The sequence below is a fragment of the Haemaphysalis longicornis genome, unplaced genomic scaffold, assembly GCF_048455015.1.
Source record: "Haemaphysalis longicornis isolate Haplotype H1 unplaced genomic scaffold, Haemaphysalis longicornis Haplotype H1 scaffold_5, whole genome shotgun sequence".
NCBI lineage: Eukaryota > Metazoa > Arthropoda > Arachnida > Ixodida > Ixodidae > Haemaphysalis > Haemaphysalis longicornis.
In genome coordinates this window covers 82,746,364-82,890,542 of record NW_027526385.1, presented here as the reverse complement: position 1 = coordinate 82,890,542, position 144,179 = coordinate 82,746,364, and the positions used below count along the sequence as shown (strand labels likewise).

The 144,179-nt window shown below is 47.5% G+C and overlaps 2 protein-coding genes, 1 long non-coding RNA gene and 2 pseudogenes across 12 annotated transcripts; 1 reads left to right on the top strand and 4 right to left on the bottom strand.

The window, feature by feature from the left end:
* Positions 1-35,143: 35,143 nt before the first annotated feature.
* On the bottom strand, positions 35,144-42,251 carry LOC144139305 (uncharacterized). 2 transcript variants are annotated; one of them, XR_013316138.1, is made up of 3 exons: positions 41,689-42,251; positions 38,220-38,293; positions 35,144-35,247 (listed from the first exon to the last, which is right to left on the bottom strand). It is a non-coding gene; the product is annotated as an uncharacterized LOC144139305 (long non-coding RNA). The 2 variants fall into 2 exon arrangements; XR_013316136.1 differs by having other exon boundaries at positions 35,202-35,330.
* A 6,625-nt stretch (positions 42,252-48,876) lies between these two features.
* Positions 48,877-97,509, bottom strand: LOC144138535 (ras-related protein Rab-40B-like). Of its 5 annotated transcripts, XM_077670871.1 has the most exons (9): positions 97,428-97,443; positions 97,244-97,299; positions 78,363-78,563; positions 69,115-69,428; positions 65,961-66,195; positions 63,554-63,652; positions 59,013-59,115; positions 54,643-54,939; positions 48,877-50,668 (listed from the first exon to the last, which is right to left on the bottom strand). In XM_077670871.1, the coding sequence occupies exons 4-8, from the start codon at positions 69,303-69,305 to the stop codon at positions 54,653-54,655; spliced, it is 915 nt and encodes a 304-aa protein (XP_077526997.1). In that variant the 5' UTR covers positions 69,306-69,428; positions 78,363-78,563; positions 97,244-97,299; positions 97,428-97,443; the 3' UTR covers positions 48,877-50,668; positions 54,643-54,652. The 5 variants fall into 5 exon arrangements, with proteins under 5 accessions (XP_077526997.1, XP_077526993.1, XP_077526998.1 ...); XM_077670867.1 differs by lacking the exon at positions 78,363-78,563 and having other exon boundaries at positions 97,428-97,509; XM_077670872.1 differs by lacking the exon at positions 78,363-78,563 and having other exon boundaries at positions 69,115-69,425; positions 97,428-97,494.
* Positions 97,510-101,098: 3,589 nt separating this feature from the next.
* On the top strand, positions 101,099-104,802 carry LOC144138534 (uncharacterized; annotated as a pseudogene). The gene is made up of 3 exons (XR_013315897.1): positions 101,099-101,370; positions 101,465-101,725; positions 102,050-104,802. The product of XR_013315897.1 is annotated as an uncharacterized LOC144138534 (transcript).
* A 10,749-nt stretch (positions 104,803-115,551) lies between these two features.
* On the bottom strand, positions 115,552-124,430 carry LOC144139795 (uncharacterized; annotated as a pseudogene). The gene is made up of 3 exons (XR_013316303.1): positions 124,311-124,430; positions 122,771-122,914; positions 115,552-118,743 (listed from the first exon to the last, which is right to left on the bottom strand). The product of XR_013316303.1 is annotated as an uncharacterized LOC144139795 (transcript).
* On the bottom strand, positions 124,319-143,758 carry LOC144138532 (uncharacterized). Of its 3 annotated transcripts, XR_013315896.1 has the most exons (7): positions 143,170-143,758; positions 142,982-143,084; positions 142,134-142,322; positions 141,784-142,036; positions 140,880-141,072; positions 139,673-139,802; positions 132,012-136,714 (listed from the first exon to the last, which is right to left on the bottom strand). XR_013315896.1 is itself a non-coding variant. In XM_077670866.1 (6 exons), the coding sequence occupies exons 1-6, from the start codon at positions 143,536-143,538 to the stop codon at positions 124,445-124,447; spliced, it is 1,047 nt and encodes a 348-aa protein (XP_077526992.1). In that variant the 5' UTR covers positions 143,539-143,758; the 3' UTR covers positions 124,319-124,444. The 3 variants fall into 3 exon arrangements, 2 of the variants coding, with proteins under 2 accessions (XP_077526992.1, XP_077526991.1); XM_077670866.1 differs by lacking the exons at positions 132,012-136,714; positions 140,880-141,072 and adding an exon at positions 124,319-124,447; XM_077670865.1 differs by lacking the exon at positions 140,880-141,072.
* Positions 143,759-144,179: the final 421 nt, after the last annotated feature.

The window sequence follows — 144,179 nt, the reverse complement described above, 5'->3', positions numbered from 1 at the left end:
GACGCCTTTCTGCCACAAGTCTGAGACAGCACTTGATCTCCATCTCCTTCACTCTGCGTACAAAGGGGAATCGGTACACCGGCTCCAGTACAGATTTCCTCTTCTGCAGCAGGTAGGTGAACACACTGACAGACACGGTTTCGTCTATACGGTCGACCGCAGGGACTGCCTTCGATCGTTCAATCTTTTTGAACCGTTCGAAAGCAACGAATGCGTTTGAACCGTTATAAGCGAACGGATGTGACTTAAGTGCGGCGCTTGCGGTAGTGTCCGCCGAATGCCATCAAGGAAGCAAAACACAGTCGTGGTAAGTCAAGTGCTGATGACAAGACGGCCTATGATTGAGTTCATGGAGACGTGCAGTAGCATGTCAGCAAGAGAGGCTTGAAACGTTACCAAGTACTGAGCGACGCTTGCGCGGAGATCGCGGCCAGTCCCGCACCCAGTTGGGTAAGACCGTTCGTAGTGACTGAGATTCCTCAGCGGCTAAAATACAAGCTGAGAGATACGAGATCGTGTCGAATCCACGCTCCATTCACATGGGGAGCTGAACCAGTACTTTTAGAGGGAGGACATTGGCGAAGCTCACTCGTCGAGCGTGCAAAATTCCGAGCATTCTGGATGCGACGTGGAAAGTCTTCTGACACCTGGATAGGCAAGTGAAGTCAAGTCAACTCGTTTTTATACCACTTGAAAGTGCCTGTGGGGCCTTACAGGCAGCAAGACACCCGTAGATGGTGAGATATTTCACCGGGTGGGCCAATTAATCATCTCCAGAGGGCCAAAGCCCGCACCAGCCGCGTCAGAGTAACCCGCCAACCACAAAACCACCACGCCCGGCCTGCTGCGAGCCAGCCAATCCACCCGTCACCTTGGCAGATGGACAGCCTGTCGGCTGGGGGCAAAGAGAATTTATTATAACCCACATATCAGGGCGCAGCGACTAGTGATAACAGCGCTGCCCTAAGAACAAAAAAATTATCCAATCAGTCTGCATGTAACATGGTCATTATACACACTGCACAGAATTTTTGGCGTGGTCAACAAGTCACTACAAATCAAGTCACACAAACTTCACCAGTGTTCAGAAAAACAGCTCATAAACTAACTCAGCTCAGTACGGCACTAGAGAAACGCTCAGGACGTTACTCCTGACCACTATAAAGCGCGTAGACCAACGCAAAAGGAAGGCTTCTTCCCCTAGAGCTGCCAACTCATGCTCCAAATGACTCATCAGAATCCACCGGACACGCCACAGCAGTGGGAACATTGCCCGCTGCGGCCGGGCTCGAAGACATGCAGCACCACGATTTTTCCACAGAACAAAAGCACCAGCGCACATCAGAAAGTTGACCAACACATCATTTGAACGAGTGTTCATTCGAAGTGTGAGTCCGAACATCCTGCTTAATACAGTCCAGAACGTTGCCGCTACACGACAGTGAAACAAGGCATGTTCTGATGTTTCAGTGTGGCCGCAGTGCGGACACCGTGCGGAACGCACAACGCCGAATCTCGCCAGACGGTCACACGTCGGGAGAACTTCCCAGCCACGTAACCATCCAAAATCCCGAACATCAGCCGGAAGTGCCGCCGAAGTCAGCTGATGCCACCGGACACCGCGTGACCTTCCTATCTGTTGGTTGTCTAATTGGGTTATTGCCAATTTTTCGCATACTTCACTTGCCGTACTTTCCCTAAAACTTAGGCTTGGCAAGGATGACTGGAGATTTCGCAATGTTTTTATAACGTACGAGTAAAATGGCGGCGGCTGCTCAGCTGAAGGACCGGCGATGTGCGTGTCATAAAATAATGACCGGGAAGTTCCCAGAAAGTACTGGAGCAGCGTCTTTCCTGGGTACTCGTCTGAGTCAACAAGGTCGATCACTGCCCGTACCGCCAGCACGCTGCTCATGGTTTGCAAACAAGGCAGACTAAAACCACCCATTGACTTGGGCAGCCTCAGCAGCGCTCGTGACACTGCTTCTGTTTTGCCCGCCCAGAAGAACGATCCAAACTTCGTTGCGAACTGTCGGGTGAAATGGCGCGGCGGTTTTGCTACGCGTGCTACATAAAAAAGCGCCGCCGAGACGGACGACTTAATTATGTAGCTTCGCTCTGCAAGGGAAAGCCTGAACTTTCCTGCAACTGCAAGACGTTGCTCCGCAGTCTCAAGGAGGCGCTTCCACGTACTACGCGCCACTTCACCCGAGGCATGAAAAACCACACCTAGTACTCGAACACTCGTCACCCATTCTACGTCGCCCGCCAAGCCAGACGCAAATGTGCCGAAGCGCACCGCCATACTTTTTCCCCTGTTCAGTCGAGCTCCAGACAGCTCACCGTACTCCTGAAATAGCCGCATAAACGCTCGGTAGCTGTCCTCGTCCCGAATGAACAGGGACACGTCGTCCGCATACGCGGACACTTTAACTTGGCCTATGCCTGGCAATGGAAAGCCGCGGATGGCAGTGCTTGCATCAACACGGCGCAGCAGTGGGTCGAGACAAATGACAAAAAGCAAAGGTGACAAAGGGCAGCCCTGCCTTATCCCACGGGTGACAGAGAACGGACTACTTAAAAGCCCGTTGACAAGCATTCGAACTCTGACGTCCGAGTACAACAGCTCGAGCATAGCGACAAAGTCCGGCGGAAAGCCGTATTGGCGCAAAACTCCCAGCAAGTATCGGTGCTCCACTCTGTCAAAAGCTTTCGCTTGATCGAGAGAGATGAAGCACCCAGAAGCGCTAATCTTTGTCGCGTAACTGAACAAATCGCGCGTCAATGCCAGGGACGAGAAAATTGTGCGACCTGGTACGCTGCACGTTTGCGCTTGGCTTATGATATCGGGCAAAACGGTACTGGTGCGCCTGGCCAAAATGGATGCTACAATCTTGTAGTCAGTGTTCAGTACAGTAATTGGTCGATACGCCTGGGGCTGCGTAGGATCCCCGCCTGGTTTTGCGATCAAGATGACACGGCCTTCACGGAAGGAGTCAGGTCGCACTCCGCGCTGAAGAAAGCCGTTCACCATGTCGAGTAGTGCACCCCGAATTGCCGGAAAAAACTTCTTGTAAAATCCAGCAGGGATACCGTCAGGCCCAGGCGCCGACGCACCGTTCAATCTTTTAACACACTGACTCAACTCGTCGGCATCCACAGGAGCACACAGCAACTCAACCAGGTGATCTGGCACGCATGGCAGCACCCCACAAAATGCGCTGAGCTTGTCCTCGAATTCCTCTGCATCCCAAGACACGCTCTCGGACGAGAAAAGGGTGGCAAAATGTCCCACGAATACCTCGGCTATGTCTTCAACCCTCGTGCTAACCGAACCATCGGCGAGTGTAACTTGTGGAACAGCGGCTAACCCAACCTCGTCAAGCGAGCCCGCTCGAATATGCCGGAGTACGGAGGGGTCCGATACAGGCCTGCCCAAGGTCTGCGCACGGCTCGCCGCTTGTGATGACTGCCGTAAGAGGGACTCGTAGCGTATTTTCTGCAGGTTGACATAGTCCCGCATCGCGAAGGTTAAGGTGCCCCCTCTCTGCACGATGCGAAGTCTCCTCGACGTGTCGTTAAGCGCGGCCGTGATACGCACCTTACGCGCACGACCTTCCTTAACTAAAAGCACGCGCCAGTGGTCCTTTAACTCATCCCAAGGGAGAGAACTGTACTCGCACAGAGCAGTCAACGAAGCCGTTAGCGCTGCAGAACTGTCCCTGTCGGTTAGCAGACGCTCGTCCATCCGCCACATCTGGTGGCAGGGCGTGCAGTTGCCAAGGTTAAGCGTTGCTAACACAGGCCGGTGATCGGAAACGCGACGAACTCCAGCCGGGAAGGAGAGGACGTCACAGCATTCCACGTAGCAGCTCAGCTCGGGTGGAAAATAGAACTTATCTAGCCGACTACCAGATTGTCCTCTTTCCCAAGTAGCGACAAACCTGTCGCCGTGAAGCTGCACCCACGCGTCGGAAAGATGGAATTGACCGATCAGGTCCTTCAACGCCCGGGCACCACTATAAGGCCGACCTTGCCCACGTCCCCGCACATCACGCCAAGGGTCGGTCACACAATTGAAATCGCCCACCAAGAATGTTGGGTAAGGTTCGAGCATGAACGCGTCCAGGGATGCAAAAAAAGAGGACGAGTCAGAGTGCTGCGCAGGTGCATACACTACAACAGCTCGCACGCGACGTGCGAGCAAGAAAAAATCAACGGCAAGAACGCGCCCTCCTATCCCGAAGGTACAATGAGCCTTGCGGCGCAAGCTCTCGCGCAGAAAGACGACGCCTACGCCCGAAGACATCCTGTCTGACAGGGTGAAAAAGGCTTGCACGCAAAAGCGCTCGCGAAACAAAAGAACGTCGCGTGGAGTACGAAAGTTGCACTCCTGCAAAAAGAGAAGGTCAACGTGTTGCGCCCGAGCATAGTGCATCACCTCCCTCTGTTTGTCCAAGTCCCGAAAGCCCTGAACATTCAAAGTAAGAAAACGCACCAGCATAAAGGTGATAAGGGCACAACCCACATTAACCTTCCCATCTTCAAAACTCACTGTCGTCGGAAGGCACGTTGACTTCGACGCACAGTTTCTTGTTATCGTCGGCATCATCGGTGTCCGCTGAGGACGACGGCAACGTCCGCTTGGACGCATCTAGGCGGTCCGGTGGAGAGGGTCGGGGAGGAAGCAAGTCGTGCACCTGGTTGATCGGGTTGACGAGGCGAGGGTCGGTCACAACGAGGGATGGGCAAGCAGTACGAGGCTCGTCAGTGCCGCCCGCATCACCTGTGGCCATCGAGGAAGACAGACTTTGCTTGGTGGACGCTGCGAGCCGCTCCAGGAGAGATGGGGAACCTTGCAGATCGGCGACCTGGCTGACAGGGTTGACCAGATGAGGGTCCGTGACCTTCGGTGTAGGCGCGCCACTGGAAGTGGACGTACTGTTGCCAGCTACAGGCGATTTAGAGGTGTGGTTGGAACGGCTCACCACTGCTTTGCCGCTCGTGCCGGGCTTGCTGCGTTCCTTCCGGCGGCTGCGCGAGCCGCTCGAGGAACCAGGGAGAGCGATGTTGTTTTCCTTTGCACGCCCTGGCTCGCGCTGCGGCTGCTCCGCGAGGTCACTGCACTCGGCAGAGCTGGAGCTCGTGAAGTGGGAGGCATCGGTCGAAGACGATGAAGTGTCTTCTTCCGCAGGTGGAATCTCGTCCTCCGAAGGCGACAGGCAGCTCTCGTGTTCCATTTCTTGGCTATCGCTTGTCGATTCACCAATCGTCGAGTTGACGCCCAGAGCAGTACCTTCGCTTGAAGCCTCGGCAGGCTGGCTCAAGGAGGCCCGGGGTAGCTCGGGAAAGTCGCTCGTACTCTCGAGAGCCTGCTGACTGGAAGGTGCGGGAGGCAACTCAGCGAGATTGCTCGCAGCGTCCGCATAGGAGCGGGGCCGCAGGCAGTCGGCGGTGGCATGGTTGCCCTTGCAGCGGCGACACTGCGCATTGCAGTCGACGTCATCGTGGCCGTACTCCGAGCAGCGGCCGCACCAGGGGGTCTTGCAGGCGCTAACTTGGTGGTCGGTCTGGCCGCAGCGGGCGCATACCCTCCGCACACCTTTGTACTCAAACTGGGCCTTGAACCCTCGAATCTTCATGAAGTTAGGGACGGCCTTGGCCATCTCCATCTTCACGAGTCGCATGCCGGTCTTGATATGCTGAAGGCTCCTCCACGCCGGCTGGCTGACGTTGAGGACCTTCCCATATGGTCTCAGAGCTGCCGCAAGCTCCGCGTTACTCACAACGGGGTTCAGGCGGTACACTGTCATGTAGACGACCTGCGGGCCCATGCAGGCCACAGGACACGAAACGCCGTTCACAATTACGGCTCCTTTCTCGGTGAGCTTGCGAGCAGCAGCAGCCGTAGCCGCCACCGCGCAGAACTTGAACCCACCCTGGTGCATCAGGGTGTCCAGGCCATAACGACCTACGATTTCCTCGAGGGCATTCACCAGGTCATCCACGGTGACGTCCTTCGGGGCCGTAAAGTAGAAAACATGTGCCTTGGGTGGCGGCTGAACGACCTCCCAAGAAGCCATGATGACGTGTCCTTGTCCAATATGGTGGTCCAGCGGTCAGTAGGGAGACGGCGTCCAGGAGGAAGGGGCTACCCCAACGTAAAACGTAGGGCCGCCCCGCTGCAGTCACGTAGAAACCAAGAGAACCGCTCACTGATGACGTGTCCTTACGGAGCACAGAGCCCCATGGCGGTCTGCACGAATCCTTGGAATTATCCTGCCTGTTACTGCTGTTACAACGGAGCGTTGGGCCCCATACGCTCACTCGCTGCTGCCTAACTACGCCAAAACAGCACTCCACCGCCAGTCCATCGAACGAGTTGAGTTGCGATAGCGCCAGTACCAATACACTGTAACGCGATGTTCTCGCGCTGAAGAATTTCGAATTTTCTTGAAAATTATCCTCCACCACAGCATTTTTTTCCTTCAAAGAACGTCCAATTCACTAATAAATTGGTTTTAAACTGCAGTTATCGAATGATTAGTAGTATTGTATTGCATGTAAATGTGTTGGGCCAAGATAATTCGTTTTAATTATTTACAAACCATATTTAGTGACGTACAATTATAAGAGTCGGCAGTGCTAACCTCTTTCCTGCAGCGAAACTTCCGGTTACAGAAGAGTTTTAAACAAGTATATGCTAAAGCGGAATCTAATTCTGAAATCTCCGGCCGTCGTGGGCGCCGCCATTGCGGCCAGCGATTGCCTTCGCCTACTTGGCTTGGCTATCGAAATGGCTTGTGCTACATGAGGCAAAAAAAAACTGTAATATTTTTTTGTTCATCTTGCAGGAAGTTTCTAAATACTCCCTGGCAAATAAATCTTTTTGGAGCTCCAAATCTATATTAACATAACAAATTTGACTTATCTTCTACAGTAATGCTGCGTTTTTACCGTCAGAGGCAGCGTTCTAGCCTGTTGATGAGCACAGCCAAGAACAAGTATGAAGTGCTTGCCCGGTACATGACTGGCCACTCGCTGAAACGCGGCTGGCATCGAGAGTGATGTCAAATGTCCCTCTAGTATATATCTGTATAATACTCTTTGTGTTGAAACGATGGTCGCTCCTACAAGCGGCATTCTGTGACTATAAAATTGTTTGCAGGCGATACCAGTAGAGATAAAGGTGACCCAAGTGTTAACGAACTTTCATGCGCTGAAGCCCCTCAGTAGGAGAATATAACTGAAAAAGAAGATCCGTGACAAGTTAGCGCTCAGAAGAGCTCCAATTAAACCTTTCGATGATACTTAGGTTACGAAACTTCCGTGCATACCCTGCCGTCGGGGCAATCCAGAAGCTGGGGAATCGATCATTATCTCCCAGAAAAAAATGTCCGGAGTAGCTGTTCAACCATTCAAAGTCGACCATTCTCATGCCGATATTCTTGCAAGCTTTAATGCTCTCTTCGAAGGTCAGGTCCTTTTCAATGATGCACACTTCTGACCCGCTTACTGCAGTTTTGTTCACCTGTACTGTTGTCAGCGGATACAAGAGAAAGAAGAGTAGGTGGCGGGTACAGGGTCAGAATTGGACTCACGTTCATACAAGCGATATAATGGTGAACGTAAGTACTTACCGATGGAAAGGTTGGTCCTCTTCTGAAGGGCAACACAGTACTGCAGTTTTAATTGCTTACCTGGAACAAAAAGAAAGCATAGGACCCGTCCTGTGAATGCCGAAAAAATTCCTACCATTATTTTGCAGGGTAAAGACTTTTGTTAGGAACTGAATAATGGTATGTGTAACTACGCAAATTAGGAAGAAGTCTATTTCCTTCGAATTTCTCAAGCATTTACACCTAAAGAAAGTCTGCCTTTTCGATTGTAGCACCTTGTTTAATTGCGACATTGCATCCTGTACAGAGCAACAGGTTAGGAACTTTCCAGTGTTTACACTTCACGTATGTAGAATAACTGTTCGCGCTAAATAACAGCACAGCTTTTTTCAGTTTTCTCTTTCAGTTTTCAGTTTTCAGTTTTCAATATATTTCAATATTTCAGTTCAGTTTTCAGTTTTCAGAAAATAATGAAAATTTTCAATTTTTAATATTTTCAATTCAGTTTCAATATTTCAGTTTTCTCTTTGGCGCCTATTTCCAATTACTTTGGTTGAATGATGCCGTTCCGTACCATTTATTTGGTGCACCTCTGTGCAAGTATACCGCACATTCACCCAGGGTACTGTTGATAGACCGCAAGTAGGCCTTCAGCTAGTGTGGCAGTTTCGCTAACGAAATTACTCCATAACCATATGACTCAAAAGGCAAACACCAAAATTTTGAAGGCAAAAGACACATATTATTATTTCAGAGTGAACTCACAATGTGTCTGTAACCGAAATGAAAAGAGAGATGTCCATTACTTTATTCCACTGTCCTATAAGATTATGGTGATGGGACAGATGAAGAATAAGTGAGTCAGGTTATTGAGGAAATCGTCTTACGCATTTCCTCAATACTCCACCCAGCAGAAGTCAAGGAAGCGAACTGGATATCAGAATATTGTAGCGGAGATGTAGACTGGAGGATTCCATTCATTATTCCAATACGTCCGACGGTTTTGTTACGAAATGTACGTTTACATCATGGCGGTAATCGGACAACCCCATGAATTTTATCCATGACAGCTAAGGAACTAGTGTGACACTGCACAAATGAGTCCGTTATTTGCGCGACTGCTCCGATCACACTCTGTAAGGCCTCTGTTCCCACTTCCCGCCACGCCAGGGTTCCTTCATATTTGCCCACTTTGACGCAATGCTACGCAGTCTCCTACCTTCGCATATTACAGCAGCGTTGCTGAAGGTTGAGTTCAAGTTGGGCACCGTAGTATTTCCCTGCACAACGTTTTTTTTCAGCCGTGTGCTGCATGGATTGAACTTCAGCAAGTGCGTCACGTTCGAACTGTGAAAAGAAACGAAAGCAATAAGCGAGACATACATAGCGGAGCAGAGATATTTTCGGAAATAACAACAAAGCTCTCTTGCCCCGCCCCCTCTTCACCTGGTAGCCGGAAAAATCCGAATATTACCAAATTTTCCCAGGGCTGCTGCAGTGATGCAGAATACTTGTTCAATGGCTGAATTGTATTAGAATTATGCCACTTGAGTGCCAAGAAATGTCTCTGCTTTGCAACAAAGTGAAGCTGACGGTTTATTTGGTTTACTTTTATTCGTAAATTTTCGATGGGCTACGACCTTCCCTACCTTAAACCCCCTTATTTCTAGCGCAATAAATTGGGCATCGCCCTCCTGAAATTTCTGTTAAAGGTGCTCGTTCTGCCCCTCTACACCCACTACCATATCCTTCAAGACACTGCCTTTCACAACACCCTTCATGGCAAACTAACCAACCGCATTCCTGCCCAGTAGCCCCGCTACAACAATGTTAATGCAAGGCCGTACCATCTTGGCTAATATTGGACTTGTGACCTCTCACTTCTCTCCTAAGACTCCACCATGGAACGAAATTATTAAAATAGCGGAGAAACCCATCCCTCGTCACGAGGACCCATCCTGATACTCCGGAGAAGAGCCCTCTACGTTTCTACTGCTCACAGGATATATATTACACTGACGCAACGTTTATAGACAACATGAACACAACTTAGGCAGTAGGTTTAGCGCAGACTTCATCTCCCAACGTTCTAATGCACCCTCTTCTACAGCTGCTGAAATACTAGACATTTTCTATCCGATGATACTGCAACTGACCAAATTAACATCCGCACGAGGGTTCAAGGAGCCCTCGGAGAAATGAAAATACCTATTTACCGCCCAAGTACATCACCACCATACATGCAACATAAAAGACCACTATCACCGGCACGTCTTTTTTGAATGGCTTCTTTGTCACCAGGGAAATGTACCAAAGAAAATGGCTCGCACCCTCGCTAGTGCAAATCAGGACCTGAGTCACACCCAACCCTGGCAGTAAAACTACAGTCCTAAAGAAAAACGCACCACCCTTCGCAAGGCACGAAGCCAACAACTAAAGCACCTTCGCAGTTCCCAATAAAACCATCCTCCCACTTCTGACTTTACCCGTCGAAAACGTACTTGTATCCGCCAAGTGCAGACTCGCTCCCTCCCTTGTATCCTCATTCTTCATCGTATAATGGCGCGAGCAAGCTCGCCCCACTGCTAGGCGTGTGGTGCCTATTCTGATGTAAAACATACTTACTGAACGTGTCCTCATGCCGGGCGAAAACACTCCTTAATCCGTCCACACCTTTTACCATCCCACAGTCCATACTCATGGGCAAGCTGGGCCGCTGTTTCACCGAATCTTCGCCCTGTCGTCTGGTCTTCCTTGGCCCTTCATATTGCCACGTACGGGGCCCTCACTCCAGCGACACACTTGTCTAAGCTCCTTCGCGACCCAACAGAAACCCGTTTTTCACAGCCAGGACATGTCCCACTTAAAATAAGATCCCTTGTCTCTCTCCCTGATGGGCCTTTTCACGAAACAGACGCGTCCTCTATAAAGGTAAACAGAAATTGTTTCCGGGCGCTAAACACAAGACTGACGCCGCAAGTTATAAATTGTACTAATATTTACAGAATCTTTCCAGGTGAAGCACTAGGGAATAGCTATTCATTTGCAATACTCCACACTGCCTTGAATTCCTTCCAAAAATGTCGTGTACAATGAAAATGCATAGTGGTACAACAAAAGGACATTCCTCAAACTAATGATTTATATTAGCCAATTCAAAGTAGGTGCAATCTATTGTCTATATTTGTACAGTGAAGTCCATACACATGCAGGGCCGCTGATCATTGCAGCGTCATTGCAGCTAAAATCGAGAAAGAAAAACAGATGAAAACCAACTGCCTCTCCAAAGTCTTGCCCCTTGCGGGAGGTATGCTCACACACGGTTATTGGGATGCCATAGGCGCCCAGTGTAGTGCTTTCTGAATCATTGCGCGTTTTAGATACGCGTCTTTGTGCACGTATAAATGTAGCGCCACTAAAGTGGCCACCATAATAGGTGATGTACGCGAGACCAACGCTTACGTTAGGTTAGGTATGCCTATCGATGCCTGCAAAATGACGGCTTTTACGCGCCGCGCCGCGGGCATGTCGTCGACCTACGGTTTGTTGTTACTCCGCGCAGCTCCAACGCTTCCCATTCCCGGGTCCACCTCGTCTGGGTTTTTTTTTAGCTCACCGGGAGCCTGGTGAACGGCACAATATTGTACACGCTTGTCGGTACTGCGCACCGCTTTTTGGAGTTTCGGCGAATAATTCCTTTATTTCGCTCCATCTGGAAACCACATACAGTCCCACAAAATGGGCCACTAGTCTGCCAGACCTACACCACACAAATAAAGTCCTGAATGCAACACGTGCCACGTTACCGGTGTGAGGATGGATCTGGTATGGAGCTGCCTTAGCAACACGGCTTCCTACCGGCTCAGTACCTGGTGGGGGATGGCATTACGTGTCCAGCCAGACGATAGGCCTTGGTGATCTGGGTGTAGCTTGAAAGGCGGTCTTTGCTCTCGAACCACCACTCTTCCATTTCGTATGACGCGTGGGGTCCCTCTCCTTGTCAGCAACAATTACTTTATTAGCTTCCGCTCCCCCGTTGCCTGTCTCGGGGGAGCGGAAGGTAAGTACAAGCGACTCCGAGTGAGCCGTCTCGTTTGGTGGGATGTAGTTGCACACTCGCCCAGGTGCGCCGGAAACCATTTGATGGGGATTTCTCTGTCTTGAAGCTTGGTCTTATCGATGATAGCGGCTGCCTGGGTGCACACTCCACCCTTGGTGAAGTTGCGCACGGTGGTTTTGTGTGACTGAGCATGGTGCGACACTCGGCCTTGAAGATAGCCAGACGATGACGGCCACCTCGGTGTCCGTGGCGTCCATGCACCACACGCTCGCTGCCACTGTCGTCATACCATTAGTAGCCTTGACGCCCACCGTGACGAAATCATCTCGTTAGTACTCCGCCGCGTTGACGTAACGGGCGTGCTCGTCCTTGGCGTGCTGCTAGACGAGGGTCTTGGCCCGCGCCGCTCGCCGATCCTTGTTGTACTCCGGGTGTACGTTTTGGGGGATCGGATCCACTCGTATGTGCAACTCTGCATCCACGCCAATGTCGCTCAAATGTCGGACCAATTCTGGTGGGCTCTAACCCAGGGTCTTGATTATCTGGCGTCCCGTCTTGGTTGCGGAGAAGTGCTCTAGCTGTGGAATCAGCTGCCCCTCTTCGATCTGTTCGAGGGGAATGTGGACGCCGAGTTTAAGTAAGCGGACCCAACTCGTTGTCTCCGTGAGGCCCCGCGCCATCTTATAAGACCTCCGTATTATTGCGTTGTTCTTGTGGCGTTCAGTGACCCGCAAGTTGTGGCAGGCAGCAACGTACGCCATGTGGCTGAGGACCGAAAATTCGTCGACAAAATGTCACCGAGTCGCCCCGCTCTTCGCTTGGAAACTCAGTGTATGAGGCACGTTGCCTTCACTGCCTTTCCGCTGAGCTTGGCGAGGGTTTCACCATTGCAGTGGTTTTTAGATGCGACGCATCTCTTGCTCTGAGGCTTGTCCCTCCTGCGTCGGCGTTGTCCGGCGTCCGCACGCCAGCTGCGCATGCACGACTCTCCTCCCGTCTTCTCTCCGACAGCTGTGCGCGCAACGCTCTCACTGCGCCTCATTATCATAAACAACAGCTGTGTGCGCGCGCTTCGTTCACTTCGCTCCGCTCCCGTCGCGCAAGCGTGCGCATGCGCGACTCTCCTCCGTTGTCTCCTCTCCTTGAGGCGCTGTGAATATAAAGCGGGTATCGCGCTGCGGCGATTCAGTCAGCGCTCGCTCTCGTTCGACTTCGCGTCACTTTGCTTGACGACTGCGTGCTTGACTTGATTCTTCCGGTGAAGACGTGATGGATGCGACGGTCACTTCATGAAAAGTAAAATTACGCCCATCTTCACGCGTATGAGAACACCCGCATGTGCTGGAAGGCATCATACGCGTTCACAACACGTTTCACCCGATTTAGAGAATCAACCCAATGGAAACGCCAATTGAACCCCCCGATGCGTCGCATCACACCAGGGTTCCCTCGCGGGAAGATGGGCGTGATTTTACTGATTAGCATATCCAGAACCCGGATTCTTGCAACCTCAGGAATTCGCTGTCCCGACACGGTGACGATCTTGATGCAGTCGCAGTGTCTTTGGGAAATGTTGCCCTTGCGTTTGGGTGGACGTTGACGCTTCGAGTTTTTGTGTGGTTCGGGTTTAAGGGAAACAGTCAACCTTGGGGGAGGGATCAGGCCACCGAAGCTAGCGCAGCACGTGCAGTTTCGAGAGCTGATGGTACCGATGGCAGCGAAAAGAAAGCTGATAGAGATGGCGACATCGCAGAACAAGCGTCCGTGACTGCTGTCCATGCTGCGGTTAAGTGGGAATATGGGTGGCCGCAAAGTTCAAAGGAAAGTTCCAAAGTCAATAAAATCAATTTCAAATTAGCTTTCGGCTTCCCGTTCTTACAAAGTTATGAGCATGTCCACTGTTTCTTGAAAAGAGACGTGCTACTATTGCATCGTCTAAAGAAAACGTCATTTATTTTTAAATACGACAGTTTATTTTCTCACTATTCTTTACTGAAATTAAAATAAAAGAGTGTTCGAAAACGATGTGCAAAAAGAAAAAATGGCTCCAATTCATGCTGTCAAGGTGGTTGGAAAGCAAATCTGTAAACGACACTCCCAACAACTGCCCACCTGACATCACTTGAATTAACTCACGTGGCTCTACCAAGAGTGAAAGCAGAGATTCTGAATGCCGTTTCCAAGAATTCGCAAGGGCAGCGTCTTGAACGCAGAAGCGCCGGCCACGGCAGGGCTGGTGCGGCGGACGCCACAGCTGTAGCCCGGACGTACGTCGGCAGAAACAAAACCAGCGAGGAGCATCATTCGAAGGGTGAGACACTGGAAACTAGTCATCCTGATGTCCTAGCTCGGGGCCACATCACCGCGCGACGCAAGCGCGGACACAGAAACAATTCGGCATGTGAGATTAGTGATTCCCATTTGCAGATTTAAATTAGTTAGTATCGTAAGTTTGAGAATTGTGAAAAAGCTGAGATCTCTTATATTCTTTATTTGACAGCAGCAGGGCTCTTTTCGCCTGTTGTAATACCTGTTAAAATGCAACCGAATTGGTATTCACTAATTTAGAAAATGGTGTCCTATTCGTGGCAAGCTGTGCGCGAAAGGTAGTGTTTGTTATCGCCCAGATGTGTGTATGTCTTTAAAACAGACGATAACCGCCGCTAAAGCAGACGACAAAGACGGGTTGCGCTGTTGCGGCCGCTGGCGTGAGCGCGTGGGGAACGCTGGGTATATTCACCGCGCCATCTAAACTGTGCTCCGTGAGTGAAAACCGCCCTTCCCTCCGCAGTCGCGTTGAGAGTTTCTTGTCCCGCACGCCACGAAATAACCGTTGGCTGACAGAGGTAGAAAGGTTTGTTTCAATAAACGCTAATAGCTAAAAGTGCGTGGTGCTTCGCCTTAGGCGGTAGTCAAGCCCCTATGTTGCTTCACCGAACAATTGCTAGCGATTCCCCTTCAGCCCATCCATCCTCTAATTCCATCCACCACTCCTCTCTCACCCCACACCATTCAATACCATTCCACAATTTCCCAGGAATCCCATTCAATGCCAACCCATTTATCAGTTCAATCCCATCAGAATCTATCCATTCATTCAACCCATACACTCCAATCCTTTTCCGCCCGATCCCATCCTACCAAAGCCCACATGTTCCACCGTTTTTCGTCCCAGTCCATTACACCTCACCCCATTCCATACCATTCCACTCCAATTTATCTCATCCTCCACAATTAAATCCCATCAGATTTCATACATTCATCCATCCATCCATCCATCAATCCATCAATCCATCCATCCATCCATCCATCCATCCATCCATCCATCCATCCATCCATCCATCTTTAAATCTGTGAATCTATCTCTCTGTATATTCATTCATTGTGTGCAGTAGCTGTCAGTACTTACTCGTCAGCCCACCAGATATGGTGGTCCTGCAGAGCGAGAACTTCAATCACGCTGCAGAGACGATCCAATGGTGTCGTCCGACTGCTCAGCAAGGTCATGCCCAGCTTCTCGCATCCTTTCTGCGCGTCCTCGCCCGTCGTGGTACCGTTCTGGCCCCGAGAAACAACGCAGTATGTGCACGCGGGTGGTGCCTTGAAGTCATCTGCGATTTAAAGACGTGGAAAAGCGTCCACGATGTGTTTGTACTTCACCGGTATTTGCGCTGTCTTCTGTACAACAGTCTAGCCAGCCCACCGCAACGCCAAGTGAATCTTCATTGCGGAGTGGTAACAGGGAAGCCGAGTTTGTATAAATGTCAGCACAGTTGAGCTTCGGCTGAACCGTAAGCGCTTATATTTAAACAGTCACTACGGCGCGTCTTACAGTGAAAACATGGCTTGGGCGCATGCATGACCACCTTTCCTTAAATGGTATTGAGTTAGCTCGAATTCCTTGCGTCTTTCATTATTTCTTTCAAGAATATATTGCGGAATAAAATCTTCAATTCTTTAAGCTACTCAGATAAACGTCAGAATGTAAATTCGTCGCTTTAGTTTAAATGCTACGGTTGCTGTGTTCAGGGTAGTAAATGCAACGTTATTTCTGTTGTTGATAAGCTGGCACTAGAAGAGGGTGTACCTTTCTACTTTGTCGTGAGTTGCATATTTCACGAAATTTCTCCTTTTGTGTAAGTTTGTTTACTGACATTTGGTATAAGTGTTCCGACATTGACCGAGGCTCGAAGAGCGGGCATAAAGAACGAACGTACCACTAATACTTGAGTCAGGCGTATTTGCATAGCTGAAGGCATAAAGCGCCGAACAAAGTGTTACCACAGCCACACAAGCAAACTTAAACATACTCACGGCATTTCACTTTTTGTGTTGAAGTATCTGACGATCGCACGTATCTCTGGGATGGCGTAGACTTGGAAGTGGTGCTGTTGAATGCATGAGCTCCAACGGCAAACAGAAGAAGAAAACAAGCTGACTGCATTTTGCCCGCCGGAATGCGCGAAAGATTTACCCGCAACACAGATGCTCGTATAGTGAATGTAATTTAGGCGACTTCACGGGTATCGTTCCGAACGGTGGCCGTGCCGTCATCAAAGATCGGTAACGGGACACTTATCTGGGGGTTGGTTCGTGCCTGATGCTCGTCTCGTTTATTTTGTTCTCCCTCAGGAATATTACTTTCGACAGCACGTGCCACCGTTTTGAATTCATAAAGCAGCGATGAAGATAAAATGCAAGTTTATGGTTTGCATCGTTCGAATGACACTGACACTACCTTTAACGCAAATTTTACTGAATTAGAATTAAATGATAACTGGAAATATAGGCTTGCATAACGGCTTCTGATGCTCAAGCCTCGTGAACTTGTTCTCTATAGCATTAATATTGCTGGGCTTAGGAATGGAATGCACAAACACTTAGAGATAGACAAACTAGGACGTGTTGCACGCAGTATGCCTGACGGAGGTGCACAGTTGTTGAATGCGTTGGTATTTCCTCGGACGGCACTGGTCAACTGGCATAAACGACGCTTTCACTTACGTGACACTTCCTGTAGGTCATACAGAATATTTCACCACGTGATTACTGTTAAGCACTTCAAGGAGCCAGGTATACGTCTGTTGAGAAACAAAACCGTGTATGAACAATGGTTTTTCAGTGGTATCGTTGCGTTGCTTAAGAAGAAAGATAGTAACCAGGTTAACAAAATTAGTTTTTGACGTGGACGGCCGCTTTAGTCACCATTGTTTTAAAACCAATGTTTTATAAACCTGCTCTAGATATTCCATTTCCAGCAGTCACGAAACACGATGTGGAACGAGAGTTTAATTGTGGCTAAAATTGATGAATATCTCTTTCACAAACCATCATCTGCTGTCGGACAAGCGCTGAGAGCTCTATGAAATGCCTCCTTCGGAATACATTTGGTCTTCGTAGACCCCTTCAATCAAGGCTATCTCAATATAGCTCATTTTAGAGGCCGGTAGCTGCCATTAGGCCTTAATTTCCCATTGAACCACACCAATTCAGTTTTTTTAGGTTTTGAATACATCGTACATATGGACCAGTGCCTCATTTGTTGCTTGTTATTAGAAATAATAAGATGAGCGGCATGAAACAGGAACCAACCAGACATTTGAAGTGCACAACCTTACAAAATAAATATAGAGATATATAACACATATAGACAAAGCACAACAGATGTGGTACAGAATATAGCTGCCATGGATACCCGCACGCTTTCATGTTCCTGGTACAGTTCCTGCTACGATAGCGGCTTACATCTGCGCAGCAGCTCTTTTTTGGCGTGCTTCCATTTCAGTTCAAGAGAAGCGAAGATTCCGCGTTGGCATCCACGATTAGCTGGAAAAACACAACTGTATATCTCTCTTACTGAAGAGGAAGGCATGCTCCCTCGCAAGCGAACAGGATCAATTCAACAATCAGAGTGCTACATGAGCTGAGCTAACACTTGAGGTGCCCTTCAAGATTGTTGCTGGGGTATTAGAGTCGTTAGTTTGGGGGGTACTTAAACATCAAAATGTCTCTCTGCCTTCATGCCTGCCTGACCCTCGACGCGGTCATCCGGTCGAAAGTTAAAATTACTCGTGAACGTGGCCTGTATGTCCCGAGAAATTTTCCAAATCACTAAACCTAGGAACACCCTTCACACTACCCGACAGTGTGCAGCAAAACAAAAAAGTCATATTTTAGGGAAACCATAAATGCATAGGCGGCATTTTCCGTACTATTTTATTTAAATACCAGGCTCGCTGATATTTGCGATATCAAATAAAACACTACACGTTGAAACCAATGTTTTTCCCACAAAAATACAAAAAGTGCTAGCCCTGTACAGCAGACTCACAGTATTTATGCAGGTGCCACAGTAAGGCGAATCCACAACATGGCTTGCCAGCACTGGAACGCGGTAAAATTAAATTGACTTGAGCAAACCGCCATGGTTTTAATGCGGGCAAACAGAGACGGGAGGGGAAGAGCGCGAAAGCGGGTCAGGGGACGTAATTGATAACCTGGCCGCATAGACAAAATCGCACTAGCGCCATTTACTGCTGCATTTGTGACAATTGTTCTATTCTTTTGAGCAACTACGAAACCGGCGACGTATACATGCCCCAGTGAAGTAGGAGTAAAGTCGTGTGATTTACGTAATCGCACAGGATCGGGACGCCATGACAATAGCTTTTTCGCAAGGCCCGACATCTTTAGCTGCAACAACATCTCTTCTGCAAATTGCACGCATTCGTACCGGAAATAACAACAGGGCCGTATCGCTTAGGTAACTTTAGTTAACCAACATGTTTATTAGGTGTTCAATTCTTTTAGTAAGACGCAGAATAGGGGTGAACGTTGTATGCGTCTAGACGGCCAGGTTTTTCATATACGGTGGCCGTGTCCACGCGTGTGCGCCGGCGACAACAGGTCGGACAAAAAGAAGGATTTTATCAGTTTTGAAATGGGTGGTCTACAAATCAAGCCTATTTTAACATGGTAACTGTGGTTCAGGAAACTGAAATAACAGCCCAAAAATGTTGTTCTCTCATTGACAGTTGCGCGATGTACACAGGCAGAACAATAGATGAAGAGGGTCCAGTATTGATTCTGGTCGTGAATATGAAATTCCCAAGACGTCAGTGACGTATATTGATTTGTTTTCAGAGACTTGCCACAGGTTGAACATGAGACAACCCGATCCTAATTTGCCCGTCTCAAAGTAACCGCAGACGTAAGGTAGCCTTTTCCAATTTCTGCAGGCAATTTGCTATTCAAAGTGAAATAATTCATAGTCATTCATATCATTATTCACATTATAAACCTTTTCAATCCATGTGCAGTTGTGAACAAATGAGTGCCCCAATTTTTGCCTGCGAAGTATGTCGATCGCTCTCATCCTTATTCAGCTTTGTATTTAACATGCCACCTTACAGGTCGTCCATTACCAGCGTTCACTTTATTTCAATAAAAATCTTGAAACTCGTTTCAAAAGCCGAGCACTACAAAAGCTACCACACAACAGCTCTGCTCAGAAGGTACGCAAGAAAAATAAAATTTCTTAAATTTTTCTCATTCAAGCTGAATTTTCAAGACATCTTTAATGTGGCGATTGTTACTGGCATTCCACGACCTTGCCTGCAGCCCTCCCTTTCCAAAACAAGGCTTCGATACTGCAATGTTTACTACGTTTACATCTACAAATGCTAGTAGAACAACTGCAGCTATAACTTCTTCCACTACCACCATCACCATTACCACGGTTAATAATTCAACACTACTACAACTAATACAACCAAGGACGGAACAATCACCCTCTCAACAACTATCACCACTACAGCTACTACTACTATTTCTACTGAATGCAGAAATCAACAGTCGAAACAGAAAATTGTGGGAATGTGGCTTTCAACCAATTCCGGGCCACTCGCATTTTCTGGAATTTCCCTGACTGATTTTTACAGCAAAGCTGTATATGACTAACTCGGCCACTCGCAACCCCGTCAGCACTCCAGAGAAGCCCCTTTCTAAGGCACCGTTTCTCCGCTTGTACTTTCTTCACCCGAGACATTTTTTGGAAGTTGTCACCTTACGTCACCATCCGACCACCAATTATAGTTCTAGTCAATTGTACCAAGCTTTATGCCCAACTTGGCACCTTCAATCGAGAAATCCAGACATTTATGCAAGACAGCCACCCTCTAAGCAACAAAGCTACTCTTTTCGAAACTAGCACCTAAGATTCCGCCAGGAGGTAATGTTGATCTCTGTCCCTTTGGATCGTTTTGGAGGCCCCCCCATTAAAACACCAATCAGTCACCAAGATTGGCCTGAAAGCACGAGCCTCATCGCAGGACCACCACTTATTCAAACTGTTAAATCGATGACCACGACACACGTCAACATGCCACAGCTCTCCTCTAGTGAAAGTGATCACGCTTGAATGATAACGCAGGCGCACTACAACAACAAACCCTCTAGATTACCGACCTGACACAATCGCTGTTCAAAGAATTAACGCACTTACGAGCTCCCTGTCTATATTACCTATTATTACCCCTCTAAAATGAACCACACCAACTTTAATCAGAAATTTAATGTCATCTGTACCCCACACCACGCCACAAAATGTTTCTAAAATAAAACTAGGAATTCTCTCCTATCGACCAAGGCCAACTCTGGTCTTTGCATCCCAATATTTACTGCAGACTATTTCCCCTGACTATTTGATGTTCAATTCACGATACTGGACGCGGTAGCCCTAGGTAAAGCTCCCCGTTCTGCTATACACGGTTTCACCAGCACTCACCGCTCTCTCGCAACATTGTGCGTTCACCGGAAACGTGCCCTAGAAAGCTTCCTGTTCACATTGTTTTACCGTGGTTTCAGCCTGCGTTGGGGGCGGCAGCTGCTTGTGTTTCGATATTTTCGGTGGATAAAATTATTCCGATAAAGCGTTCGCGACTCAGACACTGCTGTGTTGTGCCGGGATGCAAACAAGTTTGCTATCAGAAGTCAGAACGTTCTGATTCCCGAAAGATGAAGGCAGAAGCAGCGCCTGGCTTGCAGCTATCAAGAGGGAAATCTGGACTCCCACAAAGAGCGCAGAGATTTGTTCTGCCCACTTCATCAACGGCAAGTAAAGCCCAATGTATGCTTCAATTTCACAGAGGCGATGCTCAGACGTTAGTCTAAGGTCCCCAATTACAAGGAACACGTCGGACGCCGTCGTGTTTCACCCATAACAGTAACCGCGGTGACGCTTTAGTTGGATAGCAAAGCTGCATGCTAACGCCGAAAATACATTGTAAAGGTGTTTCTTGTTGTTAGAGGCCTAATTATCAGGGATGTGTACTGTTCGAAGCAACACTCGGGACACCAAAGTAGCCGCACTCCGCATGAATCGCCGCACAGCGTACGTCGCGTTGTCCACGTTTTGTTGCTAATTACAGTGGCGCCGTTACATTTGCTTTTTATGAGAGCGACGCTTGCGAGTGGGATTTCATCGGTGCGAGCAACTGACTCGTAGTTTGTCGTGTTGCCGCCAATGGAAATCGTCGCACTCCAGATAATTTACCTTTCCGTGTGAGCACGGACTACATGTAGGCGGGTTAACTTGAAAGTTTAATTCATGAATAGTGTACTAGTCAGTAAACCATAGTTGTTCTCGTGACTCAGCCGCACCTGACGTCATCACGTAATGAGTACGTTTTGTTATCTCAGTCACACTGAACACCTTAGATCGCGACCGATTCCGATCGGCGCCGATCTTTATCAAAACTGCCCATTGTGACAGGCGCAGTAGAAAGCGATTTATCGTGATGTGTGCCAAACGTTTGAGTGTGTCAACTAGCCCGTATTATGCAGCCTAAAATACGTGTGATGAAGCGTAGGTTCCGTTTATGTGAAGTGGCGTACCGCACACACCCTTTCTTATGTGAAAAAGTGGTGTTCATTATTACGACATTGTTAATAGTGTTGTCACAGTAGTAGTCATGTAGTCGCTAGACATCGCTGTAAACACATCTTAAGGAATGCGCCAGAAATAATGCAGCAACAAACTCAAACGCACCAGGCAAACACCGCCGCGACGGCCGCGACCATTACAAACCACTACCGGAAGTGCCGCAGCGGAAGTCTTCTGGGGCGAACCGTTCGGCGCATTCATGTTTGTTTACAAACAGCGAAGCCGTCTATATTCTAGGTGACGTAATGCACCAATCAAGTTTGGTGCAACACGTGTAGCCCAAAAAAAAAAAGCCAGCAAGTTGCCTGTACAATCGAACAGCTTCATTTTCCTTTTCTTAACGACCCGAATACCACCAACTAGACAGGACACCTACCCGTAACTGCCTTCGTTGACGGACGGGATTGCTGTCGTGGGGTCATCGACGCAAACTAAGACTCAGAACATAAGCCACACCTACATGAAATGTCACGTTACCAAAACGTACACAACCAGGCAGTGAATATTGAACTTCTAATAAACGGATTCACAACTAGCCATTAGAAAATAGAGTCGGGGTATCAATCCCCTTCTCGGTCACAAAATTATTTGCTTCACCTCTTCTTGACCAGCGCATCTCAATTTTTTGGACTTCCGATGATGAGGGCTTTGGAGGAAGAGAGAGGGCACACGAGGTGTTTAGAGCTTAAATACCCCAGATAGCTCCACAGAGCTCCTATCCGCTTCTCGACCCCCTCTTAATCCAGGGCCACTCTCACCATCTCTCTATCTCACCCTAGCTTTCCCACATGGCGGTGACTACGAAGACACCTCCACGCCATCTGTGACAACAACGTCCTACTTTCTCTTCTCCTGTCCAACCCCTTGACCCCTGCTTGTCTGCCCTCCGGGCTAGGACGGCCAGTCCCACTGCATCCTGGTCTATAGGGCTTGGGCCAAAGACCTGCCCTTGCGCGGCTAAACCGTCCCTACAAAGTTTTACCTGGAACAAAAGATTTCTCTCCTTCTCAGTGAAATTTTCATTCAAGTGATGCCACAAAACAAAAGTACTGGACCCCTGCAAAAGCACAGGGCTGTTTCATAGCAGTGACCTTGGTAGGCAGCCACCTACCCTGCCAACGCGCTACTGTGCCGTCATAAGTCACTGGCTGAAAGTTGCTGGTGAGTAGCCACTGTTTCATCTGCCTTTTTAATATGCCAATATTTGTTAGAGATTGTCGAGCTGCCTGGAAGTGAAGAGGGAGCTCCATGACACGTGAAAGCATAAAAGGACTCCACTTTCTTCATTCAATTATACTTATGTAACAAAGAATTCTGGCATACCCTTCGTCCGAGTCAATCCATGGGGGTATCAAGTTGTAGTGATGTCTTTGATGACTTGAAGACATATATGCAACTCCGTTCTTTGTGATCCCGGGTTAAAGGGACAGGAACAGGAAGCAATCTTGCCTTACACTGCAAGAATGGCAAACATTGCTACCCCAAACTCAACGAAACCCGCATCTTAAAAAGGTATCGTGACGCCCGATCCCGCGAAATCTTTGATGCTTCAGTCATAACCATTAAGGTGGAGGGAGGCGTTAGTTCGCCTTCCGTGGTACTCTTTGAGCGGGAGATGACGTATCTGGCCAGATAAAATAATGTTTTGTTTGTTTTATCGGCTTTTATAGCCGACGCCGCTTTTTAAGCTTTTTCTTTATCTCGCGTTTCTTTCTCACACTGGCGTATGATTACGTTCTTTCCTTCTATTTATTGCCAACTATAATGAAATTTCCCCAGTTACTCTTCAGCGATCGTGTCTGTTTGCCCTCTTTCTTCCCGAGTTGTTTGCGCTGTTTCCTAAGTTGTCATTAAAGGGACACTGGAGTGATTTCTAAACATTGCGGGGTTACTTGAGCAAGCTGTAGTTTGGAGTCTCTATAGTTTTGACCAACCTCGCTGCGTTTACGCTAATTTATTCAGTAGAAAAAAACAGTTCAAAATACTGTACTCCTCTCTGCATCCTCCTAGCCAACTTTCTATGACGTTTCGTGTGACTTCGAGACAAGATGGCTTGGCTTGACAGCGCTGCTGCACGGCTCGCTGACCCTCCGACAGAATTAGTCGGCCCAGCGTTAAGTCGGCCGACAGCCGGCAGGTCGTCGCAGTTCGTTCGCTGAGTTTAAACTAAACCACGGCACGTTTGTGCGAGGAAGAATGTGCCTTTAGTTTGTTAATTTGTTCACTGTATCAAGCTATAAGTTCAAGACGTTCCACACAAACGCACGTGCCACGCTTCGCTGGCTGGTGCTCTAGTACAAAAATTTAAGGCCAATTGAAGGGAGGAAGAGTGAGCGAATTTAATACAGGTACTGAGGAATTAAAATTAACCTAAACGTTTACCGTACAGCGTAAAACAAGGATGCGGGAAGCACTTCTTGGGCTGGGTGAACTAGCACAGCGGTCAACCGCACGATTACACATCTGCGAACGCTATTTCGTCTAAGGGATACAGTGGCTTGCAATGAGATACTGGGAGGATTCGGGGGACGCTTTCTGCACGAGCCCTTGTATTCACTGGCTAGGAACGAATGCAGGCAACCATGTGAGTGCGCCGCCACTGGTTACGTCGGGCTCCGCGGGATGGCGGTACTTGTCTGTGCTAAGCATATGATGTGTCTTGGACGTTCCAAACTCTACCCCACCGAAAAAGTGATGCCTCGATTCCAATTTGTGCACGATTAATAACATTTCTCTTGACACCACCGTTGAGAATAGGGTTGGAGTGGAGCAGACGACGTACGCCAGTGTTTTTTTTTTTTTTCCTGTGGCGGGCGGGCACCGTGGAACAAGCCGCGTCATGTCCGTGGAGCTTCGGCCATGTCCGTAGCTGTTTCCAGTGTTGCCAAGAGAAAAAATTGACAGCTAACCTTTTCAGTGAATACCAACTATACAAGAACTCGTCATCTAAGCTGCTTGAAATTCTAAAACTAAATAGAAATGCAAACTGGCTATACATTACATACTTAAAGGGGTCCTGAAATGCCTTCCGCCGATGCATGGATGTACATGTAACCAAATAAAGCAATGTATTAGCAATCTCCTCCTGCAAGAATTTTGTTAAAGCGATGAGTATTAGCTGAGAAATCGTAAATCAAAAACCGCGAATTATCGTCGCGCCGTATTTCCTCCTCCTTTCAACTGTTTCTTCGCTGTTGGCCTCCCCTCCCATGATGCTCCGCTCCTCAGCGGTGACGTACTTCCGCTATTGCGCTCCCACAGACTGCCGTCTGCTACGGGCCAGCTCTTTCGGCTTTTTCATCTCTGTAGACACCATGGACACAGGCTGGAAAAGCGAACGAATGACCTGGCCGCATGTGTGCGGCCTGGCCTTGCCCTTTCGCGGTGTACGTAGCTGCAGGGCTGCAGTTGGTATCGGCGGCGAACTCGCAGCCGCGTGGGGAGAATCGTGCGCTCGTTCCCTTTGGTGCACCGCGCACTGTTTATCCAAAAAGCGCGGTCTCAGATGTGGCCCCGCTGGTGCCGGGTGTTATTTTGCGGTGGTTGTAATTCCTACTACCGGCGGCATGTGAAAAAAGACATTTTCAACCGACACAGAACCCGTGCACAAAACGCGCCGGATCGGATCGCTTTATCAGCGGCGATGAACGTGAAGGCGAAGAGCAAACCAACGCTGCACTCGATCAGCGAGAACCCGTGTTCTGACAAGCTGCACCCATGTGTTGCATTCAACACTGACGGGAAAGCGTTTGTTTGCACTTGTTTGGATAGTCGTAAAATGTCCAAACACTCCGGCACTCCGCTAGCAGATCAGCCGGCGAGACATTTCGGAAAACATTTGACAGATGGCGCCGTATGCATTAGTGTGTCGCTACGCAAAACTGATGAGACGCTCTACTAAAACTCCCATCGCGGTGTCACGTAGCGGGACGCAAAAATTTAGCGTTTAGCGTATGCAAAGGCCACAAACGCTGTACTAAAACTCTATTAGCAGCAAAATAGCGTGCGTATGTGAAACCGCTTGCGTTTACAAAGCTGCACGCCGAGCGCGTACGTTTCAAACCTAGTGACATCGTTTAAATACACTGGCAAGCACAGTGTAACGTAGTCAGATTCAGGCGACAAGCAAGAGCTTGTTTTATGTGGGGCGGAGATTGCGCATAAAGGCCCGTTCGCACTTGCGACGAAAGCGAGTGAGAGCGGCAGGAATTCCGTCGCTTTGTCGCGCGACGATCGTTTTTGTCGAATGGTCGGGACAACTTTTGGTTGCGCGACAGAATTCCCGTCGCTTTCGCTCGCTTTCGTCGCAAGCGGGAATGGAAAGTTCTGCCGCTGCCGTCTGCTACGCAGCTCGGAGGTAACCGCGCGATCTGCTCGGGCCGGATGAACGCGCACACTCCCGCACGGCAGCGCCCCAAGCGGCAGACGGCCGCGTACATCGCTCCCGGCGCCCGCCTGGAGCCCGCCCTCGGCACACTAGCCAGTATATTTCAGGCACTATAATGGAGGAAAGATTTTTTGCTTCCGATGAACCTAGTTCTTTGCCCCTGTGTTTTTAAATACGTGAAGTGGTTAGCACGTCGTCCTCACGCAGCTCTGTATCGTCGTAGCATCGCTGATTGTCCGAACGAAGCTTGCAGCTAAGCCAATGCAGCGACCGAAGCTGTGTGTGTGTGTGTGTGCATCGCCTCCTGTGCGTTGTGGACGCGTTCGTTTCGCGATGAAATGCGACATTGTACTTCTGCGGGTGGATAGTGCTTCCCATGGTCTGGATTATCTTTCTTGAACGACGTACCACTCAACCTCGCATGGGGTATGTGCAGTGTGCCTGGCTAAAAGCCTTCTCGCTTGCGCGCCAGAGTTGTGACTTGCTGCTCGTCCCCGCAAACCGGGTGTGAGGTGAGTGCCGTATTTACGACGGGCAGGAGGAGGCAACTCATCGTCTGTCAATCGCGGTTCAGACTTGCAACGCATGTTGTGACGTTGCGTTCGTTCGAAACGCATCTCTGGATTGTTTTGAAGTTGAATAAAATGTACGCGTCAAACCCGGGCATTCGGCTCAGGGCGTTCTCTGCGATTGCACCAAAGAAGTGCCACGGGACTTTCTTTATGGTACGTACTCACGTAAGATAAACTCCACGTCGTGTTATGGCCGTGTTGCATTCAATACAAACGGTTAAGCGTTTGTTTACACTTGTTTCGTTTGTCGTAAAATGTCAAAGCACTCCGGCACTCCGCTGGCAGATCAGCCGGCGAGCCGACGCTGAGCAGACGACTCATCTCTTTGCCGGAAGTGCGTGAAAAAGCCGCCCAATAGCAGGATGTCTAGCTCATGACGAACATCTGGGAATCGATGATGTAGACATGTGAAGATGGCGGCGTCCAAAAACACGAAGGAAAGGGTGAGAAAAAAGCGACAAACTTTGCAACAAAAGTGTGAGCTTTCCGCTGCGCGTAAAAGAGTAATACTTGGCACAGGTGACGTTGGCGACCCAATCTAGCGATTGCGCTAGTTCATTTAGTGTGCTCAAAATGCCTTTCAGGGCCCCTTTAAGATTTCAAAATGCCCCTGGCCTCGCTGGCTAACGGCCGAGTGGTCTATAGTACTATTTAAAGGGGCCCTGAAAGGCATTTTGAGCACACTAAATGTACTAGCGCAATCGCTAGATTGGGTCGCCAACGTCACCTGTGCCAAGTATTACTCTTTTACGCGCAGCGGAAAGCTCACACTTTTGTTGCAAAGTTTGTCGCTTTTTTCTCACCCTTTCCTTCGTGTTTTTGGACGCCGCCATCTTCACATGTCTACATCATCGATTCCCAGATGTTCGTCATGAGCTAGACATCCTGCTATTGGGCGGCTTTTTCACGCACTTCCGGCAAAGAGATGAGTCGTCTGCTCAGCGTCGGCTCGCCGGCTGATCTGCCAGTGGAGTGCCGGAGTGCTTTGACATTTTACGACAAACGAAACAAGTGTAAACAAACGCTTAACCGTTTGTATTGAATGCAACACGGCCATAACACGACGTGGATTTTATCTTACGTGAGTACGTACCATAAAGAAAGTCCCGTGGCACTTCTTTGGTGCAATCGCAGAGAACGCCCTGAGCCGAATGCCCGGGTTTGACGCGTACATTTTATTCAACTTCAAAACAATCCAGAGATGCGTTTCGAACGAACGCAACGTCACAACATGCGTTGCAAGTCTTAACCGCGATTGACAGACGATGAGTTGCCTCCTCCTGCCCGTCGTAAATTCGGCACTCACCTCACACCCGGTTTGCGGGGACGAGCAGCAAGTCACAACTCTGGCGCGCAAGCGAGAAGGCTTTTAGCCAGGCACACTGGACATACCCCATGCGAGGTTGAGTGGTACGTCGTTCGAGAAAGATAATCCAGACCATGGGAAGCACTATCCACCCGCAGAAGTACAATGTCGCATTTCATCGCGAAACGAACGCGTCCACAACACACAGGAGGCGATGCACACACACACACACAGCTTCGGTCGCTGCATTGGCTTAGCTGCAAGCTTCGTTCGGACAATCAGCGATGCTACGACGATACAGAGCTGCGTGAGGACGACGTGCTAACCACTTCACGTATTTAAAAACACAGGGGCAAAGAACTAGGTTCATCGGAAGCAAAAAATCTTTCCTCCATTATAGTGCCTGAAATATACTGGCTAGTGTGCCGAGGGCGGGCTCCAGGCAGGCGCCGGGAGCGATGTACGCGGCCGTCTGCCGCTTGGGGCGCTGCCGTGCGGGAGTGTGCGCGTTCATCCGGCCCGAGCAGATCGCGCGGTTACCTCAGAGCTGCGTAGCAGACGGCAGCGGCAGAACTTTCCTTTCCGCTTGCGAAGAAAGCGAGCGAAAGCGACGGGAATTCTGTCGCGCAACCAAAATTTGTCCCGACCATTCGACATAAACGATCGTCGCGCGACAAAGCGACGGAATTCCTGCCGCTCTCACTCGCTTTCGTCGCAAGTGCGAACGGGCCTTTATGCGCAATCTCCGCCCCACATAAAACAAGCTCTTGCTTGTCGCCTGAGCATACGGTTGATATCTGGCTACGTTACACTGTGCTTGCCAGTGTATTTAAACGATGTCACTAGGTTTGAAACGTACGCGCTCGGCGTGCAGCTTTGTAAACGCAAGCGGTTTCACATACGCACGCTATTTTGCTGCTAATAGAGTTTTAGTACAGCGTTTGTGGCCTTTGCATACGCTAAACGCTAAATTTTTGCGTCCCGCAACGTGACACCGCGATGGGAGTTTTAGTAGAGCGTCTCATCAGTTTTGCGTAGCGACCATGGTGTGGTAGCGACACACTAATGCATACGGCGCCATCTGTCAAATGTTTTCCGAAATGTCTCGCCGGCTGATCTGCTAGCGGAGTGCCGGAGTGTTTGGACATTTTACGACTATCCAAACAAGTGCAAACAAACGCTTTCCCGTCAGTGTTGAATGCAACACATGGGTGCAGCTTGTCAGAACACGGGTTCTCGCTGATCGAGTGCAGCGTTGGTTTGCTCTTCGCCTTCGCGTTCATCGCCGCTGATAAAGCGATCCGATCCGCCGCGTTTTGTGCACGGGTTCTGTGTCGGTTGAAAATGTCTTTTTTGACATGCCGCTGGTAGTAGGAATTACAACCACCGCAAAATAACACCCGGCACCAGCGGGGCCACATCTGAACGTCTGAGGTATGCCGTCTAGCGTACGATGGTCCTTTTTCCCGTCGGCGATCTGGGCTTCCCTTGAAGCGTTGCGTGACACACATTTCTTGTGAAAACGTTACTGGCAGGTTATCTCATACGTATTTGAATGCAATGACCGCGCTTTTTGGATAAACAGTGCGCGGTGCACCAAAGGGAACGAGCGCACGATTCTCCCCACGCGGCTGCGAGTTCGCCGCCGATACCAACTGCAGCTACGTACACCGCGAAAGGGCAAGGCCAGGCCGCACACATGCGGCCAGGTCATTCGTTCACTTTTCCAGCCTGTGTCCATGGTGTCTACAGAGATGAAAAAGCCGAAAGAGCTGGCCCGTAGCAGACGGCAGTCTGTGGGAGCGCAATAGCGGAAGTACGTCACCGCTGAGGAGCGGAGCATCATGGGAGGGGAGGCCAACAGCGAAGAAACAGTTGAAAGGAGGAGGAAATACGGCGCGACGATAATTCGCGGTTTTTGATTTACGATTTCTCAGCTAATACTCATCGCTTTAACAAAATTCTTGCAGGAGGAGATTGCTAATACATTGCTTTATTTGGTTACATGTACATCCATGCATCGGCGGAAGGCATTTCAGGACCCCTTTAAATGGTTTTACAAGCCGCAAGTTTGAATCCCTGATAGGGCGTTCTCTTTTGAAGTTGATTTATTTGTTTTCTGGCCGTGTTTTTTATACTGAGTTTGCCATTTTTGCGCTGTAACATTCATTGCTCCCCGAGCGAGTTCGCAGAACGCTTGCAGACTGACACTCACGCTCTGACGAGTTCCCGTTGGCATGGTGTTGCTATAACCACCGACTACTTGCGGGCACAGTACCCAATCAGCAGACCCTTGAACTGTTGAGAACACGCCTGCTACTATACAGGCACGAGCCAGGAAAGCTCCAAAGATGGGGAAACGGCGCATCGCACTTGAGCGTCTGCGGTGGCACGAAGGACGTTTATCCGCTTCGTACACTTCGGCTAGTGATTGCTACGATTCCAAGCCGTGCTTGTAAGCTTATCTTACGCAGCCGACAACATGGCCGCAGCGCGGTATGCCGATTACTGACATATCCAGAGTGCTCATCCAACCATAACGTCGGATGCCAAGCATGTAGTTTCGCAGTACCGAAACCGAAACTGGTTTGAATTCTAATCTTGACATCCTCAAATCACGTAGCACCATGTATTGACGGCACTGCTGTTAGTTGGTGCGACCGCCGCAGACCACGCATGGTAGTTTTTTATTTTTTGGGGCTTTGTAAAATAAATACCGCCTGATCGCACGGATAAAGGATGAAAAGCGTGTTTATTTCAGCCAGTCTACGCAGTGCAAGCAAAAACAGGAGCTTGACAAATTCACTTCAGTGTCCTTTAAATAATTAATGGTGTTCCGAGAAAAAAAACAGACCGAGTAAGTATATCCAGGCCAACTTCTTTGCAAACATCGACGTTCTTTAGAAAGGTCGACTTATCTTGGCTAATGCGCATTTCTGCTCAAATTTTTCCGCTTCTCCCATCATATACTGCCGTCCGCAGTTGCGAGAGAAACAAGAGCAGATGGCTCCTGCAAGGTCACAATGAAAATCCGTTCCCCCAAGCGATGAAACAGTCAACGTAAGTATTTGTCTGTTGAAAGGTTCATACTCCCATGGAGCCGCACACACGTCCGTGGCTTCATTTTCCCACCTGAAAAGGAACACAGCAGAAGACCGGTCTTCTAAACGTAGGAAGTGATTTGGCAGGCGTAACGCTCTCTTTCAACAACTGCATGCATACTTGCAGTGCAGCGGTTAGCCAGCGAAGCTTTAACGTGTGGCCGGAGTACGAATGTGTTACTTATTATGCTTTGTTAACTGCCTTTTTTTATTTACACGTTGTGCTTTTGTATTTTATTTTGTTCCCGTTCTTGCTTGCGACGTCACTGATCGTGGGATGTATCTCCACGGAAATACGTGCGACATGTGGCCTACCCATTTCCAAGTGATGAACCGCCGGCGTTTGCCATTTCCACGTTAAAGCTGCCCCGCCCTTCAGGCCACCTTCAATGCGCATCGTTTTACCTTTATTTGTGCTTCACACAGGAGCTCACTGCTCACACGCTCTCCTACGAGCCCGATAAACCCTACCACACTCTCTCCCTTTACTCCTATCTCCTCTCCTACGTTGTATTTTCATGTCTGTGCGTGAGGTTGAGTCCGAGGAGTTTTTTTGCGTACAAAGAACCGCCCGATATTCCTTTTCCCGAGGCATATTAATTTTCGCTTTAAAAACTTCATCCTGTTTATCGGATGAACTTAAGAAATATGATGTGCTCAGTTTTAGAATGATTTAGAAAAGCAGTTGAGAGTGCCTCAAGTCGCGATAAGCAAAGGTTGGGAAGCTTTTTTTTATTATTATAACGTAGCGCCCCTTTCCTGTCTGTTTTACTTCCTCCAGTTGTGCCTGGAGCTTAACCTGTTCCCATGATGAAGTACCAACTAGCTCGCATCGACACATTAATAACGTTGCACTACCCCTGAAGAACTAACCAACAATAATATCTTTGTTGAAACTACATATATCCGTAATACTACTGATTGCCTAAAGGAAACACTGCGGATATGAATGAGGCGGCATGTTAAGTGGCTTGTACTCGTGGCATAACCTTCAGCCTGCGGCACCATAATCATCATCATGAAGCGCATCGTGCCTCCATGCGCTCAAGCAACGACAGCAAGATGAAGCGGTGTCATTGCGGACGGAGCAGCGTCAACGTTGCTATGGTAACTACTGGCCCCACGTTACAACTTCACTGTTTCACCGTCCGTACGGAGTCATAGGCGCATTTTTTGATGAAATCTTCAAAATTATGCGGTTTCAGTTGCTTTTGAGGCATGCACGTCCCCCTTTTAGAGTTTGTGATTTTGTATTTGCTAGTACGTAACTAAGATTTTAAGAGCCCAGAACAAGTACTAAGCGAAACCATTATTTGCGGCAGGTATAGCTCCTGGTAACCGCAATGTAACTTGCACGCTCTTAAGGCTGTAGGCTAAGCACATTCCATGCGTGTGTGATAGGGAAAGGGAGAAGAGAAATTAGAATGAAATCACAGCATCGACTGAATCCGTTATATCGTTACTGCGATAGGGTCAATATTTTTGTTTCTTCACTAAATGCGCACATGTGTGTCCACATTCATGGCACACTTCTAAAAGCTCTGCCCACACACACGTGCACACACACTTGTTGCAAAAACTTCTTACCTAAGCACCATTTAATAGATATAATACGCAGTAAATGCCTAATTGGCCGTTTTCACCATTCTCCTTATTTGTTGGAGATTACGCCCAGAAATCACAGAGCATACCGCGCATACTTTACTCCCACCTATGTTTTAGTCAGTCCATGTTACTTCAGTGAAAGTTTGCTTTCGCTAATAAATGCGATATCATGTTTGACTGCGATCACTGATCCGCACTCACTTCATTTATTAGGAAGCTAGCCTTCTTCATATTAAGTGTTATTATTTCTTTTTTAGTTATTTCAAAGCAGTTAGTCGAGCACTTTGTATATAAAGACCTTCAAGGCGGGTCTGTAGATTTTAACACACAAGCCCCTATGCAATCGTTGACCGAGATACTTTATTACATTGGCTAATGAGAAGATAACCGTAGTGTTTGACCTAGCGTCATGACGTCTGAAACATACAATTTTAATCAAAGCTTGTTTCTGCGTTTATTAATCCAGGTAAAAACTGCGATATGCCTGCAGGCGTCCCTCTGACCTTCAAGCTCAGCCAAGGTAAAGAAAGGGCCAAAGCCTTATAGGAGCCGTGGATAGAAAGGCCACCGACCACGTTTCGGCCTCCGACAGAACCCATTTGCGGGGCCGAGGACTCCCGCCCTGGAAGCGTAGGTCCCTCATTCGTTCTAAGGGGAGCGTTGTGGAGACGAGGAGAGGGATAGGGGGAGTTCAAGCTGAGCTAAGACGAATCCCGCTCTTAGTACTCTTCCACGGTGAAAGCGTTTATCGCGAAATTGGGAAACATGGTCAAGTAGCGCGGTATAGGAGGGACAACAAAGAAAAGACCACGCAGGTCTAGCTCTAGTTTAGCACGAAGGGACGGACGCGGACAGGAGATGAGGAGAAGGACGTAGGGCGCGAGCCATCATAAAATGATACAAAGGACGGCTAGCTGTACAGAGGTTTTTCGCGCATTCACGCCTGCAGCGGCGACTGTAGCGACAATTGCCGTTGAAGTGCGGTCTTGTTCACTGCGCGCTCTAGCGTGAAATCTAAGCTCTCCTTCACAAAATTCGTTTATTGGCATTTACTACGGCACAATTTACGGCTTCGGTTGCTTGTACGTATTATGTCTAAACGCAAAACTCATTCTATCGGATGCCTGACGCCAACACTCGAGAGAAATAAACTTTGCCCACACCGTTCACCTAAATTCTGCGTTACCTCTTTGTCACTTGCTGCAAGGGTTCGCTGGTTATCCTTTTTCACAAAGTAAAACATCTCCTTATTCTTTTTATAGTTTCGATGATATCTTAGTCCTCTGGTATTCGTAATAAGAATCACACGCTTCATTTCTTCATAAAAGCAATCCTTCGCAACAGGTCTCGTGGCATACACTGAGGTTCGTTTGCCTGGCCAGCAATATGTTTAAAAGACAACCCACATTTAGTCCAACAAGATATTTTGCAGCCTTAGAACTGACGCGAACACTCAAAAGCAGTGGCGGATTCTTGGGTAAGCAGCGGATGGCGAGAGGCAATTGGTTCCTCCGTCAAGTGCCTTCGAAGTCACCACTACCTAGAACACAGTACCTCCATTGCCCTTTCATTTTCGACGTAACCTTGGCATCTCCCGCTGGCTACATCCTATTGCTCCATCACGGCTTCCCTGGACACGCCACCTAATCAGATACTTAAAGCTATATCCAAACTGATAACGAATCGTTCGCCTTACTTCTTTTGACCACTCTTCACTCAAGTTGGTAGCATATACGGTGGTTGAGACCCTGTTTTTACAGACACCACAAAGTAACGACAATAAATGCCAAACGTCAGCCCCAATTAGCACCGTGGCACATTGCTGCAGCAACATAATACCATTTCCAAAAACAACGCCCAAACTCTTCGCGAATGGATTTATTCATCATCATCATCATCATCAGTGTGAATTGCCGCAAGGAATAACCGTCAACGGTTCCAATAACCCTCAGAGTACTGAACTTTTTTCTTCGATTGGCCTAAGACTGTTTAGTACAACTTGTAGTGTTTGTTTCTTTTTTGTGCTTCTTTCTTTGTTTTTTGCTTGTTTGCTTGCTGCCTGCTTGCGTGTCCGCTAAGCGATAACGGCTTTCGTAAGTCGAGGTTGATGCCACGAATTCACGCGGTTTTAATGGAAGTGATTTTATACTGAAAGATCTGTACAACCTAAAATATCATTTTCTATTGATTCTGAAAATCGTCGCCAGGGGCCAACAGCGCCACCAGAAGTCAAAAGGCTTGCAATTCACCCGTACGATGACGTCACAAAAGTTTAAGCATAAATTTCAACCATTGTGTGCTTACTTTATTCCGCATGCCTGTGAAATTAGGGTGTACTATCCACCGAAGTTTTTTTCGTGACCCAAAGGCATGGCAGTGAGTTTTACTCCTAGCAGAAAAGCAAGTGGTGTACCATTCTTGCAGGAAGCCTATATCCCAGACAGCAATCGTGTCCCTGCCCTGTGGGTGAGTTTCCCCACACAAGTTGTACAGGTCGTACAAGTAGTACAGGTCGCGTAGTGTGCTGCCACGTAGTAGTGCCTTGCTTGGGCTGCCGCAGAATATTGTACCAGCCAGCTTGCCAAACCTGCGGTTCTCAGGAGTGCAGTAACCGAACATCCTGGAGTCTGACTTGTGGTAGACTTGAAGAAACACTAGAAATGGGAGCAAAAAATACTTTATCCGCAACCAAGTTAGCACGGAAGCGACCACTTACCGCAGTTCTTGTCGTTTGGGTCTGAAATATAATACGTCCATGAATTAAAAAAGTGTACAAAAAGAACGTATATTATGCCTTTTTTTGTTTAGCCAGTGTTTCAAAAGACAAAGTACCACAGGAAGTTTATGTATCACCAAATGACCACGTGCAAATCTCAGGATGCTTGTGCTAGCGGGTTGCATAGAGTTTTGATTGAAATAGCAGCAAAACGTTGATGCTATAAGACTGAACTCCAGAAGATGCATTCTACATTTGAGGAAAGGTAGATGCCCGACCCACAACTCTTTAATTATCTTCTTTCGAACCCTTGTCTAATGCTTGCAGGCCTCTGGTGGTGGGCACTTACTGCTTAACGTTGAGCCCTCCTGGTAAATGATTCGGTATGCAACGTAGCAGTTTCGTTTGAAGAACCACAGCACATTCTCGCCAAACCACGCCGTGGTAATTGATTCCTGTATTCTTATCGAAGTTCAAAATATGGTGAATACTGATCAAAAGCTACCATCTAAGGCCACGCGCTGTTTGTGGCCACGTACGAATGAAGATGAATGAATGAATGAATGAATGAATGAATTAACGGTATTTACTGAAGCTAAGCACTGCAACCATAATGAAATAGAAACAGGACGTGTGTATTGAAACTACTTTTGCTGTGAAATGATTCGTTAGAAATAGCCTAGAGTCTAATTTCTATTTTTTGTTGAAGTGCATAAGTACTTTTTTTTTCCTTGCTATTATTCCCTGCACTAGTTTTTCTTAATAACAATTATTTCTAAGTCTTTTTAGTGCCCTGCGAATGTTGCTAATTTCAGCCAATTCGCCTCTAATTTCTAATTGCATGTTTCAGCTTCACCGATTTACATAAAGTAAGACAATAATGATTTAATGGTTGATTTTTTATTTGGAGTATTTATCATTTTTTTAAACGATTTGGTTCGTGTTAGTGGCTTTTCAATTGCCATAAATGCTGGCAAGCAATAACTGCACTCTTCTTTCTTTTGGTCCTGGATAGTGCTGCTTCGACTCCAAAATGTTACTATGTTCAGGTAGTTTGAATTTATTTGCGTTAGTGAATTTCCTTCGGTGTTCATACCCACAAAAGCATCTCTAATTGTTTGCTTCTCTAGCGATCGATCTGGAAATACTGAAACATTTACTCCTTGCTGTAATTTTGTCTATTATAAATACAACATCTTTAGAAAAACGTAATGGCACGAGACAGTTTCCTGATTATTTTATCTCCTGTTGATGGTGTATTTTTTGTGATTGATAATTTTTCGTTCAAAAATTTGTAGACCTTTAATTATTTTCCGCTATTCGGTGAATTGTAGATACATTTCACAGCAAATTGAAAGCCTATCTTGATACTGTTTGAATACATTTGGTATTTATTCAGTGTGATTTATTTTTACGGTATACTTCTGTTTCTTTTGGGTTTTGTTCGTGTTGAGCGTGAGTGCCTCATACACACTTCTTTTATAATTAATTGTAGTATACAATTTAACAAAAGAGTTATAACTTACATTGCACCGACCATTTCTTGCTATTGTTAATTATTTAATTCCTTTTTTCTAATATAGTTTGTGCAGAGCATAAAGTTCACTTTATCATGCAAGTGCACCTATCGTATCAATTGCCCTCCCAAATTTTAGTTTGAAAGTGAGACGTTTATCGCTCGGTGGTTTTCTTTTGTGTGTGTCCTTGGATACAATAACTTAAGGTTTTCAAAAACAGAACGTAGGCTTCTTCTTTCGCTAAATTCTCTACTGTTGCATTAGATTGTATGGCATTCGCAGAAGTTGCTCGTTCCAATTAAACTAAAGTTTTCTGTCACCAGTTGATTGTAAATTTGCTTGTACGTGTGCGTCCGTAGAAATAAAGCGTTTCGTCAATATAGAATTGTTAAAATTTGAAAAGAAAGCACGTAGAGCTTACCCTCGCGCAATCTTGCTGCTAATTTAATTTTTATTTCAGAATCGTTAATTTTATAAATTGTTTTGAGATTTACAAGGGTGCTCCAAAAAATATTTAATAGACCTTTTTTAATATTTTGTAAATTTACTGTCAGTGCAGAGATTGTTGTGTGCTGCTCATATACAACTTAAACTACTATTTATAAAAGTGTTTATAAGAGTGTTTCTGGCTAAGCCTATCAGTGTGTTTGTCCTAGGTAGCTTCATCCAAAAGCTAGGCAAAGAATAGCGGCTGCCTGCTTGGTCATATGTCTTGGTGCGCTTGACGAAACCCTGAATTTTTTGAAGCACTCGCCGCTGCTAGGCCCGATTTGGCACTCATTGATAACTCTTAAATAACGAGTTTTTATGGTTGCCTGGTACATCAAACCTTGTTATGTCTATTGCGTGCGATAAGAATTACACATACGAAAAACAAAAATTACGGGGATGCCCGACATTTTAAAGAAAGTAAAGGGTGAGCCTCTGTTTATCTGCGGTCGATGTTTCTATTAAACTTTGCGGCCGCGACTAACCCCACTTGACCCGACCTCTGCTCAATAAACTCAAAAGCTCGTTCTACTTGCTCGCCATCACCAGGAGCCTCCTGCTCACTCGAGTCGGCACCTACACATCTCAAGGCGGCTGACATTGCACGTAAAGCAATGGCCTACCCTATTACGGCACTCCTCTTTCCCTTTCCCAGAGGGAAATGCCCTGCTCCCACAATCCTTGTATGTGGCTCACGATTTTCTCTGCATCACGAAGTGCGTACTCGAAACATAAAGATCTAAGGTTTTCGCATTATCCTGTTCCTTCTCTGAAGCAAATACCCGGTATTTACAGAGACAAACCGTCCCTTGTTAGCTGATCCAACCCACCGTCACAAGAAGAGACTGATTTACCTGATAAGACTTCATGACTGCGTTATGTTGGATGTAGTGCGTATACTTACGCCATACGTTCCTTCTTAAGTTCGACCCAAAACTCCAGGTTGGCTCGCACCACGCATCTGATGTACTTCATGACCTGCGTTCCATGCGCTCCGTTAATCGAAGGGCGCACTGCCAGTTTTGTACGCCTTCTTTTTCCATAACGAAGCAGTACTCCCAACTGTGGCTGCAGGTTTCATTTGATAAGAACGAGAGAATGCACCAAGTTATTTTAAGGGCGAAGTACCACAGGGGCTCAGGCTGTACATCACATCAGATATGGCGCTCTTTCAAATTCGACACTCATCAGGCTCCAGACCGTTCCAAGGTCGTCCGTCGTCTTGCTGCTGAACAAACTAATGCTGATTTCGCCAAATGCAGTTCGCGCGTCCTTGCCCCTCATGATTCAATTCCGGGCCATCAGGGAAGTAATCTTTTCTTTGATGTAATCTGAGCTTGAAACACATTCGAAACTGCCCTCAATTGATCCACAAAACATTTGATTGATCCACAAAACAATTGATCCACAAAACGTCCACAGCTCGCGGGCACTTGCGTCGTTTCTCGAAAGTTGTACGAGTCCTCACCTACAACAAGCGATTCTTCATGGATGTGTAGCCTAATATATAAGCGAAGCTTGTAAAATATTGGGTGCAGTTAAACGGTATCGTCAGGGACTATAAGCTAATCCGTAAACGGTATAGGTGCAGTGCGTCTACCATTCAAGACGTTTCATTGGCGCCTAAAAGACAAATTTAACGAACTGCTATTGAATAAACTTGACGGGACCGATTAAGGAGCCAATTACCGGGAAACTCCGTTAGTAGGATTGTTTTTGGAAAACGCATGTCTGAACCCTAATTCGCGCTGTTACTACGTGGTATAGAGCAGTAAAGACACGGCCGGTGAAGGGACTGGATGACCGCGAAATCTTAAATGGATTTGTTTGACAATCATAACGCATGTAGATATAATTACACCCCCGCACGCAGATTACGACGAGTATCTGGTCAAGGCACACGGGAAAGGACGTAAAAAAAGATTGATCTAGAAAGGCACATTCTTTGCATATATTGGCAATGATGGCAAGCTAACGAACATCTATCCCTGTGGCGTTTACATAAAACTTGTGGTTTTTTTTTTTACACATCTCACACTACGGGGGAAAGTACTTCACGTTTTTTTATTACGTTATCCACAGCGTCGAAGAGGGTGCGAAGCTAGAGGAGGAAAATTCATTAAAATTATCTGGTCCTCTTACAGGTTCTCCTAATATTTTCTCAGAGATTTTACGTAGACAAAGGATTCACACACGAGCGCACAAAACAAGTAAAATGTAGTGTCGACTCATCGATACCGAAAAAATTGCACTGTATTAACACCGCATTGTCCTAATAGTACATAACCACACTAACATAATGAACAATTTATGACATATACGAAAGTTTCCTTAGACAATAAAAAGTGTAACAGAGCGACGTGAAAGAAAGCTGCGCAGTTAATATCAAACTATTTAAAAACACTACTGCTATAACTGTATTTATTACACCGCCAATTAACACGGCAGCCCGTCTCATTGTGAATCGGAAGTGTATCGCATTCCATGAATGCAAAAAAATCACCACCTTTCCCATTGCAAGACGGAGCAGCTACGCGTCGTTCGGGTGATATTAAAGGGACCCTGGAACATTTTCGATAAACGCTTTCACTCTTTTTTTCGTGTCTGGAAAAACTGCAAAAGCTATACTTATCGCCAGCGCGGAGCGGCACTGCGTGATTGGCTCCTCGCACCAGATACGCCTTCCATTTCTGCTTTGTTTTTGTGGCTTCATTTTTAAATTTGCTATCGAAAAGCGTTAATTGCTGCAACTGAAGAAAAACCGGCCAACATTCGCTACATGACCTTAGTGACGTAATTCGGGCCGTCGAAGAACGTCGAGACCGGGAACGACAGAAACATCTTTTGAGCGAGTTTCCCCGTTGAAAAAAAAAGTTGAAAAAAGTGTTGCAGGGTCTCTTTAATGCGGAACACTTAAGCTCCCATTCTGTGAAAATCCGATGCCCAGCGTCATCGTCACTGATTGGAGATCCCGAAAATTGCCGGCAGCGAAAAACGTGATAATTGCCTGCGTATCTGCTCGCTTCGCTGCAAATGTCGTAAAAATGCGATAGTCGCCTGCAGCACCTGCAACCTAACTGCCTCTTCTCTCTCCCCCGCCCACCTCTTGCGCTCTTCCCTTCCCATCTCAGTCCTACCATCATAAACGGTCTTTTATTAACACAAGGAAGGCCCATGGGCCGGTAGGGGAGATAGGGGAAAAGAGGAAGGGAGAGGTGGTCACGAGGTGATGTTCACTTGAAGATGTTGGAGGTGAATAATCAGTTCCTATATGTACAGATAGGGGAGGTAGACACCTGCTAAACTACCTTTGCGAGGCTACTATCTACAGAAAAACGCCCAGGCAGCGAGGAAATCCGGATCGCTGAGAGTCGTGGGAGGTATCTCGCTGGTATTGGGTAAGGCATTCAGCAGGATGGGAAGGAAGAACTGGTAAGCAGAGCAGTGCCAAATAAGGTGGGTCAGGTTTGCTAGTGTAGCTGTTTCGCCATATGTGCAGTAGGGCGGAGGATGGCCCGTCGGGTGATGCCATCTGCGAGTGATCGGGGGGGTCACTGCAGCGTTTGCAAGAACTTTGTTAATAAAAACTTCGGAAGGACGAGTTAGTAATGGGGCATTATGCAGGAAACCTACAGGTGTGGAAGCGGCACGGCTGTTTAGCCTAGCCTGGTGAACGTGGTTCAGCTGTTGCCTGGGGGAGATCGAGGGAGCAGGGCCGTCAACGAGTGGAGTAGTTACTTGAAGACCCGCCTGTGCTGCGCCATGAATAGTTTGGTTGAACGCAATAGAGATTTGCTGAATTGAATTTTCCCGCTTTCGCACTGCTGGAGCGGACCGCGTATTACTGCTTGTCTTGGGGCTGGAGCGATGATATCCCGGATCGAACGCTAGCCCTCTGGGAATTCTGTGGTGAAAATATTGCTTTACCACTTTGTTTGCTACCGCCAAAGTTACGCTCACATCTATGTTTACGCAAAAGAATGCTGCTGGTTTCAGTTAAGCATTTATCTCAAATATTCGTAATGTTTTCTTCTTGGTGAACAACGTTCACACTATGAAGTATTCTTCAATATCAAGTAGTTTAGAAATTGTTTGAATATATAGATGTCTTTTTAAAGAAAGATTTTAATATATAGAATATATAGATGTCTCTTTAAAGAAATCGAGGCAGGAATGGACAGACAGACAGACAGACAGACAGACAGACAGACAGACAGACAGACAGACAGACAGACAGACAGACAGACAGACAGACAGACAGACCAAAAATTTAGGGTCTAGGCTTTCCAAGAAAGACTACCCTCCACCATATTTACAAGCAAAAATGTTCAAAGTAGCACTACAACCACACGACATAAGGGACGGATACTCACGGCATCTTACCCTTCGTTGTACAAGATCCGTCGATGGCGCATGACTGTCAAATGGCGGAGAGGTGGAAACACTGATTCTAACTGCATTGCTTCCAGCCAGCAGAGCGAGCAGAGGCGGGCAGCAAGCACCGGGCATTTTTCTCAACTAAATGCGCGAATGTTCACTCTGACCGCAGACGTTGCTGTAGCCAAGGTTATGAAGCCGGACGCGCAGGTAACGTTGCCTGCAGCAGCAGTCACGTCGTCACGCCAACGTAGTAACCTGAAACCTTTCTCCGAAGCATCCTGTCTTGCCCGGCGCTCGTCTTGTGCATTTCCTGCTCCCACAGGCATCTTATATTGCATCGAACGTGCCTCTGCTTCATATTCTTTTCTTTTTGAGCGTGGCTGTCTCCATGGGCCTGTAGCTCCAATTATGCCAGAGCGTACGCAAAATTGTTCCCCTAATCTCACACCGAACTGTCAGGTTGGGCGAGTTGGTACGCTTTCATATCGCAAAAATCAAACCACGAAAAACAAAAACAAAAGGAGAGAGACAAACACAGCGTGACTGTTTGTCGATGTTTGTCGCTCCTCTTGTCCCCGTTTTTTGGACGCTGCGTTTTCGCTATATGAACTCACACCGAACATCTCGTTTTGGCAGTGCCACCATCCCTGCTAGCAGCAGGGGTTGCTACGCTTGATGGATAGCTACAGTGATAAGGGTTAAATGCGGGAGACTGTCGAATAAACAATGAACGGGAAAACAAAAATAAAACTTCACGAACCAGACCTTTTTAAATTTAAATGACCCTTATTCAGCACCACTCAATTTATTCCTCGGTTCTATATTGAAGACCAGGAAATAAGGAGCACGGGAAACGGAACATGCAGCCTACCAAAATAAGAGTAGGGCACTACAACGGATATATGCAGCGCATTACTGAAGCTATACAATATTTAACTGCAGTTAACGTCTGAAGTGGGGCCAGTTGGTTCATTATGAACTGAAGCAAAACAGCGCAAAAAAACGAAGGACGAGGGAGTGCCTGCCTGCGAACTGCAGTGCCTGCCTGCGAACTGAGGTGTCACTCACAAACTCGCTTCTGCCAACGCCGCTTCCACCTCCACACAGACTCTTTCCCGCACACCAAGTGGGACCCTCGAGAACCGATGCGCCCGCTCTGTCATCGAGATTTTCTTGGAAATGCAGCTGCCTACCTAGGCTGACGCATGGAAGAGGCCCGCTCTTCTGGAGGCCACCGACATCAGCGGCACGTTCGGGATTCCACTCAGAATCAGCTGAGATTAAAAAGACTTTTTCTCAGTGGTGGCAATAGATATTTTATCGCAGGGGAATTTTTACACGTTGTCTCCATTACCGTGTGCGTATGTCGACCGATGCGCGCCGCTCGCGTGTGCATTGCCCATCTCAAAACATTTGCGCCGACTAAACCAGCTTAGAATAAGGCTATGCCTTTGCCAACTCTGAAGCACGGGTGCTGAAATAAAGCCTCTCTTCAAAAGTCAGTATTTTTTCGTGGCATGTCTTCAGCTATTTGAAATGTATATATGCGTTCTCTTATAACTTGTTTTCTTGCTTGCTGATAAGTACTTCTTGTGACTGCCTTTTTGTACACCCCCCCCACACACACACACACACACACACTGTAATGCCGCAAGGCGCTGTGGGTACTAAATAAATAATAAAAATAATAATAATAATAATAGTATATGAGAATGCAGCTGCAGGTTATACTCAGCAGGTTTAATCCTCAAGCCTTAAGCATTCTTGATCCAAACCATAAATGCGTGGCCGAGAGTACAAGCGTTCCTATTTTTTTAAAATACACGTTGCGTTGGTGTTTACGATTGCAAATAAAGCAACAATGCGCTGAAAATGTTGCTAAGGGAGCTACGTAAAAGTTGACACTAGGACAAAAGATAACTGGCCGTATTCTGAGTCTTCCCTCACTCCATGTGTTTCCTCGACTCGGCTGCATGGAGGATACCGCCATGCGTTTGCATGCGACAATCGCTTTCAAGGGCCTTCTCGACTGGAGGCTGGAGTAGAGGAGTAGTTCAGAATACCGGCGTACGACTCCGCCTGCTCTGAGCACAAGAGAAACAAGTAATCCCAAGTTGTGGCGCGCAAGGAGCGCGAACGCCAAAAAAAATGGTAACGTGAATTGGGAAAACCTGCATAGCATTCACCGTGGGAGAAGCTACAGGGCGAAGAAACGTGTGAGCCTAGGATAGAGAGAGAGGAGGGCGTGTGACGTGGGAGGGGAGGCAGAAGGGAATCGTCATTCGCAGGAAAGCAAGGAGATACGCGGGAAGTTTCTTCCCTCGGGTCCAATGCGGAATTCACACCGGATCTTCAATAATCAGACGTTGAACAATCACACATTCGACAACACCTTCGTGAAACATGACAAACAGACTGACGTAAAGAGACAGAAAACAAGTTACACATAATACAACCACGCGATGAACGACGGATTCGCTCAGAAGATTCATCAAAGTTGCCGTAGCTAGGATACGGACAGGCCACGCACAAGCGACACACATATACACACACACCTGCACACTAGCTCTTCAAGACGCCTGTGCAGCAGATGCGGAAAACACCTATCCAAAATCCACGTTCGAATCGAATGTAAGACATTAGACTGCACATGACACAAACACTTCCAAGAACTCTACAGACCACACATACAAATAAACCCGCAATTAATTTTACACGATAACCGCATTATTCCTTCTAAAAGTTTCTCCAGTACCTTTCAGTAAATTTCTACAGCTCGAATCATATCGTGCATAATCCAAACTGGCTGTATACACCAGCGGTCCTCGTTGTCTTTAAATGATTTCACTTTTGTTATAGCTCACCTATTGTAGATTTTTTTTCTTTTTATCTCTGTTAGTTTTCTCGCTGTTTGCCCCTGTTCGCCTTGCGCCACTAAAATCCAACCATTATCATCCATATTCAGTCCAGGATTAAGCGTCGATCCCCTGAAAGACGATCCGATCCAGCATTAGGTTTTGAGATATACTTGTCAAGAATATTAGTGCTACCAATAAACTAGCCACGGCGAGCGCGAAACGGTAAATCCAAGGGCTCCACTCATTCATTCTAGCTCTTCCTATCTTGAAGTGGACAGTTAGGCAGACTGGAGGTTGGCCAATGGTTGATACTGTCGAAATCGCACGACCATTGAACAGTGTCAACAACGTGTGTTGTTGGCACTCGTCTTCTAGGGGGATTAGACGAAACTATGAATTTCTTACATCGCTATCACAGCATTTACTTTTTATTACTGCACCAACAGCCCTGACTACGAGGAGACATTTTCGCCACCACGGCACCACTGCGCAGTGGAAGAACAACCGTGATGACACTAATCACATGTCACGCATAACTACAACTGCAATGGTGTCAAATGATGGTACCAAATATCTCGTAAAATTGTCTTCTTGACTGCTAAATTTACAGTATATCTGCGTGGTCCCAAATCTTTTTTTATCGCGATAAATACCGATCGCCACCATTTGGCGTTCCCACGCGTATGTTCGCTGTGAGAGAACACTCGCTCAAAGGTAAGTTGCGAGAAACGTCGCAGTTAGACACCGTGGCTGGTAGTTCCGGTAAATCGTTCGCTGTGGTGTTTTTTAAGCACTGCAAAACGCAGTAACAACCTCCCTCAATCATATTCAGCCATATTGTCTTCCAAATGGCGCCAAGCCAAAATCATTCTGTAGGTATGTAGGTCGCCTACATTGATGGGAGTAGGCCTGCGAAGACACATTCCTTTTCCAGATATTGAAAAGCGCGGATTTTTCTGCGCACACGCAACGCCATCCACTGGTTCGCTTGGATCACTCCCATCCTTAGAAACAACTTCGAAACCAACTCAATTGCTAGGCCTCCTTAGCCGATAGAGGCACAACCGCAGCTTTTAAAGCGAATGTCAGGAGACCAAGCTCCAGCAATGTCAATTTTTCCCCATGAACCGAGATCATATTTCCGGGCGTAGAATGTACCCTTAGCTCAATTGTACGCTACAGTTTTGTAAATACGAGTTGTTGGTACCTTTTAGGTCGGTTTAATGGTGGCGATGGCATATTCACATTTTAATTAATGGTTCGGATGGCACCGGCAGTGGCGGGCTTGCAACTCTCCGGGAGCAGAATATCGCCTGCAAAAACGCTGAATGAAAACAAAAACAGGTGAATCCAGTAGTGACGCACACGACTCCATATATGCGCTTCCGTTTTTAGATACCGCCAGTGTGCTACAAACTCATGGGTGAACACAAAGAGCTGAAGGATTGGACTGATTCGGGGTTTATAAATACTTGTCAAGCATATCCGCGATGCACGGCAATAACCGCGGTGCACGTGGAGCGTTGCTGCGTCAAAACGTTGGTATATTTGATCCTAAACGTTGGTACCATAATTGTATCATGCATCGTAAGTCCTCGTTTTCTTATCTCTATATTTAGAAGTACTTTCCAAATCAGTTCTTTGAAGGTTGAAGCAACAATTATTTCACGGGAGAAGAAGATACATGCGCGTGGGATCGAGGTATCAGGCATGTCTGGCTTGTCGAAATCTGATCTGTACAGCACAAGTGCAGCGTTGGCACGTCTGCTGCGGTGGAAATTAGGGTGTATGCCTTTGGGTGTGGGGCAACATGTATTTTGCAGCGGTAGTATAGATGGTGTGAGGGTTTTGAGTGAAGATTTGAGTGAAGTTAGCAGCCAAGATGATTGAGGATCTACCTGCCTGAGGTCAGTCTGAGTCATTCTTACTGTCTCAAAAGGTATGCTGTAACATGCTTTTTCAGTGTAGTGGATACCAAGAGCCAAGAACTCTTGTGCTGAAGTGTTCAGCAGGACTGCAACGGTCTGCTTATAAGCCCAATAGACGAGTACTCTGTGTTGATCAGGTTCCCGAGGCCCGCGGGGATAAGGTACTGGGCAGGCCAACTGGCTGGTGACAAGTGCTTGAGTTTGGTGAGCTGTGACCTTTTCGTCCAGTCTGTGGTGCCTGTTGGTTTACTTCATCGTTCAGAAGACTTAGTTTGCAGTATTTACAAGACGGTGGAGTGTACAAGATGCGCCTCTGTGCTGCATCCACACAAACAAGCCAAGGATGAATAGATTTTTAAGGATGAGGATTTGTGGTAGACTACATGGTCGTCTTCTTCACAATAATGACTTCAAACTTGTCAGGAACACACTGGAGACCATTAGCTGTGTGTTATAGGGCCTCCTGTATGTTGACATTCAAGCCTGCAGTGGACCATATACAGGGTGTTTCACCTAACTTTAGCCAGAGCCTAAAAATATTTCTATGCACTCTAAGACGACGCAACCAAATGCACTTAGCGAACTTTTCTATGTAGTTCCTCACAATATTTTTTGTATGTTACTTAATTAGATAATTAGTCAATTTTAATTAGCCAACTTTCGAACCAACGAAGCTAGGCAAGAAATCCCAATTAGAAAGTTGCAGTGGTATTTAAATCCTCAGAATAAACACTTTCTGTCTTTCTATCCATTATGTATTAGCGTTTTTCAGCGTATTGAAGATACATGCGAAATACAAAAAATTACCACGCTAGGTGCCGGCTCGCGCGTCGATTGCAGTGCTCCCAAACATTGCGCGCACGAACTGCCAGGGCACATGACTGACCTGTTGATTCCGGCAGGGCAAGCGATAACCGCTGCGTCTGCTTACCGCTGTTGGCGATCTGTCGCGAGAGAAGCACATCGCTGGCGCAAATGGCACAGCCAACACCTACGCTGCTGCCCTGGCGCGTTTTAAGCGCAGCGCACTTATGCCAGTTGGTGCTCGGAATGTTTGGGAGCACTGCAATCAAGACGCGCAAGCTGGCACATCACGTGGTATTTTTTTGTATTTCGTGGGCATCTTCAATAAGCTGAAAAACACTAATACTTAATGAATAGAAAGACAAACAGTTTATTCTGACGTTTTGAATACCGCTCTGCAACTTTCTAATTGGGATTTTTTGCGTAGCTTTGTTAGTTCAAAAGTTGGGTAATTAAAATTGACTAATCTCATGAGGCAAAATACAAAAAATCGCACGTCGTCCTAGGTTGTGTCGTCTTGAGAGTGCGTCGACATATTTTTAAACTCTGGCTAAAGTTAGGTGAAACACCCTGTATAATAATGTCACTGGCATAGAAGACATTATTAATTCCCACAAGTTCACCTCAGAGTTTTGCTATTGCCACGTTGAATACAGTGGGCGATATGACCACTCGGTTGTCCCCTTGTTTTGTAAACGCAAGCATGGTGGGCAGGCTACCAGCATGTGCACGCTGCTTCATCGTGTGCTGCCGGAGTTTTCTGCTATGGCGTACATGACCCCCTCTAGCGATGCTGGCACATAGCACGAGTGTGCTTCAATTCATTGGAAGAGCTTTCTGAACCAGACGTGACAGCTGTCACTGTCTTCCCCACACCATGGTTCGGATGCGACTTCGTGCGGGGAGCTGTAGATTTTGTCTGGTGCATGCCTGAGAGAAACGGCCAAGAATCTCGCCCTCAGTGAACATCATGGTTGTCTGTGCCGTGGCCACAAAGTTCAAGATGAAAGGGAGAGATCCAAGGGGCATTTTAATATCTAGGCCAGCCCCATGTTAACAAAGCTGGCAGCAGCGATTTGTTCCTGGGCCAATCCAAAGTCGACAACGGTGATGGCGATACTCATTTTCGTCTGGCACAGTCGCAAAATCACTGTTTCCCTACGAGTTGGAAAAAATGTTAAATCACCTGTACTTTAATCTAATTGACGCCAATGCCAAAAGACAGCCCTAAAGGGCGTGAGCACTACTGACACATGACAAGGCTGAATTTTTGCCTTGGTTAAGCCTGTAAAATGTTTTTTTGGGTGGTTTGGGGCCAGTATGCATCGATCCCAAAGACTCTTTTTCACTCATTTTCAGAAAGGAAGCCCTGTAATCTCAAAAAATACCACTCATTTTTGCGTTTGGCATTTAATTACCCATGTATCCCTTTTGTGGAAATTAATCTAACCAGCACTGTAACATGGATACTTTTGGTAAAGATGACACTTTTTGTAGCCTCCAGATACACAGCTTCATTATGAAGTTTTGGTAATTCTGAAACAGCCAGGAAGTGACTTGGGCCACACCATTCCACTAACAGAGCCACAGGTTCTTCCTGAAAAGACTTCTTTCTTTTATTCCCGTTTCACATTTTCCAGGCTACTGTCTTCACTTCAGCAGCATCCAGTTCGGTGAACTTGCCCGCACAAAGAGAAACATGCAACACAGGAGTCGTACCTATGACATTATTTACAAGCTGCTGAGTTCGGGAACAACAGACACACACACACACTACACATCCACTGTCTAATCAATCTAACAATACAGGACACACAGACACACACAAGTGCACAGGTTACAACACTTATCCACATGGCCGTATGGCTGAACCCCTGACTACATTCTAGACGTCGTACATATGGCAGACTTTATCCACCGACAGCAAGGCTGCGTTGTGAAAAATAACAGAACTACGTGCATCCGCACGTCATCTGGCGCTAAAGCAGTATTGCTGTTCAGAGCACTGCAATTACGAGTTACGTTTGCTCATTTTGTTAGAATAGATACGTCAAGTCACTCAAAAGACAAGCTTACTAGCATCTGTTTTTACAATGTCCCTCCGCATGAACGAGGGTTTAAGTAAGTGCCAAACGTACCTCCTGTTAACTTTTCACACTGCTCTAGCATGAAGTGTTAAATAAAAGCGACACTAATCAAGGCAACACTGTACGTGCGACAATTCTCGGTACCATTCGCACATTACCGCCTGTCAGGATACACAACCTTAAAAAAAAGTATCATATTGGGAACAGCACGAGATGACTAGTCCCAGGAAAATGTGTCCATCGTTCATCTTCTCTGGCCTGCAATGAAGGCGTGAATAAGTGTTGCCGCACAACCCAATTTACCCAAAATAAATTTCATTTCCCCCCAATTTTTTGAGGAAATTTTATTTTGGGATATTTTAGTACTTGAAGGAAATCAAAAGTGCCAGCAGGAGCACCTAATTGAACACCAGCAACCTTTCTTCTTGAAAAACACCTGTACACCACAAGTTTGTCACATGTACTAAAGAAAATGTCCAAATAAATACAACACCCTTACTCTTCTAACACTCTCTGAAAAGCACGCATCATGCCCGGTCACCTGTCAAAAGACAAATCTTGTCACAAGCTACGTCCAGAAAGAAAAAAAATTGTCTCTAAATAACCTCTGCTGTGTGCAGTGTAACGTCTTCAAAAATAATGGCAAGTCTATGATATATTAACAAAACATATGTACAAGTAACATAGAAGTCTCCGTTTACTTTTTCTTGTTGACAAAAATAAAATAAGCTCGTCTGTCCTGACTGTGGTTAGAAAAAACATTAAATAAAGTCGAAAATAAACATTGTCCAAGTTTGCAGTTGTACCATGACCAATGTTGTCACATCGCCAGCCCGCCCCACAAAGACTGTTATCCCGAACTATGAATACGGCAGCGTCAAGCTGCAGTTTTTCTAACACCACTCTACACTCACAAAGACAGGGCTGAACACTGAACACAGAAGTACACGACACACGTCACTGCCGGTGTCACCACGTCGGTGCCACGCACTATGTACACTATACTTACAGCGCTTCTTTGCAAAAGCAGGCACATTGAGACTTTACAACCAGAAGTGAAGGAGACACCATTCTCTCGCAGCCACATTCGGCTTGGAGAACCCATTCTCCTTGTGCAAACACCACGTGTGCTCAACACTTGTCGCGTCTGATGCACTCGTCGCGAGAGTTCACATCTCTGACAAGAGTTCCACAAGGGTTTCACAAGAGTTCACACGACATCACTCCAAAAATGTGCTGATGGTAGCCGACGTTTGTCAGACATTTGTCGCCGAAGGAGTTCTTGGTGTAGAGGACCTAAACAGGGATAGAGAGAGAGAGAATGACCAGCATTATTTATCACATACAAGCCCAACCTACTGATGTTTCCATTGAAAAAATTTCACTTTAAGAAGTCAACGTAAAGAGACATACAGATGAATCCCGCTCAGGGTTCGTACAGTCTTCAAAAGCAAAAATTCAAGGGTTTTCAAGGACTTTCAAAGACCAGAAAACACATTTTCAAGGTCCCCGTCTAATGTTTTATCTGGGATTATTTTTATAACTTTTCAACAAAATGCAAACGTTTTTTTATTGCACGATACCTAAACACACTAGTGCGTATTTAGATAGGTGCTAACGGGTTTGTGAATGCTCCCCCAGCTTTATTTTTTATTTCATGGTTGGTATTTAGAGGTTTTTCTTTTTTCTTCGTGCTTTTCTCAGGCTGTTTGATTTCAAAACTTCGTTAATGTTGCCTGCTTTGTCGGCAAGAGTATCAGCTGAAATTAAATCAGCAAGTGTTGCAGCAAGGCAGGACGAACTAAGCACACGTCCACCATTTGCACGTAAGAGCAAACGCAGGTGGAGCGTATAAGGCACAGAACACATGCAATGAGCAAGCGTCCACAGACTAGATGGAAGATGCAAGCTAGAGAACAGAAGCCGGCTTTCAGCGGATTGTATTATGACATTGATTGGATTGAGAAGTGCCTGCTATCAATGTTGTCTCGTAATAATGAAAATCCACCGAACTTGTAATTTCACGCAATACACGGAAACTTGATCGTTACAATGTTTCTTTACATTTGTTAACACCTGAAATCCACAACAAACACTTTAAATTCTTGTAAAAAGACAGGGCCATTGGTTCTCTCCAGAAAAATCAAGGGTCTTCAAGGACCATTTAAAAATTCCAGGACTTTCCAGGCCTTGAAATTGACACTTCCAAATTTAAGGGTTTTCAAGGTTATCAAGGACCTGCGCGAACCCTGCCGCTACAGCGAAATTGACGGGACGTGCAAAAAATTTCGTCGAAGCAAAAATTCGTTCCAGGCGAAATCTGCCCCAAAACACCACAAAAAGGCCAGAAAACTAGCCCCATATATTTCCACATCATTGGCAGCATAATACAATGTTTAGAAATAGGAGTGACCCGCAATAATGTCATGTTTATTCGGATAACAAACATACCAATGGCTATCGGTTTTTTACCTGCACGCAAAAAGTCTGTTACAGAAATGGGGGGGGGGTGAAGAAATCCAGGCGCAAAACGTATTGCTGTACAACAAGGCGTGTACACCGAGCCGATTACTTTCAGATAATGATTGATTGATTGTAGGGTTTAACGCGCCGACGCAGCACAGGCGATGAGGCGCGCCGTAGTGGAGGGCTCCGGATTAATTTGATTACTTTCAGATAGCTGCTAGGCTGTCAGAAGCCCCCCTCTCGCTTGTGGCAGGAGCAGTGCCGTTATCGTATCCTCTGACGGGACGGCAGCCACTGACCTTGGCAGGCAAGACACGCGTGCTTGCATTTAATGTGACCGCAAGCTCGCGACTAAGATGGGATGACTTGGCTTCAAGTCCAAACAGACAAACATGATTTTTGCTCTTGGCTATGAAGAATGGTAGAACTGAAAACGGCAAGGACAGCTGCTCACAACAGCACATTTGTGCGATTTCAACTGGATACGGATTAGCTGTAGCTTCAGCTTGGCAAACCGGGCCTGTGCCTCATGTAAAGATGGCCAGCCACATCGTTACCACCAGCAAACAATGGCGTCCGCCTATGAGTTTGTTTTGTTTTGGGTGGTGGTGTGTGCGCGGTGCACGTTTTCAATGAAACTAAGCGTCCTGAACGTATAGAAAGTTACAGATAGCCGGCGTTAAGCTCATTTTATTGTAAAACAAATGTTCAAACCCAGCCCCAATGAGCGCAGATTTCGTTGAAGCGAAAGCAAGCCAGACAAATGGTTCGTTGTGGCGAGGACTTAGTTGTATTGACTTCTATGGCTAGCTGATGGGGAATTGAAAATATTTCGTTGAAGCAGACATTCCGTTGAAGCGGAGTTCGTTGTAGCGGGATTAGACTGTATTGAGCAGAAAAAGTAGTGCAGCACAAAGCTTTATGGCAAAGCCAACATCATCGATAAGACGAAGGAGCCAGAGCAGCAGTTGGACAGTGACGGCGAGAAATGCGGCAGAAGTGGATCAGCACTGTTGACGAGTGAAACCCTGCATGCCCTTGAGGTGTTGCGGCACACCGTGAGTGAGGAGACAAGTGCCAAGTTTTACTTTACTCACTCCAGAAAGGACTGCTCAGCAATGTGGGGGTGAAGAAAAAGCAACAAAACAGCACTATTTTCATGCGAAAGTATGAAAAGAAATAAAAAAAAAATTTGGTGCTAAGTTTTTTGTTTGTGTTGGTTCATACGAATTTAGGTTGATACAAATATTCTCATGGTTTTGCGAGTATTCGTATCTTAGAAGTTTGACAGTAAAGTCTACACCCGTTACAACAGACCCTCTTAATCCGGGAAAAAACGTCCGCTGCAGCCGAAGTATGCAGTATCCGACCCGCAGGGGGGAGGGGGGTGTACGAGTGCTAAAGGGGGTACTTTGACCAGTATTGCATATGCATAGTACACACACTTTGTTCTTTCTACATGCCTGCAGCACCTCTTGCACAGTGTTCCCGCGAGGAAAAGAATCACCTGAACACCGTTTCCAAAGCTTTGCACCGGCACTTGGAAAAGGCCTAGCGCATCCGGTCAAGTGTGTGAAGACGCATGATAAGCTGAGCAAATAAAGCAAGAATATGACTCGGAGCAATTATTAACCAGCCATAAAAATCAGTCGTGGCCATAAGAACTAGCTAGGCTCTTCTTAATCCCCTCATGACGAGTCAGGTTTACACGAAACAGTTCGTCAGACAAATCGGATCGCTGCCTGACGTTCCCCCTAAGCAGCTGCCACATTTTGAACGATTTTAGTCTGGTCATTGAAACAGCTGACACGGAATAATCTGATGAAGGACAGCTGTGAAATCGAAAGTTAGACCAGTTGGACTGCCCACGGCCACTGGCAGATTGCGCACAATGAATGGGAACCAACCCCCCCTACTTGAGGCATTTCTTCCCTTTTTCGCCGAACGGAACGGCAACTACGCATGCGTGGGAATAATAAAGACCGAACCTTACTGAACCTGAGTTCTTTATTACATAAAAAACCGCGACGAGGGCAGACACGACTCTGGGTGCATCACTTCGCGTATTCGATAGCGCTGTTGTACAATCTGGCCACAGTCGCGTTTATCGGCAGCCGCCTTGTTTCTGACAGTCGAGTGGACTGTCTGCTTAGACAGGCCTGTACTTCTGGCAATGTCGGCCTGTTCTTCTTCACGCTTGACAGCGTTAATTACGCTTAATTTATTCCACAGTGAAATCAGCTACCCTGTAACTTATGCCGCTGGTTGAAAAAAAAAAAAAGGCCACTGGCACTGGCTTGGCTTGGCTTGGCTGCACGAATGACCTGGCTGCCAACAATGTTGCCAGATATAACAGTATTCCTGCCAAACCAAACAACCAAAGAAAAACCTTATCGGGTGCCGGCACCGCTGAAGTTCGCTATAAACATTCAGTCGAAACAATTTTCGCCTAAAATTTAGTCTGCTGTAGCTGATAGTCTGCTCTAGCCGGGTTCGTTATGAGTGGAGTGGACTCCATTTTAAATGCATGGGGACCAGACAAAGCAGAAGAAATGGTCTGTTGTAACTGGAAGTCCGTTGTTGCCGGATCTGCTGTAACGAGCGTAGAATGTATTTTGACGTTATGGCCCTGGTAAAAAAATACTGTCGTTTGCTCGGATTCAAGTCAGTTGGCAACCCACACAAGGCATAGCAAAAGCTTGCCTCAGTGCAACCAAAGGTAATTAACATTATTTCAATTAAATTTTAGTTTTTTAAAATTGCTTTAAGAGAAATAATTTAAATGCAATAGTATTACAAGTTACCTGGGTGGTGCTACGAGATGCAGCAGCTCTTGCGGCAGTGGAGGACCGCCACGGCCGAGTGCCGCCGGTGGTGCTTGCGTGCCAGCCGGAGCTCGGCGCCCCGGGCCCCGACGGGGTGCGGGGGTGCCAGGCTGCCTCCCCCGGGCCTTGACGAGCCGTCCAAGCAAGCCGAGGAGCTCATGAAGTAAGACTTGAGGCACGACTTGAGCGGGGGCGGCAGGGGCAGCTGCTCGATGCGGTGCGAGGTGCTTGTGCAGCTCACGATGGAGCGGCAGCACAGCTCCTGCAGGGACAGCACTGCCGACAGAGAGGGGCAAGGGGAAACGATCAGGAGCAATGCCATGTTGAACTGGGCTAATCGGCAGCAATTCACGTACGTTGCGGAAATTGACTTAGTTGGCAGCAATCTTTGTATGTTCTGGAAATGGGCCAGTTGGATGCAATTCCTGCATGTTGTTGAAATAGGATAGTCGATAATTCGGGCATGTTGTGGAAATGGGCAAGTTGGCAGCAATGCATAAACGTGTGTGGAGGAACTAGGTTAGTTGGCAGTTCATGACAGGCTAGTTGGTTGATTGATTGATTATGAGGTTTCACTCCCCAAAGCTACACCAGCAATGGGGCGCGCCTAGTGGAGGGCTCCGTTTGACCAGCTGGGGGTCTTAATGTGTACCGAAATCTCCTACACATGGGCATTTGCACTTCTTGCTTCCATCAGAAAAGTGGCCCCCGCGGCCGGGAATCAAACTTGCATCCTTGGGCACAGGCTAGTTGGTTAATGTTTGTGCATTTGTGGAATATAGATACTAGGTAGCAATTCTTGTGTTGCTCAAATAGGCTACTTGGTTGTAATTAATGCCTGTTGTGAAACTTGGCTAGTTGGTGGTAATGTGGGTATGTTGTGGAAACTGGGCTAGTCAGCAGCAATTCCTGCACGTTGTTGAACTAGGGTAGCTTATAGCAATTCATGTGTGACGGAGTTAGTGGTGGCTCCTGGGCATTGTTGAACGGGCTAGTTGCAGCAATTCATGTATGTTGTGAAAATGGGCTAATTGGCAACGATTCATGCACATTGTGGAATCAGGCTAGTTGGATACAATGTGTCTATGTCATGCATACTGGGTTAGTCAATAGCAGTTTCCTGCACATTGCTGAAGTGAGCCAGTTAGTTGTATCAGAGTCCATCAATGCTTTACTGGTCACGAAACTTCGGCGCTCGCTTCATATAGGGACCGCGCGCGCCACTACAGGCGCTACCGCCGCACGAAGGTCATCCAGCCGCCGCACGTGCGGCGTATTGGCCTGCTCTTGGCGTGCAAACGCTTGCTGCTTTTGGTGTCTGCGCACTGATTAAGTGTGTTTTTTTTCGTAGTAGTTAGCGATGAATAGTCCAGTTATTACAGTGGGGTTTTATTTTTCGAAGTAAGTTACCGTAGACTTCGGCCGCGAACAGCAACAGCTTCTGTGTGCTCTGGCACAAGCGCTGCGCCGTCATGTTTACGGATTTTTAAATCTATATTGCTTCTTTTCTAAAAGCAAAGTTGTAAATACCACACATACGGTAGCTTTGTAGTCACGGATTGCTGCGGGCCTATCGATAATACAATAAAAAAACTGAAAGAAACCAAGTACGCGTCGTTCAGACTACGGGTAATGAATCCGTTGATTGCTCTGGAATGCACAGAACGCTAAAAGCGATAGCCCAATAGTATTGTCGTTTCGATGAGTGGGTACATACTTCAGAACATATAAAAACGCTGCGGAAACGCGAAGGATCAAAACACGAATAGATATATGTTGCACCACGCTTTGTTGCACCACTTTCTGCTTCCACACTTTGCAATCCTGGCAAAAACAGGAAGCAAAAAAAGAACATTGAAACTGATTTTATCACACGCAACGAAAAATTTCCAATGTTACCAAGGGAGACAAAAGAGCGTGGTCTAGCGTACAAAAATTTATTTTTTCGCGCTGCGATGTGCAGCACACGGAGGAAACCGAATATTTCCACGTAGCCATGAACAACGCAAAGCTTTTCTGAACGTAGCGAGCTAGCGATCTCCTGCACTACAAAAGACTAGAATGAAACACAAACGTCTAAGAAGCAGTCCGCAGTGTGACCTGAACAAATGAACGTCGATAAAGCGTGTTTGCGCGGCGTTTGCTATGCATGCATTATTCTTGGAACGTTATTAATTTCAGATCCATGGAAATAGGATCGAGAACTCCCTTTCCATATCAAACAATATTTCCCGACGGGACCTACGACAAAAAGAGCAAACGGGCGCTCCGGTTGAAACGCCAGATAAGAAACCGGAATTGGCCACGCGCGGTTGGAAAACAAACAAAACGACCCCTAAGGGACAATTCGCGAAAATATGAAAAGTAAAAGCACAAGGACGTCCCAAAGCTTTTTTTTGCACGCGAGCCTGAGCGCAAGGTAATACAAGTTTGCAAACAGGTAATGAAGCACCGTTACAACCTGACTGATATGACAAAAATCCGGTTTTAAGTTAGCCTTGTACAATTCTAGGTCAACGATGCTCTCAAAAGGGTATATTGCTTTTTCCATTCTCACACACAGTGCATTTCCACACACTGTCGCACACTTATATTCGAAGCTGAAATCTCCCGTTGCTCACTGCCTTGGAATGGCGCCCCTCCATTTCTCACACAGCTGCCCGTCGCTCGGTCAACAGAACAAGGAAGCATTTTCTGTGGTATCGTTGTACAAGGAACGACATCCCGGGATGCAACACATGTTCGGCATCGTCGTTGCACTACTTAAGTCGCATCACAAGAGCGCGATATGCACGTTACATTTTTTTCCCGCACAAAACAAACACAACTCGCCGCGGCTCCGCCGTTCGAGCCAGCGCAACGCCGCCCGAGGAGTGACCTCAGTCAGAGGGTGGCGCCACCGCGCGGCAGCCAAACGCAGCATATGAAGCTCTCCCATTGAGTTACGGAGCAGTTTCGTGACCAGTGAAGCATTGAAGGACTCTGGTTGTATATTGGTGTATGTCCTAGATACTGGGCTAGTTGGTATTAGTTTTCAGTACATTGTTGAAGTGGGCTAGTTGTTCCAGTATGCTGATGGTCCCAGCTAGTAAGTAGTAGTGCCCATTTTTCTACAGTGTGACGCGATACTGAACATGTGCTCAAGACATACCATGGGGGGCCTTTTGCCCTTGGTATGTTCTAGACTTCCTGCATCTAGTCTTCCTGTACCTATTTTTATCACTGTACTGCAGAAAATTATGAATGTGGGTGTTAAAAGTAACAGACGAATTAAAGGAATCTCCGTGGAATAAGAATGAAGGAACAATGCCTTCATATGTGACTCCTGTGTAGTACAGCACCCAAGAATTCTAGCTGACAACCCGAGGCTTAATGGCTGTTGAACCACCTGATCCTTGCATGCGAAGCAACTAAGCCTCTAATACAATAAGTGCAATTGAACAATGTAACTGTTCCAAGGAGTGCTCAAAGACCACATTACAGCTGTTGCTTAAAGTGCCCCTTGCCATACAGAAAAGCACTCAGCTCACTAAAAGTTAACTGACGGCGAAAGTTTCTTGTGGCAATAATACAGACGGTACTGTGGTATTTGGACTTGTAGGAACTTTCACAGAAGTACATCATGGCCCATCAAATCAAAATGGCATTTGAGCACCCACTGGCGCTCCGATTTAGTTTTGGACTCACGGCAGACAGTCCATGGCTAGCCTGACGATTCTGCACACCACTGGAATATATGGGAAAAACAAAAGCCGGACTGCTTTTCGGAGAGTCCACGGTGAGTCCGAGACGAAATCAAAGAGCCCCACTGTGAAGACTCACCATTCAAACTGCAGCCAGGCCACGGCAGTAACTATAGCTATAAGCAGGCCCATTGAGGCACAACTCAGTCAGTGAGATATCAACCTCAAACTCGTGTCACCTACTTCCTTACACCAGTGCGATGCATCAGATTCACTGCTTAATCACATCGGTCACACAGGGAAAGACAGCTGGGTTTTCCTGCAACCAAGTGGATGGTAGAAAACGCAAACTGATCACTAAGCCTTGAATAGGAGGCAAAAGGAGGACGTGCACATCAAGTAGATACTGCGTTGCATTTTCTTGACACTGAGGTAAGATATACAGCACAGGATCAATACAAACCCACAACTATTCCTTAAAAATAAGCGTCCGTTTTTTAGCTGTGCTGGTTATTTATTCACTGTATTTTTATTCAATTTGGCATTGAAACTGTTTTTTCTAGAGAATGGCAGCTTTTAGTTCATCGTTCATCGACACGTGAAGAGAAGGCATATCAGAGATTTTAGTGTATGCCTCGAACAAACGACAGCACACTCCATACTCACCCCGATTGGAGCGCCAGAGGTGTTTCATGCCGTTCCGCCGGAGGGCCATCCGTGACAGCTCCACGAAGGACTCGGTCACGTTGAAGTCGCACAGGGAGCTCACCTGGCACACGGACAGACACAACATTCTGCAGTGCAACCGGGAACAACCTGTGCAACAAGTCTTTCTTCGTTAGTGTAATGATATAACTATTAGCTTCCTCATTCTAGGCACATTGTAAATGAGATATGACGGCTGATCTAATGGCTTGGAACTATGCACGCAACAAGTTCACAAGATCCAGTCTGTTACTGTACGGCACCGTGCCACGGATGAAGAAAATCCCGAACAGTCTGCGCTGTAACTAGTACTGCAGCAATTCGGGCCCTAAAAATTCGTTTTCCTAATTCTAGCCTGAATGGAATATGCCATGGCACTGCCTTTACAGGTCTGAAAGACTATGACTTACTAGTTGACAAGATCTAGCTCACGAGTTGACAAGATCTAGCTCATGTGCACATTGCAAATGTCACGACAAAAAATCAATGAAAAATTTTAATTTCTGTGCAGTCCCACATAACATGCTCAGTGCACAATTCACAGGCTACTGAAGCTAACCACACATTTTTTCTTAAAAAGAAAATTGCTAGCTAAGTGCAAGCTCAACAGTTAATAGATTTTAATGGATGCAGAAACTTCTGCAAGAAATACCCATTTTGTATGAAGCATCTTTTACCTGAAGTAAAGAGAAGGCTACAAAAAGTTCCTTTGGCAATGCAACTTCTTGAAGCTTTCACTCACTATCACTTACAGTAGATTGCTGATAGGTTGAACTCAAATGAAATCAGAGAATCTGTTTGCATTAAAAAAAGTTTGTCTTAAGTGGACGTTTTTGCGCTGTACATGCTACAAAAGAGCAAGTGTCCTCAGTCGTCCCTGTGAATTCACCTTGATTGGAGTATACGGCATTTTAACAAAAAGCTAGTGAAAAGAGACTGCCCCGGACTGTTGCAGTAAACTGCAGCTATGTTTTGCAGCATCTCTATAGCAGCATAATTTGAAATCAGCTATCTTTTATTGCCTCAATACACTGCTTAAAGGGGCCATGAAGACAAAATACAAGTTTGTTTTATTCGAGAGATTTTGTGTTCTATAGTGCCCCCAGCCCTAATCCGAAAGCAAACGATGCTTCATTCACTGCGAAATTAATCAATTTAAGCTAAAATTTTGATTCTCATGCCAAAACGTGCGCTTGAACGACGTTTGCAATGACATCATAAGAACAGGCCTTTCAGCTAAACTTGGTGTGGAGTGGAGACTTGCTTACTGTTAGTCAACCTAGATGGCGCCACCACACCGCGGCAAGCCATTTTCTGCCTTTGGGTTGTTTATGACCGTTTGTAAACATGGCTTGTTATTGTTCATAAAGAAAATAACAGCTTCGCAAACATGGCGCTCGCTCGACAAATATGGTCACGTAAGACACCGTCGCTTGCGTCAGTCAGCCAGCGTCGTCTGAGACAACGCCAAAGCCCCCACAGTGCTGTGCATCTAAACGAAGCATAGAGTGCACAGTGCCAACAGCAGTATACGCATCGCTACTTCTATGTTTTTTTTTGTGTGTGTGTGCTTTCATAACCTCCACTGTTTGTCCCATCATTCTTACTGATATAACAAGGATGTGCCCTAAATTTAAGTGCAAATAGCTCGTTTGTCAAGCTTATAAGCCCTGCCTAATTGCGTTTGCTTTTTCCGGCCTCCGCCAACCACAAAGCTGGCTGGTATGACATCATACGTTCTGTTGCGGGAAATGAGCTAGTGGGTCGCATGGGCATTCCCTTTTTTCTTAATTATGTAGCTCATTTGAGCGAAGTTAATGTTAAAAGTGGTGTCAGCATGATTCTAACAAGGCAATCTTTTGAATGAACAAAACTTGTGTTTTCTCTTCACGGCCCCTTTAAATGATGACATCGTACGAGTTCAGCTCGCCCTGTATGTTGTTTCGGAACTGCCTTTTTCTTGCGCTCTGAAAGCTCTGCCACAATTATCTCAGGATCGTCATTGCTAAGGTCATCACTGTTCAAAGCCAACTCCCAACAAAGATGGTAGCGTCAACAAAACGTGAGCCACAATGCTCAATTTCGTCCATTTATCACTGAAAAAAATAGAATTTTACTCTTTATGAAGTGACCCAAGGAACGGAGCTTGTTCCATGCAAATAAACAATGAAAGAACAAAATGTAGCGCTGCAAGTCGTCATGGGGTTTTCCGTGGTTATAGGAAACAGTTTGCAAAACTAGTTCAGATCAAAGACTGGCCCAGCCAAAGCGTGCTGTGATTGAGGAGAGCAGATGCCCACCCTCTTCCCAAAGCAACTCCTGACCCATGCTGCCCTATTTCATCCCAACTGGGAATCTGTACGGGCTGATTTGGCTCTTGACCATAGGTCAGCTTGCACAGGTAACCAAGCCACACATTCTGCAGCGCGGGACAGTACATTCATTCTACGTCTGCAACTTCCCACTAAGCACGTCTTAGAACGCTACCTCTTTGCCTACAGTTACTTCATCGTGAGTGCGGCAGAAGCAACGCTACATTGCTACCATCCCTCAAGGATACTCAATTGGCATCCCTCCCCTGCCACAAGCTCCTCGCCGATTACGGCCGCATCCTGCACATTATCTAAAAACGGCTTTCACCCAACCTTTCTCTTAAATGTACATTCCGCAATTCACTCACATATACTGACCTCGAACACCTCTTTTGGGACTGTTCCTTCTTTCCACGACATCACTAAGGCATCACTACACCATCCCACACACCCACAAGCACTCCAGTAGACTATTACTCCATGGACAGATGTCTACCGCACGATACGGATATATTCCATTAAAAGTGACCTGGCAGATGGTGCCTGCGAAGCTGTCATGCCATCTCTGAAGGCACTGCATTCCCCACCTTTACTACCCTTCCCTAAACTGGCCTTTGGTCTTACGTTTTGGTAAAGGCTGGTACAGTCAAAACCCGCGATAACGAAATCCCGCTGGTATGAAATTCCCGCGGCAACGAAATATTTTCGCATCCCCGGCGAACGTCCATAAACGCCCATGTATTTTATATCTCGCGGCAACGAAACGTTTTCAGAAACTGATCCCGCGTTAACGAAATTCGGTGCAAGTTTGGTCGGCATTTTACCTACCCGTTGGAGGGTAACTGTATCCAAAAAGTGCTCAAGTGCATTTTTTTTTGGACTCAAAGTGCGTAAACTTCAGCCACAGCACGTTTGCATGGCCGCCGCCATATTTGTTTACAAAAGACCGCGCAGCCGGCGGCCGTGGAGGCAGCCTCGCGGCGGCACCACCAGGGGGCGACACATGGTGACTGAAGTCGCGGCTTCGGCTTGGGCTAAGCTAGCCCACTACCGCTGAACAGAGCGCGTGCGTAACGGTGCGTTTGTTGTTTGTGTGTGGCGATTGGCATGTTTGCTCTCAGTAAGATGCCTTCGCCAGCCCAAAAGTGGAGGTTTTTATCGCTACGAGATAAGGCAGCCATCATCGCCCAAGAGTTTGGAAACGCCTGCAACTAGCTCAACCATTTTGAAAAGCAAAGATCCCACCAGTTTTCAATGGCGCACGTGCGCAAAACAAAACAGTGACAGCTGTGACCTTTCTGGACGTCTAGAAAGCGGTGCTCACTAAGTTTTGTAAACAGTATTGGTGCAACGAGGTGCCACTCTGTCTGGCAAAGTTCGTAAACAGAAGAAGCTGGACTCCACTTGCATGATCGAACGTACTCGGTGCCGAGGGCCAGGGCGGAAAACGTGCAGAGAAGGTGAACCCACGGAATGTTTTGGATGCGTTTGACACGATCTCGTTCTTGGGCGCGCACGACGACTAGCAATGAACCTTTTGTACAGTGATAGCTGAACTGTGACGTTTTCTGCAAGGTAAGGCTCACGAAGTAATATAACCGACTTTAGGAAATAAATTTTTGGTTTGTGGCCAATTTTCCGGTCGTTTATGTTTCATTCTCGCGGCAACGAAATCCCCGCAAAAGCGAATTTTCTTGCTTTCTCCGGCGGTTTCGTTATTGCGGGTTTCGACTGTACTACTTTGAAAAACAGCGCTACGAACGACACGACAGAAAGAGAAACACTGCGCTGAACTACCAACTATCAACTTCCTTTTTGTCTGTTTTTGTTATGATTTTCCTCCTTTTCTTGTTTCAATTCTGGTATATATTTGTTGTTGATCAAAATAAAACTCAGTTGGCAGTTCAGCGCAGTGTTTGTCTTTGTTTCTGTCGTATTGTTTTAGTGCTGTTTTTCTAAGTAGCCTCATGCACCAACTAGTCCGCCTCAGTTCACTTGTTCAGTTAGTACTACCACCACTGTGAAATAAATTTTCAGTTGTTAGCGTGTGTCCCATCGACCTCTTTTTCTTTGCCCATCGTCCTGGCTCTGTTTGAGCAGAATGAACCAATACCACCTTGCCCAACTGACACTTCTCTAACAGCTAACAGGCTCAGAGAAAATAATAAACACCAAGGAGAAACGACTCACCTCGAAGAAGGCCATGCCGTGCTTGTGGGCGTACTCAGCCGCCTCCTGACGCCCCACCTCACGGTTGAAGGCTAGGTGCAGCCTGTTGCCTAAGAGAACCTGAAAGATTTCACTGACTTGATGAACATGCCTACACATTTACACCTAAGAGCTCACAATACATGAACCGCCATTGGCATAATCAAACAACCTGCACTCAGCTCTCCGTACGCATTTCCAGCTATTACTTTGTTTCTGAGGATTTGACGCCTCATAAAATGTCCCCCATTTCTGTACTATCAGCAATCTTTGTGTGACGCACTTTCTGGTTTCTGTTTCTAACGTTCACTGATCTGTACTGCCTATTTCAGGGCATTGTTTATAAACTGTTCCTAGACAATCGCACTAGTAAAATAAAGAAACCAATTGTCAATGTTAATTTTTTTTGTACTTTTAAACGTTCTTGGGGTAGCAGAAGTGCACAATATAAACTACACCTACTATCACGAGATGCAAGCTTAAAGCAGACGGCCTAAGGCGCCAGAGTTATACACTGCACCCGGCAAAAAATGCAGTACACCATCACATCACCCACCAGCTCAGCATGCATATGCGACACGCTTAAAATGAAAGCTTTTTGTTTCGGACCTTCAGCCAGCTACTACCTGACCAAGCACTGTTATAAGCAGACGCCTCTTACACATTTCTTCCCCTCCTGTTGCTACCTAAGCTCCTGTTAGATACCCTCTTCCCACTGCCAATAAACTGCAAAAGAAAAATGAATAGCGAACTGAACACACCTAGTGAGTGTTTTTGTGGCTGCGAGGTTTCCTACTAAATCCCACCATTTTTTATTTATTTATTTATTCTATTGTTTCTGATACCCTCAATGCCCTGATGGCATCACTGAACGGAGTGGTGCATAATCAGTACCATACAAGGAAAATAAATATAAACTGAAACTCTGCAACGTGTATACAACGCAAAAGAAGAAAAGAAAAAGGAAGAAATACAACGCTAACTTCCAAGGGCATTCACACTAAAGGGCGATATGGTGCTGCAGTTGTGAAGCCATCATGGGAATTTCTGCAATGAAATCCCTGCTTGGCTACAGCTCGAACTTTTTACTGGCAGTCAGCAGCTTCTTTCCTGAATTCGTTCTGGTGTGTCAGCAGCAGAACACCTTATGAAGTACACCTTTCACTTCCAGGCACACAGTAATGCCAGCTTTTCCTGCCTATAAAACTGCCTTAACTTGGAGGGCAAAGCAAGGTTCTTGTAGAACACTTATTGTCGCAAACTTACGCCTCTCAATAACCTGGAAGAAAAACACCACCGTCGAGAAGCAGTCAGTTTAAGGGGGAAGACTGGTTTTAGAGCTATTTTTCAAATTTACTATCCAACTGTAATGAAACTGCACAACATTATGGAGCTTTTTGTGCTGATTTCAAATCTGCAAATAGATTTTTTGTAAGTTGATTGTTTTTAGAGATAATTAATGATTAATTGCCATTATTTTGGGTCACAATTACAAAATAACCACTCCACACAGAGTGGTGGTTACCTAGTGGCTAGGCAAACAAATGAATAAAGAATGCATTGTTGGAAGAACTTTTTTGATTTAGGTATTTTTGGTCATTTTACAACACACCCAACTTCCCTCCTTCCATACTCTGCCAGAAATGGCTGAGAGGTGGTGCCCATTGAACCCAATAATAATTTTCCAAAGCCTCCATTCGAAAAATTTGTTTCCAACATTGTATTCTCCACGGATTTAGGTATCGAAAGCAAGAAACTTTACAGGTGTACCTGCTCTGGCTGCCGACATTGCGAGGGCAAAGTGCTAGCTTAGCATTGCAAGAAAACCGCCGTTTCACCATCGAATTCAGCGCGAACTGAGCTGTAGAGAGCACTTTAAAATGCTATTTACAATGAGATATGGCGCCTTATGATGAGGAAATTCGCAGACTGATAGAAAAATGGCCATAGATGCTGCGAACGCCATTTTCTAGAAAATAATTTTTTGACCATTTTTTGGCCCCAAAGACTTATCTGCCCCCTTAAGTTGACATACATACACCGACCAGTGTCGGTGAATCGTATCCCGTGGCATTTGCTCTGCATGCATTTATCAGAAGTACTCTCGTTTTTAGAAACATCACATGATATTGTGAACACTTTCGCTCAGACAAGGACAGTCTAGGATAGTGACTGAGGCATAGAGAAGGAGGAGAAAACGCATCCTTTGATTAAAACACAGGACAAGATAGCTGGGTGCAGCCAGGCAATGGCAACAAAACATAAGCAAACCAATCAGAGGGCACGGTTTGTGGGAGCATCTAGGTCCAGAACTCTGCAATCACAAACCAGACAGCGCTGCTCGCTCTCTCTCGCACGCACGCACATGCACGCGCACGCACCAACCCACCTTTGAGACCCCCGGGGCGTGGCGCTCGACCTCCTGCAGCCATCGGCCGAGGCCATCGAAGGACCACCGGTTGGTGATGTCGTAGACGAGCAGGATCCCCTGGGCGCCCCGCGAGTACGACCGAATTATCGTGGAGAAGCGGCCCTGGCCCGACGTGTCCCACAGGTGCAGACGCACTCGCTTGCCGTCCAGCAGCACCGTTGTCGTCCGGTACGAGGCAAACCCGCCGGGCGCGCTGCGAGTCAGCACCATCATCATCAATAATCATCATCCCGTAGAGCAGCTACCGTATCTTTGTGTGTAAACCCGTACCAAAAATGCGAAAATTTCAGTGGCAAATTAGGGGTGCGGATCATACACGGGGTTCTTCCTTTAGTGCAGCTGCACGGCACTGCACGTTGTGCCGTGAAGCTCCTACGCAGTAACACTGACTGAGCCTTCCATGGCAGCGATTGCGCAAAACATACAAGGACAAGGAAGATAAAACAAGGACAAGCGTACTCTAACAACCGAATTTTGTGACTTTTGCCTCGCAGTCGGTGTATTCTACTCGCTAAATAAACGCTTTTTCTCTCTACATAGTATGTGATGTGTTGCTTGAGCAGTAGCTTTGGTGCAGCCTTTCCTGTATCAAATGTGCTGTCAACACGCGAAAATTTTTTTTTCTTTTCCGGCAGGCTAAAAGTGAGGTGCGGATTATATGCAGGGGCGGTTATATGCGCAAAAATACGGTATTTGATGTGCCAATATTTAAAATCTATGAACCGGGGCGTTCTTCTCAATTTACAGCAGTGCTTCCATATTTGTAATGAATGCAATCCAAGTTACATTGCCAGGTGGAACATGGTTTTTCACTGCCTCAGCATTATTGAGCCCAGGAGTTCGTAACTAGAATGCTCATTCACTGTTGTATTACGACTGAAAATGATTTTTATGGAAACCTTCACCTGCCGAGAATGGACGCACTCCGAGAACTGTTTCAGGTAGTGTAGAAGTCGTTTATAAGAACTTCAGCCACTGACCCCAGTTTTCAATGAGGCAGCGCTAATGAGGCTAGTTACCTGCAACAACAGTCAAATGCTGCCAGAACAAAATTCACGGGACGTGCGAAATATTTCGCGGACGCGAAAATTTGTTGAGGTGAAATCTGCCCTGACACACCATGGAAGGGCAAGAAAAATAGCTCCGTATATTTATCCGCATCCCTGACCATTTAACGAAATGTTCAGAAAAAGGAGTGACGACGCCCAGTTACGTTGTGTTTATTCGGATAATAAATGCACCAATGGTTATCTGGTTTTACAGTCCATAAAAAGAGCATTCATTACAGGGGGAAAAAATTTAGTCTAAAAACATATTGCTACGCAACAGGGCACACCTACTGAGCTCATTACTCACTCTTGCTTGTGTCAGGAGCAGTGTCTTTCTTATCTTATCCTCTGACTGGGCACGATGGCATCTGACAGGCTTGCATTTAGCGCAAGCGTGTGCAATTAAGATAAGATGACACAGGTTCCAGACTAAATACGGAAACATCATTTCTGCTTTTGATTTTGAAGAATGGTAGAAGGAAAACTGCCACGACAGCTGCTCGCGACACACACATGACAGCGCAGCCCCAGCAGGGCACACTTGCGTGATTTCAACTGGATATGGATTGGCTGTAGCTCCGGCTCAGTAAACCAGTCCTGCACCTCTGCAAAAACGGCCAGCAGCCACATCGTTATCACCAGCAAACAATGGCGTCCATCTACGAGTTTGTTTCTGTTAATACGTAGTGGTGTGGGCACACGGCGCACGTTTTCGGTGAAACTAAGCACCCTGGATGTATAAAAAGAGTTAAAGGTGGCTGGTGTTATGCTTATTTTATCATAAAGTAAATGTTCAACTGCAGCTCCATTGAGCAAAAATTTCGTTAAAGAGAAAGCGAGCCAGGCAAATGGTTCGCTGTGGCGAGGACTTCGTAGCATTGACTTCAGTGGCTAGCTGACTGATTGGCAGTATTTTGTTGAAGCGGATATTCCGATGAAGCGGAGTTCGTTATAGCGAAGTTCGACTGTAGAACATTCATTCACTGTTGTGTAATGACTGAAAGTGATTTCCTTAGGAACCTCCGTCTGCAGAGAAGCAACCTTTGCGATAACTTATACATATTTCCTAGCACAAAACACAGAATCACACGAGAAGAATGAGGACGGGATGCTAGGAAACGTGCACAAGTTGTCCCAGTACCAATTTGCCAAACTTTCCACTCTTACCCACCCTTGACGACAGAAATTTGAATGATGAATAGGGGTAACTGCGTGCCGTTGGTAAAAATAACTATGCACCCAACAGTTTAGTCAGCAAATCAATGTAAAAAGTTCACGATTTTTTTCCTAAAAGACAATGACTGTGCCACTGGGTTCGGATAAGTGTAGGGCTGTAACAGGCGCCATGCTAGTGACTCCCACTTTCCCCAAAGTGTGACGAACTCCTGGGTACCTAGCCCTCCCTAGTCGTACTGATCATTACCGACTAGGGAGGGCTAGGTATCCAGCAGCTCATTGCACCTACAGAAAGTGGGAGTCAGTAGCATGGCGTCTGTTACAGCCCTACACCTACCTGAAACCAGCGGCATAGTCCCTGTTACCCCGAGCTCCATGAGAACAAGTGTAAAGTATGTTCACAGCCAGGGCCAACTTTGAACACATCCTGTGGGCCCGCCCACTGAAAGGGAGTACACCTCTATACTCGGGAACAAGTTAAAAATGGCAAAAGTTCATGTACGGTATCACTCCACCTAAGCAATGGACTCGAATTTCAACAGGCACGCGCATTTTGAAAGGAGATAGCTATGAATGCGCGATATCGCCTGCCTTGTCTCCCGTAGTTTTTTTTGTCGTCACTGCATAAATTTATAAGCGTATCAAGTCCAAAAAATCACAGAAATGGCTCGTGCCATGTTCAAAATATTCCCAGTAACGCACTACTTGTGCCGCGCAGTAACATCCTGCACCGGTAATGAGGCACAGCAGCAACTTCCGTTGCCAATCTTAAGTTGTACCCAAGTACAGCACTATCAGTCACTTCCTCGGGCGAAGTTAAGTTGTTCACTCATTCCCTCCCTCCGCTAAAGGAGGAAACGCCTGCCAGATGCTCAGCTCAAGCCCACCTGAAAGGAGACTCCAGGGCGCCGTCCTCGAGTCCCCCCAGGATCTCGCCCTTTCCCACGTCGCTGTCGCCAACCAGCAGGAACTTGAGCAGGTAGTCGTAGGCCCGGGCAGCCACCGAGCCACCGCCCTGGGTGCCCACTGGTGCCGCCACTGGGGGCAGGGCGGCACTGCCGTTCAGCGCAACCTCCATGGCTGCTGCTGCCCTCGGGGGGCCTCAGCAGGGCCACTGAAGGGCACCGGGCTGCTGCTGCTGCTGCTGCTGGCTGATCCCCAGCACGGGTGGCAACACTGGCTCCAGTCGGGGCTGATGCTGCTGCAAGACACAGGGGAGCCGTGGGGTCAATGTCAAGGGGTCGACTGACTGCTCCTACAATATTCCGCCTACCAAGTTAAAGGGACAGACAACCCATTTTTGCAGAGTATGGTTTATCCAAAACGAAATGGCATCACTTAAAACACCCTACACCCGAAACGGTTCTGCATTGATAGCGGCCTAGAACTTTCGAAAACGAAACTTTTACATCGACGAGCCATTCGCGGTCCGCGAAAAGGAATGCTGCCAACCATCAGAGTGAGCAGTGCAGCAACACACTTTTGATTGGACGCGAGGTTAAGAGGTATTCAAAAACTTGTCCCCGGCTAAAACAACAATAACGTCCAACCTTTCCTATTCATTCATGCAGTTTTTGAATCGCGCGTTGAAGTCGACGGAGTTGTTTGGACACATAACGTAGTGCCACGTTTAGCCACTACGTGTCGCCACCATTCAGACTTCAAAAATTTTAGTGGGAAATCGAAACGATTTCCACCTGTTCATTTAGAAATCCCTTGCGGTTACCCCAGCATATAAAAAACTGCCTTTCATGCGAGCTGGAGGACCTGCACTCCACAAAAATCGGTTTTGTCTGTCCCAGGCTTTAATCCACAAAGAAGCAAGGGCAGGCACCAATGCTGTTACATTTGAAATGAAATTTTGTGGCACCGCAATTTGACCACTCAATTTTTCAGCGCAATTTTCAATGTCCCCGCAGTAGTGGCAATGGTGCGGAACATCATTGCACAGACAACAAAGCCAAACTTTTGAAATTAGTGGCACACACCAACCCACAGCTTGCCTGCTAGTTTAAAGTCAAGTTCCATTACCAGCCGCTAAGGAGGCTCTCAGTTACAACAAGAAGGCTTGCACGCATGGTAACAGTAACTTCTTCCATATTCCTCTAGACATAGCAACGTCGTGAACTTGGCCATATCACTCTACAAAGCTCGGAAAAGGCTTACGCAAAGCTTTTGGATGTACCAAGCGGCCATCTATATATCTATTCGGTTCTTTTTTTTTTTTTTTTTGTCAGCAGCTTTCAGGGCATTCAGTTGCTATCCGGAATACACGATGCCCAACAGCGCCTTTTATAGCCACGGGCAACACAGATAAGAGCGTAATGAATGACACGCAAAAACGAAATAGAACAGGCAATAGCAAAGTTGCACCTGGGACGACAGACAATAAGCCCACACATCACGCAGGGCACAGCGGAGGCGGCGCGGGTAGACGCCTCGGCAATCGGGGAAACAAAAGCGGGTTGGCGATTAAGTGGGAAGAGGGAATATGAAGAGAGAGAGAAGAAAAACAAACACCGACTCGTACCCCGCATTCGCGCGCACCCGTTATTATCATAAGCGTCCCCGGCGATACAATCAGACCGCTGGATCAAAGAGGCACAGGTTATTGGCCTCATTCCACCCTCCGTGTCCTTTTCTCTTTGTTCATTTTTTGTATTTAACCGCAAAAGATTAAAGATACGAAGGTCCGGGCTCGGTCGCGGAATGAGTAGGGGGGGATTAAACCGCGCAAGGACGTACACACCGAATCTCCCTCGCCACAGGCGGACCTGCCTCTCTCCCTCTCCACAGCGGTCGCGCGTCGCTCGATCGTCGCACGCCGCGTCCGTCGGTCGCGTGCGAACAGTTCGATGCCGCCGATGGCATCGACCGCACCGCGCGCGTAGCTACCTTCCCGGACAGGAAGCGACGGTTTTAACGATGCGCCCGCCGTACGGTCTCGGAACCACACACACACACACACAACAAAACGAAACTCGCTCAACGCGAAGGACGCGCTGCCTCCCCCCCCCCCCTTCCCCCCCAAGCCTTCCCGCTCAGCGTTCATCGGCATAAAAGAAAGGGGGTCATTGCCGTCTGTGCCGATGTGCCGTGTGCTAAGGCTGGAAGACGGTGGAAATAACAGCGGCTGCGCATAGCTCCCCCTTCCCGACGCGCGAACCGAAAGCAGCGTATGACGGTTCGAGGTAACAGAAGTCACGCTCCGGAATGCGGAAGCCATCACCTTTTCTCTGAAAATGAAGTCAGTAAACCATGATTGCTTGATTGATTGATTGTAGGGTTTAACGCGCCGACGCAACGCAGGCGATGAGGCGCGTCGCAGTGGAGGGCTCCGGGTTAATTTGACCACCTGGGGATCTTTAACGTGCGCCGAGATCTCGTACACACGGGCGTTTTCGCTTTTCGCCTCCATCAGAAAAGCGGCCGCCGCGGCCGGAACTCGAACCCGCGTCCTCGATCGTGCTCAGCAGCGCGCAACGCCTTAGCCACCACGGCAGGTTGTAAAGCGAAAGTGGTAGTAGTATGACGAAGTCTTCATTACAGAAAACTGATTTCGTTGTAAGCGACAGTTCGTTATAACCGGTATGCTCCCGGTGAACTGACTGAAGCACTTCGAATAAGGAGAGATTTCGAATAAAACTATTTCGTCATAACAAGAGTTTTCTGTACTTGCAACTACGTTCATGTCCTTTTTTCCGTCTGTTTCCCTTTTTTTCTTGTTCTTTCGTAATGGTATTACGAACGCCAATTTCTCAATGCTTCATTCGCTTAGAGCATATGAAGCGCAGCAATGAACAAAGTAAAAGAAACGAGATTTAACACCAGACGTGCTTATACAGTTCATGCACGCACCGGCTGTAGTGAAACAAAAAATTGGCCGCGTATCTGCTCCTTTCGTTGCAAATGTCGTCAAAAGACGATAGTCTTTATCGACTTTTGCCAAGTAAATGCCTCCCTTCGCTTTACCACTCACCTCTCATGTTGTTCCTCTTGCGTCGCGCTCCTCCCAAGGTAAAGACACCAAAGGTTTGCTTAAATCATTTTAAATTTCCCGCGTTCCACTGCTTCAAACCGGGTGTCTCGATGCGAACGCTGCCGTACGGCGAAGACGCGCGTTAATCGAGGCACCCTACTTCAACGTTTATAGAACCGCGTTTCCCTACTCCACGTGCGTTGCAAGCAGAACGTGGAAACTATCTAGTGGAACCTTGCGTAACTGTTGCCGGTTGATTTCTTAAAATGGCGCCAGAAGCTATAGTGGCGCTGGCGACAGCAGGCGACGGCGCAGTGAATTCTTTTTCTGCAGTTGATTAAGTATTTAATTTCGCAAAAGTCAAGCATGTTTGAATTTTTATAAAGGAACACTGCAAATATCACTTCTGTATTGATTTGTCGTCTTATATTTGCGTAATGTCTTGGTCTTCTTCAACAATGTTGACACGTATGAACATTACACCGGACCAAGACGGGTAGATTTAGCTGTGACTATACAAGACTATTGCGCAGGCATTGTTTTGCTTTGGCCGGGTGGCTGAATCGAGTCACAGACAGACAGACGGACAGACATACAGACACACAGACATACAGACAGACCAAAATTTCTGGGTTTAAGTAGCCCAAGAAAGACTATCGTCTTTAAAAGAAGTCGTTAAAACAGTAACACCCTCTCGAGGCCTCCCCAAGGGCACGGCTCAATGGGTGGTAAGAAGCCGAAGTCGCCCACTGCCGTACATGAAGTCATGACGTCATCACACGCTACTCACTAACGGGTGGCTACGACGTATAACGGGTGCAATTACGACCGCATTCTCTGAAAAGGAGATCGCCGCATCGCCAGTTATTCCGAGATGCGTCTACGCAAAACGCTTTCCCGGGCTCGTTAGCCGCAGCAAAAGGGGCGCAGCCGGATTTCCTCTCGCTATATGACGACGCCGCATCCTCAAGACGACTCACTCAAAGGGGCTGTGAGCACAGAAAATCAAAAAAAAAAAAAAAAGTAACGTAATGCACTGCACCAACGTTCCTTTCGGCAGATACTCCGCTGCTATGGTTGTAAGGCACGTTATTGGCCCCTTTCCGCGCTACCAGGATTTGTCTGTATATAGAACTCTTTTTCTTGATTGATTTTAGGGTTTAACGCGCCGACGCAACGCAGGCGATGAGGCGCGCCGTAGTGGAGGGCTCCGGATTAATTTTGACCACCTGGGGATCTTTAACGTGCGCCGAAATCTCGTACACGCGGGCGTTTTTGCTTTTCGCCTCCATCAGAAAAGCGGCCGCCGCGGCCGGGAATCGAACCCGCGACCTCGTGCTCAGCAGCGCAACGCCTTAGCCGCTGAGCCACCGCGGCGGGTAACTCTGCTTTTCTACTGACTACAAAAGTTCCTACAAAAGTTCAAAATTTTAAGTTTTACGCGCAGACGCTTCAACCTGAGCTGTGAGGCACGCCGTAGTGGGTATAGGCTACGTATTAATTAGGTCCACCTGGGGATCCACAACGTGCGCCGAAATATCTGCACACGGGCGTACTCGCTTTAACTTTCTTGAAAATATTTAAAGGAGTACTGACACGAAATTTTCGTGTTAATTTTTTTTTTCGCTACTATGGGTGCCTACTAGTCCACTAATCATTGAACGGCACGTCAGACGGCCGATAGCAGCGTAAATAATTATTTACAGCCGCATTTCTTTGTCTCAGTTTCGGTTTCGGCTAAACGAACACCGAGGCGACCGCCATGACAGGAGGGCGCTCGTGACGTCACCGTTCTCGTCGCACCACTGCCGGTGTGGACGCGCGCGCGCGAGCGCGCGGCAGTGATTTCCATGCACCGGGCATGACGTCAGTCCCAGAACTGTCAAGTGTACACATGGCGGAACAGCGCGCGCCAACCGCGGCCAGCGCGCTGGTCATGTCACAGGAGCCCTCACGTCTACAGTTTGGGGCCACGCGGAGCAGGCGGCGACATGCTGATGCCGATTGCAGAAGGGTATCCGTTCGGAGCTTTCTAGTGCGCGCAAAACTTAAAAAATTCCCCGCATTTCCCCGGGGGGAAGAATGTGAAAGTGCGAATGCACGAGTTGAATTTGCGCGGTTCGGTAATGTTCGCGAAAGAGAGACCACACACACACACAACTGCAAAGAAAGAAAGATGCATTTATTCACAGACACCTATTTGTGTTGTCGTTGTACTTGATTGCTAGAGCGGATCTCAGCTTTGAAATTTCGTGTCAGCACTCCTTTAAGCGGGTGCATTAGCCCTTCGCACGCCCGATTCCTGGCCAATCCCCCACGTGGGTATGTGCCATGCACAGACACCTATTTGTGTTGTCGTTGTACTTGATTGCTAGAGCGGATCTCAGCTTTGAAAGTTCGTGTCAGTACTCCTTTAAGCGGGTGCATTAGCCCTTCTCACGCCCGATACCTGGCCAATCCCCCACGTGGGTATGTGCCATGTCAGCGGCCAGGCTGCGCGCGCCCATCTCCACGTGCGCGGACATCGCCGGTGGACGCAGGTTCAGGGTCGCTTAAGAAGTGCATTCGCACTTAAAATGGATTTAAAACATGTTATACCGAACGGTTACTGTTGAAACTTGCTGAGAGGTATCCCCACATACAAAGTAAGCCTTTTACATAGCTATCCCAGCTTTCAAATTTCGTGTCAGTACTCCTTTAGTTTAAAGCTCGATGAGCGAAAAATCGGCGTCAGCGATCGTTAACAGTGGGAATGATTCGCTCTCCGTGCACTAGAGTGTGGGCCTTGAAAATAAAGCCATTTTGTTAAAAAAAAGGGGCTACTGCAACAGAAATCAGTACAAGTTTAGAATCCAATGCACCATCTAGTCAAGATGCCACTCTAGTTAAAATAGTAAGTTGAAGAACCACTTCAAAGAGATCCGGCGCATCACTTACAAATGCGTATTGTAGTTTTTGAGTCCGTGGAACGATGACTCATAGAAAGCTCGTCTGTTTAGCTTGCGCAAGCGCCATGCCACGAGTCATCATGCGCCGAAGCTGCAGACGTGGTTCGGATAATGGAAAAGAATCGGCGAACGGAATTCTCCGCGCCCGGATTATGAAAAGGCGAGTTCGGTTATTGTGCTAAAAAAACGTTATAACAATATGGTTTCAATCGAATCCCGCTTTATTCGAAGTTTTTCACGGTCTCAGGTGCAGTGCAGTGAGATAAAGCCACGCCCTGTTTCAAAAAGGAGCCCGCAAAACTGTCGACAAATGCTTCCACTATTTCCTTTGTACGTATGCAAGCTCTGTGAAGGCTGTAATAATCGCCGGAACGGAGGAGCGGCACTGCGTGACCTGCTTCCTGCGGTAGATACGACCTCCAGTTTCCGCTTTGCGTTTGTTGCGATTTCCTTTAAAGTGCCTACCGAAGGCGCTCATTGATGCCGAACTGCTGAAAAGAAGTCGTCAATAGTCGCGACACCGCTGGAATGACGTCCTCCCAGCGCGCAAACGGTGTTCACATCCTTTTGAGCAATAAAAGCTGGAAGTTGGGCTAGCTGGTGTTCACTTGAGTACATATTACTGGCGAAAAAGACACGGACCAAGTAAACTTCTCGCTTGAAGTCTATAGCGATCGTATTGTCTGCTTCTTTCTTGGTGCGTGCATTCTTCGCTGGTAATATGTATTCGCTGATTGATTTGATTGATTATGAGGTTTAACGCGTCGACGCTACACAGGCGATGAGGCGCGCCGAAGTGGAGGGCTCCGGATTAATTTCGACCACCAGGGGATCAAATCTCGTACGCACGGGCGTTTTTGCTTCACGCCTCCATCAGAAAAGCGGCCACCGTGGCAGTGAATCGAACCCGGATCATCGTGCTCAGCAGCACAACGCCTTAGCCGCTGAGCCACCGCGGCAGGTGTAATATGCATTAAACACTTGAGCACGTTTCTAAGTTATCTAAAGGGCACAGAGCAGTAATATCTGGCTGGGATAGTTTGTGATCCCCTAGTCTAAGTACCGGATGCGCTTGTTGACTGCGTTTTGAAAGCATCTCTTCAGACATTAAAAAGGCTGAAAGAAGTGTTTCAGGGCCCCTTTCACAAGGCATCGCTTATAACGAATTTAGTTCCCTGTCCCGAGGGCTTCGCCACAACGAGGTTTTTGACCAGTGGATGGCTCTGAGTAAACAGGGACCACCTGGCGTTCATTATCACAGGCAAAGGACGCCGCGCACATACATCAACAGCGTTGTTTTTGCCTTCGAGTTGCAACGCGTCATTTACTGCGCCGACGCAGAAGGTCGCCTGTTTGTAGTTGTTATCGTGGTGTTTGTATACGCCGATTGCACCGTCGTTCCAAAAGAACGTCTCCACCCGTAACCGAGACCCCTATGCGCGACAGCAGGCAACAACAACCCCCGCTTACATTCCAGTTTCTTTACAAACGCCCCCGCAAGTCAGGATTTCACGCGCCGAAATTTAACCCGCGCAGTTTTGAAGCGGCCTTTAGTTAACAGTCATACACTAACCACCTACACTGTAAAATTATTTACACACTGCGTAAACCACTGTGTGTAAAGGCATGCTCACACTTGCGACAAAGCGACGAAAGCGAAAGCGACGAAAGCGAAAGCGACCGCCACCGTTGATGTACGGAGCCACCATACTTGCTGTTCACACTTGTATACGCGACAGCGACGGCGATGACGATTTTTTGCTTTTCCCGTTGTTGTCTCGCGCTCGGAGCGAGACTTCACGGGAGTTTCGTCGCTTGTGAAGGCACAGCATCCGGGTGCTTTGGCAGGATATGTCGTCAGGAAGCCTCGCCTCCTGCTTCCCTTCGAAAGCGACGGCACGACGGCAGCGGAAAAAAAAAATTGGTCGAGACCGATCGCTCTCGCCGCGCGATACCAAGCGACGAAAGCGACAAATTTTCGTCGCTTTAGCTCACTTTCGTCGCAAGTGTAAACTGGCCTTAACTAACACCCTTGCAACCTAGCAAAAAACAAAACAAAAGGGAAAACACCCTTGCACAAGAACAAATCCTCTAAAGGGTGTTTTATCTTTAATTACACCTTTCAAATGGTGCTTTTCTCTGTTTCTTAATAGGGTGGTGAAATGGTGTTAGTTTAGAGAAAAAGGGCGTAAATTATTTCCCAGTGTAGAAACCTTATACGAGCGCCCAAATCTCGTACACGAGATTTTTTTATACGCCCACGAGAAGAAAAAAAAAGGGAATCTACCACGGCCAGGAATGAAGCCGGCGAACACCTGGAGCCGTCCGGAGAACGTCTACGAGACGCTTAGTGAAGGCGCGAAATACACCATCTCTATCGGTTGTTTCACAACTGAATTTTTTTTAAGTGCAGGGCATTTTAGGGGTTCGCCTTGCCGTCGTAGCTCGCTCGCTGTACCCAAGTAGAGCCGCACGGCGTTCCGTCGTAGCGGCTGTCGTCGCGGCGTAACCTAGAGGTATAGTGAACTAGAATTCGAGTTCACTGCACCAGAGGCTTCGAAAGCCAAGCGGTTTATATAGTCATAAGCGTTCGAAACTCGTGAACTGCTGGCGCTTGTCATACACCTCCCCGCTGTTTAGCGCGAAGAAAACTGTAGGTACACATGAGGCCAAATATACGCAATTAACCGGCAGCGCCCGCGTTCATTTAGTTAAGGAAGCGCGTTGGGTTGGTTTTTGCGATATAGTAAGCGAAAAAACAGTGGCAGTGCAACAACGCCTGCACGTGCGGGAGGAAAAGCAAGCACAGAAATAACAGCACTCCCGGGGGTGCAGTTTCAGGCAGGGGGCGCGCGAGCACTGCGAAGGCGGGAAATTTGAATTGCATTGGGTGGTAGCAGTGAGCGGATAACGGCGCTACAGCCCGTCACGGCGAATCACTGCCCTGCGCTCCCGACAGCTTTCACATTGAGTGGAACGGGTTTAATTTTTTCCGAATTTCGCCTGCCGTTCTCGTTTATCTTTGAAAAAAAAAGAAGAAGAAGAAAACAAATGAACGCAAAGCTTATTACAGACAATTTTACGACTCCTTTCATTTCAAGCGGCGTCACACGCCCCACGAGTGCCAAAACGAGTCACGCTACAGACATATCACCAAGTTCACGCAAGAAAACGTACCCCAACGCCCATATCCACAACAAACACTCACTTGTATATCTTCCTCAAGGTTTTATCTCCGCGCGCAAGCACACTTTCTCCTCCCGGCCGCATAGCTTCGCCAAACACTCAGCGGATCCCGCGCCGCCAGACGACATCGCGACACCGACGACAACCCGACCTTCTGCAGCAGCGCGCCGCGCGACAGGGCCCGTCTGCGACCGCGCTCTTCTCTACACATGTCGAGAGCAGTCTAAAGAGAAAAAAGGAGAAATGTAAACGCAGCTGCCGAGACGACGTAACAAAAGGCGCGACACCCCGAGGTCACGGTGCACACGTAAGCGCGCCACGTCCTATGTACAAAGCGGGAAAGATGGAAAGCCGTGGTGGCAGCAGAGAAGAGACTAAACTGTGTTAAAGACCGCCGAGGCATCAAGTGGCCTTGGACGGTGCCTAGAGTTCCCAACGGCGCCACCGGGCAGAAGCGTCTCGAGAAGGCTTCTACTCGCGAAAGAAACGCCTGCCTCGTCGCGTTTGAAAGCTCAAATATGTTGGTTAGCTAAAAAAAAAAAAAAAAAAAACAGCTGGCCTGGTCAAAGGGGATACACTGTATCGGGGGCAGCAAATTAGTGTAATCCTCCCAGAGTTATAAGAAAAACACGCACGCCCACACCGACAGACACAGACAGACAGACATAGATAATGATCATCAACCTGTCTACGCCCACTGCAGGGCAAAGGCCTCTCCTATTAATCTCCAGTTATCCCGGTCCCGTGCTAACCGCGACCAATTTTACCCGCAAACTTCTTGATCTCATCTGCCCATCTAGCTTTCTGCCGCCCCCTGCAACGCTTGCCTTCTCTAGGGATCCACTCTGTTACCCTTAATGACCAGCGGTTATCTTGCCTTCGCATTACATGCCCTGCCCAGGTCCATTTCTTCTTAATAATATGTTCCCTGGCCAACTCAGCTCCCCTCTTGTCCCTTAATGCACCGAAGACAGACAGACAGACAGACAGACAGACAGACAGACACACAGACACAGAGAGAGAGAGAGAGAGAGAGAGAGAGAGAGAGAGAGAGAGAGAGAGAGACGTATAGCAGGGTCTCGTTTTAACGCAGTTACCGAAACAGAAAAATTCGTTACATGCGGTATTTCGATGTAGACGACGACATAAAACGCCTAAAACGTTTATGTTATGTCTTGGAACCGCGGTATACTTCGAATAAAGCAATGATGTTTTAACGACGGGCTATTGTACAGTCATGGACAAATTAAACGGGAACACGAAAATATGAACCAGACAACACAAAATCAAAGAATACGGATAGCGGAGATTAAATAATGGCTCGCTATATGGCGTATTTGGAAAAATAAATTTTCGATCTTTGTCACCGTAAAAAGCCAAGCGACAATTTCCCTTGCACGGAAAGAAAGCGCGCTATTTGTGGTGTGTTCTCGTTCACACTGTTCTGTTAGCATTTCATTTGACCGTGAATGTACGTACTATTAGAAACAGACATTATTTTGAAGTGCACCATATACAAAATAGTTACTGGTCACGACTATAAAAAAAATTAGTTCATTGTTCATTGTTCATTAGTTCATTAGTTATAGTTCATTGTTACCACCCGGAGTTGTCAACGAAAATGATTCCCATTATCACTGCTTCGGCGAGGCACGTCCGGCGAAATTTCCGCGGCGCTCTGTTCATTTTCGCGTCGCTCTGTCAACACAACGCGCGACAGAGAAAGGCACACGACGACAGAGGGGAGGAGAGCGCGTGGGGAGAGCTGCCTTCGCAACACTGTCGACATTGCCACGGAGGCGACAAGTCCAAGCGCGGCTCGCTAGCTGCCTCCGCCGCGACGGGTCTTGCGACTCTCGCGTTGTAGCAGCGAGTCTGCAGCCACTAGGGGCATTTTTTTTTAACCTGAACTGGTGCAGATTAGTGCAGTGTCGTGCAGACCAGTGCAGAATGCTACTGGGGATATCAATAAGTAAAAGAATGAACACATGCTGCACTGCTTGCACCAGTGCAGCCAGTTCAGGCAAAAAAAAAATGCACTGTTAGCCAGTTGGGCTAGTTGGTGCAGATTAAGATTCATAGTTAAAAAACAGCGCAAGGAACAGGCTTCCTTTTTGTCCCTGTGTTCCTTGCACTGTTTTTCACTATGAATCTTTAAAAAAAATGCCCCTAGTGCGAACGGGTAGGGCAAAAGAGAAAGGAAAGGGAATGACGGCGACGAAATGCCGATATTGGTGGACAACACAACATTAAAGCCGTTCCACTCAATGTGAAAGCTGTCGGAAGTGCAGAGCAGTGATTCGCCATAATGGGCTGCAGCGCCGTTTTCCGCTCGCTGCTACCCCCCCCCCCCCCCATGCAATTCAAATTTCCCGCCTTCGCAGTCAGCGCCAGCGGGAGTTCTATTTTTTTTTTTTGTGCTTGCTTCTCTTCCCTCATGAGCCGGCATTGCACGGCCCCTTTTTTTTTTTTTTCGCTTACTATCGTAAAAACCAACCCAACGGGCGTTCTAACTAAATGAACGGGGGAGCTGCCGGTTAATTACGTATATCTTGCCTCAAACGTACCTGCAGTTTTCCTTGCGCTAAGCAGCGGGGAGATGTATGACAAGCGCCAGCGGTTCACGAGTTTCGAACGCTTATGACTGTACCAACCGATTGGTTTTCGAACCCCCCGGGTTACGCCGCGACGACAGCCGCTACGACGGAACGCCGTGTGGCTCTACTTGGGTCCAGCGAGAGAGCTACGACGACAAGGCGAGCCCCTAAAGCGCTCTGCACATTAAAAAAGCGACGGGCTCCTACGTGACCACTGAGATGGTTATAAGCGCTCAAAGCACGGTTGGCACGGTGAACGAGGCACGTGCGAGAAACGCCGTACATTCCGCGCTGTGGACTTGTAGTGAAGGCGTGCGCCTCAAGTTCGCGAGGGAGAGGAACAAGATGTTTAGGAATTATCAAAGATCCACCAATCGATATGCGCGTAGCACACAACAAACGAACGACCGGAACACGCTCCCGCTCGAACTGGACCGCCAAACTGTCAAGTGCGGGGGCTGCAAGTCCTCTGTCCCGTCACCGCTTACATATATCGCCGTCTGCCGCGCACACTCACGTCTGGAGTATTCCCAGCCGCCGACGTCGCCGTCTGCTACCACGGAGGTGTCTTCCGCACAGTTCGCTCCACCTACTCGCAGCAACCACCCACGCAGCCGGTAACAACCACGCCGCGTACGCAACTCGGGCAGAAGAGAGCGTGGCCACGAAAAAATTTGGGCCATTGCGTTTCGGTCATGCCTCTCGCAAGCGCCGCAGTTGTTGCGTGCGTCCAAGAACGGCGCCCGCGCTTTTCTTTTCTTTCTTTTTGAAAAGCACCACCGCCTCCTCGTTATATTATTCCGGAGATATTGTCTTCCCTCCTCTTGCTTCGTTTCTTCGCCGACCACGCACGCGTAAGCTCCGCTCTATTTCTCGACTCGCCTCGCGTCGTACACGCTTCCTCGGATCCGGCCGGACGACACCGGCTAAAACGACAAAAAAAAAATAAACGTCGATAACATCACGAAGCGTTCAAGGTAAAAGTAAAAAAAAAAAGAACGCGAACCTTCTGCCGGTATTTCTTTTTTCTTTCCTCCCAAGCCCGTCATCCGTGTCTTTACACCTCTTCCTTTTTTATATATATAGTTGACGTATATGAAGAATGCTGCTGTTGCGCTCCCGTTCAAGCCGTTTAGCGCTCGGCGTAAAAAAAAAAAAGCGCGCTTGTCAGCCGAGATTAGCGGCGCTTGTCGGGGGCGAAACGACCTAGATGGACGAAAAAAAAAGGGGGCTGGCTTGCCTTTTTCACGTTTCAAAGCCGCGGAAAGGTGCTTTTATTTCCCTTTCTGCGTGCGCGGGGGTCGGCGCGTATTTCGCCCAGCACGCTTACTGTCATTACTCTTTTGTCGCGGGGTATTAGACACCCATAATCGGCATTCGCCGAGAGAAGGAAACAATAAAAGCAAGGCTAAGTTACAAACCGCAAGAAAGAAAAAAAAACGCTCGCAGGATTAAACGTACGCCGTAAGGTTGCCATTTCCAATTTTCCGGCGCCCGCACAAGCAGAATCGAGGTCAGCCATGTGATACTGTAGGAACCCGGGCTAAACGAATCAGAGCAAGAAATTGGAGTAAAGCACACATCTTACGTGGGGATCGAAGCCCGTGGCATTTACTCAACCTTCGAGTTTGCGGCTGGAATTACAAAAATTCTGACAAGCGCGGGAGCAAAATTGGGTCGAATCGGAGCATAAAAGGAACCGAGTTAGGAATCTCGACTTAACCTCTTGCCTGCACAGACATCATATCTACGCAACCGCTAAACCACGGTCAGCTAACAAACACGCAACCACGAACGATCGAGTGGGGAAACTCCACAGTATTTATAACTTCGCTGTCAACTGCGAAATTACGAAAGGCAATTAAACTGGGCGTAATGTTAGTATTCTTAGTGGCCAATTCGCACAATTTATTTGTGGATATACAGTAATCCCTCGTTATAACCAAGTCAGCGGGACACCGAAAAGTTTCGTTATAAGCGGTATTTTGATATAAGCGACCGCTCAAAAAAGCTAAAGCAGTTAAGCTTTAATTGCACCACAACTGCAAGGAATCAAAACACAAGGTATTCAGTGAAGCAAAGTGTTATTCAGGTGCAAAAAAGGCAGTGAGCTTTGGCTGCTTCAAGTTCTTGCCGGGCACCAGCAACCCCTGCTCCAATTCGACCAAGCATTGCATGAGGCTGTGGTCGCCGCCCTTTGACGTGGCAGTGGCTGTGGCCGATTTACAGGGGGACGTGTTGTCGTCACGGAACGCTAAGCGACTTTCGCGCTGGAAAGCGCCGCAAATGCCGTGGCTCGAGTCTGTGGTTGTGTTTGTTGCGCTCAAAAAATGATTGACCGCTCTCATTTCGGGTGCACAGCGCAACCATTAAAACTGACCGGTTTTGCACTAGGGGCGTTGCATGATCTCGGGGAAATTTATCCCCGAGGTGTGCAGCAGTGCAGTTGTGCAGCAGTGACCCGTGGTCGACGACACTGCTAATTCTATGGTTCGAGTGTCGTTGTTCGCGCAGCGTCGAGTCCACGCCATTGATCAAAATCTAGGGTCGGATGGCGCGAATCGAGCATGACCGGCTCGGGAAAATCGCCGCGGGAAGGCTGCAGCTTGCGTTGACCCGCCATGTTGGCAGCCTGACTCACCGCTGGGTCGTCGCCGCTCGACCATGCCTCTGCTCGCTTATTTCGCTCTAAGCGGGTAGAGCTCTTCGTGCACTTCAAATAATGCGGCCTAAAATGCATGCGTTTTAGTTGGCAACAGAATAAATTTCGAATAAAGGGATATTACGAATAAAGCGATTTCGTTATAACGAGGGATTAGTGTAGTTTCTATAAAACAAGAGTTACCGCCGTTTTTTGTAACCATACTCGCTTCGTGGGCGACCAAGTATTGGCAGCAGACAGGAATTCTGCAACGTTTACGACTTCGCTGTGAAGTAATATAGACAAGTAAATGAAAATCGGCGTAATAATAGCAGTCCTAGCGGTCAATACCAGCGTGATGTTTAACACGAAAGTGTTTTATTCTGGGAGACACGGACGTCATATCCGTCACGGAAATGACGCCAGTACAACGAAGGAAGCGGCCTGTAAAGGGTGCACCCCTGCACACAGGATCTTCTTGCGGGGGAGCAACCTCTAGTGTTAAAGAGTACATTATACTTTGGGTTGTTCGTTTTCGGGTTTAATATTTTAACACGGAAGTGTTTCATGCCGGGATACACCAAGATCTCACTGACGTCATATCTGTCACGGAAATGACGCCAGTACACCTTTGTCAAGCACACCCACAAGACAGCCGCAAATCATGCTCAGCTGCAGATTTCGCGGCACATTTCACGTTCGTGTTTTACCGATTCCTATGACAGATGAATCAACCAGTTTTTTTTTTTTCAGAACAGCGATATCAGACTCGGAGCTACAGAACAATTGACACTAGCTTTCGCGAGCGCGCGCGATTCTTTGTCGACGCGACCTGGTAGACGCACGGAATTTTGGACAGAACGCATCGCAAGAGAGTGCTGTAAAAATGAACAGCGCACGTATTCGGCTTGCTCGCAGCGCCCAAGCGTATACAAACCATCCGCCAACGCATAATCGATTCCGCCTAGGCGGAATCGATTATGCGTTGAAAAGAAAAAGCCGTAGCGACAAGCCCCGCGAAAGGCACGGAATAAGCAACAACGCTACGAACGTGACTCTATGCCGACTAGGAGTGCATAAGTGGCTTCCGGGCGTGCGGATATATGTGAAGCTGGACAGCTACCCGACGACGAGGAACCGGGGTTAACAGGCACTTAGCGCACGGCAACAGGAGCAGAGGAAGCAAGCAGTGCGTTGGCGGGTCGCGAAATTAATAATAAAGGCGCCGTCCCTAGCCACCACGGAGCAGCCCGATCAATATTAAGCGGCCCTCTCCGCGTAGGAGGGCCGGATATATGAGGCCCGTTACGCACGGAGCGCCCTATAGCTATTGCGAAAACGAACGGGAAAGCTTTTTCTTCTTTGACCGGCGATAAGACTGGAGTTATTACGAAACTAATTAAACACTAACGAGTCGTGGATCGATAGCGAAGCGAGTCGACGAAGCCAATACTCCCTGCGCCCGACGGTCGTTACATCCACGAATGTTTAAGTCAGCACCGAAACGAAAAATGCTTAGACGCTGGCACGTGTCGATCGATAGACTGCAGTGCCTTTTTGTTTTGCTTTGTTTCAACCTCGCTGAAAATTAGCAGTGCGCCCGCCTAATTGCGGCCATACGACTGGAAGAAAAATCATTTTCCGTGTTTCCCCAACGACGTTCATCCAGACCACGCCCTAAAGATTAAATGCACGTATACGCACTGTAGACAAGTAAATAGCGTGACGTACAATCGGCGTCAAATGAAACGCGAACACGAAAATATAAACCAGAACGTGCAAAATTGAGAAATACCGTTCGTACAGTCCATATAATGGCACGCTATTTGTATGTTTGGAAGTCTACTTTTCCCAACTTTGTTTTTGTAACTAAGCCACGCGTCATTTTGGCTTGCATGGAAAGAAATCGTGCTATTTGTGCGTTTAGGTTCATATTTTCGTGTTCGCGCTTCATTTGACGCCGATAGTACGTAGTTCGTTCTACACACCGTGCACAATTTACTCAGTGGACTTGCATGTATCCAGATCAACACCGCGACATGTCAAAAAAGAAAAACGAGATAAGATTAGTGGATAACACCTACACTAAATCCGTTACGAGATCGAACAAAGTGCATATACAGTCTCGACACAACAGGGCAGGTCTCTGTCGAGTCAGGCATATTGCATCCGTCGAGGCAAGGGGTTATGAGGACGAAACACAACTTCGTTCGATTCGAAAGAACCGTAGCCTTTGTAAACAAACACGGCTGCATTACAGCTACGAAAGATTTTTTTTTTTTGTTTGATAACGGAAGAAGAGTTTTTAAATTTCGCGCTACAACGACATAATATCGACAGGAGTAACATGTACAACGCTATCTATCAGTGTGTTAGGTGTGCGTTAGCGTTAAAGTGATGCGATCAAACGGCACTAGCGGCCCCCTTACAGTCGCCATTCATGTTTCTTGGCGGTTAATTCACTTAGGCAACACGTCGCACAAGCAAGATTCTAGAGAAATCGCTCGAGGTTGGCGGGTTGGCTTCAACAGCTTTTAACACAAAAGTGTTTTATTCCCGGTTACACGAACATTTTAATGACGTCATATATCCGTCCCGAAAGTGACGCCAGCTCAACGAAGCACGCGGCCTGTAAAGGGTGCACCCCTGCACACAGGATATTCTTGCGGGGAAGCAACCTTTAGCACTAAAGTGTACATTATGCTTAGGGTTGTTTGCTTTTGGGTTTTATATTTTAACGCGGAAGTGTTTTAAGCGGACATACACCAAAATTTCACTGACGTAACAGCCGTCACAGAAATGACGCCAGTACACCTTTGCCGAAGCGACCCGCCAGCAGGACGTCGCTCAACATGCACACCCTCAAGGCAGCCGCCGACCCACAAATCAGGCTCAACTGCAGATTTCGCTGCACATTTCACTTTCGTGTTTTACCGATTCCTATGACAGAGGGATCAACCCCAGTTTTTTTTCTTTATTATGTCGATTATTTGTTCGAAGTTTGCGATGAAATTGGTACCTTGTTCTTTCGAAAAAGCAATCTTTTAAATGATCCCAACTTGTACTTTGTCTGCATTGTCCCTTTAGAAAAAAGCTTGCGGTAACTAGGCCATAAAAGTGGCTATTTCGGCGAGACCCCTTTGCCGCAACCACTGCATGCACGCCTTTTCCAGCGCCCATCTATGACCTCCAAACCACCCACTACTGCAGCGCCTCAAATGCGAAACAAGAACAAACGTTTTTAGAGCAACCGCGGTCGATATCGCCGACACAACACGCGACCTTTCAAATTACACCAAGGCCGACCGCAACGCGACTCGTACTACTGAGCTAAACACGTTTGCGCAACGTAATCGCACAGTTCCGGAATCCTCTGCGAGCGGTTAAGGTCGCACAACGCCATGGTCTATTTAACGGAGCGTAATACAAACAGCAAAAGGGGGTAAAAAAAAGGGTTGCCTACAGCCGCTGGCTACCCGGTAACACTCTCCGGCCGTTAAACGAGGTTAGGCAAGTCGTCTACGCCGACCGCAACCCCCAACCTCGTCTGCCCGATCTCTAAACTGCACTGCGGCCATGATCTTCACAAACGATTAACTTTGGAAACGAGCGCTGGACCGGAGGGAGAGTTAAGCGGCCACGAAGAGAAAATACAAGTTCAGTTCACAAGAAGGCTGCTTTGTACCGATAACAACGACTAAAATTTTATCGCAGTCTTTAAACAAGTGGCGACTTTCCGGCTACAGCCGAGCCTCGTTATAACGAAGTAACGTCGGGACAGTAATTTAGTTCGTTATATCCGGTATTCGTTGTAACAGTTAAAAATCGGCTCAAGCCGATCGGCAATCTGGCTCCCACAAAAATCCTTGATACAAAAACAAATTTTTTTAAGGATTCTAACCTACTAGAGACAAGTTAACCCTTACCTTTCTCCTCGTGCCATTTCAAGCTCAATGAACCAGAACAGGAAACGTAACATTTACAAGAGAACAATTCACTCGACAAAACGTGCCTGCGTTCTTATTTTTTCGAAGAATAATGTGATCTTCGTCTGGTGGCTATTCACAACACTGAGCAGGTCGAAGTTTTCCACAGCGTCCACGAACAAAAGGGCCTTTTCTTCTTCTGCAGTTTCGAACGTCGGGAGTTTTTCATTGCAGCTTCTCAGCCTACGGGTCAAATATTTCTTCGTGATATCTGATATTGCGCGCAGCACTCACGGTTTCAGTTTCGTTATAAAAGAATAAGTGTCATCGAAAGAAGCGTGACCATCCAAAGTTTGTATTTCGCCCGCTATAGCCGATAATTCGCTATAGAGCAGTGTTAGTTATAACGAGGTTCAACTGTAGTGTTCTACGACGTCACAGAATCTTTTTGTGCAACTGGTGACCACCAGCCGACCTTAGCTACCGCCAATAATTATGGCTGGGCGGTTGCACCGGCGCCTCTATAGTTCCGTTTGATTGTAGTATCACTTGAATACCAGCGTGCAATTAACACACTGATAAGTGTGCTTTTAGCGCCGGCCCATATTACGTCACTCCTACCCACACTCCTCACTGCAGCGGAAAAATTAGAAAGCTTGTAAACATTTCTTGCGTTTTTGAGCGAGTTAAAAAACGTCTTTCGCGGCCGGGATTAAGCTGAATCAGTTATCACAGTCAAGCTATCGCTCGCCGAGCTTGATTTACAGCGTTCACCAAGGGCAAATTTTTTCTTGATGTTGCTATCGCTGTTGTTTTTAGTATGTTTTCAAGTAATGCTGTGTATAAGCGCAAAGTAGAAGAGAATACGGTTGTTTCGGTCATTCCGAACCATTCGGCTGCGCGGCAGAGGAAGAATATTAGGAGAGGGAGGGGGAAAATGTGGGCCGAAGAATACAGATTCGATTTGCAGATAAAACTGTACCCTGAGAGCAATCATGCCCATAGGGGCGCGTAACCAGTTCTGACAAGAAATATTTAGGTGTTGCTTTTGATGGACGCTGGTGCCATTTACGTTAACCCCACCTTTTTTTTTTTTTTTTTTTTTTATGGAGCACTGCATAGAACGGAACCCCGTAGGCGGTTTTCGATAAGAGGACGTTATAACACAATAACGGGTCGAGGAAGAGGAGGAGAGGGCTCAGGTCTCTCACATAATCGATTTTCCGACCCTATTCTTTCGAGCGGGACATTATTGTTGGGGCGACGAAACGAGCGGCGTCCTATTACCCCCGGGGAACCTCCCCGGAGGCTTCTGCGCTGCTTTCATAAGGGACCGATTTAATCTGGAACACATCTGCGTTTCATCGAACGCTTTCGTCGTGACGGCCAAGAACGACGCAGAACTATACAATACATATATTTCTATGTGCAGTCGAACACGGATATATCAAACTCTACGATAACTGCGAAATAGTTCGATATATCGATAATTCGAAATATATAATACGCCATCTGAAGGTTATCTGAAAACTCTGCACATCGCTGAGAGCTTTTCAAATACTTCAGAGGCGGTAGACCACCGATTTGTTCCACAAAGCACGGAAAATTCGAAACAGCGCGACGACCACCGCCCTTTAAATGAAAAGATTCGCTTGCTTCTTCTTCTGCGTCATAAAGTTCACCAGACCGTCTTCAAGCGTACAAACGCCATCCAAATGACAAAATCCGGCGTTTTACACTGCGCCACAATAGTCACTACTCTGAACACTGACGCAAGTAGGGTTCGCTCCTTCGGCATTGGTGACGTCCGCCACAACCTCCACATAGTGGTCGGCACTCACGAACTCGTGTGCCGTCGTGTCATTGAGAATTGCACATAGGAATGCTGACAGCTCTCTAAATTCCCTATGGGGGTCCCCAGCGCCGCCGTCTGCCGTATCCGAACACCTCTCGTCTGGAGCCGCGCACCAAAGCCGCTTTACGCGCGACACGCACCGGAACGGCCGGACCGCGGCGGCTGCGCTGCCTTCGCCTTTACGTCAAGTTTGATGCGGAGTACCGCGCTCAAAAATGCTGCGAGAAATGAACCGGACATCATTCCACCCGCCTGTACCCGTCCAAATCCGAATTCTTCCGTTATTCCGTGACCATGGCTCCGAAACGCGTGCCGCTGAGAAAACAAACACGCACATGCCACATAGATTCCCCTGCGCGAGCCACCCCGAACAGCTCAAGCACGCGGAAAAAACCCCAGAAACCGGGCGCTTCCGGTCGGCTCCCCATCCTCCTTATTGCCTTTCGTACACAAATACTTCCCGCGTTCTTGCTGCCATGCCGCTGCACCCCATGCTGGCGCGCGGGCAGGAGTTGTAGGCCATTGAAACGACGCCCGCGAGAAGTCGCCATTATCATCATAATCGCACACACCCCATCAGGAGAAGCGCACTTGCAGGGGCACTGGCGGCGCGGTGTTCGATATATCGAATGTGCCAGTGATGGAGAGTTCGATGCACGCGTACAACAGTGCTATACTTTTGCATGGGATTTCCAAGGGGGTGTTCAGACTGTTCGATATAGACAATAATTGGATATATCCGTGTTCGACTGTATTACCATTACATGACAACATATGTACTATTTTCTCTATGTTATATCAATCAGTAGAACATGTAAGTATTAATAAATTCAGTAGAAAACATTTAAAACTGTAGCTGCTAGACTACCACATCAATAACACTGACCTGAAAATGGATTTTTTCACCATTTATATTTCTAAACATTTTTATATTTCCATATGCAGCAAAGGGGCAATGCATTTATTTATCTCGTTCATCATCACCAAAATCATTTACGTTCCGTTTCTGCCGGCTAAACAGAACGTCTTTGTGGCTAGAATGGAACTAAGCAAGTCACCGAACGCTGGTTCTACCAAACTAACCAAAGTTGTATCTTGTCTTCATGGTCCCTTAAGAACTTTCTATAAGGAAAGAAATCACGTTTACTATCGTGACCTACAACGTGAAGCTTCCAGAGAACTCGTGGGGTCAAGCAGTTGAGCGATGAGGTCATTTACCAAAAACGAAACGCGGTTTCGACAGGCAAAAATTAAACGAATTTAAAGTAGGCCAAACATTTGGCTTGGAACTTGCCCCTTGAAAATTACCCGCAGAACTTAAGGGATAAACTACGAGTCATAGACCAGCAATTATCGCCGTCGACAAACGAGTCGATCTCTACACAATAAACGTCACGCTAGCTAAAAAGAAAAAAGGGCCCATCTCCCCGCGAGGGGAACTCGAGTAAATGCGTCGCATAGGGGGTGGGTGTATTGCGTTAACGTTTAGTGTTTGGGGAGTTGGTGGTAATGAATGCGTTGTATCAGCAGCTTCTTGACGTAGTTTGAATGAGTCAAGGATATAAGGCGCGTTCGTAGCCTTTGATTCTGTGTCGGTTTTGTGGCGCAGTGGGAAGAGCATGCCTCGCGTTCCGCCCACAGGTAGTGAATGCGTTGTATCAGCAGCTTCTTGACGTAGTTTGAATGAGTCAAGGATATAAGGTACGTTCGTAGCCTTCCATTCTGTGTTGGCTTTGTGGCGCAGTGGGTAGAGCACCATGTACCTTGCGTTCCGCCCGCAGGGTCGTGGGATCGAAACCAGGCGCCGGTAAGTATTAATTTTTTATATAGTGTAGGGGGCGAGCGATGCGGACTACTACGGACGCCTAGAACGGGTGACATCGTGAGTTAAAGAAATGCTCTGCATTTAAAAACAAGACGAACAGGCCGGCTTGCAGATATTACACTGCTCAAGCCAACTTTTACGACGCTTTAATCTTCACGGACGCCGCCTGGGATCCAGATACCTTCCGGGGAGCGGTAAATGCCGTCCGAGGACAGCAGCGGGATGCGCGGGCGTTTCAATACTGCCAAGAGCAACCTGTGAGGTCACTTGAACTGCAGGCCATCCTTTATGCACTAGAGAAGTTGACTGAATGTGCAAGGACAAGCCCACTTTCTGTGCCAGGACAAACCTTCACCGTTTTTACCGAGTCATTGGACGCCCTCAAAAATCTGACGAAGACACCTAGAGCCGGCACTTTGGCGCACAACGTGAAAGTCGCTTGCGCAACCCTTCACGAGCTCTACGGCGTGACGGTGCGGGTGGACTGGGTCCCGGGGCATGCGGGCAGCATCGGAAACAGCGCCGCCCATGACGCGGGGAGCGAGCTGGTACGTTTCCGCTCGTCCCCCCTTGACGTAGTCTTTCAGGCTCCGCTGGTTTTTGACCCGGACGAGGAACGCGAGCGGAAAAAGGTGCAAGCCGAACGAGAACTGAGGGCGAAGGTGCCGCACAATCCCCACCCACTTCCCAAAGGGCTTCCGCGCGGCGCGGAAGTGCTAATATACAAGGCTAGGACAGGTGCTGCCCTTACGGAAGATGTTCTGGCTCTGGTAAAGTGGCGAGCACACGCTGCATCCAAAAGAGCTCGTGGCGGTGGCCCACAGGCGGACATCACCGATCAGAACGAAGAGGGCGACCAGGCAGCCACTGCGACGTGCTGCACATGCAATACCGGTGCCTCTCCAACGTTAAGGCACCTACTGTGGGACTGCCCCGGCCTTTCACCGCTGAGGAACAGGCACAAGGGCGCCGGCGTTACATCATTGGAAGAATGGACAACCCCGCCGCCTCCCTTGACCGCCGCGAGCACGATCCTTTCCTTGTGGGAGTTCGTGCGAGCGGCAGACCTGACCGGACGACTCTGACGGCCACCCCACTCTCCCTTTCCCCTCTTCCCTCTTCCTCAACTAGGCTAACAAGCACCCCCCCCCCCCTCCCCCGTATCATTAATAAAGTTTCATTCATTCAATTCACAGACCATTTCTTTCGCTCGTGTTTACAGCACTTGATGAACTGTGGATCAACATTAAGTTCTCGGACAACAGTGCATCAACATTCAGTTTCGGTCTCCAGGAATAATTTAACTGTGCTCAGTGGCTAAGGCGTTGCGCTGCGGAGCACGAGGTCACGGGTTCGATTCCCGGCCGCGGCGGGCGCTTTTCTGATGGAGGCGAAAAGCAAAAACGCCCGTGTGTACGAGATTTCGGCGCACGTTAAAGATCCCCATGTGGTCAAAATTAATCCGGAGCCCTCCACTACGGCGCGCCTCATCGCCTGCGTTGCGTCGGCGCGTTAAACCCTACAATTAATTAATTAATTAATTAATTAATAATTTAACTGTGCGCAATTTAGTGCGACCTGGAGCAATAGTGATCCATTCAAAAACTACCTTGTTGACAATCTATATCAGCTAACGAATCACACTTGGCACGCTTATTTTTTTAAAGAAGGGAAGATGGGGATTTGAAAACGGGTAACAACACACCTTACTTGGAGTTAACTGTGCCTCAGTAACAGCACTATACAGTAGACTCATGATAATTCAAATAAATTTCAAAATTCTGCTAGGCCCGCCACGTTCACAATGTAAATTTTCAAGCCGCTGAATTCAAACTGCTCCGTTGCGTAAATTTGGTCAATCGTACTTCTTGCTTGTCCTTGCCGTAAAATATCGGCTGAACTTACCGCGTGCACATTCGCACATAGAAGCAGTATTCTTCACGCATCGTTCCGTAGCTGTGTGCTCTTTCCTTGTCTAAGTTTTAATAAAACGCGCTTCAAGAACATGTATAACCAAATATCCCCGGTTTTAAGCTTGCTGCAATATTTTGACAAATTTCTGGGATCCGCAAGTTTTAGGTCAGTGCGAAAAACCCTCGCAATCAACTTGCTGCCCTTGCTGGCATCGAAAACTTGCAAACTTGCATCGAGAACTCTCATGCAAAGACAACGCCGTCATCCATTCGTGAATTTTTTAAAAGCATTATTAGCACTTCGGTATTGTGTGTGAATAGTGAATATTTTATTATTGAATATATGTGAATGTTTCATTCCAACATAAGTAGGTATGTGTAATTTTTCTGATAGTTCAAACAAAATCGTGGGGTCCTTTCGAGTTTGAGTTACCCCGAGTCTACAGTAATTGAATACTGAAAAGGTATGGTTATGCGGGAACTACAGTCAAACCCGTTTATAGCGAACTGCAATATGCACCGCGATTTGTTCGATTTATCCAATAGTTCGATATAGCCGAACCCGCCTATAACGAGCTGATTGTTACGAGTTCTCATTGCGCGCGGTAGCCCCCCTCCTCAACTCCACCATCCCCGCATGCAGAAACGAACACAGTAAAGTGGCCATTACCCATACTCAAAATAAGCCATTTGTTGCAATTAATAACGCTTCTTTCCGCCTTAACTGCCTACTTTGCAAAAAAAGCGTTGATTTTTGTTTTCACTTTCGTTTTTGCGGCTGCAACTAGCATAGCATTCTCTACACGAAACATTGTTTGCAGCAGTACAAATCTGCGTCCTCCAAAATCGAAGAAGCATTGGCGGAGCACATCGACTGCCGAAAGCGCTTCACTATAAGCATCGAACGGCTTTCCCTCGCGACTTCATCGGCAACGTTGGCCAGCTCTTCCCACAGTTCAGCGATGCTGCTGTCTTGGTCCGGACACGCTGACTGGGCGGGTTCCGTCGTTCCCACGCGTCGGAAATAGTTACAAAAAGTGTCGGCCGTCACGTCGCTCTGTGCAAGGCGCAATGTCTCAGTCGCGGCTCTTGCTCCGTGGTCGCGGCCAATCCACATCTCAATCGCCGCTCCGAGACCATGCATTTCGGCGGCCATTCTAGGCGCGCGGAGTTCGATATATCGGATGTGAACTTCGTTATAAGGAATATGTTTCCCATGTATTTCCGTAACTGAATGTTTTTTGTTCGACATATAGCATAATTCGCTCTATCCGGGTTCGTTATAGCCGGGTTTGACTACTAATCCAACTAGTCAAACCCGTTTACAGCGACCCGCAATATGCACCGCGATTAGTTCGATATAGCTGAACCCGCCTATAACGAGCTTATTGTTAGGATTTCGCGATCCGCGGGAGCCCCCCCCCCCTTCCCCCCACCCCAACGCCGCCATCCCCGCATGCAGAAACGAACACAGTAACGTAGCCATTACCATACCCAAAATCATCCATATGTTGCAAGTAATAAAGCTACTTTCCGCCTTAACTGCCTACTTTGCAAAAAAAGCGGCGATTTTTGTTTTCACTTTCGTTTTGGTGGCTTCAACTAGCATAGCATTCTCTACACGAAACATTGTTTGCACCAGTTCGAGTCCGCGTCCTCCAAAATCGAAGAAGCATTGGCGGAGGACATCGACTGCCGAAAGCGCTTCACTGTAAGCGTCGGACGGCTTTCACTGGCGACATCATCGGGAACGCTGGCGAGCTCTTCCCGGAACATTAATTTTTTTTCCCTTTTTTTCACTCCACAGTTCACCGATGCTGGTGTCTTGGTCCGGATTCGCTGAGTCTCAGTCGCGGCTCTTGCTCCGTGGTCGCGGCCAATCCACATCTCAATCACCGCTCCGAGACCACGCATTTCGGCGGCCATTCAAGGCGCGCAGAGTTCGATATATCGGGTGTGAACTTCGTTTTAAGGAATATGTTTCCCATGTATTTCCGTAACTGAAATATTTTTGTTCGATATATAGCAATTCGCTCTACCCGGGTTCGCTATAGCCGGGTTTGACATATAGTGGCAACCAAGGACCCAGATTAATTCATGACGACGCAATCTTTTCACAGAAGGAGCGGGTTTAGTGTGTATTACCGAGTTACGTGACTGTGCACGCCCCGTCAAGGTCCTAAATTTACTTACGAGCCTTACAGGTCACAACAGCAAATAAACGCCAGCCAAACTTACGTAACAGTAAACAAAGCTGCATTAAAATAGCTTTCCGGGGCAAGAGGAAAGGGTGTGGTGACGGTGCTATATAAATAATTGATTCAGCATCTCAATCATTCTCGTTAATCAGCGGGTAAGTGCAAAAATATGCTAAGCTTGAATCAATGCTGTCTGACAAATGGGTAACGAAGGCCCTTAAAAAATTTTCGGTTATCTTCTTTCTTCAAAAATCAAGCGTAAATTCGCGCGTTAGCCACAATCTGGCTACAAACAATTCTCAAAACAATCATTTACTGTATCAGCAGTAGTCTATTGCCAACTCCACACAGAGTCCCTGAACTTAGGTGTGGCTTACATTTATGTCATGGCAACAATGTAAGGGAAAACAGTGCAGTAAATCCTTGGGGGAATCTTTCTTTTTTTAATTTGGCTTTAAGAAATTATTTTATGTATTCCTAGGCACATCCACTATCATTGAACTCCAATTAAGGCTCGCAATAATGTGATGCGATGGCGCTGACATTGACAAAACGAGTGCGACTATCAACCTCGGACTAAAACGGATGCCCGATTGCGCCTCGCGTACTCCAATAATAACGTCGGTTTTTTTTTTTTTTTTTTTTCGCCGAAGCGTTGCGTCCTCTGCAAGCTTTTTTCGCAAGTATAGATGCCCTCACAAATACCACGTCGATTAACCGACCCGAACGCGGCGAGGTTCGATTACAGCTGCTAGAAAAAAGTCATTCCCACGGTTGCCATGATAATAGACACTACCAGAAATAAAACAAATTAGATAATCCATCATTGATCGCCAAAAAGAAAACATTCGTCTGCTGAAAAGAAGTTCGTCCGCAACTTGCGCCCGCCTTATCGCACCTGCGAGTCCGAAACCGACGGAATGTTTGAACAAAAACGTCGCGTGCTTCGTGCAAACAAACGCCAGCAAAGTTAAAATCAAACGACGAAGGCTGCCTCAGCGTACGACGCAGCAGGAAAAAGAAAATGTATTCTCTTCACGCCCGATGACTTTGGCAACCGAGCCAAGGAATGCACTCCTCTCACGGTCGCCTGAGACAGACGCAACGCGTTTCCGGCGTGTATGTACCTCTTGGACATTCGCGGCGACAGCTCGTCGCAAAAATGCTAGCTCGCAAAAAAAAAAGGGGGAAAAGCAAAATCCCACAGCGATCGCGGGAGGTAATCTCGGTGCAGTCGCTCGGTCCGTCGCCAGCAAACACCCGTAAAACATCGGGCGGAAGTGTGGCGATAAGCGACCCTGCGCATTTCACGCGGCGCCGATCCACACCCCGGGTTTCACAAAATATGTAAATATCTGCTCGGCTCGCTCGGGGACCGCAGCTGCTACATCTTCGACGGCGAACATGGGTGCGGCGGGGGCAGAGAATTCGCGACGGCTTTTTGCGCCAGATGGCCACAGGCACTCCAGCCGTTCCGACGACGTGACGTAGATCGAAACCATTTCTCCCCTCCGATCCGTATCCAAAATAAACACGCCGATCCCCCCACAAAGAATACAAGCCGCGACGTTGCAAAAACACGTTCCCGACTCCCATCACGATAGCAGGACAGGCGCGTTAGGACATCCAACATGCGTCGCAGCGGCTTTCAACGCGGGACTACAAAATAGGAAACTCGAAAACACCCGTCGAAACGCGCGCCCCATCTACGCTGCGTCCGTCGTGAAAAAGTAGGCCTAGCGACGACTAGGGCGCACCGACCGCTCTCCGGGGCTTCCCAGACTCACAAACAGCCAATTAAGCCGATCTCACGACCAGCACTACGTCTTAACGATTGCTGTAGCTTTATCATTCCCAACAGAAAGCCTGTGAACGGTGTGAAAGCGAGGCTGTCACAGGTATTCGAACTCGTACACAAGCGCGGAAAGCCGACGGAGCGGCTACTTACTGTGGTTCGTTCCAGAACAGAAGCATTCTCTGCGTCGGTCGCTCCAGCGAAGACCTCTGCGCGGCGGAGACAAAAAGCGGAGAACTGGTGTGAAATCACTCACTGGGCACTCCTCTCCCCCCGAAAAGCGTATCCCGGCACAAAGTAGAACACGCACGAACGATTTCGGGCCCAAAAAACTGACCCGAATTGGCGTACGACACGCTCGCTAAACTTGATACCGAACGACACACATATGCGCTTCTAGAGAGTGGCTCGGCTTGGCTGGCTTGGCGTCTTGACTTGCGACGAAAATGGCTTTCAAAGTTAAACAAACGTTTGTTTCGGTTTCGGTTTCGATGTTGAGGTCTAGCGCTCCCACATATTTTTTGGGCTTACAATGTCGTGGGACTAAAGCAAGAAATTACAATCAATTCACGAATAATGGCATTGTGATTGTACTGCATAAACATTTAAATTATAGTGGTATTATGAAACTGGCAGAAACGGACGGAAACGTTGCCTGACGGTCCCACAAAACACGCACCCAAAGCTCACAGAAAGATTTTGTGTGTGTACATCCCATTCATTTGTTTCACCTTCCCTATCTTGCTTGAGCGTGTTTTGTAAAAAAACGATGTTTTTTTAGAATACACTGGCTAGTGTCCCGAGCGTAGCGCTTACTGGCATCTCCGGCTGCCGCACGCCCAATCAGCGCGCCTATCAACACTGCGGCGTGTGTTTTGTTTCCTCGTAGAAGAGAATTGAAATTGATATCAAGTCGTACTAGATTCCACAAAAAAAGTTTAATGACTTAGCAAGTTCATCGGTAATTTTTCAAGAAGAGCATTCATAGGCGGGATCATGGGGAAAGTTACCAATTGCGAGGGGATTTTCATGTCCTATTTATTGCTTTTTAACTCGGCGCTGTGTAAAAATTTGTTTCGGAAAATTGCGTAAGTGAATCTGCTTAGTGGTATGGGGCATAATAAAGTGTCTGACATTTTGTTCGCAACGGTGCATATCTCGGCAGAGCCCAACTGCTAGAAACTGCATTCTCGGGTGGTATGTGTTGTGGGCCCATTAGCTTTTTAAAGCAAAGCTTACTGCTTTTTGTCAAGCGATTTCGTGAAGGATGCGCAAATGACCTTTTGACCGGCGACACACCCCTCGAAGCGCATCGCGTGATTCGCCGGGCCCGCTGTTGGCGCCTGCGGGCGCCGACAGCGGTCGCCACCGCCGCTGCGGCCGAGGCAGCCAACCCCCCCCCCCCCCCCCCCCCCCCCCCCCCAGCCTCCCATGCATGCGGAACTGGGTGGTTTTCGGGCAACGTGACTCGTCTAGCGCCCGGCGAAGAGAACGGTGCGTTCCCCATGAATGAACGCCGCGTTCTACCGGCCTCCTTCTGTGAGCACGTTGCACGAAACCGAACGGCTTTCAGACGGGGTCGGCAATACAGCTAAATCAAAGGTTCAACCAAACGAAACCAAGACTCAACCAGACTAAGCCAAGCTTTTGCTTTGCATATCCAAGGTTAGCTGAGCTAGCTAAGCCGCAGCCATTTTTTTTAACAGCAGAGCTGTTGCTACTGGCCGTAAGTTCGGGGTTTGTGCGCACCGCAAACTCCCCGAGAGAAACGTTATCACGTAGGCGTCTCGCAGCTGTCGCATTACCACTCTACAAGGGAAAGACACGTGATAGAAGAAGAAGAAAAAAATTATTATTATTAATATTGTTCTTTATTCGGAAGGGGAGACTCAAGGTCTAGTCAGGGATGTGGAAGGCGGTAAAGAAGGTGAGAGCGTCTACATTCTCTTGTGTATCCCCGTGGTACAAGCGAAAGTCCACAGGGACATAACAACTTTATTTTCACAAGGATCCCCTAGTCCGGAGCTCCCGGGGTAGCCGACAGGCCCTTCTCTGCGCGTTCTATAATAAGTGTCATTTGCACTTCCGCGCTAGAGTCGGCCAGCCTCCTTTCCCATGAAGTGGGGGTAGGATGGGGTATGGGGGAAGGTTAGGGTTCTGTGCACATGTCCAGAGAGTGTGATAGATGCTAGGGTAGTACCCACAGTTAGGACACTTGGGGGAACCCCGTAATCGTTAGAATCGGTGTGTTAGGTGTATACAGTAGGTAGCGTGTTTGTCTGAATTTGCCTTAGTACAGCGGATTCCCGGCGAGTGAATGTTTTGTGTGGTGTTGGGTGCCTTTGTCTGTTTTGACGGGCTGTCCGTAGCAGATATCTGGTGTCAACTGGTTCTTGAGGTCCTGGTTGCGTCCTACGTTCCTTTGAATGAATGTGGAAGTGCATGCTCAGGCGCCCGGTGGTTTAACGCTCGGGCGAGTGCGTGTGCGCTCTCATTTCCTGGAATGCCTTCGTGCCCAGGTACCCAGATTACCTTGTAGCACTTCTGACTTGAAGCGAGGACCTCGTTGAGTATGTTGGCGGTATTTCTGTGCATTTGGTTGCAGAGAAGTTGTCGGCATGCAGCCTGAGAGTCGGTGTAGATGTACACTGTACCGGTGTCTGGCACAGAACGGCAATAGTGCTCTATAGCACGCACGATTGCCCCTGTTGCGTTGCGTTGAGGTCAAGTTCTGTGCCTGCTGTGATGAGGACATGACTTCCGTCTACAACAACGGTGACACCCGTCCCATCTAGGAGGCTGGCGTCACTGCAGTCGAGTTCGGGTTGTGGCTCAGTCTTGATCTGCTTCAGGAGGGCCTTAAAGGGGCCCTGAGATGGATTTCAAAGTGTTTTTGTTTGTGTCAGAAAACTACTCTATAGTTCTTGTAGAAACAAGTCCAAAAATAGTAAGCATATTCTCTCACGCTAACAAAAGTTATTACCCCGACGAGACAGAACTATTTGTTCGCTCGGCGGCTTGCCATGACGACATAGTCCGACCTCGTCCGAGGCGAAGCACTCATTTCATGGTTGGCCGCCGGAATATCCGTGATTTTTGACGGCGGCGGTCGTTGGTTTGCAGCGCCGTCGTTACCATGGTTACTTCAGCGAGTGGGTCGCACATGAGACGACGACGCCCCCCCCCCCCTCTCCCCCCCCCCGCCCCCTTTTTTTAAGCTACCTTTTCAGTCCTTACGGACTTTGAGCAGGATATACTCGTGATTGCGGAAGTCGACCTTGCATGCGCGAGAGTTTCCGTGAACGGTAACTCATTTTTACCGTCGCTACATAGCGATGCAGAGGCTAGAATTTCTAGCGACTGTAGTAGCGAGCCCCCTGCGAGGGCGAAATGTACGCTCGCGTCTTGATTAGATTACCGGAAAGTTCCGAGTGAACGCCCTCCCCCGAAACATCGCCACCCCCTTGTACGGGTGAAATATTCAATTTACTGAAATACGCGCCCACCCCGTAAAATCCATGGCTTTAGCGTCGATGAGTGAACAAAACAAACCCGAATCAGCTCTTCATGTGTAGATGCGGTCACTCATTCGTCCTTTCCGCGCTTGACCCGAAAATTCGCCCACCTCGTATTTTTCACTTGACATCACTGTACTTAAATTTGGGTGGGCATTCTTCCGGAACTTTACGGCACAGCAAATGCGCTGCGCTCGGCGCTTCATGCAAGAAATCTTAGTTGATGTTGTTTACTACATTCTTGCTAAATGATGATCAGGAGCACGATAAATGACAATTTTTTTTTTTTCAGAATGAGCGAGCAAAATCTCTCCTACTCCAGCCTCTCACGCTTCTAATGGTTCAGATGCCTTTATGAACTAGCATAGCTCTTTTATGCTTTTAAAATTGTATTGGGCAAGGTAATACAGGTAACTGCTGAATCATTACAATATACATGGCTTGCACTGACGTCACGGCGAGGAACCCTGGGATACCATTCCGCCATGCCGGTGCAGTGGTGCAGTCAGCCGTAGCGATCGTGCGTCCACTGCCAGCGCGTCGCAATGGTGATCTGTGCAATCGTTGGATGCTCGAACCGTACATGTTGGACCAAATCAACCAACAAAAACTTTTTTCGCCTTCCGAAGGTAATCGAGCATCAGGGCGACCGCACGAAAGAGCTATATGTGAAACGACGCAGTCTGTGACTGGCGCGGATAAACCGCGCCGATCTCAACACCAAGAGGACTGGCATACGTGTTTGTGGCGCACACTTTGTAAAAGGTAAGCCATCGGCGTGTGCGCGATAATTATTTATCTGTGAGACTTGGAAGCACTACGGAGAATCTCGTTTTTAAACATGCCCTTGCGTCCGTAGGCAGACCGTCACAGCTGTGGGAGGAGGTGGACCCCGACTGGGCCCCGACGCTGTTACTCGGCTACAGCGCGAAACAGGGAGATCCCGAACGCCACGCTCGCGCAAAAAGACGACGGAACCAGGCCCGTGCAGCTGACGCCGAGCGTAGAGCCGAGGCAATGACAACAACACAGACGACGCATCCGGACGCAGCTGCCGTTTCTTCGTCGTCGCCGGCGCCAGCAGAAGACGGAGTCGGGGTAGAGAACAGTGACGAAACCGGTGAGCGTTTTTTTCGTAAACACGTAAATGTGGGCTTGTTGGTTCGAACTGTGAAACATGGTTAAGTAGCGCGATAAAAACGGGACAAAATTAGATAACACAGGACTAGCGCTAGTCCTGTGTTCTCTACTTTCGTCGTCGTGGTTTGAAACCGAGCGTGTCGAAAGTGGAGAGAAAGTTTTTTTTTTTTTTTTATCCAGTATCTCAGATGTTGAATCTCCGCATTCTTATTTCCCACTCCCGTCACCAATAACTCCTTTCCGCATCTCAAGTGAATTTTTCGCGCTGCTTGATCATCCATGCAACGACTTCATTTTGTTCCAGGGATGGCAGTCCAGACAGACCTGACAATATGAGTGACATTGAAGCCATGGAGATGGAGTGCTTATCCCTAAACGAGCGCCTCTACGCTGCGCGAAATGAAAACAAGCTGCTGGAGCTGACTGAAGATGCCCTGAAATGTAGCGACACCAAAGTTGTGTACTACACCGGCATGGCGAATTTTCAGATCCTTTACGCACTGCTCAACGTTGTAGCGGGGTTTGTGTCGCATAACGCTAACAACGGCTTGCTGAAGTTTCAGGAGTTCCTGATTTTCTTGATGAAGTTAAAGCTACATTTGCGCATCACTGACCTTGCTTTTAGGTTTAACGTGTCAGAGGCCACAGTGTCGCGCATATTCGACAAATGGCTGCATGCTGCCTACTGCCGCCTTAAGTCTCAGATATTGTGGCCGCCTAGAAGTGTTTTGCAACGCACAATGCCTCAAGCCTTCTACGATTCTTTTGGGGAAAATGTTGCAGTCATCATTGACTGTTTTGAGATAAAGATAGAAAGGCCTTCATCATACTTGCCCCGAAGTTAGACATGGTCTCAGTACAAAGGCAGCAATACGGCAAAGTATTTGATTGGCATTGCACCTCAAGGCATTGTTAACTTCATCTCTGAAGGCTGGGGAGGGCGTGCTAGCGAAGGACACATAACAGAGCACTGCGGTCTTTTGGACAACTTACTTCCGGGTGACGTAGTTCTTGCAGACCGAGGGTTCAATGTGTCCGAAAGTGTGGGCTTCTACTGTGCGAGACTTCACGTGCCAGCGTTCACCAAGGGCAAGAAGCAACTGTCGGCAGCAGACGTGCTAAGCACCAGAAAACTAGCCAATGTCAGGATTCATGTCGAGAGGGTGATCGGGCTGATCAGAAATAAGTATGTAATCCTGAAGGCCACGCTGCCCATCGACTATGTGGTTTGCCGACCTGGAGATAATTTGACTCCACTTGACAAAATTGTTCCTGTTTGCTGTGCCCTTTCTAATCTGTGCCCTTCAATAGTAGCATCACTAAAACAGTCTGCTAATTGAGCAAGTGCTTTCCGTTGACGAATGACATTATATTGTCAGCTGTGATTGGAAACATTATTTTTAACCGAAAACGCCCGTGTGTACGAGATTTCGGCGCACGTTAAAGATCCCCAGGTGGTCAAAATTAATCCGGAGATCTCCAGTATGGTGTGCCTCATCGCCTGCGTAGCGTCGGCTCGTTAAATCTCATAATCAATGGAAACTTTTTTTACTCCATGTTATTTCACTTATAATTTGAATGCAATGGAACATGTTGTACCGACTATGATTTCAAACAGTAGCAAAGTCATGGTTCAAGATATATCCCACGTGATTGTGCGTTTGAAAATTAGTTGGACACTAGTTAGTTTTCAGCTGTAGAAACCTCGTCTGTATATTATTATTGCACTACTTTGTTGTGACACTACAACACAAACTGGAATTTCTACAGTGCCACTGTGATTACGCTCAAATTTTTTAGTTCTGTTTCTGCTGTTTGTTAGAGCAGCATTCTCGGCAGAATGCTCTTTTGCCAGCCAACGACTCTAAAGTGGCAAGGTGACCATTTACCTTTTTGTTTGGATCTTATGCGCTGCTGTGCTTCAGGCGTACCATATTCTGTGTGTCGTGCATTACATTTACAACTCTTTGAATTTACAAATTTGTACAACTGTCCTTGCCACTGCACGTGATGTGACTTCTTGAGATTCATTACTTCGGTGTTGTTTGTAGGTTGTGTTGCGACCGGGCGGGGGCACCCGATCCGTTCTCCGTGGCCTCCGACATACGAGTGGTAGCGTGTATGATGCGAGCGGCCAGCCGCTGTTGCAGCCATGAAGAAGTCCAGAAGCCGTAGGCTAACGTAACTGTTTACTTCATAGCGAGAGGTGAGCCGAAGCCAAAGAACAATGCCCCGACGGGCGAGGTTACAATACAGGACTCGAGCAGAGCGACAACATCGATTCGCTGCTCTAACAGGAATGGTTTACAACGCTTGGGCAGCTCTATTTATACCCAAAAGCGATAACGGTCAAACGCAACAGGCTGGAACACGCACAACACTCTTTCCAGAGTTCGTAAGCCGTTCATAGCCTCGGGCACGTTGAGTCCGAGAGAGGGGAGAGAGGAGGACTCCGTTGCGATCGACGGGGCCTCTGTGTCCTTGAAGAGCGTGGAGACGAGCCTCGTCGCCAACCGCCGAAGTTTTGAAATGCGCTGAGAGCGAAGCGTCTGACGCGGCTTGTCGCAACTTGCCACCGACATGGTTGCGCCTGTTTTCGAAGGCGCACGAGTGGCTTCGCCGCACAGCCGAGGAGTGATGCGGGGAAGTACTGCGGCGCTGGCCGATTCGTAACAGTTGGCAGTAATGCAATTATTGTACGATGCAGTTTCAACACATTTTTGTATTCTGATGCTACGTGTGTTCAATGCTGTCTGGCGGTCATGTGCACAGTGTTCGTTTTGAAAGAAACATGGCACTGAGGGCTTAATAAAGAAGTCAGTGTATGAAGGGGTGTCGGCAACAGCTCGTCGCTCGTATTAGCCCACCGCATCCATTCAGTTACACTTGAGCGACAATTGTCGCTGTCGCTCCACGTGGTCCTTTATTTTAAGACTGCAAGCTCGTTCTACATTCCCGTCACAAGAAACATTAGCGTGCTCTTTTAGCAAAGTTCATCAAGATAGTATGTTGCTTCACACTGGCAGGCACAGCTGTGGTGAAATAAACTGTGGAAGCCTGACATTAGTCCTTGTCTTATTTGCACTCGGAACAAAACCATTTCTTCTCTTTTGGTGCCCGTTTCAGTCCGACACAAGAGAAATGAAACCACTTGTAGCTGCACGCCTCGTTGTCGCAAGCTACCATCTTGCCTGTGTCCGGTCCACGACAGAAGCAGTACTCTACTGTGTCTGCTGGCTGTTCTTCACGACTTCTGTTTTGCCTCGTATAGTATCGGCTGAGCAACTCGGGCAGAATGACGTTCCGGAAAAACTGTCTTGCGGAAGAAAAAATGTTTCTGCAAAACTGATCATTGCGCCTCACTCTCTCGATGTGCAGGACATTTGGTCCCCACACCACAAAGTCGAAAAAGTCAACATGGCACACTGTCATCTGAGTCTGAATTTGGTAGTAGTACGCATGATTGTCCAAAAGCTGAAGTTTTCCGCCAGTGTAACTCAGACATGAAATGCTGGTGGTGATATCTTGAGCATCTCTTAGCAAAAATGGGCACTTAAATTCCACAACACCTCTCCCGCAGCAGCTGCACGAGGTGATGGCATCCGGTGTTGCGCCGATGAACGGGTAAGCAGCACTCAGGTGGAGTCCAGACCTGTGGCAGTCAAAGTTCTGGTGCTTTGTAGCTTCTTTGGCTTTGTAAGCCTCGAAAGCATCTTGCTCATGTTCTAAGCCCCACATGACGGCAGGAACTCTGAGGGAATTTTTTTCAGGGTAGCAAATCGATTTTACCAGTGATAAGCTAGGACTCTGCACACTCGTGTGGCACACACTTTTCATCACTGACGCAGTCACTCTGCCAGCACAGTAAAGGAACCAGTCTGGCGAGTTACTTTGTTGCCTTCTTGCAGCCTCGACTGTCTTCACTGTGTCGTCCCTGGTGGAAAAAGTGGCAAGAAAGTCGTCAGCCTTCTTCAAAAGCGTGTCGAGGTTGTCTTCCAAGTTCTCTTCGAGATACAGCTTCCTCAAGTGGGCATGCTGTGTTTTTACAGTCTCCTGAAAGCTTTCGCAATACTCTGGAAGCACAGAAAATACTGCAGGTGTGACACCTGTGCTCTGAAATGCTCCGTACAGGTCGCCAAGCTCCTCTTGGGTTGCTGGTGGGATGTCCATTCGTTTTTTTTATTCGTTCACTGCTGAACTGCAGCTGTTAATGATGTCGTCCAGTTTTCGCTTCTTCCCTCTCGACGAAGTGAAGTCTATGTCCTTTAGCCTCTTGAACTCCACCTTCTTCACGTACGCAGGAAGCCAGATGTTCGTTTTTGAGGTGCAGCTTGTAGCGTTTTTCATCTTCACACCTGTTTCAACTGCATACAGGCAGGCTCCAACATGAGAACAGGCCTCACCTGCTCCTGCCATACAGGTGCAATGAGCAGTGAGCACGACTCCGCTTTTCTGGCACAAAATCCACACTGCAGAGGCTGGTCCCGCAACCTTTGCGAATGGTTCACCTGCGAGAGAAAAAAATGCAATGCACAAGTTTTTCTTGCCCAAATCTCTGCGCGAGCGCTCGTCACTGTTGATCGTGTCTCAAAACGTAACCGGCAACAGCGAAGAGTTGTTCTAGCGCGACCGTTTCTATTTCGAGCATTCCGTGCAAGATTTCCGAACCGACGAAATAGTAAAAAAGATCCCGGCTGCTTACCTCTCCGAGCAGAAGAACTTTGCCGTCTTGTAGCTGTTTAGCCGACAGGGACTTCACCCACCCGCTCGTGAAGTAATTATGCGCTTCGGTAGACTTGAATGCCTTCATCTCTTCTAGTGTGAGGAAGTTGGCAGAAAACACGAGGTAGTTGAGGATGTCGCCGTAACTTATCTCCGGAAACAAGTCCACATCGCCGGCCGTGTCCATGCCCGGTCGTAGCATGAATGGGTCCTCGTTGTCGCACAGCCGCCCCTTTTCCGCATACCGCACGCGTGCAGGCCCCGTACGGTCCGAGCGGTAGGTCGCGTTTAAAGGTTTTTTGCTCGCTACCAGCGGCATGCCGCAGGAAAAGCGCGAAAAGCGACTAGCTCAGCAGCAAACGCGTGCGCTCCCCGAACTGCTCACGCCGCAATGCCGGCGCCAGTGCACCAATATGGCTACCGCCGCGCGAGCGCTGGAGCGTGACGTCACGTGCAGTCCACTCGCTGAAGAGACTGTCGCTTCCATCACGTCTTCATCGCAAGATCTTGCACGGAGGTATCGTCAAGCAAAGTCAAGTGCGAGAGCGAGCGCTGGACTGATCCGGCGCCGTGCGCTCTCCCGCTTATATTCCCGCTTTTGAAAGGAGAGGAGCCGGGGGGGGGGGGAGTCACGCGCATGCGCACACATGCGCGCACCCAGAGCAGCGAAGCGCACACGCGCAACTGTTGTTATGATAATAAGACGGAGTTAGAGTGTTGCGCACAGCTGTCAGAGAGAAGAACGGAGGAGAGTTGCGCATGTGCAGTGAGCGTGCGGACAACGCCGCGACGACGACGACAACTACAACGGAGGGACATACCCGAGAGCAAGAGATGCGTCGCATCTAAAAAGAAGAGACCGCGTACTGCATCTTAGGAAACTAACGCACATCATCGTCACGCGCACGCTCCCCCTAACGTTTTCGCCAAGCGTCGCGCAGAAGAGTGGCTCGTGCGGGCTCAGCGTCTCGCAAAGCCGCCACGGCGAACCGCCCTCCACTCACAATTTGGCGACAGTCTTCTCCTTTGCTTTCTTTCACTCTTCGCTCTTGCCATTGTTCGCTCGGCTACAACGTCAACGGCGACGCCGCTCAGCCCAGGAACGGGCGCCAAATGGCTGCGCCCTAAAACGGTTCCCGTGGCTGGAATCAAACCTGGGTCCCTCGCGTTATGAAGCCGGCGTCTATCCGATTGCTCCGTGTCGACATGGTCAAAGCGGTTCTTAAAACTTAGACGACAACTAAAGAATCTGTCACGAGAAAGCTTACCGTTCAACCATCGTCGTTGTTTGACGGAGGGGTGCATGATCATAGTGCATGGTCTTAGTGCCGATTGAAACCAAAGGTAACTGGAGTATACAGTGCTCACTCTGTCGGTGGTAAACCATTGACGAATCTCCGTTACACGGGCCTTAGACTTTCCCAACGACCTATTACTGGTACTCCGCTCACAAACTGCCAGTCTCTACTATATTTATTGTTTACCATGCCATCTGTTTTGTGTACCTTTCCGAGCACCATAAATGAGGGAGTATTTTGTTGATGACTACGAACATCAATGTGGTCTCTTATCGTGCCTGCGGGGATTTATAGAGTCATCGGGGAGTTCTGCCCCGCCCTACAGCTAACAGCTTTATAATGAGGGTAGGTATAGGTTGATGAGCGCGTTTTTGTCGACCCCAGCGAAATCCTACCGCACCCGTCATCTTTACTTTTAAAGACGATAGTCTTTCGTGGGCTAGTTAAACCCAGAAATTTTGGTCTGTCTTTATGTCTGTTTGTCTGTCTGTCTGTGACTCGATTCAGCCACCCGGCCAAAGTAAAATACTTACTGCGCAATAGTCTTATATAGTCACAGCTAAATCTACCCGTCTAAGTCCGGTATAATGTTCATACTTGTCAACATTGTTGAACAAGAACAAGACATTACGCAAGTATAAGACAACAAATTAATACAGAAGTGATATTTGCAGTGTTCCTTTATAAAAAATCATACATGCTTGACTTTTGCGAAATTAAATAATTCATCAACGGCAGAAAAAAAAATCACTCTGCCCTGTCGCCCGCGCCACTATAGCTTCTGGCGCCATTTTAAGAAATCAACCGGCAACAGTTGCGAAAGGTTCCACTAGGTAGGTTCCACGTTCTGCTTGCAACGCACGTGGAGTAGGGAAACGCGGTTCTATAAACGTTGAAGTAGGGCGCCTCGATTCACGCGCGTCTTCGCCGTGCGGCAGCGTTGGCATCGAGGCACCCGGCCTGCAGGGAGCAGTGGAACGCGGAACATTTAAATCGACTTGTGCAAAACTTTAGCGAGTTCGCCTCGAGAGGAGCGTGACGAAAAAGGAACAGCATGAGAGGTGAGCGGGAAAACGAAGGGAGGCATTTACTTGGCAAATGTTGGCAAAGACTGTCGTCTTTTGTCGCCATTTGCAACGAAAGGAGCAGATACGCGGCCAATTTTTTGGGGGCTCTAAGTATAACTGCCCTCGATCCGCAACAAAGATAGTCTTTGCACCTGTGGGCCGTGGCATTTTTTATGACGTCTTTATTTCTGCTTTGTACAGGAACCTTGCGACAGAAATGGGGAAATTTATGGTGGAGGGGGAGGGGGGCCGCTGTTCACGTCTTCGAGGTGGGGTGGTCCCGACGTCGGCTCTGCAAAGAAACGGCCGGGCCCACTCTCGTCCTTAAAATATTGAAGAAAAGCCCGCCAGAGCCGGAGTGCGTCCGATGGTCCAACGTGCGATGGTGGATCTATCCACTCCTTGAGGGTTCCAGGTCGGCGTACGCCGAGAGACTGAAGTGCAGTCTCCCGAACCGCGGTAAAGGCAGGGCAATGCCACAAAATATGTTCAGTCGTGTTTCTTACGGGGCATAACGGGCGCTGTGGGGTCACGTATGAATGCGGGTTGATGAGGTGTAGCCGCGCTGGGGACAGAAGTTGGCCAGTCTGGGCTCGACGAAGAATTACCGCCTCTGTCCTTCGAAGAGTACTGGGTGGTCGCCGATATTTTTCCTCGGAGTTCGCCCAGTGCCGGAGAATGCTGCGGCGATAGCATTGAGCACGATGCCATGTCTCGGCCTTATCCATTAGAGGCGACGGTGGGTGTGCAACATGAGCAATGGCCGAAGAAGTGGAAACGACAGCGCATCCAGGCAAAGGTGAGGAAAGAGCTGCAGCGCGCGCTGCCTGGTGTGCCTTTTCATTTCCAGTAATTCCCTCATGCGCAGGAATCCATTTGATGGCATTTTTTTATCACTCGCTGCGGCTACCGAACATTAATTGGATGAGCGAGAGAGAGAGAGAGCGAGAGAGAGAGAGAGAGAGAGAGAGAGAGAGAGAGAGAGAGAGAGAGAGAGGGGGGGGGGGAAGAGAGAGCTTTATTTGCCCGGAAGTAGAACTACTTGTTTATCAGCAATGTCGACGACAGCTCACTCCAAAGTCACCATTGAAAATGACTCATGTAAAAGAGAAAAAAAGCGTCTGTCACCTGTCCTGGCGTTTGTTCATCGCACTTTGTTTTGCCTATGGGCAATGCGCTAAGCCTAATAGCAAACACATCTTTTGTGTCCGCACCTGAAGAAATACGTGAACGGCGGTGAAGAAGGTCCGACTTCCTTTTTACTGCAATTGCATTGCGCATGCATCGGATAGAGCAGCACGAAAAATACAATAGCCGCACTTCCGCAAGTAGTGAACACCTTTCTCACAATGTGATTGATCGCAACAGTCAATTTTAAACCAGTTTCGTCAAAACATAAGGGCGATTTTTTTTCCTGAAGTAGGCATGTGTCGGTTCGTAAGGGGGGGGGGGTGTCGCAAGAACGAACCAGCGAGCGTTAACGCTTCCTATTTGAGGCGAAGCTTCAAATGCCTCGCTGATAACGTCTGTAGTCAACCGCAAAACCCACTGTGGGACGCTCTGACCGGCCATCAACAGATCGAGGTCATGACGTCACAGCCAAAACTCACGTGATAAAGCCATTTTCGTCACTTCCTAGACCGTGGGTATTTTTTTTGTTGATTTTTACTTTTATCACGAAGGCACTGCACATTGTGTTAGAAGCTATGCCTGCCGTAAGGTGTTTTTTTAATTACTGTTGCCCAAGTACGCCCTTCTGCAGCGGTGGGTTCGCTTTGGCGTTTGTTTGATGCCCGAGTTTCTGTCAACGTAGCCGCTACCCGCGCTATTGGCGGTGAGCGCGACCACGGGCGGCGCTGCGAACCGCGCCTCCGTGACGTCGGCTTAGGGATTCCAGCATTTGTCGTCTGCTTCACTCGGGCTCGCTCTCCCTGCTATTTCTTTGCGCTCGGTTGACGTCTGATACTTGTCCGCACCACATTTTGCGTGTGCGTAACTTTTTATTACTAGAATAGACTTAAAATCGCCTACACTAGCTCAAGGCGTGATTTAACTTATAGTTTTCGATATCGCTACGGAAGAAACATTGCCGGCGTCGCCCCATTCTTTGCGAAGCCGGTCTTGTGCGCAGCGCGAAGAGTCGGAGCTAGGCGTCGGCTTCTGTTGTAAGCAATATTAAGGGAACAGCCAGCTGCTAGTAGTAGACAACAGCCAAAAGACCAAAACAAATTCCAGGCCTTCGCGGCTGTCGGCTTTGGCAGAAGGCATTACGATTCCCAGTAATCGCATGTAAGGTAAATCAGTTTCGAACGCTCGAAAGAACTGTATACCATCACTTTACGTTGTCATCGCATGAAAGTGTGCCGACATGAACTATGGGCCACAAAAACTGCAGGCTGAGGTCCAAATAACCCACTGTGCACAGGAGCGTGCTGGTTTTATGCAGGCTTCTAACCAGTCTGGAGGTCTATTGAGGAAAACGAGCCACTTCTACGGTAAAAATACAGTAACATTATGTTTGTTCAGAGCTGGAGGGATATTTCGTTACATTTCCCACAGCCATATCTTTCCAATATTCAGATATGCGTTACAGGAAAGCTGCACTTTAGGGGGGGGGGGGGGGGGAAGGAGGAGGAGGAGAGAAGGAGGAGGAGGAGAAAACTTTATTTAACCGTAAAATCGAGATGATTAGTGGGTCGGGTCCTCATTCCAGGACAAGAGACTAAGAGTAATTTTGTTCTTCACGCCTGGAAATAAAGGTTGGAAAACAATAACCAGCTGCTTGGAAATATTCATCAGTTTCGTTTCTTGTTATATATGCACGTATACCATTTATTGCGTTCGTTAGCGACTATATCAAGCCTTCAACACCATAATCATGTCGTAACTGCTCAGGTTGAGAGTCAGTTCGTTATGATAACGATGGTTACGATAGTAATCGGAGCACAAAAGCCGCCTTCGAGTACTCTGGACAACGTTGTCTGAGGCGCGATCGCGGTGGCTTAGAACAAACCTTCTCCTTGTATTTGGATGTGAATAAACAACTCACGCTGCAAATATACACCTTCTTGCACGCACCCATAAGGAAAGACAATTGGTGAAGAAGGGAATGTATGCCATACAGCCTGAATAAAAAAATCCACACGATCTTTGTGAGCCTCCCAAACAACCCCAAACCTACTAATAACTAAAAAGACGTTCGTGACGAAGCAGAAAAATATAATGCGTTGGGCACAGAAAAAAAAAAAAAAACATTCATCTGATACGAGTCAACGAAAGAAATAGAAGACAGCCGCTTTATTTGGTACCGTGCGATGTGCGAATAGGGGCCCGCTGCTTGGTGCGTAGCATTCAGACTGTTGAGTCTCCATAAGAGCATTTAAAAATACTGTAGGGAAGCGTACGCATTTTGAATACTTATCGAGGAGCTCTGCGCGTTGAACCTCGCGAATAAGCTAGAAAGAATGAGTTACACCCGATCTTCTGACCGATACTCTAAAGAAAGTTGTTGTCTCTCTCTTCGTGTATTACGAACTTGTGGTGGATACAGCTTGAAATTATTCAGATAGGTCAGGAGCAGGCAAAAATTACTGAATTACAGAAACACGCTTTTCAATACACTAAAGCATAAAAGCGGGGGATTTCTAGCGCAGGCACTGCTGCCTCCCACAAGCGGAGTGTAGCAGACGACAGCGGCGCGAGTCCCTAAGCCGACGTCAGAGCCAGGGGGCGCCACTGAAACATCTCACCGCCAATATGTTGTCGTGGACGGTTGCTTACACGATTGTCAAGAGAAGAGTCGAGCTGTTGGTTGATGAACGCGCCGCATATCTGCTGTAAGCGTGTCGCTCATGTTGCCTGTTAGGCAGTCACTGGGGCTCTTTGATTTACACTCTCGGACTCACCGCGGATAGTCCGCGGGTAGTCCGAGAATTCCCCGAAGTCATAGGGAAATCAAATGTCGGACTGCTTCTCGGGGAGTCCACGGTGAGTCCGATAATGTAAAGCGAAGAGCCCCACTGACTCCACCATAACTCTGCTGTCGTACCAGTGCAAGGTCCATAAAAAGTTTGAATGACCGATGTCGTACTGCACCAAAACAAAACAAAAAAAGTATCGCGGCAGCTAGGACGGTGAGCTCGAGCATTCGTGTGTGGTAGATTCATCAGACCTTGGGTGCAGTCTTTGCCAGGAACGTTGCCAGAGGGGAGCTTGTGGGTTCAAACCTCCTCCGAAAATTTTCCGGGAAGCGCATTAAGCGAGCATTGGTGTTCCCTTGGGCAAAACTCCTGCCTTCCGATAGCCCAAAACTCCTTCCGAAAAAAATTTCTGGCTACGGCCCTGGTCTTAGCTGATGCTTGCTTGCAACTGCGTGGTTTAATTTTTATTGGTCTAAACGAACAGGCACGATGCGGAAGTGAGCCAATCTTTGCTTTCCACAGCACGAAGTCCTAGCTAGGCTAGGTGCAGTCAGGAGCCGAATACCTTGTGGACACTGCGGACGAACGAATAATGTTTTAATGTTGACTTCATGCTTTTCAGAGCTTGGTTGGGGATTATGAGTGCTTCATTTTAAATAACTCTCTTCCGTGAAGATTGCTGTACTAGCATTCATGCCTGGCACTTGAACTGAATGTCTGCATGGGCGAGAAGGAGAGGGCTTGGGCAAGCAATTTATCACACACGCGAGTGCTGGGTGGGTCACGTCTTACTTATCTGTCGTTGCATCTACGTAGTTTTTTTTTCTGTTGCGTCCAACCAATGCACCCAAATAGCCAGTTACGGAATGTGTTTGGCATCTGCGTCCTACAAAACATTTCTGCGTTCGTGCATCGTGTGTATGTCGCAAAATTCTTCTGTTAAATGCACACTCTATGGTGGTGGAGCTGCTCAAAAGCAGAGCAAACTGTTAGGAAGTTCATCTGGTGTCTTGCGAATTTCATCTGATTGATTGGTTGTAGGTTTTAACGCGCCGATGCAAAGCAGGCGATGAGGCGTGCCGTAATGGAGGGCTCCGGAATAATTTTGACACCCTGGGGATCATTAACCCGCTCCGAAATCTCGTACCCACGGTTGTTTTTGCTTTTCGCCTCCATAAGAAAAGCGGCCGCCACGGTCGGGAATCGAACTTGCGACGTCGTGCTGAGCAGTCTTAGCCACTGAGCCACCGCGGCGGGTGTGAATTTCATCTATGCCACTTGTGCGCATATTCATTCCTGAAAAGCGAGAATTATATCATCGCCATCAAGTTCTTTTCAAAGAGGATGTAGCCATGAATTGCACCAGAACTTGAACTTTTCGTGAGCACTTTTCGTGGGCATTGGACGAAGCTTATGCCTGGAGGCTGTTCTCGCCTTTTGCAAATATTGAGATTGCTTTGCGAATGTTCAAACCTCTTAGATGACATGCACAAGAACCTACATTCATTAATCCCTCCTTAACTCAAACTCAGGTACCTTGGAATACCGATTAAGTTGAAACATTTTCTCAACATGCATTTACCTCCTGTAGGCACTATGTATTTGCCCCCCTTTATCACAAAACATCTTTTCTGGGGACCACTTATATCGCAGTACGTTGACAGAGAGGGCACAGGCAAAGTCTGTTACAGGTAGCTGATAAGGTTTGCATTCGGTCTCTCAGCTCCCACTACGCACCGAACGCGGCCATGAGTTGCAAATTTATGAGGAGTACGCACTGTACAAGGCTGATTTCCTTGTTAAGGAAATGCTGTCCGCCGCCTACATCATTGAGATAGCTGTGGACGATGCAGCTGATCATGCGGACGACGAGCAGCCTCAAGAGCCTACAATGGCAGAAACCGCTAACATGCTGAGCCTGCTTTGCAACAGGGTAGAATGTAGCGGTGGCGACCAACAATTGATGCCATGCATTGAGCAGCTTGAGAACGCCTTTCCGGAACCAGGCTTGAATGCAAAACAGGCGAGCATCACTTAGTTCTTTCTTCCGCAATAATAAAGATTTGTTTTTCCTGTGTTTACCTTTATTACGAAAGCTCTTCTCTGCAGTGGAGGTTTTGTTACCAGCACTCGCTCTCATTCGCTCTCATTTCAATTACGGCCCCAAATTTGCGGCATTTTGCATAACTTCTCCGCCTATCTCAAAAATTTTTAGTGTATTTTACAACGTCAAGTTGATGAGGGCTTACTGTACATAGTTACTTGAGATTGGAAATTTCATGTCAATACTCCTTCGAGTAAGCTTTAATCTTCAAAGGGGCAAAAATATAAGAACGGGGCTGCAACAAGGCTGCTTTCAACATAGGCCCCTTCGCACTCACCAGTAATGAAAACACAAATTTCGTGCAGGTGCATGTTGAAAGGGCCATTACCATATACATAATTTCTTATAATGGAAGGTGACATGCCGCGGTGGCTCAGTGGATAAAACATTGTGCAGGTGAGCACGAGGTCGCGGATGAAATTTCTTGCTGGGGCGGCCGCTTTTCTGATGGAGGCGAAAAGCAAAAACACCCGTGTGTGCGAGAGTTCGGCACTCGTTAAAGATCCCCAGGTGGTCAAAATCAATCCGGAGCCCTCCACTATGGCGTACCCCATCACCTGCGTTGCGTCGGCACGTTACACCCTGCAATCATTCACTCAATTATAGTGGAAGGTGAAACAGGTGGCATTGGTGATACAGAAAAAAAAGCATTAAGAGGTAGTTTTCATGTCAAGGATAAAATATATGTAGTTTGAGGTTTATTTTAGCAAAACAGGACAGAAAGGCTTGTCGTATGACATCTTGACAGGGGGTCCCAGTACGCAAGGCGCACAGACAATGACAGATAATTGACGTACACATGAAAAACAACTCAACTAAATTACAGATGTTTTTTTCGCCTGAGTAACACAATTTGAGTGATGTAGACAACAGTAAAATGCGTTGTTGGGCTAGTTGGTGCATTATGAATTACGAAATTTGCGCTAACCGGACATATTGTCTTCTTTTCTCTGTGTGTCCAGTTAGCGCAAATTTTGTAATTCACAATAGTAAACAATGCAAATAAAAACATACAAGTGTTTTTCTCCTAGGTAACAAAAAATCATGGAAGTGATTTACACATGGAAAACAATGCACATAAAAGCATATAGGTGCTTTTATTTTAGGTATGAAAAATTAATGACACTGATAAAAACATACTAGAACATGTAAATGTTATTTTGCTAAGTAACATCAATAATTAATAAACATATTCACAATTCCAGATGGAGTCACACTAACATCTAAATGACAATGATGCTCTACTACTGTACAGCATAGCAAAAATATTATCGTTCACAAAGAATTCAACTCGAAAAAAAAGAATGTAGTAGTTATTGGCAGTGTTTTTTTACTCAGAAAGAGAAAGTAATGTGAAGTGATGTGTGCTTAAGCATGTGTTTAGTGACGTGCAATCATACAATAAAACTGTAAACAAGAACATTTGAATGCGAAAAAGTTATGGGTAGCACATAGTAATTATCACAGCTTCTCTAGTACATATCACATTTTGTGTTGCCAGAACATGCAGCCTTAGCCTGCTCTGTATATGTATAAACCAAGGCATGCTACAGATTAAAAGGTTATGACACCTGTGCACAGATGCAAGTAAACTCATTCATGTAAACAGGTTTAGAAACAACAAATGGCAATTTTGGGGAAGCCTTGTCATAATTACATAATTATCTGCATAATTACCAGCAGACAAAATAAAGTGAATGAGGTAAAGTGAGGTGCGTGAGTGACTGGTATGGTATCAGGCGCAAACCAGGCAGTTGTCACATGGACGAGTCCTTTCTCCTTTATGGTGAAACGTTGCAGGTTGCCAGCATTTCGCCTGCACGTTTCCCACCCTTCCTCGTGTTTTCCAACTTTCTGTGTGACCCCGAGCTCGTTGCAGTGCTTTCAAGCGAAGTCGCCTTGCTGCACAGCTGGTGGCTTGATTGGAACAGCCTTTGGTAGGAGAGCCTCGGATGACTAAGCCATTCGATGAGCTGGGGAATCCACTTACCAGGATATCATATGCCTGCTGAAGGTGTCGGTAGGCTTCCCCTTTCTTGTCTTCATCTTTGCAGTACATTATAACACTGGCGATCCGGTGTAGTGCATCAGTTAGTAGGCGTCGGGTCTTCTTGCTGGTTTCCCGCACCGTTTTTGGAAGCTCTGCAACAGTTGGCGCTGGATCTGTTGCATCACAGTCCATGCCAGCACCAGACGTACATGGTGCGTCCCAGTCATTTGGTGCAGCAGGAATGTCTCTGTGAAGACTTAGCAATGGCTCTCGGTGTACTCTTTAGGTAGCCTTGCAAATGACCATTCACTAAAGAACCGAAAAATAGCGAAGTGCTTGCATGGCAGCTTGTGCCTCATGAAATCCTGACATGTGCAGCATGGAATGTTTAAGTCAACAGTGTAAGGAACATCCGCTGTGCTAGACTTTACACGAAAAATGCTGCCACATGCTGACTTGGCCACGTCCTCCAGCTCATATTCTTCTGCCATGTCTATACGAGCCATGATGTGCTTGATCACTTTCGGAGGTCTATTGTGCAGGTAGGTTGGCACATATTCATGGTAGATGCGGTACGGGGAAGATCTTTCTACATTCTTCTGGATGAAGACGCTCTGTCGTTCTGGCAGGAACTGTTTTACCACCGTGGTGATCAGGCTTGACAAGCTCCTTTGCCGCGGCTCCATTTCAGGTAGTACGGTACTCCTTGAGGAGTCTGTTGTGTGTTTCAGTGCCATTGTTAGTTTTGATGACAACAGCAAACCTGTCTCGGTGAAACTGCACCCACATTTTCGCTACTGGCATCCACTGGGTCTCAAAATATGCCACCACCTTGGGGTTCTGCCAAAAAACAGAAGCTTTTAGAGAGCTGTAGGCTTTGTCGCATTCATCTTGAGAGTTTGAGTTTGCGACTCTCCTGAAATAGTTCAGGAGAGCGTCTTTTTGGTCTGGTGGTACATCATTTTCTCTCCGTTTCACCCAACTTTCCCAAGCCTGCTCGCGATGGAAGTTGCAGAGCATAATTTCGCTTTCCGGATAGGTGTCTTGGATTGCAGAAATCTCTGCTTGACAGCAGTCAATCATCCAGTATTCTGGTGAGAAGTTTTTGTTCCAGTTCTTAAAAACAGCCAGAGCCTCACCAATACATGCTGCCGTTTTGAATTGCATCACAACACCAGCTATCATGTAATTTATAGGTGTCTTAACTACTAAAAAAAGTGGCAGGCTGTAGTCAGTTGTCTTATTCGTGGCATCTAAACAGGTAACATCATTACCGTACTGCGTAAGCAGTTGTTGCATGAAGTGCGATTGGTAGCAGAAAAGCAAGGTTTGTTGGCACTCCTTTGCCAGTAAATTTTCAACGTTGACGTCTTCGTCTTCATTGCAAGAACCTCCACTTGCCTTATCAGGTTGGCAGTATGGCCGGACAGAGACCTTAGAGGTTTTTTTCCTCTGCTTGCAGCTCAGATACCATCTGAATTACATTCTCTTGGTCAAGATTACTGCAGCGTTCCTTCCTCAAGGCCTCCTGGATGTGGTTGGCAACATCTTTTGAGGTTGGGTAAAATGCTCTGCAAGTGGTGTCGGGTTTTTCTTTACCCGCAAACAGCACATCCTGAACATAATACTTCAGGCATTTCTTTACCTCATTCACAGATTTGATTCCTTCGCGAACAAGGTGACCGATGCGAGTGATGATGTTCTGGTCCACTGCCTGACCGTGCTTTGTGAAATGGTCAAAGTCGTGTTCCGTATGAGCTGCCATTTTTGACATCGTGATGTACAGTCTTATCTCAGACCTTGGTGGCTGGTTGCTCGCAAGCTGTGTCGTTAACTTCGTCAGGGCCGTTGATTTTGCCGTGACAACCTTGTTTTTGGAGCCGCCTTGGACATCAATCTAGAAGTATTAGATTCATGTTATTTTCATTCACTGTATATCATGGCCTGGCAAAAGCACTTTTTTTTTGTGGACATATACTGAATGTATATGTCCACCGCACCGCACCACAGATTTATTTGGGTGGCTTGTTTGATGTTGATGCAGATTTAACTAAGTGACAGCAAAAGAAAGGCTGAAATCCCAGCACACAGGCCTAGCGTGTTTTTTTCACCTCCATCAAGAAAATTACCACTGTGGACGGGATTAAGCTAACGTGCTTATTCTCAACAGCACAGTGATTTGGCCTAAACATGACCGGATTTTTAAGTAGCTACAGACCCAAGCATAATGATTCCTGTGCGCAAAAAAGTGAGGATCAAACAAATCGCTAGCAATTACAGTGGCTTCGGAAATCACTAAAAAAAGCCAAACAAGCTGAGTGGCTTTTTCATCTGCTCTACTTTGGCTATGGGCGCGTCTTCAGTCTGTCACAGTGGTGATATTTCCTTCTCTGGTGACCGCACTTAGTTTTTGCAAATTTATCGTGGGGTGTGCACTTTTGCTGGGGCTCAACTGAGTGTTTAAAGGATTTTTTAAGCCACAGTTTTAATGAGCACATTATTGTATGTGATAGTTTATGTTGAGGCTGCTGTGCAAGACCACCAGCCGCAGGGCAAAGGTTTTCTCGGGTTTTCTGAGTATGGTGTGCGAGCAGGGGCCGAAGAAGATATTTTGAAGATAGCTCCGGCTCTCATCGCAGGCATTAAAAGAGGTCGTACCCTGCTTTCCCATTTGTGGGCTTGTAAGCCACCTCGAAGGGGCTTTGACAAATGTGGCACCTATTCTAATGAAGGAGCCACACCTGTTAAAGACGTTTGTGCCTTTGAAGTTTCTACCCGTCCTACGCGATACAAACATTCACACATACTCGAAGAATATGATTGCAATAACGACACGTTCTACCTTTCTTTCTTTCCCCGCGACATCAGAGAGTAGTATTAGATCGCTTCATCACTCAACAAACAACAGTAGACAAATTCACTTCTCTTGCTGAAATTGCTGTCCTTTCTCGATAACAGGTTTTCCATGTTACGTGCGCCGATGTGTGTAATTTCTATACCTTTTTGAGCAAGCGCTATCTTTTTTGGCGTTTACCTTTCTTGCCTTTATTGTATTCTACAATTTCTGCGTTGATTTAGATCCCTTATGAGCAAGCGCTATATTTTCTTTTCTTCGCCGTTTATATTTGTTGCCTCTATTGTATCGAATAATTTCTGTGCTACTGCAAGCTCTGTACTTCGAGTCAACCGTCGTTATACTTCTTCGTTAACTATTGTAAGAAAAATCTGCTCGACATGTGTTCTTTGACTATGCCTGCTCCTGTAAAAATCCCAGAAGGGATTGACAGGATCAATAAATAAATAAATAAATAAATAAATAAATAAATAAATAAATAAATAAATAAATAAATATTTTTGAATGGGCAAGAGCCGGATCCGAACTGACCAATACAATGCAATATGTACTGATCGCTACTATAGATACAAATTGGTAAAGGTTGGTACTGCCGTACAACTGTTGAATTTTACGTCAGTAGTTGCAGATTGCACTGTGAGTGGAGCAAAGCTGGCGAAGTTGTGAATTTAATCCAGTGCCACCTGACAGCCTGCACCATCCCCACTCACCAGTTGTTTTAAACGCTGGCTACCGTAAGCACTGGCTGTGATGGGCAGTTCGCTATCTATAAAGCCGCTCGTGGATTAGAACAGAAACAGGAAAATGAGTTATTTCTCAATTATTTCAATAAACACTGTACCTGATCAAATGAACACTGCTAGAGAATGCTGTTCGTTGCACCCTAAGTATGAGAAAAAAAGCATCTAATTGCGTTTCTACCTATACAAGCCACTGGCTTTTATTGACGCCCTTGGCAGCTTATGCTTCATCAGACGATACTTGCTGGCCACTAGTACTAGGAAGGGAATTTTAAGAGCGAATGCTCTTTATAAGCGACCCCAAACCATCCACCGCCGGCGTCGGCGGCGGCGGCGTCCGCAGTGCTCTTTAAAGAAGAAACAGCATCCGGCGCCAGGTTTCGATCCGAGGACTTTGCGGGCCGCAGCCCGACGCTCTACCGAATAAGCCACGGACGCGACGCTGATATTGTCAGTAACGCGCCTTATATCTTTAACGCATTCAAACTACGTCGTCAGCGGCGTGCGTTGGCGACTCAGCGGCGTTATAGCGGCTTGATAACTGCGTGGTGTACACGTGATACTACACACCCGATGGAAGAGATGGAAGAGAAGGCGGCGAGGCGGTGGGCTGCGGGGGCCGAGCGCAAGCGCCGCAAGCGGGCCGACAACCGTGCATTCGCACTTTCACATTCTCCCCCTCGGGGAAATGCGGGGGAATTTTTTTCCCCCGCGAGACTGCAGGTTCAAATGCTAATCACGATTGTTAGCATCAATGCTACTCCCAACAAAAGCCAACATGCAGTACCTAGCTTTGAAGGCTACGGTGGCATGAAAAAAAATGGCTGTTTTTTTTGTGTGTAAGCCTTTAGTATTAAACTTATTGTCCCTGAACATAAATGTACAGAGTAGCACTTTGTTTTTTGGCTGTGATAAAGCAAAATTGGCTTTACTAATTTTATGGTTTGTTTGACGTATGACAGCCCTTAAAGGGGCACTGACACAAAATTTTGAAGGCGAGATAACTTCGGAGATAGATTGGTCGGAACACATATACATCATCTGCAAAATATCAGCGGCGAATACAGCCTAGAACATATTTAAAATCAATTTTAAAGTGTGCGAAACGCAACCGAGCAGCCAGCAGAGGATCACGCGCAATCGACATCCCGAGGATATTGTGTAAATAAACAACATCCAAACATGTCACGAGTTTGTGTTTGCCGCTTCCGTACTGCCGGCGTTTTTCGCCGGCTCGCCCGGCTCGCCGCTCCAATCGGAGGGCCGGAGGGCGGAGCTTCTGCTCTCGAGAACGAACGACCCGATCGTTGGCGGCGGAGGCGCCGTGATTTCGTCAGCTCATCGGGCAGCTGGCAGCGACCAAAGTTCTACAGCGATTCCAGGCACTCTGTTTCTATTACCGTTTATTACCATTGGATGCGAAAACGCGCCGGAGGCACGAAAAGCCCACTGAACTAGCCGCACGGTCGCTGTGCAGGCGGCGGCCACGGCCGCGAAGTGGCCCAGGCCGGCGCAGGTAGCTCGAGTGATAGCTTGTGACCGCTGCACGAAATTGTCCCCAAGTCCCGACCATGGTGGCTTACATGAGAAAGGAGTTAATAATGCGATGGCGGGTTGCATTAAAAATTGTCATCTGCATCCGCTTACGAGAGCGGCACTCGAATATCCGCCGCAGTGCTAAGCCGAACACATCTGTAGGCGGACCTGTAGGCAGCCCGGCCGGCTGCTCCCAGCGCGCGTCTTGCCACCCACCGTCTCGAGAGTCACGCGTCGTTCTTTAGCCGCGGCAGCATTTGCACTCGCAGCGCCTGCGTCACATCCACAGTCGCTTTTTAATTAAGCGCCTGACGAGATCAGTACGTGGGGGCATTCGCAGAAACTGCCGTCGATGCGGATTCGACAGTGCTACGGCGGCTCTGCTCTGTGATATCCCTCCGACGGTCACGTGATCAGCTTTGTTCACACAAAATCCACAAAATCCATCGTTTCGCGGCACTCGCTGAAACCGAAACTGCGACTGGCCGCATTGAAAATGCCTCTAATTAAACAACCGTCGCACGCTGAAGCAAATGAGGTTTCTACAGGTTATAAGTAGGTCACTAGCTACTTATCGCAACAAAAAAAAAAACAAGATGCAAAATTTTTGTGTCAGTGCCCCTTTAAAAGGGGTGGGAGCATTTTAAAGAAACCTTCTTTAATGTGTGCCAACCAGCCTCAACATAAAACTAATAAACATGTAGCAGCTTTTAAATGGTTTTAGGAAAAGCAGCGGTAGCACAGAACACATTGCTTATAATGTTATCACTGAAATGACTGCTTGCCATACGTACCGCATAGTCAGGGAAGACTTGAACCTTCTTTATGTGCATCGTTGCAACACAGCCCTTCTTTGTGCCTTGGATTTTGATGCGTCTCTTTTTGAAAGTTTCAGCTGTCCAGTCTCCATGGTGTTGTTCAGCAGCATTTTGTACAGCCTAAAAACAGTAATAAGAAACATTCTCAACCAGAAAAAAAAACTTTACAAATCATATAAAAACAAGTTTGTCACATGAACACATTTAAATTAACAAAGGGATGCCTACAGTAGTTGAGTTATACCACCAGAAGTTTCTATTCAGTTGTTGTGGCAATGTTTTGCAAGGAAGTATCCAAGCATACTAATTCCCTTTGCTCGCAATGATATGAAGGTGGTGATTAGTAAAGTAAAAAAAGCATTAAATGCTCTAACTACTGTTTACTGCATTTTAAACAGGTACACATGTTTAGTGAGCTCTAGAGAGTTTTGTATTGCTACGTCATCTCTAGATTATTCTCTCGAACCCACTTGCAATGAACCTAATGTAGATGGTGACATACTTAGCATTTATGCTTGAACATAAATATTATTTTTAGTTATAGGTGCTGCTTTTTTGCCTCTTTCAGGTTCTTTAGGCTATCCAGATTTATTGCGAAAACTAAACTTGGTCCAGTATTATATGGTAACTGGGTTATTGAACCACACATTGTATGGGGATGTTGGTGGCACTGCAATTGCATGCCTGCAGTTGGGACATGAAAATTAAGCTTGAACACGTACCAAATCAGCAACAAAGGTACTTTGGTTGCTTCTGGCTGGCTCAGTATTAATATGTACTTGGTAGACACACAAAAGTTTAAGTGAGCAAAGCTGCTCACATGTAAGAGCTTCTTCAAAAAATAGCTTATCTAACTGGTATATGTTTATCTATAGCAAAAAAATTACGCAAACAAGAACTGCCTTTTGATAACCCTATAAATTTCATTTTCTTTTTACAAATTTTGAGCCGAATTCACAGACTTTTGAATAATAGATTTTGTTTCACAAAAGAAGAAAATTCACTCAGAGCTATTAGCATGCAGCCAAGGCATGGTTCACGACAGCATACAAAGAAGCTCTACGTACGTTGCTATTCTTCTCATATGCAATTTTTTACTTTTATGCAAAAAAATAATATTTTGCGTCTAGAGAATTCAAGTGGGGTGTCAGGGATGGACAGAATATTGGTGGAGGTTACCAATAGTTGTCATTGATATCGGCAACCTACATTGACAAATGCGTATTTAGAAATTGGAGAATGACCTAATTAAGTTCTAGATCTAAGTACCTGGCAATGCCCATGTTATTCTTATATTTATTTTTCATGACTGACATAATTTTGGCCTCTAATGCTCATGAGAACATCTGGTGAAGCAGGACCACTAGTACTGATGCTGGTTAAACGACAATGTGCCAAAATATTTTAAAAGTTCGAAATCACAAACAAAAATTCAGCAAAAAAAAATTATTGAGTGTAAAAATATGTAAGTTTGCGTTCTTTTGGGTTATGTGTTTAACTTTCTATGCGTACTTACCGAAGAGGATGGCTGCCGTTCCTTTGCGTGTCTGTCTTTTCCATAAAGACATCCTTTATCAGTCAAGGCCAGCACCCGGAAAGGCATCACCAAGTTCAGTGGAACAGCTCCGCGGTTCATGGAGAACATCAGCTTCACTGCATGCAGATTTGAACCAATGGGTCACTTCCTGCTGTTTGTGTGCTCCCCTGAAACTCTCATACCCAGCTTTCTCGCTCAAAATTCCGCCCTCTCAGGAACCTAGCAAAACCGCTTCAGGAAAGGGATATTTAGCATACTGCAAGAAGTCAACGTGAAGATGAAAACACTAAAAGAACTTTCCAGGATTCTGAATATTTTGTATGTAATTCGCTGTCAAATCTCACTCTCCATGCATTTCTATGGGACAGTTTCGATAGCTGAGGAACCTAGTCGCGCCATGTGCGAGACTTGACGCTATACACAAAGCACGTTTTCACTCCCAAGGTTAGCTGCGCAAAAGAACTTTACATTTCGCTAAATAACTACAGAGTCATCACTGTTGAAAGCACAGCCATGAGCGGGAAAGCTGCACATGTATTTATGTACACTAAAATTTGCCATATTGTGTCAACCTTACTAAAGAGAATACATGCTAAGTTTTATTTTATTTCCGATTTTTTCCCTGACACTCATTGTCGTAGTCTTGCGGCTCGCCTCGACTGTCAAACTTTTTTTATTATCCAACTCTTTTCCCCTTCACTCTGCTAGCTGTTTTTTTAATGCCCCTTTGTGCGTGCGTGTGTATTCACCCGTTCAGAATCGAACGTTCGGACCTAAAAGTTCAATTAAATCAGCATGTCACGCCTTTGAAAGGACACCAACATATTTTTGAAAAAAAGAAAAATCGCAGTCGGACCTTGCTTTTTGTTTGGCTTCACCGTGGAGCAGCGTCAACGTGCTGTGATGCCAACTTCAGCTTTAAAGGCCAACTGCACTCAAATTTTCGAGAACGTAAAAATAATGTCACCAAATAGTACATATAAAAAGGGTGCGAAATGCAAAATACTGCCCTTCAAACATCAACGCGCGCGACACAAACGTCTCGTGACATTGGCGTTTTCGGAACCGAAACTGAATTGAAAAGGCGGCCATTACCGGCGACCGGACGTGACGTACGTGGCGGAACGGAAGTGGCCGCGCCAGGACCGGCGGCTGCTGAGAGCCGCCTTGAAATGCGCTTGGTAGCGCCGCGTTTCGCTGTTATTTCCACCGAAGAACTTTCACTAACGTATGCCCATGATAATGGAGTTAGGCGCTATTCCGGCATCCCGTTGCTATCAGTCGAGATGAAGTAGACCGCCCGACAGTAATTTTTTTACATCATATTAACTGCCGGAGTAGCAGTTTTTGGCATTGCAAGTAAAAGAGCGGACCCTGATTTACAAAGCTACTTGCCCGTACGATTTCGAAAAGCAGCTTCCGTTATAGCCGACGTCTCGGCTATCACGTCGCTCTCTTTGAAGGGAACAAACCGCACGCGGGCGGCGATCAATCACTATTTCTACTATATATACATTACGTACAAACAGTTTCGTGAATATCGGCCCAGTATTTTTCGCCGTGCTGCACAAGAGAATCGAATTATAAAAGTGGTCTGAAACTATAAGCTACTTCCACAGTCAAATGATGCACTAAAACACGAAAACATTTCCTATCTACCGCTGTTTTCTACTCTAACCACAGAGACAGGTGCTGGTGAAAACATTTTATTTTCAAATAAACTAAATCTAACGCTTCACTTGGGAATTGAACAATAATCTAGTCTATTATTTAGGAGAGGAGCAGTTTCGTTAGTTTTCGCACTTCGCAAAGACGACGGCCGATATTTGTACGGATGTATTTGTTACTACCAGAAAGGCTGATATTAATTGGTTCACTTAGCGAGTGAGGCAAAAGTCGCACAATTGTTTATAGCCGCGTGCACAACTCTATTTAGGTCGTCAAACTTTTGGAAAGGTCTAAAGGATGGAGGTGGCGTTGGGCCAGCCCAAATTATACCAATATCGGACGCGGAAGTGCAAGTGGTCAAGAACTTATAAAATATCTTTTGTTTTTCTGTGGTATAAATGCAATAGGAATGACAAATGTAAGGCAAGTGCTCGCTTCGAACTTTTATTTTTTTGAGTAAAAATAATATTGTCAAGTCAAAAGAGTTTTTCTGACACCAAGATGTTCGCAAGCGCGTGAAAGTTTGAAGGCTTCTAATCTCTTTTTTTTTTTCATTGAAAAAAAAATGGCGGATATTACTGCCTATGCGTTTAGTTTAAACATGTGATGGCGACGGCGGTACAGCGCGTTGGTATAGCAGAGAAACCCCGGGCGAACGCATCCCTGCGCCCGACGGAGCGCCCTGCGAGTCGCCGGAGAAGCGCGATCTTCGCGGGACAGGTTCCCCAACCTCCGTCACAGGCCGCTCCGAACTTGTTTCGGCGACTCTCCGCCAGGTGCAAACGTCGTCTGCTCGGAGGTACTTTGAACGGCGGTACCTAGCGCTCTCTGTGATTACGAAGCTAGGGATTTCGCCATGGTGATTTTAAGAGCATAGACTACTTATTTCGACAAAGAAAAAATTTGAGTGCAGTTGGCCTTTAAGGAGAGGTCTTTCACTGTCAACAGATGAAACACTCACGAGAAAGTTTCGCGCTCAACCATCGCCGTCGTTAGACTGAGGGGTGCATCATTTTATATTCGCCCAGTTTTTTAATGTCAGACGGGTCTTGCTTGAAGCAGTTGCACTACCATTTACAAGCATACAGCACTAAAGTTTAATTAACAGCGATCCAAAACCTGAATTCCAACGGCGGAAGACTCCTTGTCTACGGGGTTAACGCTTGCTTGACGGGTGCAGCGACCCTTGACAAAGCAGTTCTGTGCGGCGCCGATTTACCCAGACGCGTCGAAAGTGTGCTTGCTCTTGAAAACTTTTATGCCCTTTTCGTGATCTGTGCCAACAGAAAAAATCCAGAACTCTCAGTACGGCTAAATTCAGCTCGCTGGATTGCATTGTTCACCTTCGCAAACGCCCATCTAGCAGGCGACTCCGGCCCGCCTGTCCTCCCACGGGACGACGATGTGGCCGAGGGTGGCGCTGACACGGAGGTGCAGCGTGCCCTATGTAGATGTCGCACGCGGCCTGTAATAAAACGCTATCTTCGCAACCCAACAATGTTTCGTCCGTGGCGTAGAGATCTGACCACTGATCTTACTGTGGGATCCGTCGACCCCCAAGGACGAGACTCGAGCGTCAGGGTAGGAGAGAAGCGACCATCAAGGTCTACGTTCAATGGAACGTCGAACGGTCAGAGAAGAGAAAAAAGCAATGTGTGCGCTCGTGAATCGCGATCCCTAATGATGATGATTATGATGATGATGCCAGTCAAGGGAGACTGGCCTTCTATTTGTAAAGATGGTTCGCAACCGCAGGCCAATGGCTGCCGATGGCGATGGAACTGTGTAGCAACGCTTCAGAAGATTGTATACTTACAATTACATATAGCAAATACCGAATATACCTAAACCCCAACATATTGAATCCAAACAGACCACCAGCTTCACTGGACTCCACTCTTCCCTGTGTTTCGGAAGGGCTCGAACATTTTTTGCAAGCGAAGCTGGTATTGGCTGACTCGTCTCGCCGTCGGTGTTTCTGTCGGGGTCGAAGGGCAAAAATTTATGGATGAGGCGAACCGGAATGGGCACCCAGCCGCGATCTGGCCTACTTCGTGTGTTTTGAGGTGAACGCGCGTATACATGGAATGCCCCTTGTCAGGTAATTGTGGGCATCCAACTCTTGTCGCCCCCGACTGCTCTCTGATGACCAAGCGTGTTCCGTGACAACGCAGTAAAGCTTGACGTAGGGTACACAATCTCACTACTTCAAAAATAGCGCACAGACGAAGGCGTATGAAGTGACAAACTTGTTTATCACTTGCCTCCGCGCTGTTTTTGAAGTACTCAAAACATGTTCCTGGATCTTGTCCCGCTTATAATTTCCGCTTCGTCGACACCGAAAAAAAAGCCCTTGAAGTTTATCGGTGCTGTCCTTGCCGTCGTCGCCACGCCCAATCTTATCACGTACATATTTCGCCTTCGTTTTCACCCAGAACATGTGCGTAATCGCTCACCTTAATTGGGTGCTTAGGTGGAGGACGGTCATGCGTTCAACCAGGGCAGGGCTAGAGAGGCGGCGTGTTCTACATGGGGCGAATTTCGCATGCGAATTCGCAGCTGCGGCGCTGCTCGTGCACCAAAACGATCTATTCTCGTTGGTGTGGCGAATTTCCTAATGTTTGGAACTTCTCTTGTGAACGCCGCTTAGCATTTGGCAATATGTCGCAGCAGTGAAAATAGGAAAATAAATCGTTTTGCCGCACGGGCGGCGCCGCAACTGCGAATTCGCATGCTCGCCCCATGTAGAACGGGCGCGCGCCGCCGCTCTAGCCCTGCCGTGGTTCAACTCATCAGAACACCGTCGCAAAGCGCCAAAGCGCATCTCATACTCCTCAAGAAGCACGCAGCATGCCTGGGTGGCACGGTAACACCAGCGCTCAGCTCAAGCTTTTGAAGTCAGAGGGAGCATGGCTAGGCGAATGGCTCACCAAACCCCAACAATTCTACGGAGTTCAATGGAAGGAGGCCATCACCCGCTACCTTGGGGCAAAACTAGAAAACTGCACAGCCATCGCCCCCCGGTGGCAGACGACAATGGCAGCTGCTGGAAGGAACTTGGAGCCCTGGAGAGCGCGACATATTGCCCTCTTCTCTAGGGCACATGTCTGCAACGCCGTGACACACCCGGCCATCTTGTACGCGGCCCGTGTCACGACTATTGACGCAGGCTCCATGGCCAAGCTACACCGGTTGTTTGCTGTTTTCGTCTGGCGATCCACGTATGAGCCCATGCGCCGCACCAACATTTTCTGGAGTGCTGAATCCGGCGGTCTTGGGCTCGTTAACATGAAGCTTAAACTGACTGTAGATAGATTTATGTACTTCCGAGGTTGCCGTGATGGTTTCCTCCACGGTTCTACAAAGTGTAGGCGACCTACACCTGGCCCCTTGGCTCGTAACAGCGGAGCTTGCACATGGTGCCCGTGAAACCGGCTTTTACAGGGAAGTAGCGGGGGCAGTGGCCCTCTTGCAGGAACTCTTCTCGTGGGAGTACCTCTGGGAGTACCAGGAGGCTATACTGGGATTTGGTGGAGCAGATCCTCCCACCCCCATGTACCGCTCACCACCTCTAGGCGGACTGAAAAGTGACGTCCTGTATACGGTGTGTGCGGAAGCTCCTTGTCCCAACTAGTTCGAAAGATTTCTTCTTCCGTCCGACTTTCAACTAAGGCAAGGCAGGAAGAGCGGGGTTTCTTCCTGGGCCAACTAACTGTTCACTGTGTGGAAGGCAGGAGACGCCCGAGCATGTATTTTTAGAGTGCAATACGGCGTTGCATTTCCGGGACGAGCTGCAGTACTCCTTTGGCACACAGCTCACCCTACGAACTTACGATTCTTGCACCACGGAATGCCCACACCTCCGCGATGCTATCCATGTCATGGGACTCCACTCGCTATAAAGGGCAAGAGTGGATGCTGTTGAATGTGTTGAACGCCCTAAGCCGGCGTGGAGGCATTTTGTTCAGAAGGCGCAGTGGCCGTTCTTGACGGGCCTGATTTAGACTCCGAGCCCCGTGATGCACTGGCGCAGGGTTAGCGTGCCCTTTCGGAATTCAAGGTAAAGGAGCAGAGGAGATGGGACTCAATTTTACGGCTAGAACCGGGAAGCACCCCTGCCCATTTATGCCCATACGGTTGTCACCTAGAATTCCTTTCCCATCCCTGTGAACAAAAGGCACCGTCATCCTTTTGACACTCGTGCTAACATAATTACAGCCCAAACTCTGTGGCTTTGCTAGTGTTAAGATAAGACTAGCTTACACTTTCCGGCAAAACATGCCGACGCCATGCTAGCGTAAATCCCGAAAGCGCGTATTTTTCTGCATGCGTAAAGCTGCTCATCTGTTCGACGAATACTCTGCAATTAACTGATGTGGCCCCGTATATAATTCATGTAAATAAAGTTTTTGTTGGATAAACAAAGCTGTCTTGTGGCCGAGTAGTCTGAAGCGCTATAAAAAACTCGGGGACAACTTTCTGTGGCGATGGAGACAAAGCTACGCAGGGGGAGGGGGGGGGCGAACTGCTTTGTGTTACTGCGCCAACGTAGTTCCCAGTAAACTAGTTTCGGTTTCGGCGTGACGCATACACATTTGCTACAGTTCGTTTCTTCACATGAGCTCTTTGGTTGAGTGCACTGAACCGCAATCACCAATCATGCAGGCATATTGGCGTCTCCTTCTCTACGTTTCATTTGATTCTAAGCAAAATCCAACGCTTTCACTGGAGAACTCGGACCGACTTAATATATTATAGCGTGGACGGTACCGTCGAACTCTTAACCGCGCAGAAACGCCGTCATTTTTGTCAGCGCTGCAGTTTTGAGGGCAGGCACTGATATTTAAGCTCTTCTTTAGCCGAAAACTGGGCAGCACAACGGGCACGTGTAGCGTGCTTACATAGAGCAGGCTCGTTATACCGTTAGGGCAGCACGCGCACACTACGGCGCGAAGTGAAATCCCATTTGGATCGCGCTGAGTTAGGCAGGCCCCAAGAAGTTTCGGTGACCCGCAACTCAGAAAGCGTATAGGGGAAGCTCGCGCTGCAGAACCCATGAATCTTGCGCTCAATCCCCACGCCTTCCTACTCCAATATTTTTGATGAACATCATGCAGGCTTTCGGGCGTGTCTCGCTATACTACGTGGCGCAGGTTTCATACCTTAAGATAGCAGTCGTACTGCACTGGCTAAGTTGCCTATTTACAGCATAAAGGCGTGTCAGCACTTGGACGGATGAAAAACGTAACGCTGTCTAATCACCTGCACAGTTAGCGCTGGTCGTAAAGTTTAAAAACAATTGGTCACTGAACATTTTGCCAGTAATGTGGTCACTGACATCGTAAAGTACATTGCAATAGCTAAATTTGCAAAACGCCAATATCGAACCGTTCTCAGATTGGTGGTTAAGCCACCCCTTTCCATTTTTTAATGTGTGATCACTCGCACACTTCTTGGCTCACTTGCCGAAAAAAGCACCGTATCCAGAACACCACAACTGGGCCTGTCAGCAAAATTTCAATTGGCTTCCAAACCAGGCAACAGAATTCGCGTTGGCTGCGTGTAGCCGCTAACTCTTCATCAACATTCCAATGGGCTGCAACAGCCTCCTTTCTTTGTCACTTACATCAATGTTGTGGGAGCATGGCTGGCTCTACATTACAAAATAGCTGACTGGTATTCATGGCTCTTGTTCCCAAGCCCAACACGTGGGTTCACCAGTGATGGTCCTGCCCGTCCTATTCACCAATTTTCATTTGGCGGCGACGTGACAAACACCATCGCTAAAGTGCTCCAAAATTTCGCCGAAATGTACGATTTTGTGTCTATGGCCAAGATTTCCACACATAATTCCAGAACCAGCAGAAAAACACCGACACTCAGGGCTGCCACCGCCAATTGCAAACCGTTTGACATCGGTACACCGTGAGCATTAGTCAGTAGGAATAATGTGTGCTACATGAAAAATTGAAGCAGAAGAATGTGTTTTGTTTCATTTATTCATTTCCTGCATAATCAGCTGGACAAAATCTGGAAGCCACTCCAAGTAGTCACACAACCACAAACATGCACACGAACGCCAGTCAAAGGAGTAAACCTTTGAAACTGTGGCCCCATCTTTCAAGCCCACTTGAGCACTCAGTCACGCAGCCATGTATTTCCAAACAAACATTTCTGGCTCTGTTAGCAGTTATTCGCAGTCACTGAGTACGGTGTACAGTAATTTCAAACAAACATTTCTGGCTCTGTTAGCAGTTATTCAGTCACTGAGTACGGTGTACAGTAATATCTTCATGATAAATGTGAAAACAACATGGATGTACCAGACATTGCACCACAAACATGACAAAGTGACACTTCCCATCCCCATGGCAGTGAACATTTTTGTAAATTCTGTTTCATGAGAGCGTGCCGTTACCTTTCGGGTGCTCGAACTCATATCCCCGGCCTCCGGAAGTTAGTATTTTTACAAAAGCTAAGGCTGGTAGCAGAGAAACCCACAGCGTTTCGACATTTGATAGTGAGGCATTGACAATTCGTATTACTCCTCGCCATTCAAGGGGACACGCGGTCGAAAAATCGCCATTTTTTCGAAATATGTTGTTTTTTTGTTTTCACTTGCATTATCATCTTTGACCCTCTTCTTTCATGAAAAAATAGATGAAAGCGAAATACGAACGAGAACTTGGTGAAAATCGCGTCTGAATGACTCGCGGTGAGCCTAGAAATCACGCAATCAAGCCGAATTTCGGCCATCTTTGAGAGTTTTTGCTGCACGGGTGCGTGGCTGGCGGCCATTTCGGTCACTTGAGAGAGGTAGTCCAAGCCTTCTTCTCTCAAACAAACCGCCCGCCAGCTTCGTATCTTCGCGTAAAAAATAAAAAAAAAAATATTTCTTCCCGCTTGTTTTGAGAGCTGACTGGGTATTTAAATCACGTGACGCGAAATCAGGACCGCCATTGGCTCTCGCCACTTGTCAGCCGCCATCGCCTCCGTCGTTTTGTCCGCTACTTCGCGCTATCTTTTCTATTTCCTTATCGTGTGTTGCTAATCATGAACGGTGAGGAGAAGCATGACTTTAATCGCCGCACGACCCGGACTTCACGCCCGTACAAGGGAAAATGCAAGCGGCGCAGCATTACGACGATTACGGCCAACGCCGGCACAGCGAGGCCTAACGGCGACGCGCCTTCAAGCGTTGCGAGCGCGGCTCAACCAGGCGAGGCTGGTTTTATCAGCGACGCTATCAGCTCTGTACGCGCATCGGGGAAGTTGCAGCCTTCCAAGGTGGGGAGACAGCCGGCAACGGGAGCGGTTCAAGCGCAGTTATCAGCGAAGTCGACGGTCTGAGTGACCTTGTGAGCGGCGCCGTGTGCGCGATGTGCGGGAAGTGCGAAATCGTCGTAGTTGAGGTCGCGAACAAGCGGAAGGGCCTCGCATCGGTACTGGAACTCAATTGCAAAAACGTGGAGTGCCCTGCAGGAGTGGCCACTGGTTTATTCTGTCTACTCGTCGCATCGCGCTGCCGCCATCGGCCGCGGAGGCCGCAACCTTCAGCTCTGCACTGGAAGTCCCCGTGATAGTTTCGCCTTCATTGTGAAAACGGTACTCGCTGCACGCGCGGTTGGCATCGGACACAATCGTCTGTCCAGGTTTTGTGCCATTCTTGGTCCGAAACCACTGCACCGAAACCACTGCACCAAAAGACGTTCCACAAATTGCCAAGAAAGTTCATGTTGCGGCCACAAAAGTCGTCTCTGACAACCTTGCTGAAGCAAGGCGAGTAACTGCGTTGCAAACTGGTCAGACTGACGTCAGTGTGATGTTTGCAAAGTACGGCCATTTCTCTAGACACTGGTCTTTGCCTAGATTTTGAGGTGCTGTCAAACTACTAGCAGCCGCCACCAAAAACCTTAATGAGCAAGAGGAGGAAGTGTGGCAAGCCTTTCATGCCTCTGTGTGCAAAAAATGTTGACTGCTCATCCTATGCCATGGAAACGGAAGCAGCACTGCGCATCTGGCACAGGACGGTATCGTACAACCTGCAGTTCACTCTAGTGGAACGGCCACCGCTCTAGCAGTGCTGTGGTTCAACAAGGGCCACACTAGCTTTGAGCAAGTTCACCAAGAACTGGGAATCTTTCCTTCAGAAGAACTGGTCAGACTCAGCAGTGCAAGTGACCAGCGGAGGATCAGGCAGATGTCTGCCAAGCTGACTGCTGAGTCTAGGTCCCATCGCTGCAGCCTGGTGAAACGGTCCCATACCGAGGACTACAGCCGCAAGAACCATGAGGGTGCAACTTATGCAGCAGGAGCGTTCTAGTTTTAGTACCTCAATGTGGACGTTTCAGACTATATCCCCACCAAGTTTCATGTTGTTTGAGCAAGAATTTCTGAATCTGCCAAAGAAATAAACTTTCAATTGCGTTTTCCTCAGTTTGTTGTTTTTGTCCGTTTTCTGAGTTTGTGCACACTTATTTTCCCACTTAAAGTTGTCGTATCACGATGAAATTTTGCACATATGTTCATTATAACAAGTAGAGTGCCGAAATATTGTTAATTATGCCATTTGTCTCTTTTGATATTTCTGACAGTCATAAAACAAAAATATGCAGAACAAGAAAAGGCACACTACCAGTCATCTTTTTTTCGTGGAGAGGAAAATGAATATACGGCTTTTTCAGGTAGATTTCGCCACTCTGCAGTTCATAAGGAACCACGTAGGCTATATTTTAAAACATTCAGTAAAAATTTTTACTATAGACAATAGTGTGCACAAAAAAGCCATTTTTCTGCACGTCATGCTGCGTAAACTTTCAACCGGAGCAGATATTTGAAATCTGATTCATATATGACAAGAGGAACTCAATCTTTACAAGCTTTGAAAATTTCAGCCTCCTAACTTCATTAATAAAAAAAAAAAGTTGTTTCGAGGAGCATGTCCCCCCTGTAAATACGCATTTAAAAGAAATTATTTGAGCCAGATGGTGTTTTACTTCAGCAATCTACCCTCGGTAGTCTAAAAGACCAACAAAACATGAGCAAGTGAGTACAAATGATTACCTCGCTTACAATGTGCAACTGATGGTAGTATATTTTTTTGACTGAAACAATTACAAATGATAGACTACTCAACAATGCATTTCTGGGCATCATTACTGTATCGCAGTTCCAGTCTTGTCATTTCATGCACAGGTAACTGCTATTTGCAGAGGCTGTTTACAACCCCTTGGGTTGTAATCAAATTTTCCCATTGCATTTCTTCTGGGTGAAACAGGATAGGTGACGTGCCACTCCTCACTGCTTGCTACCAGCGTTCGTCGTCAGGTTCCATTTTACGCATGACGAAGGTACAGCAAGTGCATCTTAGCTGCCACCCACAACCGACAACCTGAAGACTAATTCGCACACTGACAACAAGCACTCCTAATGATTGCCTGGTGCTGCACAAATCCAGCACTGTATGAGCAGCTACCTCCAAAGTTGCGGGGCATCAGAAAGGTAAACAAGGTGTCCTGTAAGTTGTTGCACAGAAGCAGCACCCCATAAACCAACAGAGCGTACTTCCAAGCTTCTGGCCACCAGAAAGGAAAACAAAGTACCTCGTCACTTGCCACACAAGGCCAGCACCACATAACCAACAAAGCATACTTCCAAGCTGCTGGGCATCGGAAAGTTAAACAGGGGGCTCTGTAAGTTGCCACACAAAAGCAGCACCAACCGAGCGTATTTCCAAGCTTCCGGTCACCAGAACCCTAAACAAAGCACCATGTCACTCGCCACACACAACTAGCACCACATAAGCCCGCGCACATCTGTTTCATCACAGTTCCTCTACACTGCTCATTTCACTGTCACTGCAGGGTTTCATCACAGTTACTCTACGCCGCTCATTTCGCTGTCACTGCAGTCACTAGAGCTGCTGGAGTCAGAACCTAGCGGAATCATGACGTTGTCGATTCTGGTGTCAATTGCACAATCCCGCTCCCAGGCCTCTTTCTCAAGACGCTCCACATGAGCGCAGTCCCGGACCTAGTTTTCGCGAGTCACGAGGGCGATGGCTTCGTTGAGTAGTCGTTCAACTTCACCGAGAGTGAATGAAGTGTTGTTGGCAGCAATATACCCCTTAACCTGGCTCCACACCATTTCAATAGGGTTGAATTCACAGTGGTAAGGAGGAAGCCGAACAATGTCATGACCAGCCACTCTGGCCAGGGCTTCAATCCGCTATCCAAAAAACTTATGTTCTCATTAACCAGCCGAAGGAGCTCGGGCTTCAACTGTCACACCACGGGATGGCTTTTGCAGTCAACCAAGACTGAATGTCGGCCTTGTGCCTTGACGTCGAGGGCAGCTTTTCGGTCCGAACACTGTGGTACGGAGCATTGTCCATGACAATAACACTGCGTGGCTCAATGTTGGGTAGAAGTTGTTCTGCGAACAACTTCTCAAAGCGTGGGCCATCCATTTCACTGTGGTAGTCAGTGGAAGCACTCTTTGACACACGGAAAATGAGACATGCCCCGTCCACAAAGCCCTTCTCACTTCCAGCATGAAGGACGATGAGCCGACCACCTTTGCCACTTGGTGCACGAAGCCCAGTAGTTAGACCCTTGCGAAAGGCGTCTTCACGGGATGACACAGTGGTGTCCTCCCACACCGTGCCCTTGGTGTGCCCAGCATTGGCCCAAGTCTCGTCGAGGTAGTATATAGTCCTGCGAAAATGAAAGGAATACGTGTCAGTTTTTCTTTGGGGAGACCGGTTTGTAAAGACAGAGAAGGCATTTATTGCTTACACCTAACATCATTCTACTACGCAGGCAGGTATGTTTATACCCGTGCCACACGTACACGAAAAATGGCATTAAATGCTTAATGCCTTAAGTTTTAATGCCATTAATTTGCTGCTACACGCAAAAATCTAATGCCATTCGCTTTAATGTCATTTTGGTTTAAGGAGTTCCGCACAACTCATTTACCTTCGCGAACACCTTAAATCTGCCTACCCTCGAACCTCATGAGCACCAAATGAAACCAACGAAACTCTCACCACTAGAGTGTTGACGCGGAAACGTAGCTAAACTTCCAAATATGACGATTTTTTGTGCACAATTGGTGGCGAAGTTTTGAAGAAGACGAAGTTCACTAGAACAGAGGCAAAAGTAAGAACATCGCGTTACTCTTCGTGTTAAATTTTTCGGATTTGGCTACCGCTGGCCAGCGACGGCATGCTGAAGCCACTTTTAGAAACGGCTCCCACCATTTTTAAGAAAACACTATTTCTCAAAAAATTTTCTTTCGCAAAAAACAGTTTTAACTCTTCTAAGGCGTTTTTCTCTACATTAAAGACTTCTAAAATATGAGTGAATTTCTCTTTTTGGTCATGATCACCATCATGCCTAACACATTAAATTCCTTTGCGTTTTCGCGTGTAGCACGGCCCGGCCAGTTAATGTCATTTGGCAACTTAAGGCCTTCAGCACTTAATGCCATTTTTTGTGTACGTGTGGCACGGGTATTAGTTTTTGGTGGCACCGCGAAACACCAAAATAAAAAAAATTCGCAGAACGTACACCACCCACATGGCTAGCGAAATCCAGTGAGTGAGTGCTATCCATACATTATTATAACATGTCGATGCATACTTGTCCCTTCACTTGCTGAACCAGAACAGCATGCAAAATACGAACAAGAGGCAGGGATAGAGAAAAACGCAGTATGCATGCTGAGCGGTGTTGATAAGTAACTTTCAGCAATAAAATATTTGGCTGTACGAGAACTTCCATCGTTATTTTTTCTTGTTACATTTCAACTGTCAAATAATGTTACATACGAAATTTTTATTTTAATCGCCGGAATTGACATTTATCTATCTGTCCGCCGAATCGAAACAGTAACCCTGTACCGTTTCAGCTTTCGCATTTCTCGAGGGGTCCGCAGATATTTCCGCCGCCACACGATGGTGTCATCCCTTTCCAGAAGCGCAGAGTTACGTTTTCGCTTCCGAAAAGCAAATCCAATGTCATTCAGAAGCCGACGCATCGTTCTGACACTCAGCTTCGGCAGCCCCATGTCAGGGTCGCTGGTCACATCACCTAGGATCTTTTCTGCAGTTGGCACCTCGTTGCGAATGAAGTACTCATGCACTTTCCGTCGGAGAGCAGCAAGGGTGAAGCTGTCGTACCGCTGTACTCTTGTCTTTCCTGTAACTGCAGGCGGTTTCCCAGTCGACAAACGAAGACTTTTGCGCTTTGGGGACTTCGGGGTGCCACGCAAAACCTCATTCTTCAGCCGTGCGACCGTACTCTCACTTACGCCGGTAAGCTGGCTAACCGAATGAAATGCGGAAACGACGGACAGTCCTGGTTGTGTCAGTCTCACTTGGGCGTACACGTTGCAGACAACTTGCTTGGTCTGGTTTGACAGCTTTTGGTTGTGAAGCTTTTTGAAAATCCTTTGAGGCAAATTAACTGGCGGGCTATCGGACGGAAAAGTAGCTGCTGTCGATGAAGACATTATTTTTTTTTTTCTGAAGAGAACAGTCATGCCACCAGTGGTAATTTCTGCAACCAAACAAAACCGAAAATTTAAAAAAAACTAACGCTTACTGGCGATTATATTCTGGCGATTTATTGGCATTGTCAATGCAAGGCTATAAAAAAAGAAATATATGTTTTTGAATTGCATAGGTTATACGCATTGAATAATGTTTGTAGAACTACTTCCAACTGCGCAGCGAAATGTGGTTCGGCCGACCACTTCGCCCCCCCTCCCGTAGCTTTCTCTCCACTGCCCCATAAAGTTGTACCCCGAGTATAGGTATCTCACTTTTGCAAGTCGCAAGTTTGAACCCCCTAGAGTACATTATTTTTTGTAAGTTGATTATCACAGTGTGCCGCGATGGAGGCCAGAAAAGTTGAAAGCGGGGAGCCCAAGGAGAAGAGGGAGCACAAGGAGCTCTCCTTAGGCATGCGGCAGGCTTTCCCGCAATACATCAGCACGCAGCGGTGGCGCCGGTGTCACTTGCGACTCCCGCGAGAGCTCGGGCGTCCAAACCGGCCGTGGCTGAGTGGACCAGCTCCACGCATGCATGCCGTTGAAGCCGAAAGCGCCACATTGGGCACTGTGGGCTGAGGTGCCACCCAACTTCAAGTCTGCGCCACTCGCTGCGCACACTTGCTTGGTTCACTGGGTTCGTCGTTATTCGCTTGTATCCATGCTTGTCTCCACTCTGTCGAAGACGCCGAGGACTCCGTACCGCTTCCGAGCACAAGCGAAGCCGTTGCTGCCGTGGCCCCGCTACGGTGAAACTGCACTGCCTCTGAGGGCAGTGGTCTTGCACTTGTCGACTGTTTAGATTCCGTGGAGCAAGCAGTCACCAGCAACGCGTTGCGCTCCAAGAAGCAGGCTACACTCACGCAGTTTTTCCGCCCCAATAAATTAACGTTTTCTTTCCTAGAAAGTGTCGTATCAATAGTGAACCGCAGGGTGGTAAGAGCTCAGCGTTAGCTCGTGACTCCGTCAGCAAGATTGCTCTCATATAAGTTTTTTTTTTTTGCTTCACTTTCTATATCGAATATTTGCTATATCGAACTATTTTACAATCCTTGCACTGTTCTATATAAGTGGGCTTTACTGTATGTGACTGACTACTCGAAGGGGAAAATGCATACCCGCAATGAGGGAGTGACAGGATGGCGACATTTCCGGCAGGTCTTGAAGAGCTCCAAGAGGTTGCTTTCGCAAACGATAAACTTCCTTGTGACCAAGCTGGATACTGGAGCAGCACTTCTCTCACTGGCTCTGTTAAAAAAAAAAAGAAGAGTGAGAGAGAGAGAAATAAACAAAACATTGTTAATGCGGACACATTTGAATTATTGAGAGTTATCCCCTGTTGAAATATACAGCATTTTGCTGGTACCTATCCCAGGCAAAAAAAACAATTGGAGGACCATTTGGACCTGCCGAAAACACAACTGGTTCAAATGGAACCATTTTAAAATGCAAATGGTTCCATTTGGCCCAATTGTGTTTTCAACAGGTCCACTTGGGCCTCCAATCATTTTTTTCACCTGGGATATCTCAGTTTGTACCCGCCGCGGTGGCTCAGTGGCTAAGGCATTGCGTTGCTGAGCACGAGGTCGCAGGTTCGATTCCCGGCCGCGGCGGCCGCTTTTCTGATGGAGGCGAAAAGCAAAAACGCCCGTGTGTACGAGATTTCGGCGCACGTTAAAGATCCCCAGGTGGTCAAAATTAATCCGGAGCCCTCCACTACGGCGCGCCTCATCGCCTGCGTTGCGTCGGCACGTTAAACCCTACAATCAAATCATCTATCTCAGTTTGAATTCCCAGCTTGAGTGAACAAGGTCTTACTGAAGCCCCATTTTTCAGTTCATATATGCCAATGCTAGTTGGAGTTATTGTTTCTCCAGTATATTATTCTGATACATTAGAAAACACCCCAACCAATTCCAGTACTAAAAATACAGCAGACTCTCATTCCGATAAACTTCGTGGTTAAGACTAACAACATTTCTTTTTGTAATGTGCACAATCCAAGAAATGTTCGCCTTCAAGGGACGCTGAAGTGAATTTGTCAAGCTCCCGTTTTTGCTTACACTGCATAGACTGGCTCAAATGAAGACACTTTTCATAGTTTATCCGGGCGATAAGGCGGTATTTATCTTGTAAAGCCTGAAAGAAGAAACATTACTATGCGCAGTTTGTGGTGGCTCCTCCAACTAACCGCAGTGACGTCAGGTAAACGTACTACGTGATTGGACGATGTCCAAGATTAGCATTCAAACAAGTTTCAGTTTCGGTTCTGTGAAACAACATGCTTGACATCCAACAGTATTATTGGATGGGCATTCTCAATACCTCAGTAATCGTCGTCCCGTGCTTCTGCCATGTTGTCGGCTGTAAAATGCATAAGATAAGCCTTCCAGGACGGCTTGGAATCGTAGCAATCACTAGCCGAGGCCTACGCAGTGGATGAACGCTCTCCATGTCTCCGCAGACGCTCAAATGCCATGCGCTTTTCCCCCATCTTTGGTGCTTTCCTCACTCATGCCTGCATCGTAAAAAGCGTGTTCGTTCCAGGCCAAGAGTGTGCTGATTCAGGCCTGTGCCCACTGCCCGCAAGCAGTCGGTGCTCATGGCAACAGCACACCACCGAGAACTGACTACTGCATCAGTGTCAGTCTGCGCGCGTTCTGCGAACTTGCTTGTGGAGCAATGAACGTTACGCACAAAATTGGTGAATTCAGTGTAGAAAACAGGCCAAAACGAATAAATCAACTTACAAAAAAAAAAAGGATGTACTCTCAGGGATTCGAACTTGCGACTTGCAAAATAACATACCTAGCGCTCCGGACCATTCAGCCACGAGCCAATGCTGACGTTATTGAAATAAGAAGTATATAACGTATAACCAGTCCACACTTGCATTTAGTCTTAGCATTTCAAGCAGCTTAGATGACTATTTTTTGTATAGTGCTCGTGCAGTAAGCGTCTCCGAGATTTCCACAATATCTCAAGCCTAGCAATTGCATTTCTTGATGAAAAAGCACTCACAGATGTGTGGTTATGCTGCTGACCACTGTTTGTTCCCCCAGTGCAAAAAAGTGCTTCCTAAAGGTTTGTTTACAGGCAGTTTAGTCTTTACAACTGCAATGTTCAATGAATGATGGCTGGGGTAATGCAACCAGAAATATCACTAAGTGCTATGATGCATGAAACCCTTGTGATAAAGAGGCAATATGTTGTGCCGTCCGATGCTTACACTGATGATTGGTCTGACGCTGCTGGCTCATGTCCTGGCTGCCCCGATGAGGGTTCCATGAGTGATGCTGCTGAGCTGTGCGACTCTTCTGTGGTGCTTGGCTCGAAGTTTTTGTCCAAGGGGTGGTCGTCAAATGTGAGGGTCGACAGTTCGCCAAGCGGTGGTCCCAACCACTCTGGCAACGGCGTAGTAGGCGCTCGACGTGTTTCCTCGAGCAGCAGGATTTCCGGAAGGGTCAAACCAGTTTGGCACGCTGCAGGCAAGGGTTGATTTAGTTTCATACAGTGTGTAATTGCGCTTGTTTACGGTACTTATCAAAGCTGTGTAGTGATGCATGCATCACTGCATACCCATCTCTCTTGTCCTGCTTTCTGTCTGCGTCCTGATCGACTTTGTCATTAGTTTGATGGACGCTTGCGTCGCTTTCAGTGCCACTTGCACGTAGCACTGTGTTTGTGCATCGGAGCCCCTGGAATGTGGTGGCGGCTCATCGGGGCATGGTGCAGCCACAACCAAATTGACCGATGAGTCAACGGAACCTGGAGCATAAAAAAAAGCCTACAGGTAAGGCAGCGGCCAATGAAATAAAAAATTATTAGGCAAAAACTTCTCTGTATGCTTGGTGCAGCTCCGCTGTTTGGACTATGGTCATGAAAGCAAAGACCTAGCTATTTTAATTGCCGCTCTCATTAGCAGCTTAACGCAGAACGCCCTTTTAATTACCCTGCAAAGTCAACTTCCCAACAGGCTTTATGAAGTTTAGCAGAAATAAGAGCCAGTCCTAATGTTCAGAACTAGGTGCCTCTACGGTACATAATGAAACTCAGTTGTAACAGGGCGAGCGCCCAGCTAAAAATCAATGCCGTCAGGCTAGCGGAATGAAGGAAATATACGGATCCACCCAGACATTTTTTTATGCTATCACGGCCTAATGTTTCCGATCGACAGACAAAACAGTGGGACACACGGCAGACTGCACCGACTAACACATTCGGCACCTCACCAATGAGGCGTCATTTGCTGCGCACCCAAGTAGCCAATATAACCTCCCCCCGTCCCCTATGCACACTAGACTAGAGCCTAGGCTTCCTACCACAAAACTTCATACCGGCTTGAGCACAACGTATCGCCTACCTCGATGTACGATCGCCTACGTCGCGCAAGGTTAGCTGAGGGTAACGCGCTAGCATATACGAACCGGCGTTTGCAGAACCGTCTGTGCGAAGGTCCACATCAGAAACGCCCAACAAGCTGCCGACAGAGCTCTGGCTGCCACCAGCGCAACCAGCGTCGATGCACCCCTGCGTGAGCAGTTGAAACGGTAAACATCACGACCCAGCCAGAACAAACGAACGGCCACATTCAGATCACAAGACGTGTACTAACCCCGGACTTCCGGCGTTTCGGTTGTGTTGGACCCCCGTGCGCAGGATCTTCAGCGGTGGGCACGCCAATCGTGGGCACGGCACCAGGCACAAGACGCAAATTTGTATGGAGGCGCAAATCTGAATGGAGACGCCCGAACTCCCGCGTCAACTTCAGGCTCTGCAAGTAGCACTCATCTGAGAAGTGCAGCGAGCAAATTCGGCTGCACGGCTTCGGCGACCAGTTGTTGCGGCCACTGCCGCGCACGAAGTGAGCCCAGGTTTCGCGCTGCTCGTCGTCCCGTGGGAAAAAATGCAGCTTGGCGCCGTCCGTCGATTTACTACGACAGGCTGCCACTGAGCAATACTTTGCGCTCCGTGAGCTTGCCATAGAACTTCGGCGAGCTCGGCGACGCGCACGGGCCGCTCAGACACCACACAGTCGCACCAGTCCAAGAAAACAGCAAGCGCGAATTGATGAGCAAAACCGCGCGCACGGGCCGCTCAGACACCACACAGTCTTCACACCAGTCCAAGAAAACTGAGCAAAACGCTTTCCTCCATGGTTTATAACGTTGGCCCCGCCCCCGCGCTAAGGTCCACCTAGAGTGAACTAGTTCACTCTAGAACTTATTCTAGTTTCGACCACACTGGCCGGAATCGCCTGACTGCGGACAGAAATGTGCACTACTTACAGCTCGCAAAAATTGACATTAAAACAAGTAAAAGGTTTTATTTTTATTTTTATACGTAGAAAAAGCTACTGTTTCTTTGACGCAGTTGATTTACGCAGCCGTCGCAGTTGGGTCGACGCGACACCAAGTACACATAGCAGCCGAGCCTAGCCACGAGCCGAGCACACTAGCCGAACTGGTTGCTCGTTCCGTCAGTTTCGGTTCTTTCCTCCATGGTTTCGCTCGTCTTCGATCGTTGTGATTTGTGGCCCATAGTGCCCATAGCAACCGCCGTCGCGCGACACGCATAACAGCTGAGATTGCTGCAGTTGTTGCGCTCAGAGAAAGCGCTGTCGCG

Bases quoted from the DNA above. Each gene is read 5' to 3' on its own strand.
- LOC144138535 (XM_077670867.1), bottom strand. From the start codon at position 69,305: ATGGAGGTTGCGCTGAACGGCAGTGCCGCCCTGCCCCCAGTGGCGGCA. The intron at 66,196-69,114 runs GTGGGCTTGAGC...GCTGACTCGCAG, and splicing joins GCCCTGGAGTCTCCTTTCAG to CGCGCCCGGCGGGTTTGCCT. The intron at 54,940-59,012 runs GTGAGTATGGAG...CTCTGTCGGCAG, and splicing joins CCTCTGGCGCTCCAATCGGG to TGCTGTCCCTGCAGGAGCTG.
- LOC144138532 (XM_077670865.1), bottom strand. From the start codon at position 143,538: ATGGCAAGCTCACGGAGCGCAAAGTATTGCTCAGTGGCAGCCTGTCGT. The intron at 142,323-142,981 runs GTTCGTATATGC...TTTATGCTCCAG, and splicing joins AGACGGTTCTGCAAACGCCG to GTTCCGTTGACTCATCGGTC. The intron at 139,803-141,783 runs GTAAGCATCGGA...TTTTTTTAACAG, and splicing joins GCGTCAGACCAATCATCAGT to AGCCAGTGAGAGAAGTGCTG.